This window comes from Camellia sinensis, chromosome 10 (genome assembly GCF_055761805.1).
Source record: "Camellia sinensis isolate YWXY chromosome 10, ASM5576180v1, whole genome shotgun sequence".
In the NCBI taxonomy this organism is placed as follows: domain Eukaryota; kingdom Viridiplantae; phylum Streptophyta; class Magnoliopsida; order Ericales; family Theaceae; genus Camellia; species Camellia sinensis.
Window position 1 is genome coordinate 46,610,120 of NC_138970.1, and position 144,179 is coordinate 46,754,298.

The 144,179-nt window shown below is 39.9% G+C and overlaps 3 protein-coding genes and 1 non-coding gene across 7 annotated transcripts; 2 read left to right on the top strand and 2 right to left on the bottom strand.

Annotated features, from left to right (window-relative positions):
* Positions 1-18,136: 18,136 nt before the first annotated feature.
* On the top strand, positions 18,137-55,048 carry LOC114297964 (uncharacterized). 2 transcript variants are annotated; one of them, XR_014341979.1, is made up of 9 exons: positions 18,137-18,576; positions 20,053-20,166; positions 21,063-21,209; positions 21,387-22,038; positions 22,426-22,514; positions 53,323-53,493; positions 54,080-54,221; positions 54,309-54,458; positions 54,726-55,048. It is a non-coding gene; the product is annotated as an uncharacterized LOC114297964 (transcript). The 2 variants fall into 2 exon arrangements; XR_014341980.1 differs by lacking the exon at positions 21,387-22,038 and having other exon boundaries at positions 54,080-54,458.
* LOC145801085 (uncharacterized) lies at positions 43,184-48,584 on the bottom strand. The gene is made up of 4 exons (XM_082891316.1): positions 47,386-48,584; positions 46,425-46,556; positions 46,153-46,269; positions 43,184-43,514 (listed from the first exon to the last, which is right to left on the bottom strand). The coding sequence occupies exons 1-4, from the start codon at positions 47,401-47,403 to the stop codon at positions 43,404-43,406; spliced, it is 378 nt and encodes a 125-aa protein (XP_082747442.1). The 5' UTR covers positions 47,404-48,584; the 3' UTR covers positions 43,184-43,403.
* Positions 49,183-51,462, bottom strand: LOC145801616 (uncharacterized). Of its 2 annotated transcripts, none has more exons than XM_082893367.1 (2): positions 51,051-51,462; positions 49,183-50,543 (listed from the first exon to the last, which is right to left on the bottom strand). In XM_082893367.1, the coding sequence occupies exons 1-2, from the start codon at positions 51,352-51,354 to the stop codon at positions 50,359-50,361; spliced, it is 489 nt and encodes a 162-aa protein (XP_082749493.1). In that variant the 5' UTR covers positions 51,355-51,462; the 3' UTR covers positions 49,183-50,358. The 2 variants fall into 2 exon arrangements, with proteins under 2 accessions (XP_082749493.1, XP_082749492.1); XM_082893366.1 differs by having other exon boundaries at positions 49,781-50,546; positions 51,051-51,454.
* A 3,189-nt stretch (positions 55,049-58,237) lies between the features above and the next one.
* LOC114320728 (protein NRT1/ PTR FAMILY 5.5-like) lies at positions 58,238-62,900 on the top strand. Of its 2 annotated transcripts, XM_082891318.1 has the most exons (5): positions 58,238-58,389; positions 58,491-58,705; positions 59,956-60,470; positions 61,629-62,190; positions 62,356-62,900. In XM_082891318.1, the coding sequence occupies exons 1-5, from the start codon at positions 58,365-58,367 to the stop codon at positions 62,683-62,685; spliced, it is 1,647 nt and encodes a 548-aa protein (XP_082747444.1). In that variant the 5' UTR covers positions 58,238-58,364; the 3' UTR covers positions 62,686-62,900. The 2 variants fall into 2 exon arrangements, with proteins under 2 accessions (XP_082747444.1, XP_082747443.1); XM_082891317.1 differs by lacking the exon at positions 58,238-58,389 and having other exon boundaries at positions 58,398-58,705.
* Positions 62,901-144,179: the final 81,279 nt, after the last annotated feature.

Below are 144,179 nucleotides of genomic sequence, written 5' to 3' on the forward strand. Positions count from 1 at the left end.
ATGCAACACATGCGATAGGCCAAGTGTGTGACAACATACAAGGCAAGCATGCCACAACATGCAAACAATGGATTTATACCAATTTGGGCAGCCTCCAACTAGGCCCAAAACAGTGGCCAATGCTAAGGAAATGGGGGCCAAAGGCACATACAAGCATGCATGCAAACATGGTCCATCACTTAGGCATCAAAAGGCAAGTTTTAAACACACTTAAAAGAGATGATCATGGACATATGGCAAGCATACCAAACTCTGAAATTACATAAAATAGAGGTGCCAAACCAACTAATTAAAGCAAGCAAAGCATGCTCATGACATCACACATTCAAGGGCCACAAGCTAGAATGCAAAGGGACTATACAAAGCATGTTGAGCATAACCAAAGAAACTAAAAACAGAGCTAAAGCACATTAAAACATACACAAAAGCTTCACAAAGCTTGGCCAAAATCATGCTAGAACAAGGGTCAAAGCCTAAAGCATGTTAAGGCAAATTTATGGCATTGCAAGACAAGTATGCTAAGCAGGCGAGGTGTGTTTAAAACAACATGAAATAGAGGTAATATATGGCAAAATATTACCAAATAACAGTTAAGGCATGGCCAACATGGACCTAAACTAGGTGCTCACACATGAGGCAAAAATGGCCCTTTTTAAGGACAATAAGGGGAAGGGGTGACCCTCTCCTTCTTAGGACCCTAAAACACCATCCTCACCACTGAAATCCCTCAAGATTTCAGTGGTGAGAAGGGCCAAACAAGGTGGTCCCGGAGCTCACCAAAATGGCACAAAAATAAAGCCTAACAAGGCTTAAGAGGGGTCAAACAACCCCAAAGCTTAAAACACCCTTAAACAACTATTTAGAGTAGGCAAAAACATGGCTTTTATATGTTATACACAAAGTCTAAAAACAATCGCAAGGTAGGCAAAAAGACTATGCAAATATGGGGTAAAAAGCGGTAAGTTCTTACCCTTGTTGACCTTCTTCAAGAATGATGCTCCAGCTGGTCCTCAAAGCTCAAAACCAGTCAAGAACACCAAGAACAACCTTCTGGCCCCTCAGCAACCAAGAGAAGGTGTAGAACTAGGTGTTTGTGCACAAAAGTAAGACAAAAACACAGACAAGGCAAAAGAGAGAGAGAAATATAGAGATAGGATAGAGACACTATGACCTAACCCTAATATCAGAACTCCTCTGGCTTTTTTTCGTAACCCTAATGGAGGGAGAAGAGGCCTCCTCTTATAGAGCTTCCCTCTTGCAAAGCTTCTCAAGTAAACTAGTCAAGAGGGAGATCCCTCCATACACGTGTATGGAGGGGAACAAAGTGTGCCAGCTAGCACAGCTGGCATAAAAATATCTGCAAAAGCAGATGAATAGTGGTCGGCCAGTCAAAAATGTAATTTGACCAAAATAGATGGCCAGTTGACCATCTAGAGTGCCGGTCGGCCAAACATTTGGCCGATGGCAACAAGACACAGCCGGTGGCCTCAAGCCATGGCCGGTGGAGTGTGAAGATGGCTAACAAGGCATTCCCTGCCCTCCAAAGCAAAAACACAAGTGTTTGGTGGAAGACCAAACACAAAACAGTCGAGTCGAGAGATCCTGAGGCAAGGCGCGTAGCCGAGACCTCCGGGAACTCAAGGTGAACACAAATAAGGATGATCATCGAGTGTTCAAACGGTGACGTCCAAGTCTTGAGGACGGTCAAAAATTGGGTGTCTACAAAGACATGCATCACACACACGCATGCTTATTACAATGATACGCCCTTTGGAGGGAGGGACCGAATAAGAAGCTAACTAGCTAATCTAAGCTAATTAAACTAATTATTACACAACAAATTAATTAACTAATCCTAGTTAACTAATTATTACAAAATGAATTGAATTGCTAACGCATTAACTAATTAAAGGGTACAAAGCAAAGCAAAAGCTAGCTATCTAAGCATGGCAGCTAAGGAAAGCAATAAAAGTAGGAGGTTCTTAGAGGGAGAAGACTGGATGCATGCTCGGTGGCCTCGTTCAGAAATCCAATGTGATGCCCCGATTTGCCTTTGTTTTCATTTGTTTTCAGAATTTGCACCAAGCTCTAGAAAGATGAAAATCCACCTTGGGAATCTAGTGGAAGGGTGGCCGACCACTTTTGGTCTCTCCAGACCCCTGCCGACCACTTTTTGTTGTTGAAAACCAAGAAAAGTGGTCGGCCAGCTAGTTTTTCTGACTGACCGGCCAGTTGTTGCTGCTGAATCCCAGTTTTCTGCAACAGAAAGCAAGAAAGGGCATGGAAATGTATTTGCAAGATATGTATGCACAACCACCATCCCTATCATGTTATGAACTCAAGGGGGTGTGGTTCTTGACCCTCAGGCCACCAATCATGCATTTTCATGCATGATGGCCGAGAGGCAAAGTTGCACAATTCAATATGAAAATGAATGCACAAGTAAACACATAAAGCCTAAAACTCTATCATGTATGATCAAGAGCGTTGGCGACTGGGAATTAAGGCACGTTTCATCACTTTAAGTATGAAACTCCCCTCGTTTCCCGTGTTTGGACTAACACCTATTCCAAACACAATGCAAGCAAGCGTGACATACACAATGTGAATAAACTACATAGCATACTCAATGCAATGTGACATGATCAACTTAACAAAGCTAATGACATGCGAACAATGCTAATGCATGCATACATAATGCAATGCTACAAAGACAAATTAGCAATGTTAGGGACATACACACTCAATGCGAAGAACAACTTGGCATACACAATGCAAATAACCGCATGGCATGCATAATGCAATATAAGATGACATACTCAATGCAATATGCATGGCATAATCAATGGACTTAAACCAAAAAGGGGGTAGACCTCAGTCATGCCCAAATTAGTGGCCATTGGTGATGAAATGAAGGCCCATAAAGCAAGGCATGCATGCACAATGCATTGGCCATCAAAGAGGCCAAAGAGCACAACTCTCAAGAGTGCTCGATGAGTGACAAAAGTGGAAGTGTAACAACACTAAGTGCACTGAAACGAAGCAAGAAATGATGCCAAATCATTCAAACAACATAAGTAAAGCATGCTAGGGTCCTAAGGCATGAAAGCTAGCAAAGAGCAACACAACGGAGGCATGCAACACATGGCACAAATGCATGAACTAAGCATGGACAGAGCTCAAGTAGGTCAAAACAAGGACCTAAACATGCTGAGAATAGGGCCCAAAGGCTTAAGCATGCAAGCTAAGGCCATAACAAGGCAACAATGCACAACACTTAAAGACATTCAAAGCATGAATGAAGTGGGAACAAAAGCATTCTATAAGCTCTGAAATGTCATGTTAGATGATGCCAAATCATGCACACGACACAAATGAAGCATGCATTGGTGCTCAAAGCTTGAGGCAAGCAAGGGCACTTGTACTACAAGTATACAAAACATGAAGCATGTGACCAAGGTGAACCAAAACAGTCCTAGTACATGTTAGAATGAGTCTAAAACATGCATGGAAGGAAGCCAAAACATGCTAGCATGAAGGGCATAAGGCATGATTCATACAAGGCAAATAAGGCGGATTACACTACACCTATTAAGACCAATCATAGAATGACTTAAGCAATAAAAAACAGAGTTATATCATGGAAAAATAACCTCAAATAAACACTGAAATGGTGGCTTGCAAGCAAAGGCCTAAAGGCATACGCAATGGTTCATGTTAAGGCATAAAGGGGCAAACCCTCAAACGCATTGAATAAGTGATAAATGCAAGTGCATGGCCATGAAACATGGACTAAAATCACATAACAAGTGATACCAAATCATTCAAATAAGCCAAGTAGAGCATGCTAGTGGACTCAATACACAAAGCTAACAAGCTAGATTGAACTCTAGCTATACAAAACAAGTCATGCATGACCAAGACAACCAAAATCAGAGCTAAAGCATGTTAAAACATGGGCAAAAGCTTCATGATGTTAAACCAAAAGCATGCTAGAATGACATGTCATAACATGATGCATGTTAGGCTATTTCATGGGATTGCACTACAAGTGCAAGGAGCATGCAAAGGCTAACCAAACCAAAACAGAGTCATGACATGGCAAAACATCACCAAAAACATGTTGAAATGGAAAGAAAACAAGCTAGAATGGCATGTTACTTCATAAAGCATACAAAGCTAGTTTGTGTGATTTACACTACAAGTGTATTAACCATGCAAGGGCCAACCAAACCAACCCAAAAAAGATCTAAGACATGTTAAAATAACACCAAAAACCTACTGAGATGGCTCCAAAACAAGCTAGAAACACGTGCTCAAACATGAGGCATACAAGACTAGATTGTATGATTTACACTATAAGTGCATTAACCATGCATGGAGTGACCAAGAGAAGTAAAAACAGTGGTATGCCTCAGCAAAATAACCACAAATACATGCTAAGACATGTTCAACATACACTTAGTAAAGATGCTCAAACATGAGGCATATTAAGGCATGTATTGAAGATATAAGGAGAGGGGATGGCCCTCCCCTTCTTAGGACCTTAAAATACCATCCCCACCACTGAAATCCCCCTAGATTTCAGTGATGAGAAGGCCAATACAAGGTGGTCTCGAAGCTCACAAAAAAGGCTCAAAAACAAGGCCAAATAGGGGGTAAACAACCCCAAACACAAAAGTGATCTTAAATAAACTTTTTAAGCATGCAAAAACAAAAATTTATCAGTTATGAGATAAGCTTAAAACAGTATGCAAGATAGGCTAAAAGCTTAAGCAAGAAAGGGGAATTTAAAGGTCAAAAGCTCACCCTTGAAGACCCTCTTTATAACTGTAACTCCAGCAAGTTTTTCAAGCTCAAGGCAACCCAAGAACACCAAAATCATCACGTAAGCACCTCAGTAGCAAAAGGATGGTGTTTGACTGTGTGTTTGTGCATTAAAGTAAGACAAATCTACACTTTTGAACACAAAAATGAAGAACAAGAGTGATATAGAGACAAAGCTATATGTAACTTCTTCCCTCAGATTTTCTGAACCTGGAGGAGGGAGGAGGAGCCTCCCTCTTATAGAAGAGGAAAGCCAAAGCTTCTTGGAGAAGCTAAGCTTGAATGCCATCCCTCCATACACGTGTATGGAGGATGGCTCAAATGCTCTCCAACTGTGCCAGTTATCCTAAAATATCTCCAAAAAGGTGCCAAAAAGCAGCCGATCGACCTGCTAGTAAAAGTGGTCGGCCGACCACTTTAGGTGGTCAACTAGAGCAAAAACTGGTCGGCCATAGGTGGGAGAGACCAACACACTAAATGTAAGGTGGTGATGTGGTGGTCGACCAGAAAAGATGGTCTAAAGACCAAGAAAGCCAGTTATATGACAAGAAAACTAGCTGGAAAAAGGAAAAGTGGTCAGCCAGGAGAAATACTGGTCTCCCACCCTTGTACCACCTTCCAAACAAGGAAAGCAAGGTTTGTACCAAAAACAAACCAAAGCGGATGCAAGACGAGAAATCGGGAGGCGAAACACGTGGCCAAAAGCCCTGAAAACTAGCTGACAAGCATCAAAAGTTGTATGCAACCACAAAAGTGGTCTCCCGGACCACATTGTTCCTCTAGGCAGAGGCAACAAGGTGTGGTTCAAAAACCATGCCAAACGGAGAATGTTAAGCGGTCCCGAGCGCGGCCAAAGGCTCTAAAAACCGAAAACTAGTCTCCAAATGGAAAAAGTGTCCTACGACCATGAAAAGTAGTCTATGACCATAGAGAGATAGTCTACAAGACCACTCCCTCCCTCCAGGAAGGGAAAACAAGACTTGGTCCGCAAAACGAGTCAAAGCACAAAGAGTTCAGAGGCCTAGAGGTAAGGCTCTCTTCCAAAACTCCGAAACCTCTAAGCGAGCACAACATGCTCCATCACCGGGCACTCAATCGATGACGTTTGAGTCTTAAGGTCGGTCAAAAATAGGGTGTCTACAGGGAGTCGTTTGTGCTTGTGGTATTAGTACATTTGTCATAAGTATGCCTTAATTCACATGAACACACTCTCATAGCGGTGACCTCTTTATTATAATCCCTGGTCTACATCATTGATAATAGCTAGGTTGCAGAAAAGAATAAATGAGGAGCCAAGATTCTCTTAAAAAAAAAAACACTTGACTTGTTTGGGTTCATAACCTTTTTAACTCGAGTTATTAAGCTCGTAGGGGTGTCTTTACACCTAGTGCCCTAAAATCGTCTGGCTTGGGAGTCATTGGCCCAATACTTGCTACATGGGCTAATTAGAAAGCTTAAGAAACTTAGACATTGCACAGTTAAGGAAAAAATAAGGAGAATGACTTGTTCGGATTCGTAGCCTTTTCAACTCGAGTTATTAAGCCCGTAAGGGTGTCTCTACACCTAGTGCCCTAAAACCATCTGGTTTGGGAGTCATTGGCCCAATACTTGCTACATGGGTTGATTAGAAAGCTTAATGGATCAAAATATTACACCGTCATTCAAAAAAAAAAAAAAACTTGAGAATCTTGGCTCCAACAGGTTAGTTTTTCTGTATATGTTGGGTGTTATTATGAGTTACACTGGCCTATTATAGTGGACAGTTAACTAATATGAAGATTGCACTTTACACCAAGGGTACTGATGATTTGTCTACTAGCATGCACAAGTACAGGGGACTTTACTTTTGTATTAACTGAATTGTGGTTTTGACTCAATAGGTTCCTTCATGCTTGTCCACTATGCCTTTAATGACTCATTATGTTTTAATATCACACTGTAGTGGCACATAAGTTGATTACTAGATGGAGTAGTGTGGTTAATTGTTGGGCGTATATGAATATGAAAATGTTTGTGGGTATCATTTCTGGAAACCCTCATGAGACTTTAATCGTCCACTTGGGGTAACTTTGTGGTTAAAGGCTTGTTGTATATGCTAAATGCAACCGTTTTCCCATGAAAGAGGAAATAGCTAGATTTTGTTTTATTTTATTTTATTTTATTTTTTTATCACTTGCTTGAGGACTAGCAAGTTGTAAGTTGGAGGATGTGATTAAGGCCGAATTGTGCATCATTGAGGCCGTTAATTAGGATTTCTTAACTTCACTTGCTTGTCAAAATGTATACATTATGTGTGTTGAATATCAATCAGGTTGTACATAGTCGAAGCATAAAATGGGCAAAAAGACAAAATTTGGAGAGAGTTGACTTTTCTGCATGTGCGTTGACTTTTTCTTGGAAAACGTGCCAGATATTTTAAACCTATTTGGAAAGACACCAGAAGTATAAATAGGCAAGAAAAAGGCTGGATTAGGGTTCTGAAGTTGTTTTGTCAAGAAAGGGGAGGCTAGGGTTTGAAAAGAAAAGGAACTTGAAGCTTCAAGCATGTCTCCCATGGTGGCTTCTTCTCCATCTACCCCCTTTCACTCCTCCATGAGTGGCTAGTCTCCTTTTCTAGGGTTTTGATGAAACCCTAGCCATGTAATAGGTTTTTCTTTTTGATTTTCAATTATGTAAAGGTTTGAACACTTGTATGGTGTTTTAGAAGTTTCATATATATATTTTCCATTATTTATTCAAATATTCGGCTTTCTGTCATTGTTGAATGTTTTCCATACAAGAATTTTCTATTCTTTCACATTCAAGGTATGAGACAAATCATACTATGAGAGACGAGTTGTATTACTACCTTAGTTTAGAGTAAACAATTCGTACTACTTGAGATGGTTCGTGCTCGTACATTGAACGTGATGATTTTCTTGTTAAATGCTTTGAACTTGTAGTTACAAAGCATTATTTCGTTCGAACCATAACATAATTGTTTTCAATTTGAAAACCCTATTTACATGACTAGTGGTGGACTCTTCGCCCTAAGTTTTTCCCCAATTTAGTAAATCCATTTTTAGTTATAATTGATAATTTAATTATTTAGTTTAATTTATTCGTTATTAAATTAGGTTATGATCAATCATTCTTTTCATCAAACTTAATTTAGGAATTTATCAATTAAATTATTTTAATTTCACAATTGTCCCTGTGGATCGATACTAGACTTGCCATTATTCTAAAAAAATTTGGTGTAGTTTAGTGTTTAATTTTGGTGTGTTCAACGACCCATCACTCTCCCTCTACAATCCTCTCTCTCTCTAGATTTCTCTCTCTCTTGAGCTTTTGTGCTTAGAAGCTTGCATACTTCAAACTTTAACCTATAAACCCTTAATCAAAGTTGTTGACCTTTGGGCTGAGGTTGCTTGAGGCTCTCTTGGAACTCCTTAAGGTGGTTTTAAGCTCAGATTTGTGCCTATTGTGTGCTTTGCTTCAAAAGTATAGAACTTACCCCATTTAAGCTTATTTTGCACATTTGTTTTGCCACCTTTGAAAATTGTTTTTGGCCTGGTTTTCAACTACAAAAACCTCTATTTTTGAGGCTTAAAAATAGTGGTTTGAGGCTATTTTGAGTTTGGGGGTGGTCCACCCCTCTTGTCTCTTTGCTTGTTAAGCTTTTGTGCCATCTTTTCATCACTTTCAAACCAACTCTTTTGGCCTTTTAACCATTGAAATTTAGAGGTCTTTCAGTGGTAAAACTTTGTTTTGAGGTCCAAAATTGAAGGGGTTGGTCTCCCTTCCTTATGTCTTGTTTGCATGCCTGGATAGCTTTGTGTGTTAGTATGTTTTTCTAGCCTAACTTAGCTTTTGTCCAGTATGTTTTTGCCTCTGATTTGGACTTCTTTAGCTCTCTTTTGAGCTGTTTATGTTATATGGGTAGTCTTCTGCATGGTTGTAGTATAACCCCAGGTTTTAGCTTATTGTCTTAGCTAGTTTTGTCTTCATTCTAACATGTCTTTCAACTAATTTTGGGCTATAAAAACTCTGAGTTTTTGGGCTGAAGCTTAGGTCTTAAGGCCATTAAAGGTTAAGGGGTTGATAGCCTCTATTTGTATCTTGTTTTGGAGGTCTTTGCCCTTGTGTTTCCCACCCTTGCATCATCTTTTTCAGAGCTTTTAAACACTACTTTTTAGAGCTATTTCAGTGGCTAAAAACATGTTTTGAAGTCCAAAATTGGAGGGGTTAGCCTCCCCTCCTTGTGTCTTGCTTACTAGTCTAGCATGCTTCATGTTTTAGCCTATTATTCTAGCTTGTGTCAGCTTAATTTCAGAATATTTTAAGCTATATTTTGGGCTATTTTTGCATCTATTTTGTGCTGGTTGTCGCTTTTGAGCTTTGTATTGCATAGTTGTAGTGTAAATTCCTTCAGTAGCTCATTGTTTTAGGCCTTTAAACATGAGTTGCTTGAGTTGGTTGCATGTTGTAGTGTCATTTTGCATGTAATTTCATCATATATAGTTCTGTCATGATCTCATTTGTTTCACTCTTTAAATTGCTTTTGAGAGTTGTTTCAAGTTTGGGATCTTTTAAGCTTCAGATAGAGTTTGTGCTTAATGGTTTTAATCTTCTTTTGAGGGTTTCTACTAACCAACGGCATGAACTCTCTCTTGCCTTATATTATCCCTTGGTTAAAACTTCTTTCTCTCTAGAGGACTCTCACTAATGGATAAATCAATTAAAGAATGAGTTGGTAACTTAAAATGAGTAAACAAAAGTGACAAGTAAAACTTGAGCAAGATAAGCATGTTGTGTTGCATTGCATGTGTTCACTCGAACGTTATATTGAACACAAGGAAGATTGGAGCATTTCATACTCAAAGTGACGAAATGAGCCAATCTCCTTGGTCTCCATTGCCTTTGATCACGCATGATAAGGTGGTGGTCTTGAGTCTTGTTTTTTGCATACAATGAAATTGTACTCCTTGGTTCTTTGACCATCATGCATCGAAGATGCTTGGTCGGTGGTTTTGGATCTAAGTGTGCCACTCATTTGAGAATTCGAGATGATAAGGAGGGGCACAGTACAAATAAACCCCTGGAAAACCCTTCATTTTCCTCTGTTTGTGCTCTGCTACAGTGTGGTGACTCAAAGCACCAATGGCCGGCAGTGGCTCATTGATGGCCGACAGTGCCTCACTCTTGGCCGACATTTTTGGCCGACAGGGGGCCGGCAGCAACCACCCATGGCCAGTAGGCCACTAGTGTAATCCTCAGCATTGATTTGGTAAGTTGGAGCAGAAAGATTCTGGAGTATGGCCAACCCTACAAACAGAACCTCTCAAGAGCGAAACCGGAGGATTTTTTGGGGCGAGAACCAAGTACATGCGTATTCCACTTCTCGAGGCAGAGCTGAGGCAATGAAGTTTAAATGTCTTGCATGTTTAGTTAATGTGCATGTTGTTTTAATTGATTAGTTGCTAATTAGTTAAGTGTTGTAATAATTAGTAGTTTGCTAGTTATTCATTTGATTTGTAATAATTAGTCTAATTAGTTTAATTATATTAGTTTGATTAGCTTAGCTTAGATTAGCTTAGCTTTTATTCATTCGGACCCTCCTTCGCGAGGGCGTAATGTTGTAATAAGTGTGCGTGTGTGTATGTCTTTCAACCCCATGTCTTTCTCCCTTTTATTTAATCGCTTTTGATAGTTAGATTAGGGACATTTTCAATTAGCATACCTTATGCTTGTATGTTTACATCCATTCATTTGTCTTACATGCACCGAGGCTCAGCGTATCATTCAAACTGCATTGTCAATTTCAATACTTATTTGAATACGTGATTCAAAGCATGCTATCAAAGTGTTGCAAATACCATGATTAGGTAGCCGAGCCTATCTTATTGCATCATTGCATGTGTTGCATTAGTCATTTAACATAGTTAGGATCATGTATTTTTCTAACTGAGCTTTTGTTTTGGCTTGGAGTACTCGGTAAGCTTTTTATGCTTCAGCATATTGTATGAGTGTAATTTCCATAAATGCCATGTTTCACATGCTTAACATGAGGCTATTTGCTTAAATGATTAACTACTTGAATGCCTGTAGATGAAGGCTTTATTGTTTGAATTAGAACAATTCAACGAGTGTGAATTTTAAGCCCACTTTATGAAGTGGCAAATCATGTTTTAAAGCCCATCATGTTTGATGGCAAATCCGCGTTTTAGCCCACTTGAGGGTGGCAAATTCAAACCATTTTCGAAAACAAACATGAAGTGAATTTGTTCCAATTCTTGCAATTTTAGTCTATACTTGCTTGTGTGTGTCACATAGTAAAGTTAGCCTAATAACCGGAATAAGAACACGTAAGGTTTATAAAAGAACATATCATAATTAGTAGAGGTAGATCCTTTGATCGGGTGAGCAGGGGTGCTCATTTCAGGACCTTCCCTTCTCGTACCCAAGTTTTCGAGCCAAGGCAACTTTGGTGATGACGGACACGTGGCCTTTGGCACGAATCAGGGTTTCCTAAATTTTCCAAAAATAAAATTTTTAGGTGACGACTCTGTAATCTGGAAAAGCAGTCCAGTTTTGGCATTATTTGATTCAAAATTGATTTTCCAAAATAATTTGTCGGATTGGACTCTTTGGTGTTTATCAGTTTCACATTGAACTTCTGAGACTAGATTTAGAACCGTAGGTAGAGTCCGAACTGTGAGGGCCTTCCTTGTCAAACCCTTTTCTGAAAGGCGGGGGCGCGGAAAAAGGCGAGAGAGTGTTTCCTTGATGATTTAAGAGTTATCAATGGATCCATAAACTTTATATCAATATCATCAAGAGATTTGTTTTTTTTTTTTTTTATTCACAAAAAGAGAGAGTTGTTCTTCGGTGAATTATAGAAAATTTGGACTTGAAGCTTTGGTGGATTTTAGAGTGGCTCATCGTCATGGATTCGATATCAGCGTTGTGGATTTACCGTTGAACAACACAATTCCGAGGTGAAGACAGTGGTGAAAGAGACACATTGGGGTTGGTTCAATTCGGGCATGGATTCACTAGGTAATTGAGATTACACTTGTATAATTCCTTTTTCTCTTCTTAGTGGATTGTTTTGTGACTTTGGCCCGTGATTTTTTTTTTTATCACAATTAGAGGCACTCCAATTGTGGTTTTTCAACGTTAAATCGTTGTGTCGTTTTTTCTTTGATTGTTTGATTGGGATTATTATTTATTGTTTAAAAATTAAAACATAATCACAAATCAATAACTCAGGGATTTTTAGTTTTTTCAATTGGTATCAGAGCAGGTCGCTCTATTTCTATTTTTTCAAAACTATTGGAGTGAGATCTTATTTCATTTGTGATAATGGATTCAGTTCGTAAGGGGAATTCTATGGTTCAATCACCCCTACTTGACGAATCTAATTATTCTTTTTGAAAAGCTCAGATGAGAGCATTTTTAAAATCTATTGATGAAAAAGTTTGGCAATCTGTCATGTGTTCGTGGACTGAACTGACGATTACCATTGATGGAATAACTTTTCCCAAACTAATTGATAAGTGAGACACAACTGATTACCAAAATACTAGCAGGAATAGTAAAGCTATCAATTCTCTCTTTTGCGCCGTCACACCAGAAGAATTTAGTCATATTTGCAATTGTGAAGTCACAAAAGAGGCTTGGGATATCTTATAAACTATTCATGAAAGCACTCATTCGGTTAAACGTTCAAAACTTCAAAGGCTCACGTCTAATTTTGAAAACCTTTTAATGAAAAATAGTGAGACCTTTGATGAATTTTATGCAAAGTTAAGTGACATTGTAAATTCCAACTTCAATTTAGGTGAAAAAATATCGGAATCCAAGATTGTGGAAAAAATTTTGAGGTCCTTGCCCAATCAGTTCCAACCAAAAGTTGCGGCTGTTGAGGAGGTTCAAGACGCCGACAACCTCAAGCTAGATCATTTGGTTGGAAATCTCTAAGCTTATTAGGCACATATGAATTTCAAAAAGAAACAAAAAGATGATATTGCTTTTATTAGTAGTTATAGAGTTGAAAATGATCCTAATGAGGATTGTGAGATTGATTCCAAGATTACAGATGCTTTTGTAAAATAATTTAAAGTCTTTTCTAAAAAAGAAGCCTAATCTTTTATAATCAACTCATAAATCTAAAGGCAAAGATAAACTTAAAATTGATTCTATAACCAAGAAGAAGAAAGGAAAGATACATGGGAACTCTGAAAGAGTCCAATGCTATGAATGCCAAGGATTTGGCTACTTTGCTCAAGAGTGCCATAATCATTTGAAGGAGAAGAAAGCCTATGCTATCACTTGGGATGATGAATCAGAGTCTGATAAAGATGAAAGTAACAACGAAGCTCAAAGCAAAGAGGAGCATGAACAATTTCTTGCTTTCATTGCGGTTTCTAGAGCTGAAGGACTAATGGAGTATCCCAAAAGGCCAGTTGAGAATATCACTAATGATGAATCCTCAGAGAATAAGGATGATGTAGATGGTGAAGACCTTCAACAAGCTCATGAAAAGTTGCACAAGGAATCTTTTAACTTATCCAGATTGAATGACAAACTCATTATCAAACTCAAAGCCTATGAAAGTGAGAATGTCAAACTAAAGGAAAAGATTTTGAGGTTAGGAATGATGCCATCAAGATCTCTAATAATCGAAAAACTCTTTGTGCAAAACTATTGGCTTGTGAGACAAAGAGGAATGAGTTACAACAAATCTATGCAATATATGAAGAAAAGATTGAAACTCTCGAGATGTGTCAAGTTTCCTTGGAAGAGCTAATCATTAAGAAAGAGGAAGAGCTCAAGTATGCTATGGCCACTATAGGTCTTTGGAACAACGGATCAAAGACTTTGGACAATATCATTGGATCTCAACAAATGTGTTATGACAAAAGTGGCATTGGCTTTTGTGTTGACAAAGAGTAAAAATGGAGTGCATTTATATCTCATGATACCATGATACCAAAACTCAAGGAAAGGAAGAGCAAATGATTCAACATGAGGATGGACTTCTCAATCTTTCTAGAGTTTGTAAAGTCAAAGAAGAGAAGGTACACCCTGTTTTCATTTGTCATCATTGTGGTATGTATGGCCATATTCGCCATTATTGTTATGAGTTGTTTGGGAGAGTGTCTCATAGAAGTAGGAGAAATTCTAATACCTCTTGAGGTAAGAGACATTTCATTGGTCGTAATGAAGTTAATTGTCAACTTAGACCTTATTTTGATTTGCTTAAGATCAAACATGAAACGAGTTTGCATTTGTCTAGACCTTGGAGTAGAAGGTTAGAAACCAAGTCAAGACGGGTTCCCATTGAAGGGGAAAGGAACCACAACGTCAAGACACCACTCGAGAATCGCAATTCCCAGAACATTGTTAATACTAAAGCGGTTTGGGTGAGAAAGTTTGACTTAATTTAACAAGTTTATTTAGTTTTTTTATTATTATTATTATTATTTTATTTTTCTCTCTGTTTTTAGGTTTCTATTTGCTTTTTTTTGGAGGGGGGGTTTGTTTTGTGTGTACTTGTTCATTTTCTGTCTTGCTTGGTTGTTTAAAAAGTATATATATATATTCAAAACGATTTTCTTAATATGGTTTTGTAAGCTTGAAATTTTTGAAAAGTTTTTAGTGCATATTGGAATTGATGAGAATATCCATTATATATTAATATGTATGTGCTTTCTGTCGTCATTACTTATTTCAGAGTATGTGTACTTTGATTAGTATGTCTCATTCTGTACACACTCTTGGATTAGCAAATATCAGAATCTTTCGCATAAGTGATCAAATTTCTCTATGGACTTCTAGCATTGTGTTTTTTGCTTTTATAGAAGAATTGACTTATACTAGCACATTATGGGTGATGTTGAGTCTTTTAACCACCTTCCATCTTTTTGCATCGTCATGAGTTTCCTATCAGTTCTTTATAGTCAAGGCATGTGGAAAAGGCTACATCAGAGTCACCAACCTGGCTATCCTTATTTTATCCATGCTTCTCTAGTTTGGTTTCCACACTCTTAAGCTCGCCAATGAGTGCGCAATATATATATATATATATATATGATTCATTGATCAAGGGGGAGCCTCCGCAATTACTTAACAAATACTCCTTGATTCCTAGTGGTTTGACTTTTCTAAGTTGTGTTTAGATTCTCTTGTCGAAGGTCCAACCATCCGATCACTATTAGGATTTGAATATAGTGTTTGTCGATCTCCAAGAGGCGCACACATACTTTTTCATGATATCTATGCTTTTCACATGTTGCATCATATTTTTTCATGGGGAATCTTTTAGAGGTTGTGCACATTACGTTTTCAAGTAATTATGTTTCTTAGATATTCTTGTGTATTTTAAGGTACAAATATGAAATTCCTTACTTGCTCTACCATAATATTTTTGTCTTTTTCAATTTGTTCATTGTTTTAGGTGTTTGTGGTTGCTTTTAGTGAAGGGGAGTTTGGTTAACCATTGCAAGGGTTTTTTAGCATGACCTTACATTGATTAGTTTTGTAAGGGAGATTGGCATTAGTTGGTTTGCATGTTGCTATACATTGCTTATTTATTATTTACATCTCATATGCTATTAATTTTTACATCATCATGTCCTTACTTATGTGGTTTATGCTCTTACTTTACTTGATTGAGTTTCTTTTGACAATTCATGACAAAAAGATGGAGAATTTTGATAGGAAATTTTGAGTGTTTTCGCATGTTTCTTAAAATTTTCATTTATTCATGCTAAATATTTTAAAATCTCCGATTTTCATCTATTCATACTACATGTTCTTAAAATCTCCAATTTTCATCTATTCATATTTTCATCCCCTGCTTTAAGATAATATTGTCATATGTCTATTGCTTTTTCTTATACTCTTGTGGCACTAATAGCTGTTTTGCAGATCATGACCTTCAGAAAAAGTTTGTTTTTGTTGGATGTTATAGGTTGGAGTGATTAGGATTTTATTTGTTAGGTGTGTTTTGTCACAAAATTGCTAAAGGAGGAGATTGTTAAGCTTTTATAATTGGCAATCACATTTGACAAAATTCCTTTTAGTTATAATTTTATTCGTTCTTTTGTTTTAGTGAGGCTATAAATGTTTTAAATACAAATCCAACCCGAATTGTTCCTTGTAGAGGAGTTTGTGATCTTAATCCTTTCATGTGTGCCACTTCGTTGACTATGTAAGAGGATCGAGCTGCCCAATTACCTCATGGGGGTTGAGGGAGCAGTGCCCCATGACGAGTTCGGTGCAGCACACAAGTAGCGTCTAGGGGCTGTATCCCCAAAGAAAAATGAAAAAATACGGTCAAAATTGTTTGACTGCTCGAGTGGTCATTTGTGCACTTGAGCAAAAAAGAAAGGATCATCCAGTATTGTTGCAGAGCGTTTGAACTTCTGGAAAGAATTTTTTCCCGCTCGAGCGGTGAAAGTTGCACTCGAGCAGTCAGCTTATATGTTTCGCACCGCCTTTAATTACACCACTCAAGCGGTGAAATATGCACTCTAGCGGTTTTTGTGATCCAGTTTACTATAATGTACGCTTTTTGCTCATTTTAGGGTCTGTGTTGTCTAGATTTTCAGGGCGGAAGAAAAAACAAAGTATTTTATATTGAAAGGTGCTTTATGAGTGTTTCCTTGATGATTTAAGAATGATCAATGGATCCATGAACTTTATATGAATATCATCAAGAGATTTGTTTTTTTCTTTTATTCATAAAAAGAGAGAGTTGTTCTTTGGTGAATTCTAAAGAATTTAAGCCTGAAGCTTTGGTGAATTCTGGAGTGGTTCATCGACGTGGGTTCGACATTAGTGTTGTGAATTTAATGTTGGATAAGACAATTCCGAGATGAAGATGATGGTGGAAAAGGCACATTGGGAGTGGTTCAATTCGGGCGTGGATTCACTAGGTAATTGAGAGTACACTTTTATAATTCATTTTTGTTTTCTTAATGGATTGTTTTGTGGTTTTGGCCCGTAGTTTTTTTTTTTTTTAATCACAATTGGAGGCGCTCCAATTGTAATTTTCTCACATCAAATCATTATGTCATTTTATCTTTGATTGTTTGAGTGAGATCGTTATTTATTAATTAAAAAATAATCACAAACTAATATCTCAAGAATTTTTAGTTTTTCCAGTAAATATAAGTAATTGACTAATGATCAAGTGAGATAGATGCATGTTCATGTGTTTACCAGGTAAACCTAAGCTCCTGTTGATATTGCTCAAATCTTGTTTACTTTTCCAGCCAAAATGTTTGTTAGATTTTAAATGAGGGCAATAAAAAATATTTAATATGCTTGTTGAAAGAAATAAAATGAAATGGCTTTCACATTAGTTCATAAAAGTCAATTTGCCTAATAAAAGTGTAATACTAGAGATTTTAAAAATTTTACTAAAGTTTCTATTAAATGTCTCACATAGGTATGGGACCTACACACTGTGAGTTCTGTGTAGGTCTCACACCCATGTGAGATATATAGTAGAACTTTTGCTGAAATTTTTAGTATTTCTAGCATTTTTGCTAATAAAAATCAATTTTAGTAGTTGAAGGAATGAGTCGTTCCATATCATCACTAACTTGAAAGTAATGAATCTTTAGTATTTTAATTAATAAAATCAAATTGAAACACTAATGTTCTATTGAGTTTAATGCAATGAGTTGGAATGGAATAGAATAATCATTCCTTTGAAATTATGAATGATCATTCCATCTGTAATGTATTTTGTCATTATTTTTTTAGTCAACTAAATATGAGAATGAATATTTTGATGGAATAAATCATTGCATTCAATTTCATTCCAATTAACTAAATATTATCTAAATGTATTTTCTCTAAGAGCACTAAATATAATTTTTGAAAAATCTACAGTACGCACCCTTTACTAGATGCACCATTAGTTATGTTATTTTTTTCTTTAGTTATGACATTATTTTGATATATTTAGTTATGTCTTATGTAGTGTTTGCTTATGACTTTTTTTTTTAAGTTTTTTTTTATTTATTTATTTTAGTTATGACTCAAAAATGTGAAATTACACCATTTTCTTTTTAAATTATAAGGTATACCATAGTCTTTTCCAATAATTTTTCCTAAAACCAAGTCAAGTTGGTCGTTATGAAAGATATTCAATATTAATTCCAATACCGTCACAGATGAATATTCATTGAGCCATCCAGTACAACCATTAAAAGAAGAGAGAATTTATTTTACTATTGATTTGATTTTAAAAATATATACATATCACTGCAGGAAATATACAATTTAACGGCGTTTATTTAGTGACGTTTTTATAAACACCACTGTTTCTAACCTTTAACGACGTTTTATAAACGTCGCATTTTATTTTGATTAAAACGGTGCCGTTTAAGGAATAGAAGTCGTTTTTAAAATGCCTTCACGTGTGTTACACTAATATTCCTCCCCTTCTCTCTGTAGCTCTATGAGAATTAGAACCTTTTTCTCTCTCTCTCTCTCTGCTACCTCATTTTGAATCTGGGAAACATTCAGAGTCAGAGAAACCAATCCCTCAAATCTCACTCACTCACTCGATCGCTCGCTCTCTCTCTAAACCCTTCAGTCTCAGAGATTACGATTCAACCTTCTGCGGCTCGGTTTCATCTCAGATCCAATCTCAGAGTGATTTCGACTTCGAAGTTCTTTCTCTCTCTCTCTCTCTCTCTCGATTTCGAAGCTCCACCGCCACCACCATCTGCATCGTTGACTAAGGTGAGCACTACCGTCTACAATCTCAATTTCATTTTCTCTCTCTCTCTCTCAAGCTCTTCGTTCCGTCGATTCTTCTCCTAGGGTTTACATATGTTTAAGATTTCAGATCTGAGTTTTCTCATTCAAAAATATATGTTTGAGATCTGAGATTTCTCATTCAAAAATATGTTTGAGATTTGAAATTTCTTATTCAAAGACATATGTTTCAGATCTGAGATTTTTCATTCAAAAAATATGTTTATGATTTGAAATTTTTTTTCCCATCTGTTTGTATTTTCACTATTTTTTTGATGTCATTGGAGTCAATTTGTTTTTTGTTTTTTTTTTCTTTTCCGGTTAAATGTGTTGTATTTTGTATTGCACGCTTTTCTTGCCTTGGATTTGTGGTGTTTTGGTTGACTTTGTATTGAGAATGTATTCGAGCGATGTGTGATAATCTATTTTAAATTAATTCTTATTTTTTTCTTCGAATGCAGAGACTACAAATAAAAAATAAAATAAAATAAGAATCTCATTGTTAAAGAAAAGTTTAGAACTTGAAATTTTTATGTTGAATGTACTTCTTTTTTAATTTGTATCAGAACTGAGTGCAGAGTTGTTTGTAACGATTAATTTGTTTGTTAGGAGCAATAATCTGCGGAGATTTAGTTTAGAATTTTAAACATGGTTTTAATATGAATCAGTTCAGAAAAATACTCTTTTAAGTGGGCTACCTTGTTAGAGACTCTGTATTTACGTGCACGGTAGTTGTGCAAATAATGGGAGCAAGATCATGGCTGGTCTTCACAGCATATTGTTTGCCATGATATGACCAAGTAGCTGTTTACTACAATGCATACTATTACTAGAGAAAGGGACTTTACAGTGACTATATAAAGGCTACCTTTGTCTTAGGGATCACTAATTGGTTATTGTCATGAGTTCTTGTGACTGCATTGTAGTGTAGTAGGTTCTCCATTGTCTTAGGGATCATACTAGTGTAGGAACTCCATTGTCCCAGCTTTGAATTACTACCTACGAGCAGTTCAAATGGCATGACAGTTGTTTCGTTACCTTCTTAAAAAAATAAAAAATAAAAAATGATTGACGTTAGTTTTTTCTCAAAGATGAGCATTTTAGAATTATATTTGAAATCTAATTTGAAACAATGATTGGTTATCTAATTAGAAATATGGAAATCTAACAAGATCGATGCCTGTTAACAATTTCACCGTATTTGCAGCCAATAAAATAAAGTTAATAGCACCATATTTGCTAATAATGGGCATTTGGTACAACTTTCATCCATATTTGGTCTCCATTTTAGGAATGTAACATTAGTTCTTTCATTCTTTTGTCTTGAAACTGAATTTCATTTATATTTCTTAATACTATACCATATCTCAAGGTCTTGTTACAACTTTTAAATGGACTTGTTATTGTGTCTACATCGTTTTGGGCCAAGTAAATACCAATGCTGTTTTGAAACTGTGTCAGTGAAAAGATCCAATGGGCTCAATGTGAAGACTGTTTTAAGTCGTGCAAAGTTCCTGCCGATGCTTTTCTTTCCTCAAGATGGACCTGTTTTGAAAACTGGTGGGATCTAGAAAGGTAAAATTGGTATCCATTTCTGCTTCTGAATCCTAGATTTTTTGTTCCTATATACAAATTTTTGTTTTTGTTTTTGTTTTGAGCTATGTTCTTGATTGCATTCAAAACGAGCAATGAAGCCAATATATGTTCCTTATCTCATTGAAGGATGTAAATGTGGATACAGGGCAGGTGCTCTTGCTCCCAAATGGTTTTATAGCATCATGTAATGATTGTGCTTTATGTTTCAAGGCTTTGTGATGTGATTCCAAGGGTTGCCACACTGATCTGAATGGTTCGTATGACAGGCTGTAATGCTTGTATCACTTTATGAACTTGTACTTTCTTGAGTGCTCGACTTTCAATATGATAAAGAATTTCTATTTATGTAGTAAAGTGGAGATACATTTCTCAATATGAACTTGTACTTTCAATATGAAATTTATATAGATAGATGCATTTATATGTTGCTACATTTATTACTCTCTGTTTGAATTGTTTGGATTGGGGAATGAGAAAATAAAAGAAATGATTGAACTTTCTGTTTTATGTGCTTTGGTGCTTTTGTTTTGATGAATACGAAAGGAGTATGTGATATATTTATTTTTTTCTTTATATTTTAGTGGGTAATCTTTTGTATTAATACATAATCAATCAGTTTATTTTTCAACCAATTTCGCTGTTTTTGGTGATAAATGAAATCCATAATTGATCATTTTCTTTCTATTTTTCATGACAGAAGAGTTTTTGTTTTTGTTTGTTTGTTTCTTATCGATTTCTCAACAAATCAATCAATTCAAACAAAGACTGTTAATGGGAATATCTATTTCTCTCTCCTCTCTGTCTTACTCTCTCCTCTGATTTGTAAAAGTAAGTCAAGTTTTAAATACTGTATGGTGTTTGATGTGGGTGTGTAGGGACAGGGCAAAACCCACAAAATACACAAAGGACAGTAGCTATTGTGGTGGGAGGAGTGGCTGGTTTTGGGCTTGGAATTGCCTGTTTGTTGTTTCTAAAATCAGCTTTTAAGAAGCGAGAAAACAAGTATGGAGGATGATGATGAGGTTAGTTTCCAACCTTCTACTGCTCTGTTTTCTGCTTTTTTTCTCTGTTTTTTTAATTTTCAAAATGAAAATATTCCTCTTGCTATGAAGAATTTATTAAATTTTTTGTTTACAGTTTGGTATTTTGTGTGTGTGTGTGTGTGTGTGTGTGTGTGTGTGTGTGTTGTATGTGTGCAGGGTGAGACTACTACTATTATGTGCTTAGCTGCTAAGTTGGAGGGGTGTAATGTAAAAGAGAGAAGTTTTGCTTTTTTGACTCTGTTTTGCATTCAGATATTTCTTCTCCACCTAGTTCCTTTTTTATTAGTTTTCTTTCTTTTAAACCAAACAGCCCTATCTGTCTAAAAAAATACACATTTTAGTCATAGTTGGCCTTTTTCTTTTGAATGTACATGCACAGATATATATATATATATATATATATCTATTTGTGAATAGTAGCTTTTAGTTGGCATTAAAGGTTTGTTCTCCACTTTACTACATAAAGAGCAATTATTAGGTAATTAAACACACATGTTCAAGTGAAATTGTGTTGCCAAGTGATAGTCAATAAAAAAACCTTCGTTTTTACCAGTTACTCTAGTGACTAATCTCCAAAAAAATAGGTTTACTCTGGCAAAGAAGCAGGAGCATATTAGGTAATTAAAAATCTATTGTACCTTTTACCTTTTACATTGGTTTGGTCATATCATGTATTTAGTTCTCAATCTCATCAAGAAATTAAAATTTGAACTCTGGTATATGGATTTATCGGATCCATTCTGTTTTTGATGATCTTGGGTCTAGAGCTCTTCCAACTTTCCTCAATTCCACCATGAATGCTATGGAGGTACTACTACTTTCCTCTTCTATTTCTCACACTCATTTTTGTTTGTTTGTTTGTTTGTTTTTTTTTTCCCCATATGAATTCAGTCAGACTCACACTATGTTCAACTTCAAGATGCAATTCAAATTACTCTTTGATGTCTTGTGAATTTTGAAATGGTTGTTTGGGTAAAAAAAAAAGCAGAGAGTTTTGTTCTTATTTTACCATTTCACAGAAATTATCACTAAAAGCACATGTAAAATTCAAATATCTGCTGTGTGGATTGAAAACTATGCAGAAAATTGCTTATTTTCTCTTAAAAAACTTTCTGTGAGTGTAGTGTATCATCTTAAATTTAATAATGTGATATCTGAAGATTGTTCTCTTTATGTTGAATTGTAATGTGAGTAGGGAATCATTGGAATGGTTGGGCTTTCTTGATCTAAGAAAAGGGTTATCAAGATACTTCACGATGTCAATGGAATCATAAAACCATCCAGGTTGGTTCATGAATTCCTCAATTTTAGATTAAAGCTACTTGATTGATTGATCTACTGGAAACTAGAAAGTTTTGGTCTCCAAAAATATGATCCAAATGCCTTCATTTTATTTTTTTTTCTTTGTGATTTGAGAAATGAATACAATATAGTGCCGTTTTGGGAAGCACGGCAAAACGCCAGGTTTTGCATCCAGGTTCAAAAAACGCTCCTGCCCCAAAACGCCACTTTATGCATTTGGCAACTTCCCAAAACGTAACACTGAAATTACAGTTTGGGCCTATGAAAAAAAAAGTGAAAAAGTTAAAAATAAATGTTAATAGGGATATTTTGGTCATTTTAGAGTGATGTGACACTTTTAAAAAATATTAAATCAAAAATCAAAAAAGTCAGTTTTTTACCAACTTCCCAAATCACTTCCAAAAAAGTCAAAAAAACTTGGTAAAAAGTCAAAAGTCAACTTTTAACCAACTTCCCAAAACACCCCATAAAGTTCAAAACACCTAGTTTTCGTTCTGTGCTAAAACAGTTTTTGAAATTTTTCTAGAAAGGGGGTTGTTTCTAAAAAAAATTTATGAAAAGATTTTGAAACATGGAGAGAATGATTGCTATCAACCTCTTCCTAATGGGCACAAGCTTTTCTTCCATGATATAAGATGGGTAGCTGTATGTGCAGCTGTTGCTATGGGTGAGGAAGGCGATATGGTTGTGTAGACACCTCATTTTTGACCGACCTTAAGACTCAGACGTCACCAGTTGAGCACTCGGTGATTTTGCATATCGTGCTCGTTCAGAAGTTACAGAGTCTTGGCTGCGAGCCCTGCCTCCGGACTTCCAAACCCTCTTCTGTGCCTTGCCTCGGTTTGCGAACCAGACTCGGTTTTCTCTGTTTCTTTTCCTGAGAGGAGGAAGAGGTCCTGTAGACCATCTCTTAGTGGCCGTGGGCTACATTTTGTGGTCGCGGGCCATTTTGCCCATTTCGGAGTCCGGTTCCCGGTTTTCGGAGCCGTCAGGCCGTGTGCCTCGGTTCGGGACCGCTTAACCATCTCCAATTGCTCCGGTTTTTGGCATACTTCTTATTTGCTCCCTTTTGAGGGACACTGAGGTCTGAGAGACCCACTTCGTGATCGAACACCACTCCCGGTGCCTAACAGCCAGTTTTCGGGGCCTCGGGCTGCAGGTTTTAGCCCCCGAACCTTCATTTTGCATCGGTTTGGGCTCATTTTTGGTGGAGACCTTATTTTCACTGTTAGAAAGCTTGTAGGAGGGTGGGAGGCCAGTAATTTTGCTGAAAAGCCAACTTCTTTTTGGTCAAAAGTGGTTCAGCATGAATCCGGGAAGGAGAAAAATCTGCGTGGCTTCACCGAAATGGGCGTAACTCTTTGCACAAGAGGAATTAAGATATGAGGCCACCACCATTGGAAAGCTTACTTCCAGGGCTTCATTTTTCACTCAAGAATATCCCAAGTCCAAGTCCGGGCGGGAGATATGTGGTTGGTTGAAGTCCGCTTGGACCGAATCTGCGCGGCTTCACGAAAAAGGGCATAACTTTTTCTACAGAAGGAATTTTAATGCAAGGTTTACGCCATTGGAAAGCTAACTTCTGGGGCTTCACCCTAGGGGGTGGCCGGCCACTTTTTTCCTTTGACCTAGCCGGCCGACTAGGCGAAGTGGCCGGCCGGCCACCTGCAGCCAAAATGTCAGGCCGGCCTGCTTCTTCAGGTTGAGTACATTCCAGCTGTGCCTTGGTTTTCCCCCAAAAATATCTACATCCGGGGGACCCTTTTGGAGGGAAAAAGGCCTCATTTTCCCTCCACTTTGGCTAGACTCTTCTCTCCATCTCTTATCCCTATAGAGAGCCTCCCAACTTTAGAGAAAGGGTTACAAGAGTTGCTTGGAGGAGATAGATACATATCACCCCATTTCCTTCAAGTTTTGGGCTCCATTTCTTCATCATCTTCAAGCTCTACCATCACCACTCCATTCCAGCAGCAAAGGAGGGGATTCCAGCAGCTTAGAGTCACCAAATCTAGTCCAAGAAGCAACAAAAGTGTTGGTCTTCAAAGGTAAGTCCAATTGCCCTCTTTTCTAGCTCATTTTGGCACCATCTTTAAGCCATACATGCTTGCTGAGTTGAGCTCCGACCAAAACTGGAAGTGGCCTTCTTTTAAGCTCATTTTCTTGTTTCATTAAGGGCTCAACCCTGTTTGAGGCTCCCATATTGCACTTGCTTCAATATCCCCTTGTGTGTCAATTTTCTTGCATGCTTTGGCAACCCATTATGCTTCCATTTTTGGGCGTTTTACAGTTATGTAAATAGGCTTATTTTGAGCCCCTCTTCAACATTGAAGAAGGGCTCATCACTGTTTGGGACCTCCATATGTCACTTCATGTTATATCTCTCTTTTGGTCCCCATTTTTGCATGCTTTGGCAGCCTATCATGCTTCTGTTTTTGGTCTTTTTACAGGCCTAGAAATAGTCTTATTTTGACCTTCTTAACATGTTTCATTAAGGGTCTTTGGCTGTTTGGTGAATGCTTTACATACTTTGTGTTATAGCCTCTTTTGAGCCTCATTTTGCATTGCATTTCTAGCATGTTTGTATACTGTTTTGGAGTTTTTACAGTTGTGTAAATATGCTTATTTTTGGTCCCTCTTCAATGTTGTAGAAGGGAATTTTTCAGTTTGGGCTGTGCATATACCACTTGCCTCTTTGGCCACCTTTTGGCCCTTTTTCTTGCACAAAAGCTTAGCCATGTCTATGTTTGTTTTTGGGTTTTTTACAGTTCTGTAAATATGCTTATTTTTTGTCCCTCTTCAATGTTGTAGAAGGGAATTTTTCAGTTTGGGTTTTACATATACCACTTGCTTCATAACCTCATGTTTAGGGCCATTTTTGCATGCCATTGTTGCCCTATCTTTGCTTGCTGTTTGGCCATGCTTTGTACTAGTAAAATGCTAATTTTGGGGCTGCCTTGCTTCTGTCTATTCATTGCATATCCATATTGTGCATGTTTGGTATAGCTATAGGCCATTTCGGGTCCCAAAATTCATGCTTCGGGACTATTCCATGCATCGGGTGTGTTTTCACCTCATTTCGGGGCTGTTTTCCCCCACTTTTCAGTGCTGCAATCCCATTAACATGTTTGCATAGCCATATTGCATTGCATATGCCATTGCCTCGGTTTGCGTGCCCGTGTGCACGCATTTCGAGGCACTACATTTTCATCCATCGGCCTCTTATGTGAGTGCGGCTGAGGCTCTCCCATGTTAGTATAAGTCCATGTTGCATTCTATATGCCATTTCCATGCCATTGCATTGCGTATGCCATTACCTCGGTTTGCGTACCCGTGTGCACGCATTTCGAGGCACTTCATTTTCATCCATCGGCCTCTTATGTGAGTGCGGCTGAGGCTCTCTCATGTTAGTATAAGTCCATGTTGCATTCTATATGCCATTTCCATGCCATTGCATTGCGTATGCCATTGCCTCGGTTTGCGTACCCGTGTGCACGCATTTCGAGGCACTTTATTTTCATCCATCGGCCTCTTATGTGAGTGCGGCTAAGGCTCTCTCATGTTAGTATAAGTCCATGTTGCATTCTATATGCCATTTCCATGCCATTGCATTGCGTATGCCATTGCCTCGGTTTGCGTGCCCGTGTGCACGCATTTTGAGGCACTTCATTTTCATCCATCGGCCTCTTATGTGAGTGCGGCTGAGGCTCTCTCATGTTAGTATAAGTCCATGTTGCATTCTATATGCCATTGCATTGCGTATGCCATTGCCTCGGTTTGCGTGCCCGTGTGCACGCATTTCGAGGCACTTCATTTTCATCCATCGGCCTCTTATGTGAGTGTGGCTGAGGCTCTCTCATGTTAGTATAAGTCCATGTTGCATTCTATATGCCATTTCCATGCCATTGCATTGCATATTCCATTGTCTCGGTTTGCGTGCCCGTGTGCACGCATTTTGAGGCACTTCATTTTCATCCATCGGCCTCTTATGTGAGTGTGGCTGAGTCTCTCTCATATTAGTGTAAGCCCATATCGCATTTTCATATCATTTGCATTGCGTATGTCATTTTCATGGTTTGTGTGCCCGTGTGAACGCATTTCGAGGCATCTCATTTCCATAGCATTGAGCATACTCCGTATCTTAGATCGCATTCATGCATTTTCTTGGTTTGCGTGCCCGTGCACACGCACTTCGAGGCATCTTATTTTCATAGCATTGTGCATGCTAGGTTGTATCTTAGTTGCATTCATGCATGTCATGCATATCGCATTGTGTTCGGAATAGGAGTTAGCCCGGGCACGGGAAACGAGGTGCATTTCGTACTCCGAGTGACGGAATGTATCTCAATTCCCTAGTCACCGACACTCTGGATTACCCATGATGGAGTTAGGTTTTGTTGTGTTTTCATGTGCATTCATTCCATATTGAGTTGCACATTTCGACCCCTCTGCCATCATGCATCGATATGCGTGATGGATGGCACGAGGATCGAGGCATGCATATATCTGTGAAAATACATTGCTATGCCCCTTTCCTGCTCTCTGTTGCAGCAAAATGAAGAATCAGCAACTTTTCAGAGTCTGGCACGCTTTCCAAGAATAACTGCTAAACAGAGGCTAATTGGGGCATCCCAGTGGATTTCCGCGCAAGGCAGCCCAGGCATACATCATTCATCAGAAGCAAGGCGGTCCCTGGCTTGCACGCCAGTTTTATTTACTTTCTTAGTTAATTTGTTAATTAATTAGGAATTTGTATATTATTCGGACTGTAATATTTGGACTGTAATATTCTTTTATTTGGAACTGTATTATTTATTTGGACCCTCTGTGCGAGGGCATAATTGTAATAAGTGTGCGTGAGTGTGATGTATGTCTTCCAACCCCACGTCTTTCTTCCCTTTTATTTATCTGCTTATGATGGTTAGATTAGGGCATGTTTAAATTAGCATACAGTATGACAGCATGTTTGCATCATTCATCTGTTTTACATGCATTGTGCTCGGCGCATCATACTAACTGCATTGTATTTCAATTTCAAAGTTGAATACATGTTAGCTGTAGCATTCCATATGCCATGTTTAGAATAGCCGGGCCTGCTATAGTTTGCATTCTTGCATGTGTTGCATTAGGCATTTCAGTATACTTAGGATTCATGCATGATTTCTAATGAGTTTCTTTTTTGGCTTTGAGTACCCGGTAAGCTTTATGCTTTAGCATCCTTGCATGCGTGTGAGTGAATGCCATGATAGCATGCTTACCATGAGGCAATATGCTTATGTGATATAACTGCTTGAATGTCTGTGGGTGAAGGTTGGGTTACTTAAATTGGAATAAATCATCAAATGTTTTAAGCCTACTTGCGAGTAGCAAACCACCTTTCAAATATAAACATGAAATGTTTTGTTCCAATTCAGGCGATCCAGTCTATACTTGTATGCTGTGCACATCACATAGTAACCTAGGCTAATAACCGGAATAAGAACTCACAATGTTTTCAAAAATAGATATCATGGTTAGTAGAGGCCGATCTTTGATCGGGCGAGCGGGGGTGCTCACGAAGTGACCTTCCCCAATCGTACCCAAGTTCCCGAGCCGAGGCAACTTTGGTGATGACGGACACGTGGCCTTTTGGCACCGAGTCAGGGTTTCCTAAATTTCCCAAAATAAAATATTTAGGTGGCGACTCTGTATCTGGCAAAGCAGTCCATGTTTGGCACTTCTTTCAAAAATCAGTTTTCTCAAAACGATTTGCCGGATTTGGACTCTTTGGTTCAGACTTAGAACCGTGACCACAAATCGAGTCTGAGCTGTAGCGAGGTCCCCCGCGGGCTTGTTACAATTTCTGGCGACTCTGCTGGGGATTCAGAGAACTTGACTCGAACTCATGATATCTGTTTTTGACTACACTTGAGTGTTTCTTTGCATTGCATTTGCATTGGTGCGCCTAGGACACCGTGTTTGCCATCTGCTATTCCTGAACGGTTTGCCGGAGGCTTCTCTTGTCAAGGCATGACCATAAGGCTGACCGGTTGTGGGCTCTGCCAGTATGGGAACATGAACCCCGGTTTTTCCGGGGCACCCTCTTTGACCATTCGACCTAGTGCATATTCGGATCCATAGTGACCATTCCAAACTAGGACAGGTTGCTTACCCGTTTATAGGTTCTTTGAAAACCGCTGTGTGCGTAGTGAAACCCTAGCTCCTGACAAAATAGGACAGGGAAACCCTACCCCTTCATAGGGGTGTTTTGGCTCTCACTTGTCTGCTATGTGCTTTAGAGTGCGTCTCTACAGGAATGCATGTATCAGTTTGCAAGTCTGGGCATCAGGCCTGCGGGCATTACTATCAGTATTTCGCAGTCAGCTTTACCTGTGGGTATCAGACTCAGACTTGGGGTAGAATTTTGGGGCAGAATTCAGTAGAGGGCACACTCATTCAACTATGCGCGTATCAGTTCAGATGGAATCAGGCTAAGATGCTGTCTGTTTTCTCTTTTGCTAGGTAGTCTGGGAACCATAGCTTCAGAAGGCTCCGATATCCCCGAGGTTCATCGAACTTGTGCTGATAGACTTTGTCAGGTCAGAGACTCAGTTCAAGGGCAATCAGTGTTCCTTTGCCAGAGGCAGGGTAAAAGGGCTAGTCGGGTACAAATCACCGGTTCAGCAGTTACCAGGTCAGTGGCCCTTATCCACCCCACCAGTGAACAGTCAGGTTGAGGTCTCAGTTTCTACTGCAGGGATAGATACCAACCAGTCAGATGGATCAGCCAAACACATCAGAGATGGAGGCAATGATGCGCCAGATGCAAGAGAGTATGAAACTCATGCAGCAGGATGCTGCCCGTCAGGAGGAATTTGCCAAACAGCAAGCTGCAATCATGGCCCAGCAAGCCGAGCTCATCACCAAGCTGCAACAGCAAAGCGGCGCGTCCGCTTCATAACAAGTTCCTCCCCCAGCAGGAGTTCCAGCACCTGGGGAGACGCCAAATGTCCAGGAAGGTACGGACATTCCGGTAGGGCCGGCTCTGCCCCCAATTTTACCTCAACTATCGAAAACACCTACCAATCTACCGGACTCTCCCTCCGAGTTCGAGGTTGACCCCACAGCGTTGAAGTTGAGCAAGCTTGAAAAGCTGTTCAAGAAATCCCAGGGGGTAAAGTCCATCCCGGGCATTGAAGACGGGTACACCGACGCAGCTGTAACTCTGCCGGACAGGTTTAAGATGCCTCACATCGACCGTTTTGACGGGTCAGGAGATCCCATGGTCCACTTGAGCTTGTTTTCAGATGTTTTGCGCCCGATGGGTTTGACAAGATTACAGAAGCTCTCCCTTTTTGGCAGGACCCTGTCAGGTATTGCAGTCACCTGGTATGCCAAATTGGAGGATTTAGTGAAACAAAGCTGGGAGGAGATGGCCGAGGCCTTCGTCGCACAATATTCATACAATACCCAAATCGAGATTACGACCCGTGATCTTGAGACGATGAGGCAGGAGCCGAAGGAGAGCTTCTCAGAATTCGTGACCCGCTGGAGAGCCAAAGCCTCAATGATGACCATTAGGCCAACGGACAAAGATCAAATTCGGATGATTGTGCGCAATCTCCAGCCCAAGCTAATGCAGAAAATGATCGTGATCCCCTTCCCTACTTTCTCAGATTTACACGAGATGGGAGTGCAGATCGAGGATGCTATGAAGCAGGGCCTCTTTGACCAGGAGAAGGAGCAGCCCAGGAGGGCGTTTTCCCGCAGTTCGAATGCGACCACCAGTGGTGATGCAGCTGCAAGATCTTCTGATGTGGGCATGGTGGCTACCACCGTATCAAAAACAGCTACCCCATTCACCGGTGCGTCCGGAAGTAGCTCACAAGGAACCAAGTACCCACCTCGAGTCAAAAGGGTTTTCACCCCGCTTTATATGCCTTTGTCAAAAGCTTTAGAGGCCTTAATCCGGAAAGGGCATCTGAAACGGTTGGAACAACGGCCCCTACCCAATCCTATCCCTGCAAAACATGATCAGACTAAGTACTGCGCCTACCATCAGCAAACAGGCCATACTACCGACGACTGCTTTCGTCTGCGCCATGATGTACAAGATCTGTTTGACAACGGGATCATCCCCGCGCCAGTCCAGCAAAGTCTATCGGCACTTGATAGGTGAACTTGTGGGGGGGATAATGTGATCTAATCCAGGAATGAACCACCTGCGGATGGCGTTCAGATTATTCCAACTGTGGTGGATGGCATGCACTGTTTTGAGCAATGTACAAGTGCTGTTAATTTTGCGTTCTGACTTGGGTATTGGGTCAGTCTTGTTGTTTTATTTTGAGTCTGTCTTTTTGTTTTGAGTCAGTCTCTTTTTGTTTTGGGTCTATCTTGTTGTATCAAGTCAGCCCTGTTGTATAGGAGTCGGGTGATTCCGGGGGATGTCACCTCGGGCGTCACCATTTTGTTTTGTGTTTGTCTTTTCATTTTGTTTTGAGTCTGTTTCTGCCAGGGAGCCAGTTGTGCCGACAGATTTGAATGAACAGTAGCAATTTTTGCACTTCTGTGTTCACTTCTGCCATGTGCCAATTGTGCCAGAAAGTTTGAATGAAATGGCAGTGCATTCCACCTGCTCTCTTGTGCCCTAGAATCATTGCATTGACCTAAGTTTTTCAAAACTTTTTAAACACTGTGGTGAAAACGAAGAGGAAGGAATTCCTCGGGATTTGCAAAACTTTGATCATTTGAGAGAAAGAGAGGCGTACTAAGCCCTTAATGAAATCATGCTTGTTAGCGTGAGTACTGACAAGGACCCTGGCTTGATTCAAACTGGTTTCACACTATCTTCAGCGCGAGCGATTTGTCATTTGCTTAAAAACTTTCAAAAACAAAATGTTTTGCGCGGTCCTGCGAAGACCTGTATGGAATCGCTCCTGAGATTATGCAGCCTAGGATCACTCTCAGCCTCGAGACTCAACCCCTTTCGCTTCCAAACCTTGAATTTGAGTTCAGAAGGTTCAATGGCCAACTACGATGTGAGGCCTGTGTGGCTAGATTTGAAGCAGCCCTCGAGCAAGAGGCACCAAAGTCAGATCAAGAAGATAAGACCTCGTCAGAAGAAGCTTGCGAAGCTAGAACAGAAACACCCCTCGAACTAGGGGCGAAAATGTCCGATGTGCAAAAAGGGCCGAAGACGGATCCTTCTGCAAATCGATACAGCAGCCACTCTCTTGGATTCAGATGACTTCAGGATCTCAAAACCATTTGGCATGGACAAAGCTACACTTTTACCCTTGAGAGGCTCGCTGGGCCGAAAACCCGGAAGGGCGGCCCAGGCAAAAGTTAGAGCAAGAAAAAGAACAAAAAAGAACAAAAAAAGCAAAATGCAAAGAATGAAAAAAAGAAGAACAAAAAAAAAGAGAAGAAAATCAAAAGAAAAGAAATGAAATGAATTGAAAAAGAAAGACGAACAAAGCTCGCAAGGGCGAAAACCCACGACGGGCGCCTTGGCAAAAGTTAGAGCATAAAAGGGAGAGGTTAAATACCCGAGTGTACCTTAACCCCGAACTACGTGAGGCTTGATTCCCATCTTTGGGATACGTAGGCAACTTCATTCTGAAGTCCAGCCGTAAAACAATTCGATTGTGTCCATGCGATGGTTCTGATCATCTTCGCTTTCTCTGTATCCGAGAGTTTGGTTGTGTTCGTCGCTCTGAGGACTGCCTACAATGCGCTGCGGTGCCATTCAAACAAGGGGCAACTTTCTGTTGCCATTCAATGCACCGCGGTGTCATTCAAACAAGGGGCAACTTTCCGTTGCCATTCAATGCGCTGCGGTGCTATCCAGACAAGGGGCAACTTTCCGTTGCCATTCAGAACGCCGCAGTGTCATTTCAAACAAGGGGCAACTTTCCGTTGCCATGCAGTGTCCTTCAGACAAGGGGCAATTTTCCATTGCTATGGATCTGAGATTGTGCATCTCAAGAGTAGGTTCCGTGATCGTTGAGCAGTGGTCGTTCGCAAAAATAGTTTTTGAAAATTTTTACTAGGGTTGACTAAATCTTCTTGAAAAGTATCCCATTTTCAAAACTGGACCATTTCTTGGACCCAAAAGAGGAAAATTTTCAGTGCTCACAGCCTAACTTGCATGATTTTAAATCAGGAAATTGAACAAGCATGTTTATCTAACTCTCATTTTGGTCAAAATTTTTAGGAGAAAACTAAAACAAAAAATGGTCAAAATGATGAACTAGGGGCACAGTTGAGTCAGGCTTCCTGTCTTTCTCATTGTCAACATACTTGCCAAGAAGGGCACTCTACCTGCCAGAATAGGGCACAACTGAAGTTAACAACAAAGGGCTGAAAGCTCTCTCATCCCCCAAGCAACGAGGTATCAAGCCAAGTGCGAAGCACGAACCGAAATGGGACAAGATATTCCATTCCCTTATCTGGACAGATCTGATCACGTCCGAATTCCCCAACAGAGCATCATCAACCGATGTTAGCTGCCGATTTGCTACACATCCTGTTGCAGCGCAACCCCTCTGAGAGAGGAACTCACTGCTATGAGCAGAAGAAAGAGAATCTAGCAGAACGCCAAGGGCGCGAGCCCACAATTTGTTGTTCGTCCATCAACCACCCAGGGGAGGGATGAAAAACGAGAGATTGAAGAATAGAGAGATGTACGATGAGAGAAAAAGTGAGAAGAGGGCTTTTTCAGAAAAACAGAGCTTGAGGGCCGAGTGATGAGAGAACCACAAATGAGAAAGGGTGGGGAACACTACCCGGTGAAACAGGCTCCCGGTGCACGTCTGTGTGTCGTGTCTTTTGTTTTGTGTCTCGATTCTTGTTTTTGAGTCATTTCGAGTGTTACTCGATGTGTCTAGGTTGCGTGCCTTTTATTTCCTTGTTGAGTCGTTTTCCTGTGCTCGATCGTAGGCTCGATACCCGGTCAAAAACTCATTTACCAATTCTAAAATAAAATCGTTTTGTGCTCCGAGTGCCATGCCATTCTCCACATCTGTGCAAAACAAGATTCGTTCTTTCATAAAACCACAAGGTTCAACCCAGGTCATGTCAGAACAATAAAAATCAGGACCTATCTGAAGCTATATGGGTTCCAGACTACAAAGCAAAAGCAAAAGAGGAAATGTCGAGCATCTGAGTTTGTTTCAACTTCAGTAAGTTCAGAGACTGCATTCCGTGTGTACCTCTTCAGGTTTTGCCAATGCTCCGAAGTACGATTGTGCCTCTACCTCAAGCTCAAGATCAAGTCTGCTTCAAGCCAGAATGGCGATCAAATGCTCTCCCTGAGTACCATTCCCTGCCAGAGGCATCTTGGCTATGTTTGCAATGAGTTCCTAGGAGACCAACTGCGACGGTGGAAACTAGAGTTCGAATGGCTGATGCCTAGAACATAAAGGTTCGGGATTTCCGGGACTAAAGTCTGGTTTAAATACCCAGAGGCATGTCCTCGGCTTGAAATCTGTATGGCAGCCCCATAGGTTGAGATAGCGTGTATGCACCTCAATTCTGGATACTGAACCAACCTAGTCTGTCACCCCGTTGGAGAATAGGGAAAGTTGTGAATATGATCAGGAAGAAAGGCAACATCCAAAGTGTTCTACGTGAAGAATCCTTGTCAATATTTCAGAGCCTTTATACTGTAAGATTGAAGGTAAGTGTTCGAAGAGCACAAGGGGCGATCCCCATCGGAGAAGAGCGGTTCACCGCCACTCACCTCGTGAGGTGCTTTCTAAAGCGCCGCTACGCTTGTTTATTGCGTTCATTAAACATCATGCATTGTATTGCATTGTACCTATCAAGTTTCTTTCTCATTCATGCACGATATCGTACGTACGGTTCGTTCAAAGAAGTTTGGTTGAAGATCATTTCTTTAGTGTATCTATCACACTTTTCTTCATTCACTTTTGTGCATCTATCACATACATTCTCATTTTGTGTATCAATCACACTTCTTTCATTTAGTGTATCAATCACACTTCTTTCATTTAGTGTATCAATCACACTTCATTCGTTTAGTATATCAATCATACTCTGTTCACTAAGTGCATCTATCACACTTTGTGTTCACTTCCAGTATATCAATCATACTTTGCTCACATTGTGCATCTATCACACTTTGTGTTCACTTTCGGTATATCAATCATACTTTGCTCACATTGTGCATCTATCACACTTTGTGTTCGCTTTTAGTATATCAATCACACTTTGCTCACATAGTGCATCTATCACACTTTGTGTTCGCTTTTAGTATATCCATCATACTCTGTTCACTAAATGCATCTATCACACTTTGTGTTCACTTCGTGTTCACATTTAGTATATCAATCATACTTTGTTCACTAAGTGCATCTATCACACTTTGTGTTCACCTTTAGTGTGTATCCATCACACTTTGCTCACTTCACCCTTTGTATATCAATTACACTTTGCTCAAATAGTGTATCTATCACACACTCGCTTTGCTCACTTAGTGCATCTATCACACTTTGTGCTCACCTTTTTGTGTATCAATCATACACTCTCGCTTTGTGTATCTATCATACTTGTTCACTTAGTGCATCTATCACACTTTGTGTTCACCTTTTTGTGTATCAATCACATGTTTGCTCTGTGTATCTATCACACATGCACACTGTATTTGCAGTGAGAATTCCATAATTTTCTTACATCCTTTCTGCACGAAGTGTAGTTTGGCTCGAGTTTACTTGCTTGCCTAGCATTCGCTTAAAATGTTGCATTTATTTCGCATAATTGCTTCATTACAGCTCTCTTTGCATGATCATGAGTGATAACCGGCTTCGCGTAGCGTATAAGTCCAACTTTCAAAACCGGCCTCGCGTAGCGTATAAGCCCAATCTTCAAAATCTTCTGGCATATCATTTGCATTTTGCCCCTGCCTGCGGGCACATCTTTGTCTATCTTATCTGCTTTGTCTAAGTCTTCGGCCTTGTCAAAAATGGGTCGTCTCTGGGCTTTGACATTCACTCCCGTCATTTGTGACTTCCGAGTTCTGTCAAAGAGGGGCAACTGTAGACACCCCATTTTTGACCGACCTTAAGACTCAGACGTCACCAGTTGAGCACTCGGTGATTTTGCATATCGTGCTCGTTCAGAAGTTGCAGAGTCTTGGCTGCGAGCCCTGCCTCCAGACTTCCGAACCCTCTTCTGTGCCTTGCCTCGGTTTGCGAACCAGACTCGGTTTTCTCTGTTTCTTTTCCTAAGAGGAGGAAGAGGTCCTGTAGACCATCTCTTAGTGGCCGTGGGCTACATTTTGTGGCCGCGGGCCATTTTGCCCATTTCGGAGTCCGGTTCCCGGTTTTCGGAGCCGTCAGGCCGTGTGCCTCGGTTCGGGACCGCTTAACCATCTCCTATTGCTCCGGTTTTTGGCATACTTATTATTTGCTCCCTTTTGAGGGACACTGAGGTCTGAGAGACCCACTTCGTGGTCGAACACCACTCCCGGTGCCTAACAGCCAGTTTTCGGGGCCTCGGGCTGCGCGTTTTGGCCCCCGAACCTTCATTTTGCATCGGTTTGGGCTCATTTTTGGTGGAGACCTTATTTTCACTGTTAGAAAGCTTGTAGGAGGGTGGGAGGCCAGCAATTTTGCTGAAAAGCCAACTTCTTTTTGGTCAAAAGTGGTTCAGCATGAATCCGGGAAGGAGAAAAATCTGCGCGGCTTCACCGAAACGGGCGTAACTCTTTGCACAAGAGGAATTGAGATATGAGGCCACCACCATTGGAACGATTACTTCCAGGGCTTCATTTTGAACTCAAGAATAACCCAAGTCCAAGTCCGGGGGGGAGAGATGTGGTTGGTTGAAGTCCGCTTGGACCGAATCTGCGCGGCTTCACGGAAAAGGGCATAACTTTTTCTACATGAGGAATTTTAATGCAAGGTTTACGCCATTGGAAAGCTAACTTCTGGGGCTTCACTCTAGAGGGTGGCCGGCCACTTTTTTCCTTTGACCTAACCGGCCGGCTAGGGGAAGTGGCCGGCCGGCCACATGCAGCCAAAATGTCAGGCCGGCCTGCTTCTTCAAGTTGAGTACATTCCAGCTGTGCCTTGGTTTTACCCCAAAAATATCTACATCCGGGGGACCCTTTTGGAGGGAAAAAAGGCCTCATTTTCCCTCCACTTTGGCTAGACTCTTCTCTCCATCTCTTATCCCTATAGAGAGCCTCCCAACTTTAGAGAAAGGGTTACAAGAGTTGCTTGGAGGAGATAGATACATATCACCCCATTTCCTTCAAGTTTTGGGCTCCATTTCTTCATCATCTTCAAGCTCTACCATCACCACTCCATTCCAGCAGCAAAGGAGGGGATTCCAGCAGCTTAGAGTCACCAAATCTGGTCCAAGAAGCAACAAAAGTGTTGGTCTTCAAAGGTAAGTCCAATTGCCCTCTTTTCTAGCTCATTTTGGCACCATCTTTAAGCCATACATGCTTGCTGAGTTGAGCTCCAACCAAAACTGAAAGTGGCCTTCTTTTAAGCTCATTTTCTTGTTTCATTAAGGGCTCAACCCTGTTTGAGGCCCCCATATTGCACTTGCTTCAATATCCCCTTGTATGTCAATTTTCTTGCATGCTTTGGCAACCCATTATGCTTCCATTTTTGGGCGTTTTACAGTTCTGTAAATAGGCTTATTTTGAGCCCCTCTTCAACATTGAAGAAGGGCTCATCACTGTTTGGGACCTCCATATGTCACTTCATGTTATATCTCTCTTTTGGTCCCCATTTTTGCATGCTTTGGCAGCCTATCATGCTTCTATTTTTGGTCTTTTTACAGGCTTAGAAATAGTCTTATTTTGACCTTCTTAACATGTTTTATTAAGGGTCTTTGGCTGTTTGGTGAATGCTTTGCATACTTTGTGTTATAGCCTCTTTTGAGCCTCATTTTGCATTGCATTTCTAGCATGTTTGTATACTGTTTTGGAGTTTTTACAGTTGTGTAAATATGCTTATTTTTGGTCCCTCTTCAATGTTGTAGAAGGGAATTTTTCAGTTTGGGCTGTGCATATACCACTTGCCTCTTTGGCCACCTTTTGGCCCTTTTTCTTGCATAAAAGCTTATCCATGTCTATGTTTGTTTTTGGGTTTTTTACAGTTCTGTAAATATGCTTATTTTTTGTCCCTCTTCAATGTTGTAGAAGGGAATTTTTCAGTTTGTGTTTTACATATACCACTTGCTTCATAACCTCATGTTTAGGGCCATTTTTGCATGCCATTGTTGCCCTATCTTTGCTTGCTGTTTGGCCATGCTTTGTACTAGTAAAATGCTAATTTTGGGGCTGCCTTGCTTCTGTCTATTCATTGCATATCCATATTGTGCATGTTTGGTATAGCTATAGGCCATTTCGGGTCCCAAAATTCATGCTTCGGGACTATTCCATGCATCGGGTGTGTTTTCACCTCATTTCGGGGCTGTTTTCCCCCACTTTTCAGTGCTGCAATCCCATTAACATGTTTTCATAGCCATATTGCATTGCATATGCCATTGCCTCGGTTTGCGTGCCCGTGTGCACGCATTTCGAGGCACTTCATTTTCATCCATCGGCCTCTTATGTGAGTGCGGCTGAGGCTCTCCCATGTTAGTATAAGTCCATGTTGCATTCTATATGCCATTTCCATGCCATTGCATTGCGTATGCCATTGCCTCGGTTTGCGTACCCGTGTGCACGCATTTCGAGGCACTTCATTTTCATCCATCGGCCTCTTATGTGAGTGCGGCTGAGGCTCTCTCATGTTAGTATAAGTCCATGTTGCATTCTATATGCCATTTCCATGCCATTGCATTGCGTATGCCATTGCCTCGGTTTGTGTGCCCGTGTGCACGCATTTCGAGGCACTTTATTTTCATCCATCGGCCTCTTATGTGAGTGCGGCTGAGGCTCTCTCATGTTAGTATAAGTCCATGTTGCATTCTATATGCCATTTCCATGCCATTGCATTGCGTATGCTATTGCCTCGGTTTGCGTGCCCGTGTGCACGTATTTCGAGGCACTTCATTTTCATCCATCGGCCTCTTATGTGAGTGCGGCTGAGGCTCTCTCATGTTAGTATAAGTCCATGTTGCATTCTATATGCCATTTCCATGCCATTGCATTGCGTATGCCATTGCCTCAGTTTGCGTGCCCGTGTGCACGCATTTCGAGGCACTTCATTTTCATCCATCGGCCTCTTATGTGAGTGTGGCTGAGGCTCTCTCATGTTGGTATAAGTCCATGTTGCATTCTATATGCCATTTCCATGCCATTGCATTGCATATGTCATTGCCTCGGTTTGCGTGCCCGTGTGCACGCATTTCGAGGCACTTCATTTTCATCCATCGGCCTCTTATGTGAGTGTGGCTGAGTCTCTCTCATATTAGTGTAAGCCCATATCGCATTTTCAAATCATTTGCATTGCGAATGTCATTTTCTTGGTTTGCGTGCCCGTGTGCACGCATTTCGAGGCATCTCATTTTCATAGCATTGTGCATACTCCGTATCTTAGATCGCATTCATGCATTTTCTTGGTTTGCGTGCCCGTGCGCACGCACTTCGAGGCATCTCATTTTCATAGCATTGTGCATGCTAGGCTGTATCTTGGTTGCATTCATGCATGTCATGCATATCGCATTGTGTTCGGAATAGGAGTTAGCCCGGGCACGGGAAACGAGGTGCATTTCGTACTCCGAGTGACAGAATGTATCTCAATTCCCTAGTCACCGACACTCCGGATTACCCATGATGGAGTTAAGTTTTGTTGTGTTTTCATGTGCATTCATTCCATATTGAGTTGCACATTTCGACCCCTCTGCCATCTTGCATCGATATGCGTGATTGATGGCACGAGGATCGAGGCATGCATATATCTGTGAAAATACATTGCTATGCCCCTTTCCTGCTCTCTGTTGCAGCAAAATGAAGAATCAGCAACTTTTTGGAGTCTGGCACGCTTTCCAAGAATAACTGCTAAACAGAGGCTAATTGGGGCATCCCAGTGGATTTCCGCGCAAGGCAGTCCAGGCATACATCATTCATCAGAAGCAAGGCGGTCCCTGGCTTGCACGCCAGTTTTATTTACTTTCTTAGTTAATTTGTTAATTAATTAGGAATTTGCATATTATTCGGACTGTAATATTTGGACTGTAATATTCTTTTATTTGGGACTGTATTATTTATTCGGACCCTCTGTGCGAGGGTATAATTGTAATAAGTGTGCGTGAGTGTGATGTATGTCTTCCAACCCCACGTCTTTCTTCCCTTTTATTTATCTGTTTATGATGGTTAGATTAGGGCATGTTTAAATTAGCATACAGTATGACAGCATGTTTGCATCATTCATCTGTTTTACATGCATCGGGCTCGGCGCATCATACTAACTGCATTGTATTTCAATTTCAATGTTGAATACGTGTTAGCTGTAGCATTCCATATGCCATGTTTAGAATAGCCGAGCCTGCTATAGTTTGCATTCTTGCATGTGTTGCATTAGGCATTTCAGTATACTTAGGATTCATGCATGATTTCTAACGAGTTTCTTTTTTGGCTTGGAGTACCCGGTAAGCTTTATGCTTTAGCATCCTTGCATGCGTGTGAGTGAATGCCATGATAGCATGCTTACCATGAGGCAATATGCTTATGTGATATAACTGCCTGAATGCCTGTGGGTAAAGGTTGGGTTACTTAAATTGGAATAAATCATCAAATGTTTTAAGCCTACTTGCGAGTAGCAAACCACCTTTCAAAAATAAACATGAAATGTTTTGTTCCAATTCAGGCGATCCAGTCTATACTTGTATGCTGTGCACATCACATAGTAACCTAGGCTAATAACCGGAATAAGAACTCACAATGTTTTCAAAAATAGATATCATGGTTAGTAGAGGCCGATCTTTGATCGGGCGAGCGGGGGTGCTCACGAAGTGACCTTCCCCAATCGTACCCAAGTTCCCGAGCCGAGGCAACTTTGGTGATGACGGACACGTGGCCTTTTGGCACCGAGTCAGGGTTTCCTAAATTTCCCAAAATAAAATATTTAGGTGGCGACTCTGTATCTGGCAAAGCAGTCCATGTTTGGCACTTCTTTCAAAAATCAGTTTTCTCAAAACGATTTGCCGGATTTGGACTCTTTGGTTCAGACTTAGAACCATGACCACAAATCGAGTCCGAGCTGTAGCGAGGTCCCCCGCGGGCTTGTTACAGGTTGTAAGTCTTTGAGACCCCATTATGCTTTTCTTACCAGTTAATTTATCAATTCATATTTAGTGCCATAAAATTTTGGGGTAAAAGTCACTCAAAACTAATGGGTATAGAAACACATTGATTTGTGAAAGAGAAAATTAGAATCTGTCAGCTTCAACAGTTCCATTGTAACGCCCTCAAAATATACCCATTATAAGTATATCATCGACATGCATTATTTAAAGAAAACAATTTATTAAATCATTCATCAGAGTATTACTAAATAAAAACATTACATATAACATCAAATTAAATGCCCTATGGGCTTACATCTTTCCAAGCCAACACTTGGACACAAAATATGAGTTCTAACTCAAATACAAATAAAGCCCGAGGCTTGATTATTTATCAAATAAAAACAAACAACTAAAGATAGTCTTCACCATCCAAATCCTTCCAAGCTAAGTCCTGGGAGGTAGCTTATCACCTGGACCTGAAAATGATGTTCCCATAAAGGGTGAGCCACAGCCCAGTAGAAATATACTAAACCAAATATAAGCATTGAATAAAGCATCAGTATTTAATAGATGGTTAACCAGGACAATCAATTACATCATCAAACAGTCTCATGACACTAATGTCTAAAACTCATTTTACTTTCCAACATTATCAATACGGCTCAGAACCTGGCCAAACTTACAATAGTGAACTATATAGATATCATATTCACATTCTTCCAATGTCAACAAACAATTGAGACTCAGGCTCAAATCAAAACACTTCATACTTCCAGTTTGATACACATTTTAGTGCTGTATCAATAAAACACTTCAATATAAATAAGCACACATAAAAGTGATGCTAATGGAGTCCATCCCCTATCTCCTCCCAAACAAAAATCCGGTTTAGAGGTCCATCCCCTATCTTCCCCTAAACCGTGGAGTACATCCCCTATCTCCTCCCACACAAAACAATGTATGCAAACACATATCATATACAACACACAATCAATACACATAATGTCTGTATCAATTCAGCAGTCAAAATTAATGACTTAACCAATGTGATTAGTTTCAGTTATTCCTAATCCACATGCAATGTCTACAACAATCACGACTATCCTCCACCGATAGCCCAAAACAGTTATTTCTAGACTGGAAATAAATATATCAACAATTCAATGGGCGAGTGATTTACATTATCCAACTACACCATTTAATCAATAAATTTCCCAATTTCATGAATTTAACCAAATTCCCCAATTCCCTTAAATTAATTATACAAATTAATTAATTTAAACAACTAGGGTTTTTCCCAAAATTATCAAAGTAACCCCAACTTATCAAAATACCAAAACTTAGAACAAAACTTATAAAATGGAGTAGGAAATCCCTACCTCGAAGAAGACAACCCAAATGGAGAAGACAGAGATGAATACCCAAATACCAATGTGCTCCAAATCGCCGAATGTTCAGATTAAATGAAAGCCCTCGACTCCCTCTATCTTTTTAATAAATCAACTAGGGTAGAAACACACTCTAAATAGATCAAACCTAAGAGAGAAGGTGAGTAGGGAGAGAGAGAGAGAGAGGTCGGACCTAGGGTTTGGAATCAAAAAGAAGTTGAAAAAGACTGATCAAAACCCGCTGCTGCGTAATTAAACTGGACAGGCTCGCTCGAGCGAAGACTTTGTAGCTCGAGCGACCAGACACAAGAAATACTCGCTCGAGCAAACACTACAAGAATTAACACTTTTGGCAACAAAAAAATTGGTCGCTAAAAGTCAATTTTTGGTCGGCAAAAGTTATCCGCGACCAATTTTTTTGGTCGCTACTTTGGTCGCCAATTGAGGGTCTGCAAAAGTAATTCGCGACCAAAATTGTGGTTGGTCGGCAAAAGTTGGATTTCGCGACTAAATTTTTAGTCGCTAAATGTTTAATTACCACGACTAATTTATTTTGTCGCCAAAACACTTTGGTCGCGAAAAGTGATATTTTCGTGACCAAAAAGTTTGGTCGCCAATTATCACATTCAACGACCAAAAAATTTGGTCGCCAATCGTGACATTCCGCGACCAAAAAATTTGGTCGCCAATTGTGACATTCTGCAACCAAAATTTGTTTGGTCGCCAATTGTGACATTTTGCGACCATAAAATTTGGTCGCCAATTGTGACATTCTGCGACCAAAATTTGTTTTGGTCGCCAATTGGGACATTTCGCGACCAAAAATTATGGTCGCCAATTGTGACATTCTGCGACCAAAAGTTTTTTGGTCGCCAATTGTGACATTTCGCGACTAATCAATTGGTCGCCAAAACTATAAAAACCAAACCAAATTTTGGTCGCCAATACCCAACAAAATAAACCTGTAATTTATAATAATTCATCCAATTTATTCAATATAATCTGTAAAAAGAAGAAATCATTCAAACCAACAAATAAATTGAATCATCAACATTCAATCAAAAACCATATATCAACCATTTCTGAACCTGTTTAATTAAAGTCAGCAACTATTATAAGTTTACATCCGCAAATAATTCGAAACTACATATTTCATTTAGCATAAAAATTAAACACATAACAAGTACTTGTTATTATGTTTTAAATTTTTATCCATGTACATCAACCCAAAAATATAACTAGTAGTCTACCAAATATTTTCTATACACACACATCCAAAAATATAACTACTAGTCTACCCTAATATTTTCCATATACATCTATACAAAAATATATAATCCTTCCAAAAATACAAAAAGTGCCAATTTGTCCTGTACAATTTAGCTTTGTGCACGAGTTCATCCATCTGTACCAAAGAAAAAGAGAAATAATGTCAGTTAAAATTGGACAAATAATGAAAAATGTCCATGAAAAGCAAAAGTCACATTAGCAAATTAAAATGACTACCATTATCAAATTGTAAATAAAACAATAGCATTCTTATGTCTATAGAATAAATTGGATGAGCCATAATTCCCCGTTTAACCAGTTTGTGACTATTGGATAGTTTTATTTCTAATCGTTTTTATTTAGAGATAAGTATTAGAAAATGCAAATACTAATATATTACTTTATATTTATCTTTATATTTATCATGCATGTATTGATCAGTGATATAAAAAAATGTTTAAAACAAAAAATAATATATAGCAGCTCTCTAATAAATTTGATACATCGATGATTAATAGTTTGTATTTATAATTGACTGTCACCTATAAATACAAACTATGAATTGGTGTTGATAGTCACCACCATATATAGCACACCACCGAAAGCATCCAGACAGATCTGATGCAGACCACCAAAATTGCTCCAGATCAGTCCACCTTCATGACTGATGCAATACTTCACCATGCAGACCACCAAAGGAAGAGAAAAGAAGGAAAAAAAAAAGAAATAGAGAGGAGCTAATTTAGAGCAGTTTTGGACCCCAAACGCCCCGGTTTTGCCTACTTTGTCACACTTTTATGTCCTACATAACTAATAATGCGTCCTATCGAAGCGTTGCTTGCTTTCACAAGTTTGTTTGATCTAGGCCGAGGTGACCGCTATGATCTCGGATTGTTTCCAGGCTGTTTCCAACTTTTTGCCCCAACCAACTCGTTTTTGCCTTATCTATCACATTTTGGTTTCCATGGAACAGTCACAAATTCTTGTTTAACTAGTCATCCTTGGATCAGTGGAACATTACAATGTTTAAAGTTTCTATACTGGTCAACATAAACTAAACTGTAAATTCCATCTTTACCCCCCTATCCTCAGAGAGTATGTCTTGGTTTGATGACTAAGAAAATGATACATTAATATTTACCCCCCTTTCTTTTTACCTCCTACGTACGAACCATATGTATAAATATAGGACCTATCATATCTATAAAATAATACTATCTATAATTCACTGAACTCAACATGATACTAAAATTCACTGAACTACATGAATATTTATTTTTATTTTTATTTTTTGCTTAAAGATCGATCCTCTTCTGATTGAATATGCTTTTTTTTTAGTCTAAAAGCTTCAAGTCGAGAGGAATCTCCATGTTGACCACTTTTGAAAGTGATTTCTTTTAAAACAATCTTGTGTTCAATCATGCAATTAAGTTAGTCTTTCAATTGTACACTTGTAAATATCATAATCACTTATATTTAGAATAACAAAGACTAATGTTAATTTGGCTATTGTAATATATATTAAAAAAAATTAATGCTTTGCAACATATTAAAACAAAAACAAAAACAAATTATGTAATGTGTGATATTATAGAAAATTTTAAATTTTTATGTAAACTATATGGGTGAAATGTTATGCTCCACTACAACATAAAAATATAATAACAAAGAAAGCACTTGAGTTTAGATATACATAAAATAGTGGATGATTCGCGAATAATGCAATGTAGATTCATTCATTCTCTAGATTTTTTATTTTTTATTTTTAGTTAGCCATGGAACAAAATGAGCATGCATTATTGTTGTAGAAATATTTGAAGGTGTGAAAATAAAATGGGTGATATAGTAATCTTCAATCATCTTATTCATAAAATTAAAAATTAAAAAAAAAAGGTGGGGGGGGGGGGGAAGGTAGGGGATAACCTAATTATTTTTCATTAACATTATGAATGAAAAATTAGAGATGATGAAAAGTTAGAGAAGTTAGAGAAAAGTTAGAGAAGATTTTCCAAAATAAGAGTATTGATTTAATGAAGTATTAAATAGTTGGACAATCTTTAATTATTCACTTTAATAAGTGAGACAAATTTAAACATATTAAGTTGTTAACAAGACCCTTTACAAAGGCGTATCCAAGGCTTTAAAATATTTAAACACATTTTTTATTTCTCGATATGTATCAACTCAACAAAATATAGCTCTTTACATATCAAAATAGCAAAAAAATAATTTATGTAACCGACCTTTTTAAATTGGGACACAAAGCTTAGTTGGCTTCGTTTGGACAATTGAATGTAAAAATGTTTCAAAATTGGATTATGCAACTGTTTTAGTCAAATCTCATACATGTAGCTATAACTCTTTGTTTGTTTTTTTTTTTTTGTTCTTGTTTTTTCCCTCCACTGTCCCAATCAAAAAGTATGGAACACTTTTTAATCAATCGTCTCACCTAATGAGTCACAAATGAATAATTGAGCAACTGATTTCATTGGCATATATATGATTCCCAATGGGGTGATTACTAAAGGCACTGAAAAAGGATGGTTGGATTAGGTTGCGTGCCACACTAATTAAACATCAGTTTGATTGATTAAACATCCCATATACAGTTTTAACTATCACCCAATAACAAAGGCAAATTCTTGAAAATGTTGTATTTGAATCATAAATTTGATTAGATTTTTAAAATAAGAAGGAAAAGGTAAAGAAAATGGAGGAAAAAAATTAATATATCTAATTTAGGTATGTTATGGACGCAGAAAAATTTCACAAACCTGTAGATCCTCCATGACAGTTGGGTATGCATCCTTGAGATCAATAACAGCAATGCCCTCTGGAAATTTACGTATTAGGATGAGTAGTTGATTCTTGTCCTTCAGAGCATGTTTGGACTGTAATCAAATAAAGACCAAGTAAATTCTCAGCACAAAGACAACTTTTTTTCGAAGCTTTTTGGGCAGGCACCTGTAACAATCTATGAACTCTTGGGGAAGACAGAGAAGTTCAATTGTCTGCCAGGGTTCCAGGTGAAAAGATTAGGATTTACCTTGTAAGCGAAGCACATCCCATCATAGTTCACTTTTGGGTTATTCCTCAAACTGTCAAAGACAGCCTTGTTGGAATTAATGTCAACATAACATGCTTCATTTATTTGCTCTGGTGTAAAGGCTTGCCTTGTCTGCAGAACAAGAAACATAAATAATTAAGGTGTAATTAATCCCTTTCAAGTGAGCCTACAAAAAATGAGAGGACAAATCAACCAATGACTTCCCACATGCCCCTGCCTCGCACACTGGCATCCTGCAGGGGTAGGTGGGTTGTGCAGCAAGTATCAGCAGCAGGAATAAGTTCAAGGCTGACAGCATAAGAAGTATTGGAGGAACTATAAAACTTCTACAACCTCTATATTTTTTTGCTAAGTCTATAACATAACCTCTATATTTGAACACTGTAGATCTACCCAAAGAAATCTCACATTATCCAACCCCCAGCTGGATGAAAAATCTCGAGAGATAAATAATGCTCAATATGTAAAGAGCCCCAGAGAAATCGGTGTAACAAGTAGTGTCAGACTTGTCAGTGTTGGGAACCATAACCAGTTTAAAAAAAAAAATAGAGACTATTTGAGTTTTTAAACCTGAAAACCCAAAAAGAACCAAACCCCCTGTTTTAGAAGTGCATTGTTTAAGCACATTATTTTAAGCTAAATAAGCCGCAATTTTTTTTTTTTTTTTAACAAACAGAGCGTATCTAAGTCTAACCCAAATGAATAACAAATTGTCCTGAAAAACCAAACTAAATCGAGCTATTGTGATTAATAGTAATCATTGACATAAAACACTATCTAACCCAGATGGGACAATGAAGGATCAATTCAAACATCAAAGGCGAAGAAAGTGCAGGACCAAAACCTCTTGCACTGTAAAACTAAGATAATGACTCTTAATATAAAGTTATCCTAGGAGAGCAATCTAAGAGGTAGTGGAAAGCTTTAGTTGAAGCCTTACCAGGAGACCAGACAACATGAATCAGACTTCATTGGCAACTTCAATTAAATTCCAAGTGCTAAAGACCTGTAGGGAAAAGCTGGTTAGAAGGATCACTGCCATTTGAGTACGAACAAGTCACCCAATTGCATGCGCTAAGAAAATGGTAAATCAGTGATGATCATCCTTGTGCCAACTGTCTCTGCATGTGGGTCAGCAAGTTGGGACAGAAACATACAATTGTGTAAAATCTATTTTTCAACATGTCATTTGGGAATATTCACACCCCTCAACAAAATCATAAAAGCTCTCGAGTATGACTTGGTATGATATTTCATCTAGCCCCACCATTTCCCAGATCAACCCTACTCAAATCAATGGAAATTCAAGGCCAAAAATATGAGAAACATAAGAAAGCAAAAATAAATTGGATAAGAATAGTTCCTTTGTTAACTATTGCTTCTAATTTACAAAGGCAAAAGAAAAAAAATAATAACAAAAAGAAAAGAACTAATCCATGCTGCTATAACCAGCGTCCACAAAATAAAGTTCAAGCTAATGCGGAAGCCTAGAGTCATGGACATTTGTAGAAGCTACATTATGAAACTGTGTTGATGCCACATTATGAAACATGGTTGGCACTACATTATGCAAATATGCTGGCACAAGATCATGTAACATACTATGAACGTATTCCTTACTATATGCATTGGATGAGTTTCAGTCTCGGCTCCAAGAACTGCAAAAGGAAAAGATAATTTATTTCATATTGTTCGATTAACATCAATTTGACTAACTTTCATACCCACTGAGTCAATGAATTTTGGTTGATTATTTGATCTGGTGGCAGAGTAAGAGGTTGCACAAGGTCCTTGAATTTGTATCAAATACCTGCTGTTTAAATATTGACTTGTTTTTTGTTGTCAAGGCTGAGGTGGCAGTTGAAAGGCTTGATCAACTAAAAGCTAGCAGGATGAAGGAAATTGCTTTAAAGAGGCAAACTGAGGTTGAGGAGATTTTTGGATAAGGTTGAGAAATGGATAAGGTTGAGGAGACTCTCAGCAGGAGGAGACTCTCAGCAGGAAAGAAATATTGGATAAGGTTGAGAAATGGATGTTTTGAGGACATAACATAGGCCATGGAAATCATATAAAAAAAGAAAGTAAAGCATAGTACTCGAATTGAAAACAATAACTACATGAATACATTGCAATTGAAACAAAAGCTTGTTGACTGGAAGGGCAAAAAAGAAGCTAGCACAACACATGTTGAATGGAAGAGAAAAGACTTCCTAGGAGAATCTTCGTTTTAATATACATTCACAATGGATAGTGGAAAAGTATTCAAATGGGCCATACATCTATATATACCAATTTGATAGTGTAAAGAAGTTCCATTTCTTTTATGAGATGCCATAGATATTGAGCCAACTTTGAATAGCATGTAAAATGTGTGACAGGATGACAACATGCACACTATCTAATACCTTTGATTCTCAATGGCATACATGCAAAATATGTGTGGTAGCAATGTAGGAGAGATGTGTTATCTAGTGTACATTTTGTTTTTTAAGTAATAAAAGCTTTCAAATAAATATAAATAAATGAAAGGTGCAGTCTAATACTTAAAGCAGATCCAGCTCTTCTTGGTACTAGATTGACTTTAATAACTAACCTTTTCCAAAAAGATTGCATCAGAACCATTGCAAAAGCTTTTAGAATTCCTTCACTAAATCTTCAACACATGAATAAACCTTTATTCCTTCACTAAATCCAATTTTATAATGTAACAAGGCTATAGACTTCAACTTTACGGCTTCTCAGTGAAACATATCATTAGGTAGTTTGTCTAATTTCTTTCTATAGACTTCAACTCATTTTATTCCAATCCTTTCTATGAAACAAACACAACCTAAGTGTTGTCTAATTTCTTAGGTTTGAATCGCATGATAAATCATGATGCATTAACTTATACAGACCTTGATAACCAAGATTGTGAGATACTCAAAAGTTTAGGTAGTTTTATAAGATTAAGCATTTAAAATTTTAAAAATAGGTTAGAGAGATGGGGTTTTGCATCCACACTAAGTCATTGATTATGCAAAGAAGGTAACCGTTATAAATTTAATCTCTCTCTCTCTCTCTCTCTTTTATTTTTCTTTATTTTTCTTTTGGTTTTGATCAGCAACAAATAGTAGTTAAAAGTAAACATGGTCACTTCTGTGTAAAAGTAGAAAGCATTTTCTGTTTAAAAACCAATGCTTCACTCTCTGAACCTCATCAGACATTGTTTTATCTTCAAGATTCTTCATTGAAACTTCAACATCATAAGCCAACCTCAAGCATGCCAAAAGATTAAGTCAAAATAAAATCATAAAATCACATGTACCACAACTTACAAATAATCTTAAAATTCTATATACTCCCAAGTCCTATATATAAAATTAATTATCTAAATCTAGGTTAACAAAATCCTTTCCATCTAATTCCATATGACTTTTCTAAGAGAATGATCCCATCAAATATTCTAATCCTAATGAGTACGCCTTGTACACAAATGATTCATGGCACATGCTTTGATTTTAGCAGAAAAGAATATAAACTATCATGAAAGAATAAAACATATTTAGCACAAAAATCTTTAAAAACCAAATTATGAGAAAGCACCCCAAAAATCTTTGGAATTAAGCAGGTTTGTAAGAGCATGGGAACTATAATGATATCCCTCTCCATGCAATTAATAAACTACACCCATTTGTCAGAATAGTAAGCCCATCTTCATGTAGGCCACATAACCAAATTGATCCATGGTCACCTGTTTCAATTAATTACATGTTACCATTGTCCCATTAAGAATCATTGTTAAGTTCATCAACATATATCATAGAATAGAACTGATAGCCAAAGGTGAAAAGATAGTACCATCAATCTTCTATAAGGGCAAATCAAATTTAGTTGTCACATCTAGTTGCTAGGTCTCTATACACACAAAACTCTAGCTTTGATGATAGACAGAACAGAAGCATGTTAAAATATAAGCTTTCTGTATTGGTGTTGGTTCTTTAAACCCAAGACTATATATTGCTTTCATAAGCAGGGGAAGTAGCCTCAGTTCATTCCAAGCGTAATATTCAGCTTCATCAACTGAATCTCCTTCAATATCCTCCTTGGGATCACTGACTTCTGTCACAATTTAATTTTGTAAAAAAAAAAATCACTCGTTCAAACAGAATCCAAAATACAAACTATCTAACAAATTTAATCACTTTATGACGCAGTCTGCCCTATCTCATAAACTTAACTTTAAGATTGACCCAGAAATTGATAAGTGGCAGACTCATAACAAGTACATTTGTAGTGAATCAGAACCAAAATATTACCAAATCATTTATATATGAAAAAAGAGATCAAAACTTGTCAACCTTAAATGCATTCCCAACCCAAAGATCAATAAATTACCATTAATATGTAGAGAGACAAAAATATACCAAATTATGATTTATCTAGCACAGAAATGGATAAATACTAAAGCATTGACATGTTCAGAACAAAATCTATAAGAAACCTTAACCTCAATCTAATCAAACAAAATTTTATACTAATCCACAAATTTACTAAAAAATAAATAAGCAGAATTACAATTCTGACTGAAATTATTAAAAATTGAAGAGAATTCAAAACACTAACCAGCAGTTGGTTCTTCATTTTCCTCAGAATTCTTTGCATCCTTGTTCTTCTTTTTCTTCTTCTTCTTTTTCTTCTTTCTCTTCACTTTATTATCCTTCTCTTCACTTACAGCTTCAACCTCACCACCAAGCTCATCCTCCACTTCACTATGCTTCCTTTTTTTCTCATTTTTATTTTCTTTAGTCCTTTGTTTCTTGTTTTCTCTCTCAGGTTTAGGAATTTCCAAACCATACTCAGATTCATCAATCTCATCAAGCGATAGAAAACCTACATTCACAACCAAAAAATATGTATATATCATCATCTCTTAAAATTTCCAACATCAACCCCTGTTTGGTTGCCAAGAAAATGCAGGAAACTAAAAGAACTCAACTGTTTAGAATTCTGAAGCATGTGCACAAAAACTAACAGAAACCCATAACGAAAAACACCATGAAAACCCAAAATTTTCATTTAATTGAAATTGAAAACTAATCGAACCTCCCTCGCGTTCGCTAGAGCCAACAGAGATAGAGAAAGGGTCGTCGTTTTTGGAGAGAGAAGAGTTCCATGGAAGCGAATCGAAGCGGTCGAGCTGTTCAAAGCCTTGTCTGGGTCGCTTTGCCTTGTTTGGTTTCTTCTTTGAAGCCATGACCAGAGCTCAGAGCTTACAAACAAGGTCGAACGGCGACCCTTTTTGGGCTGTACGAGTGTTTTGGTGCGTAGTGTTTTGGATACTCGTGAAAATTAACAACATTACCAAATTTTTTGTTAAACTAGAGTTACTTAAGGTTCACTAATTTTACAGAATTTTCGAATTGCTCAATCAAAACCTTGATTTTTAGTGAAAATCCCCAAATCAAAACCCTAGTTTGAATCTACAAACCTGGTTGAAGGGTGGAAGTGTTCTTTGCGTGCGTAAGTCTCTTCCGTCTCCTTTCGGCCATCTTCTCTCTCCATCGTTACTTCTCTTTCTTTGTTCTTTTCTTCTGGTTCAGAGCTCTGTCTGTGTGTATTTTCTTTGTTCATCTTCTCCTTCTCACTCATTGTTATGCCGGTTGGGGTTTGGGTTTGGGTTTGGGATTTGGGGTCTAAAGAAGAGAGAGAGTGAGGGTTTTGAAGAGTTTTTGCAAAAGAAAGAGAGGAGGGTTTGGGATTTGGTGTCCAATGCAAAGAGAGGGTAGGGGTTTGAAGAGCTTTAGCAGAGACCTGAGAGAGAGAGAGGAGATGGTACGATGGAGAGAAATTTTTTTTACTCGCAAAAAATTTTCACTTCCCCCTCCATGTTTTAAATTTCCCTCCCAAATTTTTGGCAACCAAAAGACAATATTAGTCGCAAAAAAGCTATCTTCGCCGACAAATTTTTTTAGTCGCAAAATCTCAATCAACGGCGACTAAAATATTAGTTGCTAAAAATATAATTTGGCGACTAATTTTTTTTGGTTGCTGAAAATAAGTTTTTGGCGACCAAATTTTTGGTCGCCAAAAAATATGTGACCTTTCGCAACCAAATGTGTAGTTGGTCGGCAAAAACATACCACTTTCTGCGACCAACTCATTTTTTGGTCGCTAAAATATAACCTTCTACGACTAATAATATTTGGTCGCCAAAATTAATGATCATTCGCGACTACTTAATATTTGGTAGCCAAATATCATTTTTTTGCGACCAAAATTTTTTTGGTCGGCAAAAATGGTCGCCAAATGTGTAAATTCTTGTAGTGAAAGAAAAGATCGCTCGAGCCAAGAATGCAATGCTACAGGTCCATACTGGACGCCATCTCTCGCTCGAGCGACTAAACCCCAGCTCGAGCGAAGAACCAAAAACAACATCTCGCTCAAGCGACCAACTCCTCGCTCGAGCGAAGAACCAAAAATCTGGACAGCAACACTTGGTTTCTAAACCCAACCAACCTGAAACAAACCTGCCCAACACATCCTATAACTCCAAATAAGAAAATAAGGGACAACAACAACAATTATACAATGACAGAATCTACGGAACCTAAGTCCGGATGCAATAATCAAATGGGAAAAGACCGGGGTCGCTATAACCATTACTTAAATGATAGAAATGAGTTTATTCCTGAACTTTTCAATAAAGATACATAAAGAGTTTTGTTGTTCTAATATGACAACAAACTAAATTCTATTTGTTTCCCTATGTAGCTTTTGGTGACTGTTAAAGAGTTTGGGATGTACGGGAAATGGGAAATGGGAGATGAGATAAATTCTAGAGGTTCTGATATTGAAATTTTGATATTGAGATTCTGATATTGAAATTTTGTTCCAGAGGTTTTGAAGCTTTGGAACTCCACTCGGATTAATGAGCATACTGAGAAGGGTGATGCTTTCCTTTCATCATTAATACCTTAATGATTCCATGGAGGAAGAGTTAAGCTACACTCTATACTGGCAACCCTTTCTGAATTTGAACATGCTGAGAAGGGTGATGCTTTGTACGGTAAGTAGCCTCTTTTACATGCTGTGCAGAGTATATTTGTGCATTGTTCATGTTAAGAATTGTAGAACACCTAAACACCTAATCAAGATAGGTGAGATATGAAAAAATAGGGAAGAATAATAAACAAGAGTATAAATCACACCCACTCACAAACACATAAGATTAATGTGATTCACCTCAAAATTAAGAATAATAAACAAGAGTATATATATATATATATATATTGTTTACTTTTATTTCTAGCCATATCGTTCTACCACATGCATTTCTAGCCATATAAAATTTATGTCTCGAGATTTTTATCAAATCATTTTGACATATATATGACTAAACATCTTTGTAGTTGTTGAGGAATAGTGGATGTAGTTGGCATTAATTACTCGACCGCATATCTAACTTAAATTAAATTTGAATAAAGATATTTTTGTTATATATATTTGTGACTTGTTGCTTTAATTTCTATGAATATGTAAGCGATGGGGCAGCTATCTCTGTTTGTCGTGTCGCTTTTTTATTTTTATTTTATCATAATCAAACCTCAGCTCCACATATATATATTTGCTGCTGTTCATGGCTCCACCCACAGGCACATCAGAGCTGCTTTGCTTTCTCTCATGTGCCCCTCCATCATCAGGTCCCAACTCTTGCCCAAACTTGATGACTTCATGAGGTGCCACCTCAGCAATTGGGACAACACACTCATTGACATTCAACAAAAAACCAAAGAGGTGTTTGATTTAGTCATTTTCTTTTTCTTTTTTCACAATGTTGAACTGTTTTTAAGGTACTTGTGTTGCACATTGTTTGTTGTTCAGGTGGCATTTTTGTCATCGCTTAACCAAATTGCAAGTATTGAATGGGAGTCAATGTCTGGGGAATTCATGCCTGAATTCTTTAAGCTGGTGTTGGGAACCCTTTCTCTGCCTATCAACTTTCCCGGAACAAATTACCACCGTGGTTTCCAAGTAAACAACTTATTTCTTAAGTACATGTTGCTTTTAAGTCAAGTAAACTAATGATATCTAAAGTATCCTATATGTTACAGTTTAATCATCAATTTTTAAAATTTGTGCTTTAGTCTAAATTAATAACAGGAGGAGGGATATTTGGCTCTCGGTTGGTTCATTTCAAAACAAACCAACAACTAACATGAATGCGTAAATTTTGAAGCGATGTTTTACAGTTTTAAATATTTCTGTATGTATGTTTTGTCTAACTGAGATGTCTCACAGGCAAGAAAACATTGTTAGCATGCTGAGACGACTCGTAGAGGAAAGAAGAGCTTGCCAAGAAACCAAACATGACATGCTTGGTCTCCTAATGAATGAGGGTGAAGAAAACAGATATAATCTAACAGATGAAGAGAAAATTGATCAAACGATAGCAATTTTGTATTCTGGATACGAGACTGTTATGTAACCAAGTATTCTTAAATATTAATGGTGTATTTCCACACCCTATTGTTATGTAATATTTGTGGATATGTTATTTTGTGGGTAATGGTGATTGGTGAATGGGAAAGTGAATTAATGATGCATTTGTTATTTGAATGTAAGTTATTATTTCATATTAGTGTTATTCAGTTTTATTATATGTATTTTTTTAGTTTAATCACATAAATTAGCACAATTTCAAAAAAAAAAAAGGGAGATATCACGGCGTTTTTTTAAAAACGCCACTTAAACCCTAAATATTAACGGTTAGATTTTTAAAAAAGATATGACGGCGTTTAAAAAATGTGGCTAAATATCATAATGACGTCATGATATTTTCAAGTAAGACATTTGGCGGCGTTTTTAAAAACGCCGCCTATACTAATATAACGACGTTTTTAAAACGTCATAAAGTTATAGCGACGGCCGCGTCCTCGGCGCTTGGTGCTAAGCGTCGCAAAAGGAATTAGCGGCATTTTTGACACTTATAGCGGCGTTTAAATTTCCTGCAGTGTATATTGAGATTTAATTTCCTCTTATGGATCGACAAGTGGTGGATAGATGTGAATTGATTTTTTTCAATTTATCAATCCCACGAACGAATAGCGGATTAGAGATTTCACGGCCGAAACCTAACCGCAAGTATCCCTACCTGAGATGAATACATACTTAAACATTAAAATGTCAACTTACATATAGTTGATTGATGACAAATAAAAAAAAATACATTTTGACATGTGCTAAGATGAGTACATATTAACATTAAAATGTCAACTTACATGTAGTTGATTAATGACAAATTAAATTATTTTCATCTAGCAATCATGATTTTGTCATTACATGAAAATTGATATTTTTATTTTTATATTCCTCGTACAAAAAAAAAAAAAGAAAAAACATTTTGCATGTGCTAAGATGAGTATATACTTAACATTAAAATATCAATTTATATGTAGTTGACTGAGGACAAAAAAAACAAAATACATTTTGACATGTGCTAAGATGAGTGCATACTTAACATTAAATGTCAACTTGCATGTAGTTGACTGATGACAAATTTAGTAAAGTTAGAATACTAGAATGATTGCATGATTCCGTGTGTAATAAAATTTATTTACATAGCAAGAGTTGTGTAGGACTTATAATGTGAATTTATATTCATAGAACTTGTTCGGGTGAGCTAAAATAACATATTTTTTGTTATTTTATTTTTTTAGATCACATTATTTTTTTATTTTTTTTTATATATTTTTATAAAAAAAATTTAAAAAATATATTTATTTAAATTATTCTAAACAAATCGATAATGTGAAAATGGCAATCTCTCCTTCAACAACCAAAACATTTTAAGTCATACAATTCGAAGACGTATTCATTTGTCTTTGCTCTGGCTTTAGTACTTGTAGCCTACGTAAACCTAAGATAGTGTTTGGTAACGTTTACGTTTTTTTGTTTATGTTTATAAAAATTTTATAAATTGATTTTTGTTTATTTTTAGAAAAACAAAAACTATGAATGAGTTTGGTTTGAACAAAATGTTTGAAAAATTTTAAAAACATAAACTTAAAAAAATATTTGTTCAGACCTAAAATATTTATATTTATTTTTTATTATTTATGACAATAGGATCATGCACATTATAATTGAAAAAAAAAATAATTAAAAAAAATAATTGGAAAAAAAAATTAATTGAAAAAAAAATTATTTGAAAAAAAATTAATTGAAAAAATATTATTTGAAGAAAAATTAACTGAAAAAAAAAATTAATTGAAAAAAATTGTTAGTCAAATTTTTAAATTTCTGTTTAAAAACCAATGTAAACTCATTTTTTGAGTTTACATTTTTTTCTTCAAATTTATAAACGGAGACAACCATTTATAAATCAAAAAATTTATCAAATAAATTTTTATAACAGTTTTTAAAATTTTTGTAAATATAAACTAAAAACTGAAAACGAAATGATTACCCAATAAGCCGGAGTGACGCAGTTTTGTTGATATTTATTATTTTAAAGTACACTCTCACCTTATTTTAATTATGTATAAAAATGTCACTCTCACCTTATTTTAATTATAGAAATGTCACTCTCACCTTATTTTAATTATAGAAATGTCACTCTCACCTTATTTTGGTGATAAATTATGTATAAAAATTATATATGAAGTATTTTTTTCATACCCAATTGTCATTTTACTTACAAATTCCAACTATTCAAAAATAATTTCACAATATTTTGATACAAAATTGATAAAATAAAAATTTTAAAAACCATAGTCACATAGAGCTTTTGAAATTAGACCAATTTCATTCAAATTATTAAAAAAAATAAAAATTCACAAAATTAAAATTTAAAAGACTAAAATAATGCAATACATAAATACTACATAGTCATTGGCTTTATCTATATGACAAGTTAACTGGCAACTATTTTGTATTCTCAAAACATAAACAATACATAGTCGATTAGGCCTAACGTAAAATTGGAACCACTAGGAAGCCCACACCAAGATTCTCGTCAACTACATATATATATATATATATATACATCATATTTTTATATATATTTATCGTCCATATAACGCATGCACTAGTTCGGCTTTCATTTTAATCTTGACTTTGTATGCCAAATCCACAGTATTTCTTTATTTAATTCTTGTACCTGATGTGAATCCTATGAAAATCTTCATTTCAAAAATGAATTATTTATATTTAAAAATATAATCATAATTTTTTTTTAATGATAAATGTAATAAATTGAATAAGTTATAATTATTAAATTGACTTAATTTTTTGTATGGATGAAATATACGAAATGTCTAACAAAACAAACAATATAAATTATTAAAATAAGATCTATTCAACAAGTCCAAATAGAGCCCTACAATCTAGATTGTGAACTAGAGGAAATCCTCCAATTTCAAAACCCAAAGATATATATATATATATATATATATATATAGAGAGAGAGAGAGAGAGAGAGAGAGAGAGAGAGAGAGAGAGAGAGAGAGAATTGTCCCATTTATCTTGAACTTGAAATTAAGTTTTTTTATTTTTATCAAACTTAAAATTAAGTTGGCAGTGAGTGTTAATGTCAACAAAGGAAACAGTTGGCAACGCGGCTCCCACTCTCCTTGGGAAATTCCATCTCCATTATCTCTTTCATTTATATATATGTATAGATGTAAAATGTTACTTCAAACTCTGCCGATTCAATTTGATTGTGAGTACCATATTTTGTTGGTTTGTTTGTTTGTTTGTGTTTAATCTATGTGACAGTGCTTGAGGTCACCTGATTTATGAAAACTTCTAACAATTTATAGCATTAAATTAAAGCTAATTTATCGTTCACGTTTGACACTAATTCTTTTGTGTGTTCGTCTAACTGTTATTGTTCATCTTTCACAGAAAGAGAGAGGAAAAACATAATTAAACGCGAAAATGCCGTCATTTGTGAGAATCTTCGGTAATTAGTATATATTTATCGAATTCCTTAGTAATTTAATCCATTTTGATGTAGTATATGGAGTGCTAACATGTTGGCTTGTCTTGTCGATCCTATGATAGATCTGACGTGGGCTGACTTACTAGCCAGGTACGCCATGTGGATGATGATGCTATACTTAACAAATGTTTGGAAGCTCAACTTCACTCATGCGGCTGCAATTATCAATGTGTTTTGGGGATTGATGGTAATTATGCTCTTGCCTATGCAATTCCTTGTTGATGCCTTCATGGGTAACTACTGGATGCTTCTCGTCTCCAGTTTTGCCTATAGTGCAGTGAGTATCTCCTATTCTTCCCAACTCCCAAAATGTCGTGCTTTTTTTTTTTATAAGTCTAATCAAAATAGGGTAGAGGCGATCAACGCATGACAATTCTTCTTAAGCAGGACCATATACAGGAGCTCCATCATTGATGAGCTAAACAAGAGGGGCCTAAACGGTCCTATAAATGAGGGGTTTGCAAACTTTGCAGGATGTCCACATACGGTCCTTGGTTACGAAGTATGAATACTACGAAAATATTGTTGTACTCATACCGGGTACTAGTACTCGTACCGATAGGACTGTATGTGTATTAGGTACTTGAAATACATACTGGGTACTTTTTATACATTTTTTAACAGTTGGGTACTCTATAAGTACTTCATGGGTATATCAGGTATACACCAAGTTATGGGACATTGGTGGAAATACGCTTAATTTATTAGAAAGTTCTTATTTACTTAAAATTGCAAATCCTTTACTTGATGGGTCAGAGATGAAAGATATATTATTCAATGTTGACGCTGATGGAAGTGAAAACTAAAATTTTAAATTTTTAAATTTTGCTTAGCTTACTTTTGGAATGAAACTTTGTTTTATAAATTTTCCTATTTAATAGCATTAAAATAGATTATTGACTTTGCTTTAGTATTGGTATTGTTGAATTATGATTTTTCTTTTGGTTTTGTAATTTCTCTTTTTAGTTTTGGTATTGAACTTTGATTTGTAAATGAATTTCAAACTATAAATTAAAAAAAATAAAAAAATTATTGACGTATCCCATACCGTACCCGTATCTTAATTTTTTTTAGGTCTTACCTTATTGGCATACTCGTATCATACCCATATCAATATCTGTATCCGCACCCGTGCTTCATAGGTCCCTAGAGACGAACTAAATCCTAGCCTGAGCCCAACCCTAATCTAGGATTAATGGGTATGAGTTTGTGCACCCTTAAAATTGTCAGTGAGATTTGAACTTGTAACTTCATATTCATTAAAATATATTTGTGAGTAAGCCTGTTCTCCAAATCACATGATAGTACATCTCTTCCAAATCATGGTTACTAAAATTTTAAATCACAAGACTCGGATATAAGACTTTTTTTTTTTTTAGATAGGGAATATAAGACTTCTTGAAACCAAATTTATTATCACCGTGTTGTATCAACCAAACACTTAAATTACTCCTTATTGATTGTCATGGGCTATGCTAGCAATTCTATAAGATTTGTCTTCTCAGACACAAACTTCTCTGTGTGCAGGGTTTGGGATTCCTAACAATGTCAACCCCTCCGGTCCTCGCCAAGGCCACAGGCACTTGCAGTCTATACGAGCCCGAATGCATTGGCGAGGGACAGAAAATACTCTTCTACACAGCACTAGCTCTAATAGCTCTGGGACTCTCGGGTCACTTAATTTCACTAGGGGCTTTCATAGCCGAGCAATTCTCAGAAGATGTACTCGGCAACGTCACTACGTGCTCGTTCATCGCCATTGTCCCTATAGGTGCTGTCATTGCGATTACATATATAAGGTTATGGTCGATTCGGTTTGGCATACCGGCCATTTTTACAATGGTGGCTACACTGGTATTCTTGAGTCGTTCGGGTTCGTACAATTGTGTTAAGCCGCAGGGTAGCTCGCTCACCATTGTGTTTAGAGTGCTTGTGGCTGCAACCTCCAAGATGTTTTGTAAGTGCCCAAAGGAGGCTGATCGGCTCTATGAAACAAGGGGTGTTGATGATGTTGATTTGTTGCCTCACTCACGTCACCTAAGGTATCTCTGAACTTGATCAAATTAGAAGATTCAACCATGATATTTCGAACATAAAGTTCACCACCGGTCTGACTTTGGTGATTCGAGTTATTCATTCTATTGGGTCTGTTGGCATAGATCATCTGTGAAAAAAATTAGAATGATTGGATAATTTTTTCATTGATATGTAAAACTGATGGTAAAAATGGAGGAAATATTATGTTGCTCTCCAAAATTATCACTTAAAAATCAATTCAACTCATTTTTTTCTAATAATATCAATTTTATACCTAAACTATTTGATTGTAGATTAATTTTACCTCAACTGTTAGCTGTCTTTTATAATCAAACGGAACTACTCACATAATACTAAAATTTCATTTGAAATTTCATTTTATCCCAAACTATCTCTAAAATATTAATTAAACCCATAAACTTTATTTTATTCAAGGGTCTAACTGATATTTTGAAAATAGTTTGGGGATAAAATGAAATTTCAAATAAAATGTCGGTGCCACATGAGCAATTTATGTTTCACTATAGGCGGCAATTGATGGTGGGGATAAAATTGATTCAAAATCAAATAGTTTATGTATAAAATTGATATTAATAAAAGAACAAGGGTCTAATTGATTTTTGAATGATAGTTTGAGGGGGGAAAGGATATTTTCTTATAATATCATATTGTTTGAGGATCAAATTAACAAATTAAAAATTTTGAAGGCAAAAGTCACATAAAATGCATATTTTAGAAATTATATGTTTATTTTAGGGTAAATTACATCGATAATCTTTGCAATTTGCCCTTGTATTATTTTGGTCCATGTCATTTAAGTTAGTTTAATTATTAATTTTAAATTTTGGATCAATTGGATCCAATTGATAACTTTTGTCTATAAAAACATGACACATGCTGCTTATATGCAGATTTTCTATTAAAAAAAAAAAAAAAAAACTAAAATTGTAGTCAATTGGATCAAACCAAAACACAATCATAAATTCAAAATCAAATCAAACTAATTTAAATTACAGATATCAAAATGATACAAGGACCAAAGTCCAAAGAAAATCGATATAATTTGGCCAAATTATTTTATTATTATGGTTCCGTCAACAATTTAGACAATATGTTTGAAAGTGAACTAATTTTACTTAAATTAATCCATTTTTGAAATGCAGGTGTCTAGACAAGGCTGCAATTATATTACCAGCAAAGCCTCTAGAAGAACAACAGAAAAACAGATGGAAACTCTGCAGAGTTACAGAGGTAGAAGAAACCAAACTCACCATTCGAATGATCCCTTTATGCATCACTTTCATTTTCTGCGGCGTTGTCTCTGCCATCGGCAACACATTCTTCATCGAGCAAGCAAACCACATGACCCACAAGCTCGGCAAACTCTCAATCCCCATCGCAATCCTTCTCTGGTTCTACGACCAATGCAAACAACAATTCGCCAAACTATACTACAAGCTTGCCGTCAAGCTAGGCGGGTCAGGGGCGCAACACTATGCTCCTCTCATTGCTGTTGCTGTGTCGATGGTTTTTGCAATTCTATGTTGCATTATTGCTGCTAAAGTGGAAACAAAAAGGCTAAATGTGGTGAGGACTCATGGGTTGGTTGACAAACCTGAGGAGAGGATTCCGATGAGCGTGTTTTGGTTGCTTCCACAGTTCGTACTCATCGGTGCCCTTGATGGGATTCTTGAAAAAAGTGTTGAAGCCATCTTGTTCGATCAGGTTGGTTAGAATTTCAAGTTTATTTCAAAATAAAAATGCATCAAACAGAGAGTGACTACATGCCTCTGTCAATATATGTTACTGTCAATAAGTTCTTTTTTTTTTTTTTCTTTTTTTAATTTATTATTTAAATAAATAATTTGTTATGCCCTCAATTTTTGACAGGTTGGGCCATCGATGAGGACTTATGCAGTCCATATTGGTGTCGGTGTGATGGGGTTGGGGTATATAGGGAGTGTTCTATCAGTGTATGTAGCAGGGAAGGTGAGTAAAAGAGGAGGAAAACAGAGTTGGTTTCAGGACACATTGAACCATAGTCGGTTTGATAAGTATTATTGGACGCTGGCTTGGTTGGCTGCTGTGAATCTTGGTTTGTACATTGTGGTGGCACTTTTTTACAGTTTTAGAGAATCAGAATCGGAAGATGAGGATGCTCCAAATTACGATCCAACTTCTGGACCTTTTGAGGACAATGCTCAATGTTGTTGCTGTTAGGTGCCACGGAATTCTCTATTCTCAAAATTTATTTGGTGATGTAATAATATAGAGAGAGAGAGAGAGAGAGAGAGAGACAATGACCATGAAATAATATAGAGAGAGAGAGTGACAATATTGTCTGTCTATTGATTTGTGAATCCAAAGAGAATGCTACACTCTCTTTATAGAGAGAATTATAGTGCATTGGGTGCTTGATGCACACCGAAAGCAAACATAAAGAATAATGCATAATTAAAGATGTATAATTAAAGCTAAAGCTAAAGCTAAGTAATAATTAAAGCTATACAACAATAATTAAAGCTATACAATTATACACTAACATCTCCCCACAAACTCAAGGAGGGAAAGCATCAACCAAGTTGAGTTTGGAAACAAGATCATTGAAGCGGCCAGGAGGATGAGCCTTAGTGAAGATATCAGCGGGTTGATCGACTGAAGCAATAGGGAGAAGATGAACAGTACCACGGGTAACATGCTGGCGAATGAAATGACAATCAATCTCAATATGTTTGGTGCGATCATGAAAAACATCATTGTGAGCAATCTGAATGGCACTCTGATTGTCACAATAGAGAGGGGTAGGATCAGAAGAAGAAACACCCATATCAGCAAGGAGCCAACGAAGCCAGAGAAGTTCCTGAGTAGTATCAGCAAGAGCTCGGTATTCAGCTTCGGTGCTAGAGCGGGCAGTGAGGGATTGTTTTTTTGCTACGCCAAGCAAGAAGAGAATCCCCTAAGAAGAAGCAGAATCCCGTGGTGGAGCGCCGATCCGTAGGATCCCCAACCCAATCAGCATCAGAAAAGGCACGCAGTTCAAGAGAGGAGGAAGCAGAGAAGTGAAGACCATGGAACAGAGTTCCTTTGAGGTAGCGAAGTATGCGGAGTAGAGCAGTATAGTGGGGAGTGCGAGGAGCCGACATGTACTAACTTACAATGTGAACAGCATAGGCAATGTCAGGACGAGTTACTGTGAGATAGACAAGACTGTCGACGAGCTGGCGATAAAGAGTAGCATCAGAGAGAAGAGTCCCATAGAGAGGAGCGAGACGAATCTGAGGATCAACTGGAGTAGAGGTAGTTTTGCAATCAGTAAGACCAGCACGAGCCAGAAGATCGGATGCATATTTGGCCTGGGACAAATAGGAACCAGTAGAATCATGAGAGACTTCAAGGCCTAAGAAGTAGTTAAGAGTACCAAGGTCCTTCATCTCAAATTGTCGGTGGAGAAACTGTTTGATGTGGAGAATACCAGCTTCATCATTACCAGTGAGAAGTAGTCCGTATAAAAAGAGCAGAGTCATAGGAGCTAGAGGTGAACCCTATGTCATGAATGATAGAACTGAACGCAGCAAACCATGCACGAGGCGCTTGCTTGAGGCCATAGAGAGCACGCTGTAGTTTGCAAACCTGATGAGGTTGAAAAGTGGACCCAGGCGGAGGTTGCATGTAGACCTCCTTAAGAAGATGACCATTGAGGAAAGCATTTTTGGCATCCATTTGAAAGAGGCCCCAGTGGCGAGCAGTAGCAACAGCAAGTAAACTGCGAACAGAGGTAAGCCGAGCAACGGGAGAAAATGTCTCCTCATAATCAATACCATATTCCTGGTTGAAACCTTTGGCAACAAGACGAGCTTTGTAGCGTTCAATAGAGCCATCAGAATGTGTTTTGATTTTGTAAACCCATTTGCAGCCAATCGCAGTCTTGCCAGGAGGAAGATCAACAAGATCCCAAGTATGAGCTTTGTCCAAGGCTTGGAGTTCATCAGTCATAGCTTGCTGCCAAAGAGGATTAGTACAAGCCTCACGATAGGAGGTCGGTTCATAATTAGAGAAGGCAGCAGATCCAACAATATAATCACGAAGATGGATAGGAGGTTGAGTTACCCGGCGTGGTCGACCCGTAGGATGATCAGTGAGAGGAAGAACCGATGGAGAAGGAGGTGTGGCAATAGGAGGTAGACCTTCAGGGAGAGCAGGCTGGACAGGATCAGGAGTGAGCAAGGGCGTCTCAATAAAGGAGGAACCTGTATCAAAATCATCAGAGAAAAGATCTATGGAAGGATTAGTAAATAGTACAGTAGTGGAAAGTGCGGGTAAGTGAAAGGAGGATAACGAGGAAAACATTTGGTGCTCCCAGAAAACGACATGGCGGGAGATACGAAGACGTTTAGAGAGAGGATCCCAACAGCGAAAGCCTTTATGTTCAATTCCATACCCAAGAAAGCAATAAAGACGAGAACGAGGTTCAAGTTTGGTGTGTTCATGGGATTGAAGTAGAACAAAGCAGGCAGAGCCAAAAACCCGGAGATTGGCGTAAGGAGGGGGAGTGCCATGCAAACGTTCAAAGGGAGTTTGATTATGGAGCACAGGGGTAGGAGCACAGTTGATAGTGTAAACAGCAGTGAGGGCAGCTTCCCCCCAAAAGTTTTCAGGGCAGGAAGAAGAGAGAAGGAGAGCACGAGTAGTGTCAAGAATATGCCTATGTTTCCGTTCAGTGCGGCCATTTTGCTGGGACGTGCCAGCACAAGAACGATGAGGCAGTGTACCATGATGCTGAAGAAAGGAAAGAAAATCTAAATCCCGATATTCCATAGCATTGTCAGAGCGAAAAATTTTGATGACTTTGGAGAATTGTGTGTGGACCATTTGGGCAAATCTATAATAAATGTGTTTAAGTTCAGACCTATTTTTCATGAGAAAAAGCCAAGTAAACCGGGAAAAATCATCAATAAAAACAACAAAATAGCGGGATCCCCCCATAGTAGTAGTAGGGGAGGGCCCCCAAATATCCGAATGTATAAGATCAAAAGGTGCAAGGGAAACAGAAGTACTTTTATTAAATGATAAAGCAGGTTGTCTGGCAAGTTGACAGGGTATACAATCGAAATTATCGGGAAGTACATGACCCAACTGTCCACTAGAAACCAAAGATTTTAAGCGATTAACAGAAATATGTCCTAAGCGACAATGACAAAGATGAAAGGGAGATAATGAGGAAGTAGATGTAGGAGCAGCGATCTGAGGAGAGGCAGGAACATGAAGGTAAATGAGTTCATAGAGACGTCCATGCTTACGGCCGATCCCAATAGTCTGCCCCGTCTGAAGGTCCTGTACCAAACAATTAGTAGCAGAAAATGTGACAGTGAGACCAAGTTCACATAATTGACCAATGGAAATAAGGTTTAAGGTAAGAGCAGGGATATGATAAACTTGAGGTATAGATAAAGAAGAGGTGGAAATAGTACCAACATGACGGACAGACATGAGGGAACCATCAGCAGTATGTATTGAGGGAATAAGAGGAGATGAAGATATGGAAGAAAAGATAGTAGAACTGGAGGTCATATGATTACAACAGGCAGAGTCAAAATACCAAGAAGAGTTACCTGGGGTTACAGACAAAGCAGTAGGAGGAGGTGTACCAGATGGGGAGAGAAGTTGTTTGAGCATGGCCTCGACATCCGTCAAAGAAAAGCGTGGGGTAGACGGAGCAGGTGACTCAGAGAACCCCGCAGAGGCGGCAGTATCAGTGTGATGAGACTGATTCCTGGAAGCAGCAGCACCAGTGTGATGAGACTGATTCCCGGAAGTAGCAGTAGTAGTGTGATGAGACTGATTTCCGGAACGATGAAAGCTTCCCCGGAAAGAGCCATGGCGAGAGGAGTGGCTATTGGAGGATGATTGGGATGGACTGCGAAAACAATCCTGTTGCAGATGACCAGGACCAAGTTTGTTGCAGTAGCGGCAGGATCTGACGGGGCAATTGACCAGGAGATGGGTTGAAGGAAGGCCCTGATTTTGACAATAGAGGCAAGCAGTGGTCCGCTGGGTAAATGATGACCGGGACGGAGGAGTGGCAAGAACAGAGTCCAGATGATGAGTTTGAAGAGTACCGAGACGAGTCTCCTCTGATAGCAACTCAGAAATTGCTTGTTCAAGAGTGGGCAATGGATGGCGATGAAGTAGAGAGGCACGTACGGGCTCAAAGGAGGAAGTAAGAGCCATGAGAAAGTGCACCAACCTTTGTTGGTTGCGATAGATAGTAAATAAAACAGCATCTTCGTTGTTATGCCAAGTTGGTTCTGAAAGAGCAAGCTGATCCCAAACAGAGTACATTTGAGAAAGGAAGTCATTAATGGACTGAGTGGATTCTTGGCGCATGCGGTGAAGTTGGTTCTGAAGTTGATATTGATGGGCAAGGCCAGTAGTCTGGTATCGTTCTTTCAAAAAATCCCAGATGTCTTTTGCAGGAGTTATTACAGAGTCAAGCTGAAAGCGACCAAACTGAAGACTGATAGACGTAACAGAAGTATTTCGAAACTAGGTAATGATTTGGTAATTCTTACTGTCCCATTCCTCAAGACGATCTTCATATGTAGGAGTAGCAGGAGAAACAATGGTTTCAGTAGTGTCTTTCATCGGTTGGGTTATGTCCCCGGTGATAATTCGCCAGAGCTTCTTTCCTTTGAGGAAGGAAGACATGGCTTGGGCCCATAGAACATAGTTGAAACCATTCAAAATAACGGAAATGGGATGGAAGGCATCAGGATGATCCATAGTAATAGTTGAGTAGGGATAAATTGATAGGAATAGACCTGTAGGAGCAAAATTAGGTAAAACAGAGTGTACCAGTGAGTGCAGAAGGCCGAAAATAGCTAGGAAAGGTGGGCTGTGTAGAGATGATGTCAGCAGGGTGGAAAATGATGTCAGCGGCGCACGTTAGCAGAGAGGGCGTGCAGCGCACGATAGCAGAGATGGCCCGCGGCGTAGATTAGCAGAATGGCGCACGCGGGTGTACAATAGCGGAACGGCGCACGCGGGTGCACAATAGCGGAACGGCGTACGCGCGGCTCACGGTAGGCGAATGGCGCACGCGGGTGCACGGTAGCAGGTGCGGCGCACGATAGGGCAGAGTGGAAGGCGCGCGAAGGCGTGTGTGAGCGTGGCAACGGAAGCAGAGACGCGCCGAGCAAAGAGGCGGCGCGTGAGGGCGTGTGGAAGAGTTTCTGGTGACGGGCTTGATGCCGTTGGAATCGTAAGGAGATTCCGAGCTGTTTGGTGTAGTTCCACTGTGTACGGGACTAGGCACCAAAATTGAAGAATGCCAGAATTGTATCACTGTGTTCTGATACCATGTAATAATATAGAGAGAGAGAGAGACAATGACCATGAAATAATATAGAGAGAGAGAGTGACAATGTTGTCTGTCTATTGATTTGTGAATCCAAAGAGAATGCTACACTCTCTTTATAGAGAGAATTATAGTGCATTGGGTGCTTGATGCACACCCAAAGCAAACATAAAGAATAATGTATAATTAAAGATGTATAATTAAAGCTAAAGCTAAAGCTAAGTAATAATTAAAGCTATACAATTACAATAATTAAAGCTATACAACAATAATTAAAGCTATACAATTATACACTAACAGGTGATATATATTATTGTTTTATGTTAATTATTATCATTTTTGGAGTGTGAAAATTAATTAATGGGAGTCTTACATAATTTATATGATGTTGTCAAAGAATTCTGTTCTGTCTAACACTAATAGTTGAATAAATCTCAATTGTATATGTAGAGCTTTTGACTATTTAGTTGGTTGGTAATCTGATTGTGATTGGACATTACAATAACGTGTGATCAAGCACATATGCAGAGTGGAATAATGGGCATTCATATTAAATTAATAATTTAAATTGTTGATTTTTAAATTTTATGCAAAGATCATTAAGGCTCCGTTTAATTAGAGAAAAAAAAAATTTGGTAGAAAGTGAAAGTAAAAGAAAATGAAGTGAAAGAAAATAAAATATATTTTCTTGCAGACATTTGATTAGGATAAAAATTTTGTAAGAAAAAGATAGAAAAATTTATCAGTTTAGTTATAAATAACTCACACAAAGTACCGGCCCTAGCCTAAGGCCACTAAAACTTGCGCATTAGGCCCCAAAAAATTGGCCCAAAATAGGGCTTCCAAATTTAGTAAAGCGTTATAGGCCCAAATTTTTTTTTTTTTTTTTGTTTTATAGCCAATTTAAAGAGCTCCAAAATATTCTGAAGGGTTCATTTTTTTTTATAAATGTGATTTGACCCAATTAAAATTAAAATATATACAAAAAATGTTGGTGGCCCAAGGAGAAAGAATCCACCAAAAAAAAAAAAAGGCCTAGGGAGAAGAACAATACATACATCACATACAATGAGGTGTTCTCTCTCTCTCTCATTGTAAGTCCTCTCTCTCTCACTATCAAATTTTACTAAATAAATTTGCCTTAATTTTTTTATACCTTCTTTCTTTATCAGATTATAGTGGAATAACAAATTTGGCCTATTTTTTTTTACCATCTTTTATCTATCAGATTTTAGTGGAATAAATAATTTTTCCCTAAGATTTGAACAATTTCAAATATATGAAGAAAATTTTGGATTTTCGTTTGATTTGAAGAAGTTAAATTCTACCAATGATGAGTGCTTGAAGACTTATTGTGCTAATCTTGAAATTTTTTTGAAACCTGATAGACTTATGGATGTTGATGGGAGAGAATTATTTTGTGAGTTGAAAGTCTTTAAAAAATTTTGCCAAAAGAAATCAATAGGCCAATTGAAGTGATGAATTATTTGAAATTGATTGATGGTTGTTTCCCAAATGATTGGATCGTGTATAAAATATTGTTGACTATTCCAGTTACCGTTGCCTCTCGAGAAAAAAGTTTTTCAAAGTTGAAATTGATCAAATCCTACCTTTGATCAACAATGTCACAAGAAAGATTGAATGGATTAGCTATATTGTCTATTGAAAAGGATTTGGTAGATAAATTAGATTATACAAACTTAATTAGTGATTTTGTAGCTAAAAATGCAAGAAGAGTAGTATTAAAGTGATAATTGGTTCAATTGTAAACTGGATATTGCTAAACTATAAAGCAACAAAACCAGTTTTTAAGTCATTGTACTGATTTCTTCCTATCTTAATATATGAAAGTAATTTTAGTTTATAATTTTAATGATCACATGTGCAAGTAAACTTAAATAAGAAATTTGTTTATAATTATCATTTTATGCATAATTTTTTTTATTGATATATATATATATATATATATAAGAGGGGCTCCATTTTCATAGTTCGCCTTAAGCCTCACAAATCTTAGGGCCGGCCTTGCTCACACATTCAATTTTTCTAGTGTTTTTTTGTGTTTTTTTTGCAAGAAATAAAAAAATTAGTTACAATGCTAATATGAGTGTTGTACAAGAAAATTAGTTTTCTTATACTTTCTATTACTTTCAAGCTAAACAAACTCACACAGAAGTTAAATTTTTCTCTTTCTTTCACTTTCTACGTATTTCATTCTAAACAAACTGAGCCTAAGAGAAAACAATTAAATTAATCCTTTAATAATAGCAATATTATTTAATTATATTTGTTTGCAAAGCAATGGAAGACAAATATAACTTCAAAAACATTCCATCCATATTTTTAAAGACTATTTGGGTAAAATTATGTGACTACTAATCAAATTGATCATCAAAATAAAACTTACGATAAACCACAAGAGATGACTGCACAAAAAAAATTCAAACCATGAAAAAGAGTTGATTCTTGTAGCCAAACGTGTGGGCCAAATGAATTCAATGGTCTTTCTTTATGCTATTTGCATATAAACAAGAGATGACTGCACAAAATAAATTCAAACCATGAAAAAGAGTTGATTCTTGTAGCCAAACGTGTGGGCCAAATGAATTCAATGGTCTTTATTTATGCTATTTGCATATAAACAAGAGTGTTGCTATTAGTACGTCATAAATTATTTTGGATCCTTCAATTTTTAGTTTTTTTTTATTACAATATTAAGCTCAAATAAAATTACTATAAAGAACATTATTAATTTTGGGACACCACACCCATAATTAAACCAACACACCCACTACATGATGAACTAGGGTTTATGAGAGTACCCACCTCTATCATCATCCATCCATCTTTCCCAAATCCCACGTTCAAAACCTACCCACCCTCAAAACCTTGAAAACCCTTTGGCGGCAATATTCTAACAGTAATGGTGACAACCATTTGATTACCTAAATTTCTCCGGTAAAGACAATAAGTGGAAGTTTTTCTGGCAACCAAGTTTCTTGAAAAAAAAAATGGAAGAAATATTAAAATTTGTTCGTCATTTTTTCGGGACTAAACTCCCAAACATATGATTAAAATTAAAAAACATAGGCTCGAACATTGTTTATTTGTTTGAGAACCAGTAACCAAACATTTATTATTCGGACCTCCAAAATTTTTCATTTTTCCAAATTCGGGAATACCGGTCCGAACATTACTGATTTTTTCGGTAACACATTCTTGAACATAACTTATTTGTTCGGGAATGCTAGTCCAAACTTGGAAATTTGTTAACAATTTGAATGGTTAAAATTCCTAAAACTTCCTAAGTACCAACCACAAAATAGCAACAGTAGACATAAAAGAGAGAGAGAAAGGAAGAGGCAGATAAACACACCAGAGATCTATCTTTCTGGCCATAATCGGATGTGTGTGTGTGTGCGCGCGTGTGTGTGTATATGTGTGTGTGTGTGTGTGTGTGAGAGAGAGAGAGAGAGAGAGAGAGAGAGAGCACATACCAGAGTCACCAAGTTACACTTCTTCTTGTTCGCGGATTTGAAAAGGATGAGGTTTTGTTAGGGTTTTTTTGGAATAGAATTTTTTTTTGGGTGTGAGGGTGTGCATTCAATTGGGTGGAATGTTTAAGAATAATTTTGGTATTATTTGAGGAGTCCAAAGAAATTTTTAGGGTTTCAAAAATTATAAATAGGGATCCAAAGAAATAGGGGGTCCAAATTAATTTTGGGAATGCTAATAGCACTACTCATAAAAAAACAAACAAAAGACTAAAAAGAATGAAAGTAAATGCAGCTAATGGGGAGGCTTCTTTGAAATCATTTAGAAGAAGAGAGAGTTTCTTTGAAGTTGGCTGGCTGCTCAGAAAACTATCATTCAATTATATACTACATGCAGTGATATTCACATATGTTATGTCTCTCTCCTTTAAGAATATTCACAAAATCTTTTATTTTATTTTATTATATTTTTTTTTTTTTGAGGGGGTAACAAGTGTATCCAAAGTTTTACTTTAGTCTCGGTAAATGCAGTCTCCTCACACATACAGGTGTTTCATCCTGCACATACCGAGGAGGAAAAACTTCTCTCTCTCAAATTACTGTGCTTGGTTATTTGTGAAGGTTAGGATATATTACTATTGATTGGCTACTGAATTTAAACAGATCACTATGAGAATTCTTTCTAGTTCGTGACTCTGCATATGCACTTGAAAAGCTTTGTTTATTTACTTTGTTGTTCAAATTGCACACTAGTTCTTTTGGAATTTTACTTATAGGCTTCCATTGAACTGTTCTTATTCTTCTTCAAAACCTCCTTTTGCAGAAAGTGAGAGTGAAAAAGACAACACATAAATGGCAACCTTCGTAAGGATTACAGGTAATTGACCTGGTCTTTGACTTCTAGTTCTAGATCTGTTAGCACCAAAACTTGGAATTCTCTGTCAACAGAGGCATGAGCACATACAGAGGAGGACCAAGAATGAAGGAAGTGGAATTAGTGGCTTAAGAACATACAGAGGAGGACCAAGAATGAAGGAAGTGGAATTAGTGGCTTAAGAAAGAGGAATGAGGGTGTGACATATGGCAATTGCAGGAAAAGAGAAAGTGTAAAGGTAATTGTAGCAGTTGCAGTTCACAGGCAGTTATAGGAGCCTGGCAAATGGACACATGACAGCACATCCTAGCAATTGGAGGCTAAATAAAAGTTGGGAATTCAAAGAATAGAAGACCTTCAACCAAATTCACAACTCATGTGAAATTAGGAATAACATAACTTAATTATGAGTACTTTTTGCACTTAGGAGTAGTCGGTTTGTAATTCAGTCCTTGTAACCAAGTTTAGATCTGTCGATTGTTGTGCTTTTTGAACTTGTAATTTAATTCTCGTAATTAAGTGGCAAGTTTATTTGTTCTTCAATCAAGTTTCAGTTTATTTGCACTTGTTTCCTCACATTGCAACCTCCAAAGAAGTCCGTGAAACTGTCAAGGCATAGGACATCAACCACATTGCCTGATTGAGTTACTGTTTGTGAAAACTAGTTTTTCTGTCAAGTCTCTTCTGTCAATTTGACCCAAACCAAATTTTTGCTAACAAGATCAAAGTATTATCAATTGTTGTCAGCTTTAACCAAGAGGTTATAGCCTAGTTGGCTAGCTCTTTGGCCACGAAGTCTATTCTAAGGAGAAGTTTTGGATTCCATTCTTATAAGTGTAATGAGAGGGTAAGATTTTCTTACAAGGTGTATGACTATGAGTTTCAATTCCCCAAACTACTAATCTAACAACTAACTACTCATTTTTGTCGATAAAAAAAAAAAAAAAGAAGTGTTGTTAGCTTTGTTTAAAGATTAAGCTCATATAAGAGTAATGCTAGACACTCTAAAAATTGTATCAAAATTTTTACCAAATGTCTCACATAGGTGTAAGACCTACACCATGTGGGTCTCACACGCATGTGAGACATTTGGGAGAAATTTTGATAGAACTTTTGGGATTTTTAGTATTTTGGTTATTTATTAGTGCATGTCCAAATCAAATAACCTATAAAAACGCAATCCCCATTGATTTCAGAATTTTGAATCCATATTTTAGAAAAAAAAAATTTATTTTGCGTGTTTTTTTTATTGAATTTTTTTAATATTTGAAGCAAATTTTTAAATTTTTAAATACACTTAAAAAGTATAATATTTTGGAAAAAAATCTTTAAAAAATCACTAAATACTAAAATTATAAAAATTTAGTACATTTTCATATTCTTGTATATTTATTAACTTTTTAAATATTTTTTAAAAATATTTTACCTTTTAGGTACATTTAGATTAGGTGTTTCTAAAAACTAAAAAAAAATTACTTAAAATATAAAATAAAAAAAAAATCACTAAAAATAAATAATTAAAAAAACACAAAAAAAAAAACCTTAATTTTCAGAAAATTTGAATTCAAAAATTGGAACCAAAGAATGTGATTACTATTTGATGATGATGCTGATCCAAGGGAGTGCGAGTCGGATCAACCCACGCATCCAACACCTTTCACCAGTCTCAAAGCTCGCTAGTGGTACCTGCAAAAAGGTCCAACGGGGAATAAGAGTCCCCCAACGGACCCTCCGACAACCAAGTTAAAAAAGAGAGGATTGACTGTGTAGAGAGAGAGTGAGAGAGAGAAGAAGAATGGAGAACATAACCTCTGACGTGTCTTGGAAGCCTCCTTATATCCTTTATCCATCATTTCCTTGTCCACTCGGACCTGTCGTGTTGGCCGAAAGTTTATACTCTAGCTTGCATTGTTCACAGTGAGGCTGTATGTTTCAACGTGAAGGGGTTATCGCATTTAATGCTATAGGAGCCTCATTAATGGCTAATGTGTGGTGCAATAACTCTGCAAGATCTTTGTCTGCTTATGTGGTTGGTTCCCTGCTTGAGAAGTGTTTAGATGCCATTGGTTCCTGGTTCAACATTAGGTCCTCAAGGGTGTTGGACTTTAGCATTTCAACCGTGAATTGGGCTCTAAATGGTGGGCCAAGACCTTTTATGGGCCCACCGATGTCAGTAGTCCCCAATTCCCAAGTGCAACTTTAGACCAACGAACGGAATAAGAAGGAATATGGGAAGTGTGTGGGGCCGAGCGAGAGGGCTGACCGCGAAGACCGACCGAAAGAAGGGACGACCGTGAACAGGGGCCAATCGCGAAGACTGACCGAAGGAAGGGCCGACCGCAAAAGGGGGCCAAGCGAGAAGACCGACAGAGATGAGGGCCGATCGCGAGGGGGGGTCGAACGCAAAGACCGACCGAGATGAGGGCCAACTGCGTAGGGAGGCCAAGCGCGAAGACCGACCGAGAGGAGGGTCGACCGCGAAAAGGGACCGAGCGCAAAGATCGATCGAGATGAGGGCCGATCGCGAAGGGGGGTCAAGTACGAAGATTGACAGAAAGAAGGGTCGACCGTGATGACAGATCGAGAGGAAGGCCAACCGCGGGGGGACCAAGCACGAAGACCGACCGAGAGGAGGGCCGACCGTGAAGGGGGGTTGAGCGCGAAGACCGACCGAAAGAAGGGTGGACCACGAGAGGAGGTGGTGGCGGCGCGCGGGGCTCGAGGAGCAAGGAGGCACATGATGATGTGAAGTGGAATAAATGGGAAAATGAAAGGTTAAGGAATCGTGGTTGTACATGTGGTATGATCTAAACCAATGGTGAGAGAGGTGATGCGTTAGTAGGAAGCGAAAGGTTAAGACTAGGATAGGACGTGGAAAAGGCGAGGGTTGTAACTTTTAAAAATTTCAAACTAGCAAAATTTAACCTTCATCCTTAGAAAATAGGCAAACCGTGGGCATGTAGAGTTATCAATTTTACATATCTCATTGCGAGAAACCAACACATCCCAGACTTAACCTCATTCATCCCAAGTGACACTCCCCTCCAATAGTTTACGAACTTCCTCACGCCTACGTCCGAAGCAATATACAGAAACGTAAAAGAGATGGCTCAAGACGAAGCGCCAGCCATGAGATTAGAGGCGTTAGGTGAAAACGATGCGGTGGAGTTGGCAGAGTAATATAGGACGAAGAGGCGAGAGGAAAGAGGGGATGAGCAAGTGGTGCGACCTCGTCCGTCCACAATGATTGTAGCCGCGAGGCCGATTAGCCAAGTGGGACCTGACCACTGGCCCACAAAGGCCAATAAATCGACGTTTACGGCAGAGGAGTTGGAGGAGGTACGTAAAAAGTACCAGATTCTAGCAGAGATAGAGTTGAAGTTGCCGACGTCTACGGAGAGGGCATCGGACGCACATCCGATGGAGTTTATGCTGTTCGAGGAGGCATTGTGGGGGGGGTTTGAGGTTGCCGCTCCCACAAATTGTGATAGACGTGCTGAACCGGTTGGAGGTGGTGCCAAGTCAGCTTATGCCAAACGCATGGAAAATATTACTGGCCTGCGCGATCGCGTGGCCACGGGCGACCGGCGGAGCAGCGATGACAGTGGATGAGTTCTTTTCTTGCTACAAGGCCTCTGGTCAACAAGAAACATGGGTGACCTTGCAAGCGGCGGTGGGTAGAGGATTAGTGGCAGGTTTCCCATCATCGGTGAAGGGGTGGAGACCCAGGTGGTTTTACGTATCAGCAAATAGCGGGACGGGGGTGCGCACAATGTGAAAAATTCCCATCAAAGTGGTGGAGCCAAGGCTGGAGGCAGAGGCAGAGAATAGGGTTAAACAGGTGAAGGAGTGGAGGGAGAAGAAAGGCGTGAAGTGGAATGAACTTATCTAGCCTTCAACCTTGTTTGCCTTAAGTCTGGGGCCACAATTGACTGAGGAGGACCCTGCATCAGAAGAGTTGGAGGCGAGGAGGAAGATGCAGGAGGCAGATGAAATAAGGACATTCGCTAAGGCAGATCAGTACAAAGAAGCAAAGTTAGGCCGTGCGCCTAAGTTGGTCATGAATGAGTGAGTCCGACCATGCCCTAAGCCTCAAGGAAATAAAGATCTGATCGATTTTGCACCGCTACCATCCCCCATGGATCTGCTGAAAGAGAGGAGTAAAAAGGAAGTGGATGCAGTGTTAATGAAAAAGAAGAAAAAGAGGGCAGCTGTGGAGGAGGGTGATGAGGGACCAGTGTTGAAGAAGGTGAAGAAGGGGATGGTGGAGGCAGCCCTAGAAGTAGAGGTAGGGGAGACAAAGATGAGGGCAGGAGAGACCCTAGGCCCAAATGCCTAAGTCATTAGTAGAATAGCTGAGCCAAAGCAGTTGACGGGAGGCGAGAGATTGGAAGAGCAATCGCCCAAGAGTGTGCATGTACAAGAAGTGTCTCTTAGTCCTGGAGTAGGGAGGGGGCGAGTGAGTAGAGTGGAGACGAGGGCGACGTTAAAGACCGCCACATATCATGTTCGTGCGGTGGCCAGTAGTTCGGTGGAAGAAAGGGCGAAGCCAAGGTCGCCGCAGATTGTCTCCTAGGAGTAATGGAGGATGCGGCCTTGCGGTTGATGACGCAATTTACAGAGGCCAACCTCCTGAGAGCGTTCTGCTCAGCGCAGATAGAAGCGATGGCCTTAGCGGCGGCCTTGCTGAATAAGGCGACGCAGGCGAAGGTGGAGGCAGAGCCGCTGAAGGCCCAGCTGGAAGAGGTGAAGGCTGAATTGCAAAACTTAAGGGTGGAGATGGCAGGCTGGAGGAAAGCTGCGCGCAGCCTGTACAATGGGCATGGACTATGTGCAACAAGTGAAGAAGATGAAAGTATTGGCAGTGGTGCAGAGCTACTTGGCAGAGCATGCTGCCTTCGAGCTCGCCGTCACCAAATCGGAGTTGGAAGTGGTGCGCCACAATGTGGTATCGTTGGAGTTTGAGCTGGCGGGCGAGCAGAGAAAGGTAGACGTGATCCAGGAAGCCTATAACACCGCCAAGGAAAGGTTGGAAAAGGCCCTCTCCAACAACGAAGATCTGCGCGACGAGGCCCTAAAAGACAAGGAAAAAGCAGATGGGTGCATCGCGGAGTTAGAGAGAACGCTGGGAAAGGAAAGAGCCAAAATAGCCTCTGAGAGGGTGGCATACCCAGACCTCTGCGTGGCGGCGGTAGAGCAGTATAAAGGGTCTACCGAATTCCAGATGGCCATCGACACAGCGAACGCGAGGAGTTTGGCCATCAGGAGTGGCCGCTGGAGGTTGGAGCGAAGAAGAAGTAATCCAAAGTTTTCAGCGGTCATACTTCTACAAGCATGAGATGAGCCAATACTGGGACAGCGGCTAGATGAGCTTCAAGTATAAGGTGCAAGAGCTGTTCCCAGATGTGGACCTCAGTCTGGTGAAAGTATGAGAGGACAGCGTCGCCTAAACTCCCCTGGATAAGGTGCTAGAAGAGGAAGATTTGGCGTCTAGTGAAGGGGAGTGAGGACTGGGCGTTTTCTTGTTTTTTTTTTTTTTTTTTTTTGTAATGAGGTGAATGTAATGAAGTGAATGTGATTTATGTAATAAAGTGTATAATGGTGCAATTTGGTAATAAATAAAGATGCCAGTTCTATTATGGTTTGTTGTTTTTTTTTTTTTTTTTAATGGTAAAATAGACAAGTAATGTAAAACTAGACAACTAATCTAGCTTGTATGAATGGTAAAAATGGACAAGTAATGTAACTTGTATGAATGGTAAAATGGACAAGTAATCTAACTTATATGAATGGTAAAATGGACAAGTAATGTAACTTGTATGAAAGGTAAAATGGCCTGGGATAAGAATGGACTGAGATTTAACTAAGTAGTGGCGCTATATACAACTCAGTCCGAGCGGGTGCTTCTCATGCAGTTTGGGTGAGACTTAGAGGGCTCACTCGGACTGGTTGAGCTCTGCATGCTCAGTCTAGCTGATACTAGTTTTTAACTCAGTCTAGTTGAGCTCTTCATGCTCAGTTTAGCTGAGGCTTGGCTTAACTCAGTCTGGCTAAGCTCTTTATGCTCAGTCTGGCTGAGACTTGGAGGGCTCAGTCGGACTTAGGCTTGGCTCAACTCAGTCTGGCTGAGCTCTTCATACTTAGTCTGGCTGAGGCTTGGAGGGCTAAGTCGACCTGAGGCTTGGCTTAGCTCAGTCTGGCTGAGCTCTTCATGTTCAGTCTGGCTGAACTTGGAGGGCTCAGTTTGGCTAAGACTTGGCTTAACTCAGTCTGGCTGAGCTCTTCATGCTCAGTCTGGCTCAGATTTAGGCGGCTCAGTCGAGCTGAGACTTAGTTTAAAACTTGTCATTGAAGCGCAACATAAATAATGGAGATGTGAAATTGTTGTCATTAAGGCACAGTCTGTCGATCACAAATTTACACTGTGTATGGAAAGGGCAAAAATGAACAAGTGTTCAGATCGGCAAAAGAGAACATACAACAATTGAATGATACAAAAACAAGAGATGCCATTTTACTAGAAATAACGCTTCAAGTGTTCGGCATTCCATAGATGGGGGAGGTCTCTGCCTTCCATATCTTAGAGACAGTAAGTACCCGAGCGAGGTCTGGCCTTAACAACATAAGGTCCTTCCCATTTGGCTGCTAGCTTGCCCTCGGTCGGATTTTTAGTGGCAAGGGTTGCTTTGCACAAAACGAGGTCTCCCATTGTGAACTCTCGAGGTCGGACTTTGCAGTTATAATGTGTTCTCATTTTCTGCTGATATGATGCCTGTCTGACAGCAGTTGCCTCTCAGAGCTCTTCAATTAGATGCAGGTTAGCCCGACGTAACTCTTCTTTTAGTTCTGGATTCAGATGTAAAACCTAAGGGGTCGGCAGGCCGATTTCCACTGGGATGACTGTCTCGACGTCGTATTTTAGGCACACTTGAAATACTCACCCTCTGGGGTGGTGAGGATTAGACCGGCTCCACTACCCTCTTTGCAAGATGAACCATCAACACTAAGGGTCCAGGAATAGGGGTCTTTTGCATAAATGGTGAAGTGTGTTGGTAGAGGAGGTACGTTCGGAGTGTGATTCGTGAACTCCAAGATAAAATCAGCGACCGCCTGGCCCTTGATCGCTGTTCGAGGTCGGTAAGAGATTTCAAATTGACTTAGCTCAACGGACCATTGCATAAGTCTTCCTGACGATTCTGGTTGTTGCATGACCTTGTTAAGAGGCTAGTCAGTGAGAACCACTATGGAGTGAGCTTGGAAATAAGGTCGGAGGCGTTTGGAAGCTATGGCTAAGGCGAGGGCCATTTTTTCTAACAGAGGGTAGTTCTGTTCTGTCCCGTGAGAGCGGGCTAATGTAGTAGACTGGTCGTTGTACTGAACTGTCTTTCCTGATGAGGGTAGCACTGACCGCAATGTTTGACACGGCTAAGTAGAGGAAGAGGGTTTCGCCTAGAAGCACTTGAGAGAGGAGGAGAGGGTTAGCCATGCACTGCTTCAGTTGTTGAAAGGCCTCCTCCAATTCGGTGCTCCATTCAAACGCCTGTCAGAGGACTTTAAAGAATAGAAGACACTTGTCGGTTGCTCAGAAAATAAAGCGGTTGAGGGTGGCAACTCTGCCCGTGAGCCGTTGAACCTCCTTGACCGTTTTGGGCAACCGCATTTCCATCAGGGCCTTAATCTTTTCAGGGTTAGCCTCAATGCCTCGTTGGCTAACCATGAAGCCCAAAAACTTTCCAGATCCCACGCCGAAGGCGCACTTCTCTAGATTTAGCTTCATCTGATATTTGTGTAAGGATTCGAATGTCTTTCGCAGGTTTGCGAGGTAATTGGATGAGAGTTTACTCTTAACTAGGATGTCATTAACTTATACTTCCATGTTCCGACCTATCTGGTGTTGAAAGACGGCATTAACCAGGCACTGGTAAGTTGCTCCGGCATTCTTCAAACCGAATGGCATAACACGATAGTGATAAGTTCCTCTGTCGATGATGAAGGAGGTATGCTCTTGGTCGGCCGGGTGCATCAGGATTTGGTTGTAGCCGGAGAAGGCATCCATGAAGCTAAGCATCTGATGTCCCGCAGTTGCATCGACCAACAGATCTATCTGGGGGAGGGAATAACTATCTTCGGGGCAAGCCCGATTGAGGTCAAAATAGTCAACATAGAGTCGCTATTTACTATTATTTTTGCAAACCAAGACCACGTTGGACAGCCACCTGGGGTAGTCCACATTTTTGATGAACTGTGCCTTCAGTAGTTTGTCCACCTCAGAGGCAATGAGGGTTCGTTCCGGGTGAAAAATGCACTGTCTCTGTTGAAAAGGTCAGAAGTGAGGCTCAATACTGAGACGATGAGTGATGAAAAAGGGATCGATACCTGGCATGTCTGAATGGGTCCAAGCGAAGACATCGTTGTGCTCAGCTAAGAGAGTCGTGAGATTAGCCTTGGCCTGAGGGGACAATTGGCTGCCAATCCTAGCTGTTTTGGCTGAATTGGTAGGATCGATAGGCACTTCGACAAGTTCCTCCACTGGTTTCCCTCTAACTAACTCTTCCTCGTCTCTGACGTTAAGACCTTCGATGATCATAGCCTCCTTCATTTTGACCTCCTTTAGTGAGGCGACGTAGCATTCTCTGGCCATCGCCGGCTCACCCTTCACGGTGTCGACCCCGAGATCGGTTGAGAATTTCATGGCAAGATGGTATGTAAAGGTGACAGCTTTGAAAGCGTTAGGAGCCGTGCGTCCGAGGATTATGTTATAAGCAGAAAGACAGTCGACAACGAGGAAGTGAGTAGCTTGGTGGTCTACCATGGATATTCTCCAATGGTGATGGGAAGATCGATGGAGCCTATGGAGGCCACCCGATCGCCAGTGAAATCGACTAACGGGGTTTGGAGAGGGGACAACTTTTCTTCTCCGACCTTGAGTTGGCGATAGGCGTTCAGGAAGATGATGTCTGGAGAGCTGCCATTGTTGACAAGCACCTGTCTAACTTGGTAGTTGAATAAGAGAGCGGAGATTATGAGAGGGTCGTCGTGGGGGTAACAAATACCTGAGCAGTCGGCCCCCGTAACGGTGATGGGTTCAGACTATTGCTTGGGGTGTTTGAAGGGGCAATCCAATGTCGTGACTTTTTTATCGAAGCCTTGTCTGATTTTTTTGAGTTCGGCTCGCTGGGCCGAACAAGATGGCCCCCTATATGAGAGCCCGCCAGCAATGACTCGGATCTTGCCGACTGGGGGGCGGGATTGCCTTGTGGCTGGGGTTGTGGTGGGAGCTGATCATTGTCTTACTTAGGTTGTGCGAGTCATCGGAGGGGTATGTCGGCGGTCTCCCCCGGCAGGTCGATCATCTGCTGTTGCTGGGGACGGGCTACCATGAACCGACTAAAGCACTCCTGGCGTATCCAATCCTCTACCTAGTCTTTAAGGTTAACACATTCCTTGGTGTTGTGGCTGTGGTCTTGATGGAAACGATAATACTTTGATTGATCTTGCTGGTTGGAGGGAGATTGTGATGGTTGAGGCTATTTCAGGTTGTAGTCTCGTTGAATTTGGTTCAAGACTTGTTCCATGGGAAAATTGAGAGGGGTGTATCATTCGAATCGACCGGGAGGTTAGGTAGGTGCCGGTCGATCAGCTCGAGCAAGTCGGTCAGTATATTGAGGGGGTTGATGTGTATATTGGGAGGATCTGGGTTCGGGTTCCTTTCTTTTGTCCTTAGGAGGTGGATTTTTAGGGGTGGAATCTTGGCAGACTGCCAAAGAGTCTTCGGCATTCATATATTTCTGGGCTTTAGAAAGGAGGGTAGCCATGGCAGTCGAAGGGTTTTTAGAAAGGGAGAAAAGGAAGTCGGATGGTCGTAAATCGGCCATGAAGGCTGTGAGGATAACCTTGTCATCATTTTCCGCCACCTGTAGGGCCTCGGTGTTGAAACGGGTGACAAAGCTGTGTAGTGACTCCTCTTCCGTCTGTCGGATATTAAGTAGTTGAGTTGTCAGATGCCGCTAGCGCTGAGCACCAATGAAGTGGCTCAGGAAGGAACCACTTAAATGTTTGAAAGTAGAGACAGAATCTGGCGGTAGCTGACTAAACGATAGTCGAGTCGATCCCTTAAGCATCACAGGGAAAGCCTGACACATGATTTCGTCAGGGAAAGCATGGAGGATCATGAGGGTCTTGTAGGTCTCTAAATGGTCGACTGGGTTGGTTATGCCGTTGAATGTGTCAATCGAGGGCATTTTGAACTTGGGGGGTAGGGGTTTGTCCCTGATAGAGGCGACAAATGGGGAGTTGGCTGTTGTGGAAGGTTTGTTCTGTATGTTCTACATGACTCCTTGGAGCTGGAGTTTCATGGCTCGGAGTTCCATATCGTAAATAGGAACATTGTGCCCTCTAGAGTGTAGCGGGAGCAAAACACTACTTGCCTCTCCTTCAGGGACAGGTGCTTGAACTAATAGATGTAAGTCCTGAGGTGGTGGGTTCATGTCTTATGGTGGGGCTTGTAGACCCTTTAGGTTGGAAAGGTGGGCTTGTTGGAAAGGATGGCTCGAGGTCTGTTCTCGATTGGGAGGGATATCTTGTGGTGGTGGAGGGGGTATAAGGAGATTTTGCTGGAGTAAAGCGTTGATCAAGGCCTGGTTTTGTTCGGCCAAGCAGTTGATGCTGTTGGTGAGCTCTGTGAAGTACTGAGGTGGGTTGTTTGGGTTGGGAGGGTCGGCTTGGGGATCGACGACATTGTGTTGAGAAGCCATGGATCTCATTGTAACCATCCACCTCGATGGAAGGTAAGGAGATATTATCAGGAATGGGTCTCCAGCAACAATGAGCAGAATTGTTATCCGGAATGGCGTTTCCCACAGACGGCGTCAACTAATGATGTTGCTGATGCAAGGGAGGGCGAGTCGAATCAACCCACGCTTCCAACACCTTTCATTGGTCTCGGAGCTCACTAGTGGTGCCAAAAAAAGGTCCAATGGGGAATGGGAGTCCCCCAACGGACCTTCTGACGACCAAGTTAGAAAAGAGAGGATTGACTGTCTAGAGAGAGAGAGTAAGAGAGAAGAAAAAGAATGGAGAACTTAACCTTTGACGTGTCTTGGAAGCCTCCTTATATCCTTTGTCCATCATTTCCTTGTCCACTCCGACTTGTCGTGTTGGTCGAAAGTTTATACTCTAGCTTTCATTGTTCACAGTGAGGCTGCCTGTTCCGACATGAAGGGATTATCATATTTAATGTTGTAGGAGCCTCATTAATAGCTGATGTGTGGTGCAATAACTCTGCAGGATCTTTATCTGCTTACGTGGCTGGCTCCCTAGTTGACAAGTGTTTAGATGCCATTGGTTCCTGGTTCAATGTTAGGTTCTCAAATGTGTTGGGCTTTAGTATTTGAACCGTGAATTGGGCTCTAAGTGGTGGGCTAAGACCTTTTCTGGGCCCACCGATGTCACTATTCTAGTACAAAAATTAGATATGTTTTTTAAATCCAATAATGTGGTAATGGATGTCTCTTATATCTTTTCTATTATTTGGCAATCATCTCTTTTACACTTCACTAACTCTAAAGAATGACTTTTATATCATTTTTTTCTATGAAAATACCAAGCAAGTGGATTTATTATTATTAGAACTAATTACTTTAGTTCCCAAATTATGCACATTGTTGCACTTTAATCTTTGAATTTTGTCAATCTAATTTCCAAACTGCAAAATGCAATTTTAAATAGTCTACAGCTCGAGAAATTATTCAATAATTTCGGAATATCACGTAACCATATTCCAAGCCAATCACCAATTACTTAGTCTCATGTTGGTCTCTCATCCCCAACATAAATCGTAGGTCATTATCCCTTTTTACCAATCAAAACCTTATGGAGCACCACGTGTCCATACTCTAAGAATGCTGAATAATCATCCATAAAGCTCACACAGTCCAAATTGATTGATGCAAGTTGGGTATTTTCAAAATTTCATAGGAAGTCTCAACAAAATCCAAATGAGCAAATACACACATAATCCCCAAATTATGGATTTGCACCCACTTTATTGCATTTTCTTCTCAAAGTACACACTTTATTGCATATTGCTCCCCAATCTTTAAAAAAAAAAAATAATCAAAAAAAAAATTATAAAATTTTAAGAATACCCCATATCTCTATTAATCAAATGAGACCATGTGTACCAGAAACCATTTAAACTCACATTTTATAGTTTCGAAACTAAATTGATAAAAAATAAAAAATAAAAAATCGATGACTAAAATGCAACAAATAGTGCATATATTTTGAGGCAATCAAGTAAAAAATCCTTATATGCAAATCATTTTTTTAGGGTAAATTACAAATACACCCCCTGTGTCACGCCCCCAAACCGCCCCTAGTAGTTTGGTGCCGTGATGGCCAGTAATCCGAGATTACCGAAGGCCGACTTACAAAATTCACACACAATCAGAGTACAATATACGGGGCTCACAAGTGCGGAAGCAATAATCTAAAATACAAGTGGTCCATAAGAGCAGTGCATAGTCAAATGGAATGGCATACATCTTTACATAACTTATAACTTGATTACAAAAGTACATGTTACATCTTGGCAAAGGGCTTCTCAAGCCGACATAAATATAACACATGAAATACAAAACATGGAACATGATCTTCAGGATTGCCGACATCCTTACAGCCGACCAAACAAGCATACAAAACACACATCTTGGCGAAGCCGACCTCTTGCTTATTACCTACATATATACATAGGGAGGGTGAGCTTGGATACTCAGTGAATGGTACAAGTAATAAAGGGGTTGCATGAATGATTTCCAAGGTCCTTGTCAAAACAATACATATATCATAGCTTGTTCAAAACATGGGATGAATCAAGTTCATCAATCAAATCTTGGTCTTTCAAATCTTGCTTGGGATGTTAATAACATCTACATAATACATGGGGTGATGACATTTCGGACAAGACAAGGGAATAATCGACCCGGAATCGATTAGACAAATCCACCCGTTCATAGACCGTCGGTGGGGCCATCCGTTCATAGACCGTCGATGACAGAGATCTCTCAAACATGGTGCTACATGGGCTTAGAGTCCCCTAGCATGGGAGGACTTTCCAAGAATGTCATCAAAACAAAGCTTATACTTGATACACAAAATAGAGATAATCATTCATGCTTGATCAAATACTTTTCTAAAACGAAGCAAGGCTTTGTCAAAACTTTATAACATAACTTTATTAAAAATACCACTCACATAGTTCTTGGGGCGTCGGGATCAAGGCAAAGGTCCAAGTCCTACAAACACGTGGCAAAGTCTATTGAACGCACTCTTAAAACAAGCTTCACATGAATGCAAATGATCTAGGGAAAACATGCTGAAAACATCTAGGGAAAACATGCTAGAAATCACCTAGGGAAAACATGCTGAAAACATCTAGGGAAAACATGCTGAAAACATCTAGGGAAAACATGCTGAAAATACCTAGGGAAAACATGCTGGAAACATCTAGGGAAAACATGCTGAAAACACCTAGGGAAAACATGCTGGAAACATCTAGGGAAAACATGCTGAAAACACCTAGGGAAAACATGCTGAAAATACCTAGGGAAAACATGCTGGGTACCAACCAGGTCCTAGAATGGATGCACAGAGATGATCTAGGCTAAAACGACCTAGCTGGGTGAACTCAGGAGGTCTTGGCCGAGGTCCCACACCTCTTGGCCGAGGTATGGTTACCTAGGCTTCAGTATGCAGCTGCCTGCCGAGGTGTTACAAGGTGCCGGCATGGGTGTACCATGGTCGGCCTAGGTGTGCAGTGGTTAGCCTAGGTGTGCATGCAAGATAAACTAACGTGCAAGTGATCATGCAAGGTAGGCCAAGGTGAGATACGATGCTTGGCCTAGGTGTGTGATCTAGGCAAGAGTGGTGTCGGTGATCACACCTAGGGAAATGAAGTCTGGAAATCTGGGTTTCCTCCTTGAAGAACATGAAGAACATGAGCATGAAGAACATGAAGAATATGAATGCTAAAATCATAACTTGTTATTACAAGATCTGGGATTTCATGACATGAGTTCGAAAACATGGACCTGGGTACCCATACTTTGAAAATCATGCAAGAACAAACACAAAAACATGGATCTAGGCATGAGCCTTCGGATCAAAACATGACTTTTCTTGAAGAACACATGAATGCCATTTTCTCTTTCTAAAACCGAACTTCAAAGCAATGCATGGCTTACAAATCATTTTCAATCATGCAATGCAATAACATAAACATAAAGAACATCATGAGCAGATCAAGGATCTAACCTTAGAACGCGGATCTAACGGTTGGATCTCTAGGAATCAAGCTTGGAAATCTACTCTCTCTCAAGAACTCTTCTCCCTCTTCTAGAGCTTCTCTCTCTACTCTTCAAAACAATATACAACAAATGAGGGGTTTCTCTCTCTGCCGGCTGACTTAACTCTCAGCTCAGACACGTGGCAACGGTTGGTTGGTTCTCTTCAAAAAGGTGATAGATTGACAAGACAACGCCCTGACAAGGCGTATCTAGCAAGCTACTCGGAATGGCACTCCGGCAAGGGGTGACATCGGCTAACCACAAGACTTCGGCAACTAGGGTGACAATGACCTCGGCTAGGAAGGACAACACTTGACTAAGCTGTGCCACACCTCGGCCTAGATGTGCCACACCTCGGTCTAGGTCATTCCAGTCCCAGAACAAGATCACTAGGTGCAAGGATTAAGGATCTCGGATGCCTAGTTGATAACATCTCGGCCAATATGCCTAGGTGATGGTGGAGGTCACAAAAGCGGTTCCAAGATGGTCCAAGGTGTAAGAGGTTCAAAGGTGTGACCTAGGCTTAAGATGACCTCGGCTTAACATGACCTAGGCTTGGCATGACCTAGGCTTAACATGACCTAGGCTTAACATGACCTGGGCTTGGCATGACTTAGGCTTGGCATGACCTAGGCTTGACATGACCTAGGCTTGGCATGACCTAGGTTTGGCATGACCTAGGCTTAACATAGCAAAGAAGGAACAAAGCATGCATACAACACTTAGGGAAAACATGATAGCATCAAGACAAGACAAGAACCTTTACCTAGGCAAAACAAGTCCAAGTCTACAAATGCAAGCTTAACAACACAAAATCATGCAAATGTACATGAACATGACTAAGACATGAATGTGGGTTATTACAGTCTACCCTCCTTAAAGAAGTTTGGTCCCCAAACTTAACTTACCTTGTCCCCAAAATAATTCCGAAAGTCGGATTCTTAGAATAAAATGAACAGATGAACGTGTGTGCAAGTGAACATGATCATGCCGATGTAACAAAATGCTCATGCCGAGATAATGCACACCTTGTCAAGTAGCAAGCAACATGATGCAATCTTAACATTCTTCTAAGGGACATCCTATGCTCTTTAGGACTCAAAGTGTGTGAATAACGTACTATAAGGAACGCGTGCTCTGATACCATTCTGTCACGCCCCAAACCGCCCCTAGTAGTTTGGTTCCGTGATGGCCAGTAATCCGAGATTACCGAAGGCCGACTTACAAAATTCACACACAATCAGAGTACAATATACGGGGCTCACAAGTGCGGAAGCAATAATCTAAAATACAAGTGGTCCATAAGAGCAGTGCATAGTCAAATGGAATGGCATACATCTTTACATAACTTATAACTTGATTACAAAAGTACATGTTACATCTTGGCAAAGGGCTTCTCAAGCCGACATAAATATAACACATGAAATACAAAACATGGAACATGATCTTCAGGATTGCCGACATCCTTACAGCCGACCAAACAAGCATACAAAACACACATCTTGGCGAAGCCGACCTCTTGCTTATTACCTACATATATACATAGGGAGGGTGAGCTTGGATACTCAGTGAATGGTACAAGTAATAAAGGGGTTGCATGAATGATTTCCAAGGTCCTTGTCAAAACAATACATATATCATAGCTTGTTCAAAACATGGGATGAATCAAGTTCATCAATCAAATCTTGGTCTTTCAAATCTTGCTTGGGATGTTAATAACATCTACATAATACATGGGGTGATGACATTTCGGACAAGACAAGGGAATAATCGACCCGGAATCGATTAGACAAATCCACCCGTTCATAGACCGTCGGTGGGGCCATCCGTTCATAGACCGTCGATGACAGAGATCTCTCAAACATGGTGCTACATGGGCTTAGAGTCCCCTAGCATGGGAGGACTTTCCAAGAATGTCATCAAAACAAAGCTTATACTTGATACACAAAATAGAGATAATCATTCATGCTTGATCAAATACTTTTCTAAAACGAAGCAAGGCTTTGTCAAAACTTTATAACATAACTTTATTAAAAATACCACTCACATAGTTCTTGGGGCGTCGGGATCAAGGCAAAGGTCCAAGTCCTACAAACACGTGGCAAAGTCTATTGAACGCACTCTTAAAACAAGCTTCACATGAATGCAAATGATCTAGGGAAAACATGCTGAAAACATCTAGGGAAAACATGCTAGAAATCACCTAGGGAAAACATGCTGAAAACATCTAGGGAAAACATGCTGAAAACATCTAGGGAAAACATGCTGAAAATACCTAGGGAAAACATGCTGGAAACATCTAGGGAAAACATGCTGAAAACACCTAGGGAAAACATGCTGGAAACATCTAGGGAAAACATGCTGAAAACACCTAGGGAAAACATGCTGAAAATACCTAGGGAAAACATGCTGGGTACCAACCAGGTCCTAGAATGGATGCACAGAGATGATCTAGGCTAAAACGACCTAGCTGGGTGAACTCAGGAGGTCTTGGCCGAGGTCCCACACCTCTTGGCCGAGGTATGGTTACCTAGGCTTCAGTATGCAGCTGCCTGCCGAGGTGTTACAAGGTGCCGGCATGGGTGTACCATGGTCGGCCTAGGTGTGCAGTGGTTAGCCTAGGTGTGCATGCAAGATAAACTAACGTGCAAGTGATCATGCAAGGTAGGCCAAGGTGAGATACGATGCTTGGCCTAGGTGTGTGATCTAGGCAAGAGTGGTGTCGGTGATCACACCTAGGGAAATGAAGTCTGGAAATCTGGGTTTCCTCCTTGAAGAACATGAAGAACATGAGCATGAAGAACATGAAGAATATGAATGCTAAAATCATAACTTGTTATTACAAGATCTGGGATTTCATGACATGAGTTCGAAAACATGGACCTGGGTACCCATACTTTGAAAATCATGCAAGAACAAACACAAAAACATGGATCTAGGCATGAGCCTTCGGATCAAAACATGACTTTTCTTGAAGAACACATGAATGCCATTTTCTCTTTCTAAAACCGAACTTCAAAGCAATGCATGGCTTACAAATCATTTTCAATCATGCAATGCAATAACATAAACATAAAGAACATCATGAGCAGATCAAGGATCTAACCTTAGAACGCGGATCTAACGGTTGGATCTCTAGGAATCAAGCTTGGAAATCTACTCTCTCTCAAGAACTCTTCTCCCTCTTCTAGAGCTTCTCTCTCTACTCTTCAAAACAATATACAACAAATGAGGGGTTTCTCTCTCTGCCGGCTGACTTAACTCTCAGCTCAGACACGTGGCAACGGTTGGTTGGTTCTCTTCAAAAAGGTGATAGATTGACAAGACAACGCCCTGACAAGGCGTATCTAGCAAGCTACTCGGAATGGCACTCCGGCAAGGGGTGACATCGGCTAACCACAAGACTTCGGCAACTAGGGTGACAATGACCTCGGCTAGGAAGGACAACACTTGACTAAGCTGTGCCACACCTCGGCCTAGATGTGCCACACCTCGGTCTAGGTCATTCCAGTCCCAGAACAAGATCACTAGGTGCAAGGATTAAGGATCTCGGATGCCTAGTTGATAACATCTCGGCCAATATGCCTAGGTGATGGTGGAGGTCACAAAAGCGGTTCCAAGATGGTCCAAGGTGTAAGAGGTTCAAAGGTGTGACCTAGGCTTAAGATGACCTCGGCTTAACATGACCTAGGCTTGGCATGACCTAGGCTTAACATGACCTAGGCTTAACATGACCTCGGCTAGGAAGGACAACACTTGACTAAGCTGTGCCACACCTCGGCCTAGATGTGCCACACCTCGGTCTAGGTCATTCCAGTCCCAGAACAAGACTTAGGGAAAACATGATAGCATCAAGACAAGACAAGAACCTTTACCTAGGCAAAACAAGTCCAAGTCTACAAATGCAAGCTTAACAACACAAAATCATGCAAATGTACATGAACATGACTAAGACATGAATGTGGGTTATTACACCCTGAGATTTATTTAAATTACAAATTATCTCATGTGGTTCTAGAAATTACATTATGCCCCTTAAGGTTTCTAATTTCATAACAAATAAGTCCTTTTATTAATAAATCATTAAGTTAATTAACAGTTTTTAATAATGTTAAAATTTTATTTCAATTAATAATTCAGATAATTTTATTATTGTATAGGTGAACAGTTAGAAATTTCACTTTTTCAATTAATTCTGTTAAATAAAAAATTCTGACAATGAGGTATTTGTAATTTTCTAAAGCACAGGAGGCAATTCATATTTTAAGCAAATTTCAAATGGTGTATTTGTAATTTACCCCTTTTCTTATACTCTATATAATTATGCGATTATCCTCTTATTTAAAACAATGACAGTGCTGATATGGGCGGACATATTGGTTGGGTACGCGATGTGGGTGATGATGACTTACTTAACGAATGTTTGGAATGTCAATTTGACGCATTCTGCTGGAATTATAAACATTTGGGGAGGCATAGCTGCCATAATAAAGATAGGCTTTGCCTTCCTTGTCGATACATTCATGGGACACTATGCAATGCTCTTGTTCTCCAGCATTGCCTACACTGTTGTGAGTTATATAGCTCTCTAAAATTTCTCTATTGTTTTTTAGCTTATTGCTGAGTTTGATGTTGCTTTTGAGTTGAATATATTTGTGACCTGGTAGGTATAATAGATCTCTTCTAATTTTGTATTTCTATATGACTCAAATTTTGAGTCTCAAAGGCCAACCACGAAGTTTGTGCAGTGAGGGCCAAGAGGAGCAGATGCCCCCTCTATTTTATAAAATTTACATTTTTAGTTCAAGTTATAATAAAAAAAATCAATTTCCTCCCTCCAGAATTGCATATATACAACTTTAATATTTTATAGTCCATTTTTTATTTCCTTTTATTTTTTCCCAAAAAAATCCCTCTAACTCACCTATTTAAATCTTTATTTTGTTGAAAAATCCCCTTTAAAATGTTCTCTATATGCATACTATTTTTTTTTTTAATGGTGCGGTTGAAGTGTTTTAGAATTAATTGAATTTGGCGGAATTTAAAAGTTTGATGAAATATTAATTTATTATACTTGTTATGGAGTATATTGAGCATATCTTTTTGAAAAATAAAATAAAATATGATAGTCTAAAATATAGTAAAATTTACGTACTTAGTTTCAATTCCCAATCAAACAGTGGGGTTCTATAATCTATTTTGAATTTTATTTTAGAGTGCTGCTATTAGCACCTGTCAAAATTCTTTGGACCTCCCATTTTATAATTTTTTTTTATTACAATTATACCCTAAAGTAAAATTACATTAAAAGACATTATTAAATGGAACACCAATCTATCAAATAAGAACTAATGCTCTATAATATTGGACACCCACCCCCACTCCCACCCCCACCTCCAACTCCAACTATACGTATCTATGTTTGTAAACCCTAAACCTATTACTTTTCATAACCAACCAACATAAACCTTAAATCTATTATTTTTCATAATCATCTTAAATCCTGAATGTGTCATCTTCATCACCATCATCAACCCTATTGAAATTGAAAGTTTTGCTTCAAGTATAACGTATACTTCATCACTTATTTCACTGTGTAGAGCAATAGAGGACGAGGACAACAATTCTAGTGAGAATGGCATTCCATTGGTAAGTTTATCTGTTTTGTATTAACATTTTCAGTTGTTTTCGGTCGTTCTTGTTTTGTTCAAGCTGTTCGGTACTCGTTTGCCAACTGTTAGGATTATGTTCAGTAATACAGTACTGAACATAATCCTTTCATTCAATACATAGATTCCGAACATTAATGCAGATAGTTAGTACCGTTAAATCGAATATCATCTTTATTTTCGGCACTGTTGAACTGAACAAAACCATTACTTTCGGGACTGTTGAAATGGGCATCATTTTTTCAATTTTGAAATTACATTCACATGTGTTTTCAGGGTGATGCTTCAACTAAAGGCAGTAAGGTTGATTCAGAACTTGTAATGGATTATAGTAGTGAATTGGTTACTCATGAGGTGAGTCTTTGATTGTTTTACAAATATTGTACCTTTTTTATGTGCAATAATTGGTTAGTTTAATTTAGTTATTTTAGATATTCAAGAGTCGAGATGAGTTAATTCGATGGGCACGTCAAGTTGGAAGAAGAAATGGATTTGTTATTGTCGTGCAAAAATCAGATGGGGGTGGTATTCGAGGTAGGAAGCCAAGACTTAGCTTAGCTTGTGAGGGGAATGGATCTTATAGGGACACTCGAAAAAACAGCAGGCCAAGACAAAAAAAGCAAGACTGGCTAGTACAAAGAAATATGAATGTCCTTTTTTATTGAAGGGCAAAAAATTAGCCACAAATGATGACTAGACCTTGATAGTTGTTTGTGGTATACATAATCATCCTGCTGCAGAATATCTTGAGAGTCATTCTTATGCTGGAAGTTTGTCACATGAGGTAACCTCTTTGTCAGTAGACATGTTGAAGAGTATGGTACGACCAAGTGAGATATTGGTTACATTGAAACAACGTGATGATGCAAATGCTTCCACAATGAAGACAATTTACAATGCACGTCATAGTTATAAAGTTGCTGAGAAAGGTGGGAGATCTCACATGCAACAACTATTAGGTCAGTTAACGGTGAACAAGTACATTGAGTGGCATAGGAGCTGTGCAGCTATTGAGACAGTAACTGATTTGTTCTTTGCACATCCTGCTAGTTTGAATTTGTTACGTGCATTTCCAAAAGTATTGTTGATGGATTGTACTTGTAAGACCAATTGATATCGGTTGCCCCTTCTGGAGATTGTAGGTGTGACATCGACAGACATGACCTTTTCAGTTGCATTTGCATACTTCCAGTATGAGAAGTAGGAGAACTACACATGGGCACTTGGTATTTTGCGTAGTGTCATGGATGAAAATACTCTTTATTCTGTTATTGTCACAGATAGATAATTGGCCTTTATGAATGCCATATGTACAATGTTTTCTTCAACTACAAATTTGTTGTGTAGATGGCATATTGGAAAAAATGTGCTTGCTAATTGCAAAAAGACGTTTGAAACAAAGGATAAATGGGAAATGTTTATAATGAGTTAGACTTTTACACCTGAGTTAGAATTGTTTGCCAAACGATTCGAGGAGGTGGATCCAGATGTGAAGAGGTTTTTGTTATAGAAATTGAGGGAGTTAGCCAAACCTGATTATACATTTTTCATTGAGCCAAAAGTGAAGTCTAATCCACGGGGTCAGCCAAAATTGAAGATTGAGACCACCACTCGTCGTGAGCTATCTACGTTTGAAATAGTTGCTTCAGCACAAGATGGTTATTCACCTGGAGTCATTGCCAAGGTGAGTGTAACAACAAAAAAAAGTGAAAACAAAGAAGGCATAAAAGGTACATGATTTACTAGTGAGGTATGTAATTGTGTCATGTTGTTTACTTTATTGTCTAACATTGGCATTGGCCTGTGATAGGTTCACCGGCTTGGATCATTGAATCCAAATTGCTTTTTAGAGGCATTCCCTTTTGAATTGAGACGATATATTAAATACGTTAAGGATGCTGCAGTAGAAGGCAACTATGGGTTCCGAGCTATTGCTGGTTTGATGGGTTTTGGAGAAGAAGGATGGTTACAAGTGAGAAAAGATTTACTTAAAGAGTTGCATGTGCATAGTGACCACTACAGGAAATTATTTGGATCACAAGAGATAATCGATGACCTTACCAACATCTTGGCATATTTTGAACCAAACTCTGGGTTGGATTGGTGGATGACAGTGCTGACATGGGTCATCTTATATCGTCTTTCTACCAAGTCGTTTTGGTCCACTTGTCTATGCAACAATGTTTGACATTCCTCCCTCCTAGGTTAATACTGACATCTGTTGCCTCTAGCAAGGAGATGTGTATTGGCTTTGTCAATAACAACCATGTTGTTCAAGTATTGGTTTCTAATATTTTTGTACATTCTAATATTTTTGCACATTCTTGTACATTATAACGACAAATTTGTTAATAACAGAAACATTTTTGTACATTCTAATATTTTTTTATTTTTTTATAGCTCATTTTGGAGCCTAGTCATCTTATTCCACCCATAGCAACTAACTGGCGAAGGTACTATGACTCTTGTGCAGTAGGCTGGATGGTTGCATACAGTTTCAGAGTACAACATTTCAAATCACTCATCAATTTAGACGTAGCCACAATCGAAATAGTAGTCCTGGATGAGAACTAATGTCATACGAGTGAGCTAGGAAATAGAATTAGAATGGATTTTAGTTATGTAATTTTATTTGTTAAACTAACTTAGAATGGAAAAGAGTGAATTGGAATGGATTTAAGTTATGTATTTTGAATGGATTTAATTCACGTTATTTTCTTTGTTCTAATGAATTAGAATGGTAAACAGTGAATTGAATTGAATTTTATTTTCTGTGTTATACTGAATTGAAGTTGATGAAAAAAGTGAATTAGAATGGATTCAAGTTATACAGTGATGAACAAATTTTGTTCGGACATACAGTGCTGAAAGGATCACTATTGTTTGACAAAACAGTTGTGAACAAAACACATTTGTTCGGCTATATAGTGGTGAACGAATTGTTTTTATTTGGTTCTACAGTGCTGAAATGAGTAGGCCAGCAACTGTGAAAGGGCCAACAAGCATTTATGTTCAGCACTACAGTACTAAAAAAATCATATTTGTTCGGCATTACAGTGCTAAACGAAGACTACCTGTTCGGCATTACAGTGCTGAGTAAGTCATTTTGATTCGGTTTTACAGTGCTGAACAATGAGGATTTGTTTGGTTAGTCAGTGATGAACATAAAATTCATGTTTATTCATTAGTTTAGATTTGTTTATTCTGTGATAACCATAAAGCAATAAACAAACCAATATTTCAAACAAACAAACTATCAAACCAATTCAAACCATCAAACTAATTCCAAACCATCAAACCAATTCTAAACCATCAAAATAATTCATTGAGTGTCCAAAAAGGTATGGTAAAGTCATATACAAGCCTAGCTCATACTTGTGTCATATACAAACCACCATCAAAATGTATGCCAAAAAATTTTCTCAGACAAACTAACATATACTAAAGTGTTATCTGACCTTTGTTATACTTGTATCTAACACCATCAAAAAGTCTAACATATTTTTGAGACTAAGATTTCAAAATACACATTTAAAACATTTGAACCCAACAAATACTAAAGTCTAAGACGTTGCTCCATGATTCCTGCGACGAGTGTACACTAAGTTCTCTGATGGTGTAGTTCTTCAGTGGACTGTTGGCCCTCCAAGACTTGTGTTATCTTGTTCATAGCATTGCGTAACATATCTCGGGTGGAAGCTGCTTCATTGTATCTGATTTCGAGAATTGAACGTGAAATGCTCAAGGCACTGTCAATGCGTTGCAAACAATAAAATAAAACTTAACAATTGCCTTAAGAAAAATATATATGAAAATGAAAATGGTAAAAATTGACATACGAATTGAAGCTGACGATAATCAGCTGATGTCTCAATGCGTGGGTTATACTTAGAATGATGTGTCGGGCTTTGAACTTGCACGTGAGAAATGGAAGTAAACCAGTCCAAGTAACCTGGCACACAATCCCATGGATGCAAGACTAGAACACTACGCGCTATCTTAAACAACAAGTGATTTTCCCAACTCTCCCAAATCGTATCCAAGTATTTATAGGCAATGTTGTACTGTTTTGCGGTGGATCCTCTAGAGGCTCGAACTGGAGCAAGCGGAGGTGAGGGAATAATTTGCACCCTACCAAACTGTCTTAACACCTTATCTGGATGGTATGGTTCAACAATGTGCATACATTTTAAGCATCCACTATAGTAAGCAACATCAGAAAAAGGATGCTTAATACGCTTATCATGGTATGGATCCCAAATAACCTACATTAGTAAAAATTTTAAATTTAAGTTATGAATTAGGTTGAATAATAACAAGTAATATGTACATACATTGACGTAAGATTGACACTTACGTTATGGGCCTCTACTCTATCAAGGTCCTCTCGCAACCTTTGTAAAATAGACGTTGACAAACCAGATTGGGTGCGAGAAATCCAACAAAAGACACAAGGCTGATCTTCTTTATAGTCCAAATTGGGGTGGGGTCTAGCACCAACAAATGCTCGTAAGTCCAAGCTTCCAACAATGTCATGTATCCCGCCATCTGTTTCACGGCATACCTTGTGGCAGTACCCAATTACCGGTATAAAAAAAGCCAATGCGACTGCACCCCAAGCATAAGAAGCAACCGATCACAAATCCATAAGAAAAGACAAATACACTACTGGAGCACGTGTGCCAGTCTTGTCTGCAAATAATGTACAACATAACAAATATAAAAAATATGCCCTAGCCGCACACTCGCCTCATCTATTGTTACTCCCAAAGCCTCAACTAGTAGATTTGCAGCGTCAACATTTGATAACTTCTTGCTAGAGACTGATTTACCAATCACTGGAATCCCTAGAATTACACTAACATCATCTAAGGTTGGTGACATTTTACCAAATGGTAGATGAAACGTGTTTGTCTCCAGCTGCCATCTTTCCATAAAGCTGAAACTACAACTTTATTTATAAATTTATATGAGCAACTCACTAAAGAAATCAACCCTGAATCCATAATTAAACCATGAAATTTGGACTGTTCATTCTCTTCCAAGTTGAATGACTATTCACCAACTTTAAAATGATGATTTAAGCATTTAACTATTCCACATTCCTGCAACATTGAATAAAAAAAAAAAAGAATTAATAAAGTTGAAACAAAATTTAAAACATTAAATTAATGTAAGACAATGACTTACATCATTAGGCCAAATTTTTGCTGCTATGTGACAATGAAAACTCTTCAAAATTGAAGGATCATATGGCCCTCTAGGAAAAGGTCCAGTAAGATCTTCATTAACTTTTTCAGTTGTATCTGCTGGTTGGTCTTCATAGTCACCCATGTCTGTTGGTTCATTACCTGGATCATCACTTATGTCTGTTAGTTCATCACCCATGTCTATTGGTTCATCACCCATGTCACTCACATTCAATTGATTGCCCCCATCATTTTCAACCTCAACCGTTTTTGCTAGAGCAACACCTATGTCATTCATGTCATGTTCATTAACTCCATTACCTTGATCCTTAGTCTTACGAGTGCGTCGAGGTCTCTTAGCCACTTTTTGAGAAAGTACAACATTACGTCTCCTAGACGCTATTAGGCGATCTCAAGCAATTTCCACCATAGCTATCTACCAAGTACAATTAGGTGTTAGTCAATGACAATGTAAGCAAATATATCCAATGTCAATTACCCTTATTATATATAGTCAATCCTTCCTATGTATCGAAAATGCATGTCATCTAGGGACATTATATATATAACTTATAAGCCATTGAAGCCTATCTTAAATAGGTGTGTCATGACCAATGACACAAAAAAACATGCATGGTCAGAAGTATATATACATGTATTTTTATGTATGTAGATATCAATTAGAGATAGCTTTAGAAAAGATACAAATTCAAATAGGAAACAACAAACTAAGATAGTTTCTTACCAAACACAAAATGAATAAACAATAAAAAGAAATTACTAAAAATAAGATATTTGAGTTCTACCAAAATTTGACAATTGTAATGCATTAGAAGCATGTCAAGAGCAAGGCCATTAAAAACAAAAAACAAAAAATCATAAATAAAATTATAGACAAAAACAAAGCCTTCCAAAAAAAGTGCAAAAATTTGAGAGCCTAAACAATGGAATTTGGAATTAAAAATAAAAAAGGCTTAGTACACAACAAAAGTGTAGACATCCCCGAACGTCTCGGGAGGGAATCCCGTTTTGTTCATTTGGGGCTTACTACAGTTTGGACTCAATGTCACGGTCCTGTATCTAATCCTGCAGAGTGCAATGCAAGACTGATAAATCACCAAAGAGTCCAAATCCGGCAAATCGTTTTGGAAAACAGATTTTTAAGAAAGAAGTGTCAAACATGGACTGCTTTGCCAGATACAGAGTCGCCACCTAAATATTTTGTTTTGGGGGAATTTAGGAAACCCTGACTCGTGCCTAAGGCCACGTGTCCGTCATCACCAAAGTTGTCTCGGCTCGGGAACTTCGGTACGATTGGGGAAGGTCATTTCGTGAGCACCCCCGCTCGCCCGATCAAAGATCGACCTCTACTAACCATGATATCGAGTTTTGAAAACATTATGCATTCTTATTCCGGTTATTAACCTAGAATTACTATGTGATGCGCACAACATACAAGTATAGACTAGATTGCCTAATTTGGAACAAAGCATCGCATATCCGTTTGTTTTGAAAATGGATTGAAGTTTGCTACTCGTAAGTAGGCTAAAACACGGGTTTCGAAAAATTATTCCAATTCAAGCAACCCAACCTTCACCCACAGGCATTCAGGCAGGTATATCACATAAGCACATAGTCTCATGGGAAGCATGTTGTCATGTTAACACTCACATACATGCAAGATGCTAAAGCATAAACACTCACAGTGTACTCCGAGCCAAAACAAGGAACATGTTAGTAATCAATGCATGATCCTAGCTATGTTAAGATGGCTAGTGCAACGCATGCAAAATGCAACTAGAATAGGCTCGGTCAAGCTAAGAATGGCATGTGAAATGCGGCAACTCGATACACATATTCAAGTTAGAATTGAAACACAATGCAGTTAGCATGATGTGCCGAGCCCGGTGCATGCAAAACAGATGAATGATGCAAACATGCGAGCATAAGTATGCTAATTGAAATATGTCCTAAACTAACCATCGAAAGCTAGTAAATAAAAGGGTGAAAGACGTAAGGATGCCACTGTTGCCTCTGTTTGCACTGTTCTGCACCTCTGATAATTGTGAAAATCCTAAGGTTGCTTCTGAACCACTCCCTGAACACTTTGGGATGCCACCGGCCAAGAGAGAACACCACCGGCCATGGAAATATGGTCATCGACCAAAAATGGGACCACCGGCTGGGTATTAATAGTCGGCCGGCTCTGAAAGTTGCCGACCGGCCATTTCTTCCTGCAGAATACTGGTTTTGCTGCAATAGAGGACAGACAGTGCATGGCGTGGAATTTGCAAGCCAAATGTATGCACGACCACCCTCCGTATCATGCTATGAACTCAAGGGAGTATGGCTCTCGACCCTCGGGCCACCAATCACGCATTTCAACGCATGATGGCCAAAGGAGCCAAGTGTGCATATCAATGTAAAATGGATGCACAAAACAAATGGATGCCACACACTCTATCATGTTGGATCAAGAGTGACGGCGACCGAAGATTGAGGCACATTTCGTCACTTTAAGTACGAACGTCCCTTATTCCTCACGTTTGGTTTGACACCCCAAACCAAACACCATGTAATGCATGTATGCTAAATACAATGCGATATGTAAATGCAATACAAGGTAATGCAATGTAAGCATGCCAAATGCAATGTGATGGAACCTAAGCATGCCAAATGCAATGAGTCTCGAGTATGCACACAAGACTAAGGTAGCAAGCATGCCGGATTCAGTGCAACCTGAGCATGCAAATTAAACTAATGTAGCATGGGCACACCAAGTATACAACAATGTTGTGTATTGCAATTAGCTAAATATCATGTGATATACTAAACATGCAAACATGATATAATGCAAGTATGCAAATAATGTAACGCAACATGAGTGTGCCTACTCAATTCAACTTGCACAAGCATGTAACAAAGTGTAAACTAGCAAGCATGTAACAAGATGCAACATGTCAAACATGCAACTATATACAAAGATGGGCTTAAACCGGAATGGGAGACCTCAGCCATGCCCCAAAACAGTGGCCAAAAACACCCAAATCAAGGTACCAAAAAAAGATATGCATGCACATTCATGAATCCATAAGCTAGGCAATGATGCACAATCCTCAACCACGAGCAAAATGGGATAAACATGAGAACATGACAATGCAATGAGCTCTGAAATTAAGTGAAGAATGATGCCAAATCACATGCACAAGTGAAGTATAGCATGCTAATGGACCCGATGCTCAAAGCTAGTCAAGGGACTTGAACCATGACTATGTCAACCAAGCCCCAAAGGGCCAAGGTGACCCAAAACAGTCCCGAGGCAAACCAAAATGAAGCCAAAACAAATATGGAATGAAGCCAAAACATGCTAGAAAGGTGAGCACAAAACAAGACGTATACAAGGCCAAAAGGGCAAATGCACTACACCTCTAATTAGACCAATAAAGTCAGAGTTAAAACACGTCAAAATAAGCCCCAAAACCCAATGAGAAGGTCTCCCAAAGACCTAATCATGGAGGGACATGCAATGGTCCAAACATGGAGCATGAAACAACACCTCCCCAAAGCATTGAATGGATGGCAAATGCAAGTATGTAAGCATGAAACATGGACTGAAATAGCATGATAAGTGATTCCAAATCACTGAAACAGCCCAAATGAAGCATGCTCATGACTCACACACGCAAACCTAGCAAGCTAAAATGCAAAGTGGCTACACAAAGCATGGCAAGCATGACCCAAAAGACCAAAAACAGAATTTAAGCATGTCACAACATAACTAAAATCTTCATGAAGTCAAGCTAAAACATGCATGCATGATGGTCTAAATGCATGATACATATTATGACAATAGAGGGGATTACAAAGCAAAAGCATGATGCATGCAATAGGCCATCGAACCAACATAAGACAAAGGTATAACATGCTAAACTAACACCAAATACCCACTGAAATGAAGCCAAATAAAGCTAAGCAAGCATGTTACCTTTATAAACCTTAAACACAAGCAAATGAGACACAAAGGGAGAGGGGTGTCCCTCCCCTATACATGACTTCAAAACCACTTTTCCACCACTGAAAATCCTTTGGATTTCAATGGTAAGAAGGTCAAAATAAGGGGGTTCCAAAGCCCAAAGAGAAAGGCACAAAAAGAGGCCAAACAAAGCCTAAGAGGGTGTAAACAACCCCCAACCCAAAAGTGACCTTAATGAAACATCTTAAGCATGAAAATGTAGAACTTTTATCAGTTATACACTAAGCTCGAAACAATATGCAAATAGGTCTAAAACCTTAAGCAAAAATGGGGAAGAAAAAGGTAAGTTCTCACCCTTGAAGAACACTTCAAGAACACCAACCTCAGCACTTCCTTTTGATCAAAAACCAACTCAAAACTCTGAAATCCACCTCTTAAAACCTCAGCAATCAAGTTATAGTGTAACACTAGGTGTCTTAGTGCAAAACTAAGAACAAAAAATCCCTTTAGAATACTAATACACACACAACTATATAGAGAGAGAGAGAGATAGAGAGATATAGATATATAAGCTATATATCAGAGTTCTTCAACCCCTGGAAAGGGAGGAGAGGGCCTCCTTTTATAGGAATCCAATTCCTAATCTTCTTGGAGAAGCTAACATAAGGGAGCAAATCCCTCCATACACGTGTATGGAGGGGGTGTATTGTGGATGCCAACTGTGACAGTTGGCATAAAATATCTGCCAAAAGCAGATGGAAAGGGGTCGGCTGGAAAATGTGGCCGATTGACCAACAAAAATGGCCAGCCGACCAAAAACATTGCCGACTGACCAAAATATTTGGCCGGTAGCAAGAAAACAAGGCCGGTGGCCTCAAACCAAGGTTGGTGAGGTGTGGGGATGGCCAACAAGCCATTCCCTGCCCTCAGAAGAAAAAACACAAGTGTTTAGTATACAACCAAGCACAAAACAAACAAGTCGAGAGGTCTTGAAGCAAGGCGCGCGACTGAAACCTTCGAGAACTCAAGACGAACACGAACATGGATGATCATTGAGTGTTCAAACGATGACGTCCAAGTCTTGCGGGCAGTCAAAAATAGGGTGTCTACAGTTGTCCCTCTTTGACAGAACTCGAAAGTCATAACAATGATGGGAGTGAATGTCAAAGCCCAGAGACGACCCATTTTTGACAAGGCCGAAGACTTAGACAAAGCATGCAAGATAGCAAGATATGTGCCCGAAGGCAGAGGCGAAATGCAAGAACAATGCACAAAGCCGAACATAACTTATGATCATGCAAAGAGAGCTGTAATGAAGCAAATACATACAATAAATGCAACAGTTTAAGCAGGCGGATACAAATCTAACTACATTACATGTAGAAGAGAATTATTCAATTCTCATTACGTCTCACGCGGAGAATACAATACCTGTGTGGTTCGTCTGGTCGTGCCAGCTTCAAATGAACCGTACATACAATATCATGCCTGAAAAAGAAAGAAAGCTTAACAGGTACAGTATTGTTAGAAACATGCATAGCAATGCAAGTGAGAAGTGCTTAATCAACGCAAGTGAAGTGTGCATAACAATGCGGGTGGAAGAGGTGCATAACAACGCAACCCGAGTGTGTGCATAACAATACAATTTGAAACAAGCATAACAATGCTATGAAACCACAAACACATATGAGTAAAGTACACGTGACAACGTGTACAATGTGTGAAGGTGAGGAAAAGTATACACATGTAAGTAAAGCACACGCGGAAGCGCATGCAATGTGTAAAGCAAAGAATAAAATGTACACATGTAAGTAAAGCACATGCGACAACATGTACAATGTGTAAGGCAATTGTGAAGATAAGCATGAACACATATAAGTAAAGCAAGCGCGGAAACGCATGCAATGTGTGTAACAATGCGAGAAGGGTACATAAACACATGTAAGTAAGGCATATGCGAAAACGCATGCAATGTGTATAACAATGCGAAAAGGGTGCATAAACACATGTAAGTAAAGCATACGCGAAAATGCATACAATCTGTGTAACAATGCGAAAAGGGTGCACAAACACATGTAAGTAAAGCATACGCGAAAACGCATGCAATGTGTGTAACAATGCAAGAAGGGTGCATAAACACATGTAAGTAAAGCATACGCGAAAACGCATGCAATGTGTGTAACAATGCGAAAAGGGTGTATAAACACATGTAAGTAAAACATACGCGAAAACGCATGCAATGTGTGTAACAATGCAAGAAGGGTGCATAAACACATGTAAGTAAAGCATACGCGAAAACGCATGCAATGTGTGTAACAATGCGAAAAGGATGCATAAACACATGTAAGTAAAGCATACGCGAAAACGCATGCAATGTGTGTAACAATGCGAGAACAGAGAAAGACTCATATTCAACTGAAGCATGGTAAAGGCATGTTATTCATGATGTTGAGATGCAACTTCAAAATAAGGCGAGGCACCGTTCAACGCAAGACGCGTAACGAGCGTGCTTTATTAAAGTCAAAACGAAGCAACGTAATGCAATAGAATTGAAGCGACTTATAGAATTTGCAAGATACAAAAAGAATACGAGAAAGGATACTCGCCGCATGCACCATGCATCGCTCATAGAAGACACAACTCGAGGTCAACACGAAGGTTTATTAAGGTTCAAAAAGTGCGCTTTTCTTGCACTGTCCTAAGTAATGAAGGTGCCAAACTACATGATTGACCCGAACAAGGGCATGGGAGGTGTATCGACCACAAGGGGAGGCCACCGGTATTAATCCAGACACTCTGCTGACCTTCTTCCCTTTTCGCTTTACTTTTCCTTTTTTATAGGTAGTTTAAACACATTGCACTACCTCAGGCAGGTTTTACTTTCTCAAAACTATGTACTTTTGGCAAAAAACATGAAGGAAATGAAGCAGCTATTTTGTTCAAAAAATGTTGCATCCCATGTATGGCATCGCACCACATTACATTACAATGTAAATGAAATTTGAACCTTTGTTTGAAAAGTAAGCACTTGCCTTGTAATAATCAGGTAGTGAACCGAGTAAGGACAAAAACAACTCAATAATCAAAACAAAGAGCTCGATAAGTTAACCAACTGTAAATACCACTCGATAAGCAAAGCAAAGACTTAAAGGATGTAAAATACAACTAGATAAGCAGATGTACAACAACTCGATAAACAAGATGAAGTAACATGTGTTAGTTCGCAAAAACATCATCAGGAGGCATTGGAAGTGGTGTCAATCACCAGTTTTTCATCATGCTTAACATTTATTCGGCTTAGAGCACAATTAGAGGCCATCGGCCAAAGGAAAACATCACCGGCTGAAATTAATGGGAATCAGCCAATATTTTAGCCAATCAGCCAAAATAGATGGTCGATCGGCACTACTTTTGGTCAACTGGCCAAAAATGGTAAGGACCTCCAGAATGTTGACACCTGTCTTCCACTAAAAACCTTATCCTCTACAAAAGCCTCAGCCTCGTAGTTTTCCTCATTTCAACATTGATTTACACCAAATGGAGGAGTTTCTTACCCAAAATCTCACAACTTGGATTGCCAACTTGGATGGCTCAGAAAAGCTGAATTTCTGGGGCTTTGGCGTAAATGCACTATTCACACTGAGTCGCACTCTGCTGCACTTTCCGTTTCTCCATGCCGCGGCAAGGTTTTGGAATCTGGTTACTCATGTCTTTAGCCTTGGTGGGCAAGAGGTGTGTCCTACCTTTGAAGACTTCCAAGTTTTGATGGAATCCGAGCGCAATGAAGAAATCTTGCCCCAGCTCCGCTTCGGCCACGCCCAAACCTTGAGTCGAATGTGTGGGCTCACTATGCACGACGCTCGATCTTTGATTTGTGACGGAATGCTAGATATTCTAAGTTTGATTTGTCGGTTTTCCGATGCTGATGACTGCGGTGACCATCATTGGCAAGGCTTTCGGCGACATGCCCTTTGTTTGTGCATGCTATCTTATTTCTTACTTGCCTCAGGCTCTGGAGGATCTAGTGTCCAGTTGATCGAGGTTGTCCAACGCTTAAGGGAAGGCAAAAGCTGCATTGTCATGTCATTGGCCGAGACATTGATGGGCTTGGATACTTTTCATCGCTGGGAGACGACCAGATTTGCGGGGAGTCCACTACTGCTGCAGGTAATGTTCCCACCCTTCCTCGCATATATATTGCTCACATCACTCGACCCTCAGGCTCGGTTTTTCTCTCAAAACCCTTTCTCACTCTTTTTTTTTTTTCTCAACATACACCTCTCTATTATTTAATCTCATTTTTATCCCTCCCCAGGTGTGGTTGATGGACAAATTGCAAGTTGTGGACTCTTGCCCAGCATACTCAGCTCGCAGCTACTTCTTCCAATGTCGCCTAATCGATGCCCTTGATGAGGGATGGTGGTTCGACTGGATGTGCAATTTGTCTGCAGACCGCATTGCTTGGCGGTGCCCTTGGCTCAATTTACCAGCAATGAGCTACAGTATGTCCCGACAGACTGGGATTCAGTTGATTGGCTTGACACACTGCGTGTTCTACTTTTCTTTCCGGTTCCAGCGCCAGTTCGGCCATGATCAAATTTGCCTGGCGAAAGGGATAGAATACCCTACTGCATTTCCGGTCTAAGGCGCACAGCTTGCTCGGTATGCCACAGTATGGAGGACTAGAGAGCTCCTGGCCCCCGCTCCCACTTTCAGTTGCACTTTATCTGATGAGTACATAGATTGGTTTAATGAAGAGGCGCAGATTGGGCCCAGCTTGGCATCAGAAGCTTCGACCAGCTTTAGGAGGGGACACAGGAACACCTGACTATGTCCCTGATTTATTTGCTTTAATCAGAACTATCAAGTTTTCTTTATGAATGTAATGAAAAGCAACTTCAATTTGTATGCAAGAGCAGGAGAACTCTGTATTGAAATCAATAAAATTGAAGGTTGTGGGTACCAAAAATTTTCCGTTTGGTCCAAAAATGGTCTAAGTTGTAAAAGATTAATTTGAGCAAAATCAACTTTTATTAAAACTTTTCAAAACCATTTTCGATATAGATCAGACCTGGACACGCCTGAGATCTGTCACTGAGATGCACAACCCCGGATCCCAGCAACTTGAAAGTTGCCCTTAGTCTGAATAGCACTGCACCAGAGATCACAACCAAGCTTTTGAATACTGAATAGACAAAGATAACCGAGATAATCAAATGGACAAAGTTGATCGGGGGAAAGTTTATAGCTGGACTTCCGGATGAAGTTGCCTATGTATCCCAAAGATGGGAACCAAGCCTTACGTAGTTCAGCTCAGGTTCACTCGTGTATTGACCCTCACCTTTTACGCTCTAACTTTTTCCAAGGCCACCCTTTGCGGGCTTTCAACCTTGCGAGCTCAGTTTTTATAATTTCAATTTTTTTTTTATGCTCTAACTTTTTCCTAAGCCGCCCTTTCGGATTTTCGGCCTAGCGAGCCTCTTAAGGGTAATATTTCTTCAACTTGTCCATATTGATCGGTTGTGAGAACTCTAGGCCATCTAGGTCCATCAGAACGACAGCTCCTCCCGACCAAATAGACTTAATGATGTATAGACCAGTCCAATTGGGTCTGAACTTGCCCCTAGGGTCATGGATGGGGGCTCGGTTGTCTTTGAGCACCAAATCTCCTTCTTTCAAATTCCGAGACTTAACCTTCTTGTTGAAAGCCCTGGCAATTCTGTGCTGATAACCTTGAACATAGTACAGTACTTCCAGTCTTCTTTCATCAAAGAGCATGAGTTCTTCAAATCTGCTCTACTGCCAATCTGCTTCGGCTATCTGACACTCAGCCAGTACTCGTAATGACGGAACCTCAATTTCAATAGGTAGAACAGCCTCCATCCCATAAACCAACGAATACGGAGTCGCTCCAGTAGATGTTCTAATTGAAGTCTGGTAGCCCCACAGAGCAAATGGCAACTTATCTAGCCAGTCCTGGTAGGTTTCCACCATCTTCTGTAAAATACGCTTGATGTTCTTGTTGGCGGCCTCGACTGCTCCATTGGTCTGCGGCCGATATATAGACGACTTGTGAAAAGTCACGTTGTATTTCTCCAACAAGTCAATCACTTCTTTCTTGAAGTAGGAACCGTTATCTAAAACAATCTGGTTTGGACCCCATAGCGACAGATAATGTTGTTCCGGATGAACTTTGCAATGTGCGAAGCCTTCAACACCGCATAAGATTGGGCCTCGACCCACTTTGTGAAATAGTCTATCGCGACCAGAATGAACTCATGCCCATTAGACCCCTTCGGAGTGATAGCCCCGATCACATCGATTTCCTAAATCGAAAATGGCCATGGCAAAGTCATATTGTACAGCTTCGACGGCTGGATGTTTATGCGATTTGCATGGATCTGACATTTGTGGCATCGCCGAACAAAGCTGATACAATCCTCCTCTATGGTAGACCAGTAGTAACCCTGTCTGAGGATCTTCCAAGCTAACATTACTCTGTTCATATGCGCTCCACACTCTCCTCCATGGATGGCCTCCATTAGACGCTTCGATTCTTCGGCATCAACACACAGCTTATATATTCCCAGATGACCTCTCTTGTACAGTTTTCCTCCACAGATGATGAATTAAGCAGCCATTCTTCGGATCGCCCTCTTGCCTTTGGCATTTGCCCCTGGTGGATATGCTTCTTTCTCCAAGAAGTTCCAGACATCGTAATACCAGGGGTTCTCATCTTGAACCTCTTCTATGGTAGCAATTGACTCGTAGGCCGGCATAAATTTTTAGTCAATGATGATCGGACGCATCCGGACTCCAAAAGGGATGTCTATCATGGAAAATAGAGTTGCTAGTGAATCTGCGAACCTGTTGTTCTTTCTTAACAGATGAGCAAAGTTTAGTTTCTCGAACCGAGGAATTAACAAGTTCAAGGTCTGGTGATACATTATCATCTTTTCTTCTTTGACTTTCCAATCTCCTTTGCTTGAGATACAACAAGGTTCGAGTCCCCGATGACGTCCAACCGTTTTGTCCCTAGTTCCAAGGCTGCTTCTAAACCAGCAATGCATGCTTCATATTCTGCTTCATTGTTCGAGACTTTGAACCAGAGTTTGAGGGCTAGAGGATTATGGGAATTGTCGGGTGCTATCAGCAATACCCCTATCCCATACCCATATTGGTTTGACGCTCCGTCAAAGTACATCGTCCAAGTTTTGTCTTCAATATGCAAAATGGCCTCATCTGGGAATAAGTACTCAACTGCTTCACCTCCTTCCACTGGATGATCGGCTAAGAACTCCGCTACCGCTCTTCCCTTGACTGACTTGCGCGTCACATATTTCAGATCGAATTCAGAAAGCAAAAGTAACCAACGAGCTAGCCTACCCGTAAGCGCCGGTTTCTCGAAGAGATATTTGATGGGATCTAATCTTGAAACCAACATTACAGAGTGAGCTAACAAGTAGTGCCGCAACTTCCTGGTAGCCCATACCAAGGCTAAGCAAGCCTTTTCCAACGGTGTGTAGCGGGGTTCATACTCCAACATCTTCTTGCTCAGATAGTAGATAGCCCTCTCTACCTTGTCCTCAGACTTTTGTGCGAGCATGCAGCCTATTGTAGTCTCAGTTACTGAAAGATACAAAATCAATGGTTTCCCCGACTCGGGCGCTGACAACATGGGTGGGTTCTGTAAGTATTCCTTGATCTGTTCAAAAGCAGCTTAGCATCGGTCGTCCCACTGGAACTTCTTTCCTTTCTTCAGGAGACCAAAAAATGGTTCACAAGTCAAGGTTAATTTTGAGATAAATCGTCTCATGAATTGCACTTTACCCAGAAAGCCTCGCACCTCCTTTTCAGTCCTTGGTGGTGGTATTTCTAAGATGGCCTTAATTTTGGAAGGGTCGACTTCGATACCTCTCTGTGTAATCAGAAACCCCAGCATTTTCCCTACTGTAACACCGAATGTACACTTCTGAGGATTCAGCCGCAACCGAAATTCTCTGATCCTTTGGAAGAACTTTTGCAAGGCGGTGTAGTGGCCCTCTCTTTCTTTGGATTTGACAATCATGTTGTCCACATACACCTCAACCTCTTTATGGATCATGTCGTGCAATATTGTGGTTGCGGCCCGTTGATATGTAGCTCCAGCGTTCTTCAACCCAAATGGCATCACCCTGTAGTAGTAAGTCCCCCACGGGGTGGTGAAAGCAGTCTTCTCCCGGTCTTCAGGTGCCATCACTATCTGATTATAGCCCGAGAATCCATCCATGAACGAAAGCAAAGCATGCCCTGCCGTGAAGTCCACTAACTCATCAATATTCGGCAAGGGAAAGTCGTCATTCGAACTGGCTCTGTTCAAATCCCTGAAATCCACGCATACCCGGATCCTGTCATCCTTCTTCTGCACTGGAACGATGTTGGCCAACCAAGTTGGGTATTCAGATACCAGCAGGAACCCTGCGTCAATTTGCTTGGTGACCTCTTCTTTAATCTTGAGAGCCCAGTCGGGACAGATCCTTTTGAGTTTCTGTTTAACGGGTCGGGCCTCTAGGTCAAGAGGGATTCGGTGCTATACAATTTCAGGATCGATTCTAGGCATGTCTTCGTAGGACCACGCGAAAACATCTTTGAAATCTTTTAATAAAGCGACTAAGCGCTCGCGTTCCTCTGAAGACAACGTGGACCTGATCTGGACCAGCCGTGGGTCCTTCTCAGTACTAACATTAACTGCAGTGATTTCATCAACCAAGGGTTTAACAAATCTCTCCTACTCTTGATCAATTAGACATTGTAAAATCGGAGCAATTTCTTCCTCGTCGTTTTCATCAAAATTTTGAAAGTCCTGATTAATACAATAAATCAAAGGCATAGAAAAGTACGCAGAAGCCACAGCTATTTCATTCTCATTAAGCACATCCAATTCATCTGATTCCTCTGTTATAACAGACTGAAAAGAGAAAGAAAAAAATGACCTGGACAGGATTGTGGTATCCAGGTTATCACCCCCAAGATTACCAGACTCAGACTCAGACTCAGACGAGCTGGAACCTAATTTCGACCCCAAAGATTCGGTGGAATCAGATTCTGGCTCACTACCTGACCCAATGATGCTTGACAAAAATCCCTCCTCGTATTGCCAAGTGAGAGAGGGTGCGGAGGATGCGTTCAAAATACTTGCAGGTAGGTTCGCAACCATTTTATTCCCAATTATGGACACCGAGAAGTTATCCCCCAAGCACTTCTATACGATCGGAGGATCTGAAAGTAGACAAACCAGTGCTACCCCCATTTCAATTTCAGCGCTCTCAGAATCCATATTTTTACACTGCTCAACCTCAGCAGACGGGTCTGTCTGTTCCTCGGCAACATCATCCCCGGATAACTGTAGGTTGAAGAAGATCTCAAAACCTGGCACGCATTTTCTCTCCGCATTCAACCATGGCTCTGGAAAGCCACAAAATGAAAAGTCCTCCCCCTCCCGGACGAAGTGTCTATTTAGGGTACCCTGGATGGGTTGGTGCATTAACTCAAAAGGCTTCCTTGCCTGCTTTGCTCTGGCTCTCCTAGCCATCTCCTTGCCTTTTCTTAGCTAGTCCTCCTTAGTGGGCAGATAACCCAAACCAAAGGTATGTGGGTTGTGCGGCACTTCGGCCGATGCTGCGATGCCTTTCCAGCCACTTTTTTCTAGTCCCATCCGAGGGATGTGCTGGAGTTTGTTCATGAGATACATTGATTGAGCGCTGACATACACCCCTTCCTCGGCAGCTAAGATGTTTTGTACAACTCGAGCCTCGGCTATGGTAAAACTCGATAGGAACACATCCTCCGTGCCATGCTCGATTTCCAAAACTAGTGTAGACACTTCTGGCGGCGGATAGATTGATGAATTTCCAAAAACTATAGCTACCCCTTTCCCATGAGGGTATTTTAACATCTGGTGCAAGGTGGAAGAAACTGCCTTTACCTAGTGTAACCACGGTCGCCCCAAAAGTAGGTTAAAGGTTACGGGAACGTCCAAGACATGAAAGTTAATCTCGTGCTGTCCTGGACCAACCTGGGTCTGAATTTTGACAGTCCCCATCACCTCTCTGCTTGTGTTATTATATGCTCGAATCACCTGGGCAGTTGGCACGAAGTTCACGGGCTTCAACCCGATTGCATATGCCGTCCTCGATGGGCACACATTAATGGCGGATCTTGTGTCGACAAGAACCACCGGTACCCATTTGCCTCTACATTCCACAGAGATGTAGAGAGGTTTGTTGTGATTTGCGCCCTCAGACGGTAGTTCTTTGTCAGAAAAGGTCAACGTCGGGGAACCTGCCCCCGGAAAAACCAATCCAACTAGCTGCTCCGGCTTGGTGTCTATCGAGAGTTTGGCCTTGTCCATGGCTGGAAGGATGGCCTGTCTATGTACTCGAGAAGCCATAAGCAGTCCCCAGATGGAGATGTCTACTTGTATCTTTTTCAACTGTTTCAGTACAGCCTCTTCTTCGAGTTGCTTCTCTTTCTTCTTCTCCGCCTCCTTGTCCTTTCCGGATGCCTCTGGTTGATCTAGGTGTGCAGGCTTGAAATACTGACCACTCCTAGTCATATGGTCAACTTCACCAATATACCAAGTATCATCCGGCTGGTTACTCCCCCAATCCTCATCTATGTGGGAAAGACATAGATCATCATCCTCCCACCACATTCCATCGGCAGCTGACAGACACCTGTCCGACTCTATTGTAACTATCCCTGTACTCGCAATAATTTCTGTCCAGGTGCTCGCAACACGCTCTATTTTTGTGTACACAGCAGGTTCAGTCCCCACAGGGGCCTTGGCTTTTCTAGCTCTCTCAGAGTCCTCAACTCCTTTTGGTTCTAACTGCGTCAATGCAGCCTGCTGTTCAAAATCTCCTGTATTCAAAATGCCCAAATCCTGAGCGAAATTCTTGGCATCGGCGCTCTCCGGCGAAGTATTCTGATCCCCGACCTTTCTGGCCACAATTGATCTCCTTGTCCCTGGCGGGCCCTTTTCCAGCTGAGTTTCTTCAACAATATCTGGTTGGTCGTCAAGCCGTCCTGTGACCTCTGCTAACTCCTCAAAATCAAACCAGTTGACTGTCATGTCCCCCGGATCTTGTTTGTTAAAAATCTGGAGGTCAGCAATGTCCCCTTCCAGAACTGCTAAGTTCTTTATCCTCTAATCAAGTCCGTTCCCCTGTAGTACACAAATTTCTGCCCCTACCGTGTGACAACCATCACTACTGTTTACTGATTTAACCACTGATTACTGCTAAACTGAGACTAAACATGTTAATTGACTAACTGACTGAAATCTAGAACTGATTGATTGTCTATATCTGTTTAAGTGCATCTCTATCTGTTCGACTATTAAACTATCTGTTCGTGTTTTATGTTTTAAACTGCAAAATTGAAGGCCTTATCGGCGGCCAAATCTGAAATTGATTAGTGATATGTGTTAATCATAATTTATGTGATTTTATGGCATATTTATTTGAAATGTGATTTGGTATGATTAAATAAATTAAAATAAGTTAAATTACACAAGTTGCATTATTTACAACTTTGCCACTTAGTGGCCCACTTCATACCATATGTTGAGACTTGAATTACACATTGTTTAGCATCATTTCCTCAGCCATTCCTTGAGTCCTTAGCCGACTAGAGATAGAGAGATTGAGGAAACTTGAGTTCAACGATTTTAGCTTGGTGATTTGAGGAAATTGAAGGTTGATTTCATGTTTAGACTCCTACACCTAGAATTAGAGACTTAAGGTAGAGATTATACCTTCTTGTTCATGTATTCAAGTTATATGTTGCATGGTTTATGGAAGTCTAGAGATTAAGGTCATGAATTAGCTTAATTTGTTGAATCAAAGGTTAATCTTTACATGTATGGGCATATTCTTGCATTTTGAAGTTGTTCTTCACAAATTTGCCATATGCATGTTCATATTTTGAGTATAGTTCATGATTTTACCATGTTTTTGGAAGAATTAGCTCATTAGATCATGTAATTGAAGCTTTGAATTGGTTTAAACTCATGCATGTCATGTTTGAGTTATGTTCTTGAAAATTGGTTTGAAATTGGGTTTAATTGAACTACCTTTGGGCTTTGATTTCTCAAATTGATCTTTGAAACATGTAATATTATGGGTTTTGAAATGTTTTCTAGAAAATTAGCACAAGAGGATCGAATTTGATGATTTAAAGTTGAGTTTTGAGCTTGAGGTTCAAATCTGGAAATTCCAGATTTTGGACTCACACTCGAGCGGAGTGACTGGCGCTCGAGCGTGAAATTCGTGCATCCAGCACTTTGCACTATTTTATAGTCCACTTGAGCAGGGTATTGGACACTCAAGTGAGGACTTGTGTCACACGCTCGAGCGGGTATCGAGTGCCCAATCGAGCGTGATTTTCACACATCCAGTACTTTTGCAGTCCGCTCGAGTGGGAAGGTTTACGCTCCAGCGGAGGCTTTTGTTTGCATGTCCGCTCGAGCGGGGTAAGTGACGCTCGAGCGGGACCTCTGTTTTTTGAAAATTCTGAAAATGTTTTTTTTTTAAGTGCATCTTTACATCCTTATTTCATCCTAAGCAGTCTTAGGCCTAGTTTAGGGCATCTTAATGAGGATATTGTTGTAGAACCACACCGAGTCAAGATAGGGATTAAGTCTTTGATTCCCGAATATGTAAGGATTGGCTTTCGGAGATGCGCTCTAGTTGCTTATAGCCCAGAACTCTGTGAGTAACAATGTTGTAAAAATATGTTCGAAAATGAATATTTTCTGACTGATCAACTGAACTATTTTTCTGAACTATTTACTGTTAACTGAATGGATGTTTGTCCTCTATTCTGAACTGTGTTGTGGCATCCTTAGCAACTACTGTTACTGTTACTGCTACAGTTACGGAGATCTCTGTTAGTTCCTATCTTGGAACTTCTGTTTACTGTTACGATGGCCATCATTGACTGTTTGGTCTTTTAAGACCTACTGTTTACTGTACTGTTCTGCTAATGGATGTACCACATATGACTTTTATGACTGAATGACTAATATACTGATTCAATGAACTGTTTTCGTTACTGTAAGGACATTCATTCTTAACCTCTTTACACATTATGTTATTCACTGGGCTTTAGCTCACTGTTTATATATATATGTAGGTGTTCAGGCACCAGACCGGAGCTAGGAGCGTAGGTTGGACTCCCTTTTATCAAAGCCAACCACTGTGCCTCACTGCGAGGTTCCGAGCCTGTCAAGCTAGGGCTTTTGGGGTGTTTTAGTTTTCCCTTTTTTTGTTTATGTTCTGTATAGACTGAATAATGTTGTGCTGTACTGTTCTAATAGGGATTAAGTCCTTGTCCTGAATGATTGTATATATTGTACATACTGTTTTGGTACCGATTATATGTATATATACGAAAAGTCTTTTTGCATACAGACTGTCACAGCTCATTGGACATATTTTAATTACTGTTTTGGCTTTTGCCAGCCCCTGTACTCTGTACTACTATATTACTGTTAAGCAGGCCTTCGGTAATCACGAATTACTAGCCGGTTACGATACTAAACCCATAGGGGTGGGTTTGGGTCGTGACAAAGTGGTATCAGAGCGATACTTAAACCACGAGTTATACCGCACACACATGTCCAAATGAGCTATAGGATGTCCCAGAAAAGTGATTAGGGCATTACACGAGCATGAGAAGTGTGTGTGGCTAAGACATGAATATAACTGTTAATGTGATAATTTGTCTAAGTATGCAACTGCCTATGTTTATAATTATTATAACTGCCTATAGTGAGATGGACAACGCAAGAAATGTTGTTGAAACTGAATCCTCTGAGGCAAGAATGGCAAGGTTGGAGAGAATGGTGGAACTATTAACTGAAAGACTAGGGCAACAACAGAACCAACGGCCCCTACCTCCTCCAGTACAACCAGAGCCATCTGTGAATGATGATATCATAGCTCTGACACAGAAATTTAGTAAGATGAAACCGCCATCCTTTCAGGGAGGCCTCGAACCTCTAAAATGTGAAGCTTGGATTCTTGAGACTGAAAGATTATTTGAAGTTTTTCCATGTTCTGATGCACACAAAGTGCTATTGGCCACCTTTACTTTGCAAGAAGAAGTTAGAAGGTGGTGGATGCTTATCCGTGAAGTCAACACTGTTATGACTTAGGCTCAATTCAAAGAAGCCTTCTTCGAAAAGTATTTCCCTCAGTGTGTCAGGGACAGATAGGTGACCGAGTTCGAACAACTGAAACAAGGCGCCATGTTCGTAGCAGAGTATGAAACAAATTTAACCGAACTTGCTAGATATGCACCACACATGGTGGACACCGACTACAAGAAGGCCAGGAAGTTTGAAGGTGGCCTCAATGTAGAAATACTAGAATCAATGTACTGAAATTACTGAAATATGTAGATGTTCTTTACCGAGCCATTATAGCTGAATCAAATATTAAAGCACTGAAGCAGACTGATACATCCACAACTGAGTGGCGCGGGAAGAAACGGGGTTTTAAATTCAAGAAAGGCAGAAACAACCCACTGAACAAAAAGCAAAACTCAGGGTCAACCACCAGCTCTAGTCAGGGAAGTGGTTCCATACCGCCCTGTTCTGAATGTGGTAAGAAACACAAAGGGGTTTGTTATAAACTTTTAGGTGCTTGTTACAGGTGTGGTAAGGTGGGCCACATGGTCAAAGATTGCCCTTCCACTCCTCAGGCCAATAGTAAAGCTGCACCAAGCACCGCAGCATCAACTACTCCACCAAAACCCAACCCTAAAACGACTGGAAAAATGAGGCAAGGCCGAGTTTTCGCACTCATATCGGGAGATGTGCAGAATACCGAGACCGTTGTGTCAGGTATCCTCTCAATTTGTACTCAAAATGCATATGTTCTGATTGATTCGGGGTCTACACATTCATATATATCGCATGTTTTTTCACGAAAATTGAATAGACCATTGGAACCCATGAATTACTTGTTAGTTGTATCTTCACCTGTTGGGGGATCTGTGACTTATGCTTATATGTACCCTGCATATGAAATTATTGTTGGGGATATGCATCTGTATATTGATTTACTGCCTCTGAACATTGATCATTTTGACGTGATATTGGGAATGGACTGGTTAACAAAATATCATGCTACTATAAACTGTGTGACAAAACAAGTTGTTTTCTGTCCACCCAGACTGCCTGAATTTGTGTTTAACGGAGTAGGAGTAGTACCTCCCCCATATCTGATTTTATCCATGAGAGCATACAAACTGATTAGAAAGGGGTGTAAAGGGTATTTCTGTTCTGTATTGACTGTATCTACTGATGTTAACACTAATGTGAACAATATTCATATAGTCAGAGAATTTCCAGATGATCTGCCAGGGGACTTGATTGATAGGGAGATTGAGTTCACCGTTGATGTGATTCTGGGTACACAGCCAGTATCTAAAGCTCCTTACCGAATGGCTCCGACTGAACTGAAAGAATTGAAAGTGCAACTACAAGAACTGTTAGATAAGAAGTTCATCAGGCCCTGTACTTCACCATGGGGCACACCTGTCTTGTTTGTGAAAAAGAAAGACGTCTCACTAAGACTTTGTATTGACTACCGTGAACTGAACAAGGTAACTGTGAAAAATAAATATCCATTGCCACGTATTTATGACTTATTTGATCAGTTACAAGGTGCTTAAGTGTTCTCTAAGATTGATCTCAAATCCGGATATCATCAGCTGAAAGTTAAACCAGAGGACATTGACAAAACTACTTTTCGAACGAGGTATGGACATTACGAATTCCTAGTTATGCCTTTCGGAGTTACCAATGCACCTACTGCATTTATGGACCTTATGAACAGAATTTTTAAACCATTCCTCGATGACTTTATTGTTGTATTCATAGATGACATTTTAATTTATTCTAAAAGTAGAGAAGAACATGAACATCATCGGAGACTTGCCTTACAGACCCTAAGAGAACAGAAACTGTATGCGAAATTGAGTAAATGTGAATTTTGGCTCGATCATGTTATGTTTTTGGGACATGTTATTAGTAGAGATGGCATTTTAGTTGACCCACAGAAAGTTGAAGCCGTGGTAAATTGGCCTAGACTAACAAATGTTACAGAAGTCCGAAGCTTTTTGGGGTTGGCCGGGTATTACAGAAGATTTGTCAAAGACTTCTCCAAAATTGCCTTACCACTGACACAGTTGACTCAAAAGGGGATATCATTTGACTGGACTGACCAAAGAGAATCAGCATTCCAAGAGTTGAAAACTCGACTTGTGACTGCACCGGTTCTTACCCTGCCTTTAGGTACAGATGGTTTTACCATTTTTAGTGATGCTTCTCATAAGGGTTTGGGATGTGTTTTAATGCAGAATGGGAGAGTTATTGCTTATGCTTCCCGACAATTGAGACCGCATGAAAGGAACTACCCGACCCATGATATAGAACTTGCTGCAATAGTGTTTGCACTGAAAATCTAGCGTCACTACCTTTATGGGGCGACATGTAAGGTGTATACAGACCACAAGAGTTTGAAATAGTTCTTCACACAGAAAGAACTGAATATGAGGCAGTGGAGATGGTTAAAACTGATAAAAGATTACGATCAACAGATTTTGTATCATCCGGGGAAAGCTAACACCGTTGCCGATGCACTAAGTCAGAAATCGATTGGAAACTTAGCCTGTTTACTCACCGGACAGAAAGAGTTGCTTTGCAACCTTGAGAAATCTAAAATTGAGATTGTTTTGCGAGAACAAGGTGGAATAATAGCTGCTATTTCTGCTCAATCGGCATTGATTGAAGAAATTAAAGAGAAACAGCAACAGGATGACTCGTTAAGGAAGATCATCGATGAACGAGAATTCAAACTGAGGCCGGATTTCCAATTTGAGAACAATGTGTTGAAATTCAAGGGAAGATTATGTGTACCGAATTATTCTGAACTGAAAAGGAGAGTTTTGCAAGAGGGCCACGATTCAAAACTGTCTATCCATCCAGGGAATACAAAAATGTACCAAGACTTGAAATTGAATTTCTGGTGGCCGGGAATGAAGAAAGAAATTGCTGATTTTGTATCAAAATGTTTTCATTGCCAACAAGTCAAAGCGGAACATCAACGACCCGCAGGCTTACTGCAACCCTTACCCATACTGGAGTGAAAATGGGAACATATCACCATGGATTTTATTGTTGGATTGCCTCGCTCCAGTAAAGGTATGGATTCAATTTGGGTTATTGTTGATAGACTGACTAAATCTGCTCACTTCTTACCTGTCAAAACAATTTATAATGTGGACAAATTGGCCATAATCTACATTGATGAAATTATTAGATTGCATGGAGTGCCTGTGTCCATTGTTTCTAATAGGGACTCAAAGTTTACATCGAGATTCTGGCAAAGCTTACAGGCAGCATTGGGTACTGAACTGAGACTGAGTAGTGCATACCATCCTCAGACAGATGGCTGGTCAGAAAGGACCATCCAGACTCTGGAGGATTTACTGAGAATGTGTGTCCTTGACTTTCAGGGAAATTGGGAAAGCCATTTACCGTTGGCTGAATTCGCCTACAATAACAGTTTTCACTCAAGTATTGGTATGGCGCCTTTCGAGGCTTTATATGGCAGGAAATGTCGATCTCCGATTTGCTGGGTAGAAGTTGGAGATGGGCCATTGCTTGGGCCTGAGATTGTGTATGAAACTACAGAAAACGTAAAACTGATCCAACAGAGACTGAAAACCGCACAGAGCCGACAAAAAAGTTATGCGGATGTTCAGATACGAGACAGAGAATATGAAGTAGGTGATCATGTGTTTGTAAAAGTGACACCGATGAAGGGCCAGACTTGTTTTGGAGTTAAAGGCAAGTTAGCGCCGAGATATGTCAGACCGTACGAGATTATTGAGAAAATTAATCCGGTGGCGTATCAAGTAGCACTTCCTCCTGAAATTGAGCATATGCATAACGTCTTCCACATCTCTATGTTGAGGGATTACCTCCGGGATCCTTTTCATCTGATTGAGCCTACTTGTGTAGTGCTGAGTGATGACTACACTTACAAGGAACGGCCTAATCAGATTGTAAAGAGACGAATCAAGAAGTTGAGAAACAAAGAGATTCCGTTAGTGAAAGTTAACTGGCAAAACCATGGTGGCGTCTATGCCACTTGGGAAAGGGAAGATGATATGATGAAAAGATATCCTGACTTGTTCCCACTGAATCCTGTTTTCTTCCAGAATGAAGGTAATTCGAGTTTGGAGGACCAAACACTTTATAAGGAGGGGAGACTGTGGCAACCCTCACTACTGTTTACTGATTTAACCACTGATTACTGCTAAACTGAGACTAAACATGTTAATTAACTGACTGATTGAAAGCTGGAACTGATTGATTGTCTGTATCTGTTTAAGTGCATCTCTATCTGTTTGACTGTTAAACTATCTGTTCCTGTTTTATGTTTTAAACTGCAAATTGAAGGCCTTATCGGCGGCCGAATCTGAAATTGATTAGTAATATGTGTTAATCATAATTTATGTGATTTTATGGCATATTTATTTGAAATGTGATTTGGTATGATTAAATAAATTAAAATAAGTTAAATTACACAAGTTGCATTATTTACAACTTAGCCACTTAGTGGCCCACTTCATACCATATGTTGAGACTTGAATTACACATTGTTTAGCATCATTTCCCTAGCCATTCCTTGAGTCCTTAGCCGACTAAAAATAGAGAGAGTGAGGAAACTTGAGTTCCATAATTTTAGCTTGGTGATTTGAGGAAATTGAAGGTTGATTGCATGTTTGGACTCCTACACCTAGAATGGGAGACTTAAGATAGAGATTATACCTTCTTGTTCATGTATTCAAGTTATATGTTGCATGGTTTATGGAAGTCTAGAGATTAAGGTCATGAATTAGCTTAATTTGTTGAATCAAAGGATAATCTTTACATGCATGGGCATATTCTTGCATTTTGAAGTTATCCTTCACAAATTTGCCACATGCATGTTCATATTTTGAGTATAGTTCATGATTTTACCATGTTTTTGGAAGAATTAGCTCATTAGAGCATGTAATTGAAGCTTTGAATTGGTTTAAACTCATGCATGTCATGTTTGAGTTATGTTCTTGAAAATTGGTTTGAAATTGGGTTTAATTGAACTACCTTTGGGCTTTGATTTCTCAAATTGATATTTGAAACATGTAATAGTATGGGTTTTGAAGCGTTTTCCAGAAAATTAGCACAAGAGGATCGAATTTGATGATTTAAAGTTGAGTTTTGAGCTTGAGGTTCAAATCTGGAAATTCCAGATTTTGGACTCACGCTAGAGCGGAGTGACTGACGCTCGAGCGTGAAATTCGTGCATCCAGCACTTTGCACTGTTTTACAGTCCGCTCGAGCAGGGTATTGGACGCTCGAGCGAGGACTTGTGTCACACGCTCGAGCGCGTATCGAGCGCCCAATCGAGAGTGATTTTCACACATCCAGTACTTTTGCAGTCCGTTCGAGCGGGAAGGTTTATGCTCTAGAGGAGGCTTTTGTTTGCATGTCTGCTCGAGCGGGGTAAGTGACGCTCGAGTGGGACCTCTATTTTCTGAAAATTCTGAAAATGTTTTTTTTTTTTAAGTGTATCTTTACATCCTCATTTCATCCTAGGCATTCTTAGGCCTAGTTTAGGGCATCTTAATGAGGATATTTATGTAGAACCACACCGAGTCAAAAGAGGGATTAAGTCTTTGATTCCTGAATATGTAACTTAGTATGCGTTTGCTCTGTCACTGTATAGGATTGACTTTCAGAGACGCGCTCTAGCTGCTTATAGCCCAGAACTCTGTGAGTAACAATGTTGTAAAGATATGTTCGAAAATGAATATTTTCTGAATGATCAACTGAACTGTTTTTCTGAACTGTTTACTGTTAACTGAATGGTTGTTTGTCCTCTATTCTGAACTGTATTGTGGCATCCTTAGCAACTACTGTTACTGTTACTGCTACTGTTATAGAGATTTCTGTCAGTTCCTATCTTGGAACTTCTGTTTACTGTTATGATGGCCATCATTGACTGTTCGGTCTCTTAAGACCTACTATTTACTGTACTATTCTGCTAATGGATATACCACATATGACTGTTATAACTAAATGACTGATATACTGATTCAATGAACTGTTTTCGTTACTGTAAGGACATTCATTCTTAACCTCTTTACACATTATGTTATTCACTGGGCTTTAGCACACTGTTTATATATATATGTAGGTGTTCAGGCACCAGACCGGAGCTAGGAGCGTGGTTAGACTCCCTTTTGTCAAAGCCAACCACCGTGTCTCACTGCGAGGTTCCGAGCCTGTCAAGCTAGGGCTTTTGGGGTGTTTTAGTTTTCCCCCTTTTTGTTTATGTTCTGTATAGACTGAATAATGTTGTGTTGTACTGTTCTAATAGGGATTAAGTCCCTGTCCTAAATAATTGTATATATTGTACATACTATTTTGGTACTGATTGTATATATATATATATATACGAAAAGTCTTTTTGCATACAAACTGTCACAGCTCATTGAACATATTTTAATTACTGTTTTGGCTTCTGCCAGCCCCTGTACTCTGTACTACTGCATTACTGTTAAGTAGGCCTTCGGTAATCACGGATTACTGGCCGGTTACGGTGCTAAACCCATAGGGGCGGGTTTGGGTCGTGACATACCGGCAATTCCACATTTGGACTAATTTGCCCCGCTGACGCAATGTTGCCACTCGGGTTGTACATCTCCTTAGCAAAGCTCCCCAATTTCTCAGTCCCTAAATCCACTGTACCACTTTCCTCCGAAATCAACCCTATTCTGTCTTCGACAGCCACCACCATTGGTTCAGGTTGGGTTCGGGAGATGTCCAACATGCACAAGTCAGTGCTGTCAGGAAGGAACACCTCTGGCTTGGGTAGGTGAGTTAGGGTGATATATATGCTAGGGTCCTATGGCATGACCCTGGTCTGGATAAAGTTGATGCGTTTGGGAGGTGGAGCTTGGTTGTGTGGTGGGAGAGGGTTGGTTGTGACATTCGGTTTCTCTGGAGGCACGATCACCCTATTGTCAAAGAGATCCTGAATCTCATGATGTAATCTATAGCATTGATCGGTGTCATGACCGTGAAGTTGGTGAAACGCGCAGTACTTCGCCGGGTTTTGGGAGGGGAGAAGTTTTTCTGGCAATGGCCGCGGCTCCAGGGGCTTCAAGTGCCCATTTCTGATTAAAACCCCCAAAGCTTTGGACAGGGGCATATATAGTGGGGTGAAGGCTCTTTGGCTCTTGGGTGCGTATCTGGCTGCTTGCGAGCTACTACCAGACGCACCGGAGAATGGTGTAGCCGCAAGGGTTCTTGAGGGAGTGGTGGTGACCATGCTTACTTCTGAAGCTCTAGTAGTTGCAGCACTGCTTGTGCCTGCATTATTGTTTCGGTTGAAGGTTCTTCTGGGTTGCTCTTTGGTGGTGTTTGGTGTAGCTGTTAAAACGGATTATAGATTATAGCTTAACAGATTATAGATTATGACTTTAATCAGAAGCGGTTAATCTGTTTGGTATAGCTGTTGGATTATAGATTTAAGTTGCTGAGTAGTGTTTGTTAAATAAGCTGTGAAGTAGCTTTTTCAATTAATTTTTATTTTTTATTATTCACTATTTGTCTACATTTTTCATAAAAAATAATAATAATATTTAATAGTCCATTTGAGTCTTTTTCTATTTTTAAAAAAATAAAAAATAAAAAAATCTAAGAGTATAACCATGAATTAACATGTCCACAGCAGAAGCTGATAATCAGAAGCAAGGGGTGAGCAGCTTCTCAGAATCAGCTTTTTTGACTTAAAATAAGTTGTTAGAATCAGAAGCTGTTTGAAATAAGTTTAACCAAACAGTCCAAAATAACTTTTTAAAAGCCAGAAGCCATAAGTTGGCTTAAAAAAGCTGCACCAAACACCCCTTTTGTCATTGTCAATCATGCCCTGCTTCAAGGCATCCTCGATCTATACTCCCATCTCATGCAAATCTAAAAAGGTAGGGAAGGGGCGCATGATCATTTTCTGCATTAGTTTGGGTTGGAGGTTGCGCACAACCATCCGTATTTGATCCTTATCCGTCGGCCTTATGGTCATCATTGAGGCCTTGGCCCTCTAGCGGGTTACAAATTCAGAGAAACTCTCCTTAGGCTCCTGCCTTGTTGTCTCAAGATCACGGATTGTAATCTCGATTTGCGTGTTATAGGAGTACTATGTAATGAAAGCCTCGGCCATCTCATCCCAGTTCCGCTTGACATCGTCTTCCAATTTTGCATACCAGATGGCCGCCACACCCGACAGGGTCCAGCCAAACAATGAAAGCTTCTGTAGTCTGGTGAGGCCCATCGCCCTTAGTATGTCCGAAAACAAACGTAGATGCACCATAGGATCCCTGGACCCGTCAAAGCGGTCGATTTGTGATATCTTGAACCGATCTGGCAGCGTCACAGTCGCGTCGGTATACCCGTCCTCAATGTCTGGGATGGATTTTACCCCTTGGGATTTCTTGAACAACTTTTCAAGCTTGCTCAACTTCAACGCTGTAGGGTCCATCTCGAACTCAAAGGGAGAGTTCGGTTGATTGATAGGCGTAGGTGCCTTGGATAGTTGAGGTAGAATCTGGGGCGGAGCCAGCCTTGTTGGGATGTCTGTATCCTCCTGGACATTCGCCGTCTCCTCAGGTATTGGGACTCTTGGTAGGGGGGTTTGGTGTGAAGCAGATGTTCTGGTTTGCTGTTGTAGTCGGGTAATTAGCTCGGCCTGTTGGGCCATGATCTCGGCCTGTTGTTTGGCAAATTCATCTCGACGAACAGCGTCCTGTTGCATAACTCTCATACTTTCTTGAAGTTGATGCATCATTTCCTCCACTCCTGCCATACTGCCCTGATCTATCCGAACTACCGATATGTCTATCTCTGTAGTAGACTCGGAAATCTCAGCCTGACTGTTCAAAGACCACTGATCTGGCAATCTCGGTACCGATACACTGCGTCTTCTCGACCTCCGCCTGACAACCGGGGGTAAGGAATAAAACACTGGTTGTCCGTCTACCAGATCCTCAGATCGATAGAGTCGACGACTTCTTGTCCAGAGTGCTTGGGGAATATCTGCTTGGTCGGAAGCAATTGTGCTAAACTACTTAAAAAAAAGATAAATAAAGCAACAATAAGGAAATAAACAATCAGAAAATGGACACCATAACGGCTTAAATAAACATAACACACAGTCGGGTATAAAAACACGCAATTGATAAGCTGAATACACTGTTCTCAAACACCGATCATTGTTCCCAAATCACTGCCTCCAAAACTGAATCTGATACCCGCAGATAACTGATTCCCAAAATACTGAACTGGTGCCCGCAAGCCTGATACCCAAACTTGTAAACTGACACACACAACCTGTAGAGACACACTCTGACAGCAAATATCATGCAAGTGAGAGCAAAAACACCCCTATGTTGGGATAGGGTTTCCCTGTCCTATTGTCAGGAGCTAGGGTTTCACTATGCACACAGCGGTTTCAAACAACCCATAATTGGGTAAGCAACCTGTTCTAGTTTGGAATAGTCACTGTGGATTCCGAATATGCACTAGGTCGAAGGGTCAAAGAGGGTGCCCCGGTTAAAACCGGGGTTTGTGTTCCCATCATGGCAGAGCCCGTAACCAGTCAGCCTTATGGCATGCTTCTCAAAGCGAGCCTCCGGCAAACCATTCAGGAATAGCAGATGGCAAACACGGTGTCCTAAGCGGACCAATGCAAATGCAATGCAAAGAAACACATAAGTGTAATCAAAACAAGATATCATGAGTTCGAGCCAAGTTCTCTAACTCCCCAGCAGAGTCGCCAAAAACTATAGACGTCCCCGAACGTCCTGGGAGAGAATCCCGTTTTGCTCATTTGGGGTTTACTACTGGACACAATGCCACGATCTTGTATCTAATCTCGCAGAGTGCAATGCAAGACCGATAAATCACGAAAGAGTCCAAATTTGGCAAATTGTTTTGGAAAACAGATTTTTAAGAAAGAAGTGCCACACATGGACTGCTTTGCCAGATACAGAGTCGCCACCTAAATATTTTGTTTTGGGAGAATTCAGGAAACCCTGACTCGTGCCTAAGGCCACGTGTCCGTCATCACCAAAGTTGCCTCGGCTCAGGAACTTAGGTACAATTGGGGAAGGTCATTTCGTGAGCATCCCCGCTCGCCCGATCAAAGATCGGCCTCTACTAACCATGATATCGAGTTTTGAAAACATTATGCGTTCTTATTCCGGTTATTAACCTAGAATTACTATGTGATGCGCACAGCATACAAGTATAGACTAGATTGCTTAATTTGGAACAAAGCATCACATATCCGTTTATTTTGAAAATGGATTGAAGTTTGCTACTCGTAAGTAGGCTAAAACACGGGTTTCGACAAATTATTCCAATTCAAGCAACCCAACCTTCACCCACAGGCATTCAGGCAGTTATATCACATAAGCACATAGTCTCATGGCAAGCATGTTGTCATGTTAACACTCACATACATGCAAGATGCTAAAGCATAAACACTCACAGTGTACTCCGAGCCAAAACAAGGAACATGTTAGTAATCAATGCATGATCCCAGCTATGTTAAGATGGCTAATGCAACACATGCAAAATGCAACTAGAATAGGCTCGGTCAAGCTAAGAATGGCATGTGAAATGCGGCAACTCGATACACGTATTCAAGTTGGAATTGAAACACAATGCAGTTAGCATGATGCGCCGCGCCCGGTGCATGCAAAACAGATGAATGATGCAAACATGCGAGCATAAGTATGCTAATTGAAACATGTCCTAAACTAACCATCAAAAGCTAGTAAATAAAAGGGAGAAAGACGTCGGGTTAGAAAACATTCACACACGCATGCACACTTATTACAAATTCGCCCTCTCGACGGAGGGTCCGAAAGAATAATACAAACCCAATAGATAATTAACTACTCTATCTAATTAATTATTACAGACCCTTAATTAATTAACAAATTAATTAAAAAATAAACTAAGTATGAAACTCAAAAGGCCGTCGCAACTCCGCCTCGAAATGATTGGATGATGCATGCTCGATTTGCCTTTGCTCGGAAATCAATTGCCATGCCTCTGTTGCCTCTGTTTGCACTGTTCTGCACCTCTAATAATTGTGAAAATCCTAAGGTTGCTTCTGAACCACTCCCTGAACACTTTGGGATGCCACCGGCCGAGAGAGAACACCACCGGCCATGGAAATATGGTCATTGACCAAAAATGGGACCACCGGCTGGGTATTGATAGTCGGCCGGCACTGAAAGTTGCCGACCAGCCGTTTCTTCCTGCAGAATACTGGTTTTGCTGCAACAGAGGACAGACAGTGCATGGCGTGGAATTTGCAAGCCAAATGTATGTACAACCACCCTCCCTATCATGCTATGAACTCAAGGAAGTATGGCTCTCGACCCTCGGGCCACCAATCACACATTTCAACGCATGATGGCCAAAGGAGCCAAGTGTGCATATCAATGTAAAATGGATGCACAAAACAAATGGATGCCACACACTCTATCATGTTGGATCAAGAGTGACGGCAGCCGAAGATTAAGGCACGTTTTGTCACTTTAAGTACGAATGTCCATCATTCCTCACGTTTGGTTTAACACCCCAAACCAAACACCATGTAATGCATGTATGCTAAATACAATGCGATATGTAAATGCAATACAAAGTAATGCAATGTAAGCATGCCAAATGCAATGTGATGCAACCTAAGCATGCCAAATGCAATGAGACTCGAGTATGCACACAAGACTAAGGTAGCAAGCATGTCGGATGCAATGCAACCTAATAATGCAAATTAAACTAATGCAGCATGGGCACACCATGTATACGACAATGTTGTGTATTGCAATTAGCTAAATATCATGTGATATACTAAACATGCAAACATGATGTAATGCAAGTATGCAAATAATGTAACGCAACATAAGTGTCTTACTCAATACAACTTGCACAAGCATGTAACAGAGTGTAAACTAGAAAGCATGTAACAAGATGCAACATGTCAAACATGCAACTATATACAAAGATGGGCTTAAATCGGAATGGGAGACCTCAGCCATGCCCCAAAACAGTGGCCAAAAACACCCAAATCAAGGTACCAAAAAAAGATATGCATGCACATTCATGAATCCATAAGCTAGGCAATGATGTACAGTCCTCAACCACGAGAAAAATGGGATAAACATGAGAACATGACAATGCAATGAGCTCTGAAATTAAGTGAAGAATGATGCCAAATCACATGCACAAGTGAAGTATAGCATGCTAATGGACCCGATGCTCAAAGCTAGTCAAAGGACTTGAACTAGGACCATGTCAACCAAGCCCCAAAGGGCCAAGGTGATCCAAAATAGTCCTGAGACAAACCAAAATGAAGCCAAAACAAATATGGAATGAAGCCAAAATATGCTAGAAAGATGAGCACAAAACAAGACGTATACAAGGCCAAAAGGGCAAATGCACTACACCTCTAACAACCGAACATGGCATGACTTAGACAAATAAAGTCAGAGATAAAACACGTCAAAATAAGCCCTGAAACCCAATGAGAAGGTCTCCCAAAGACCTAATCATAGAGGGACATGCAATGGTCCAAACATGGAGCATGAAACAACACCTCCCCAAAGCATTGAATGGATGGCAAATGCAAGTATATAAGCATGAAACATGGACTAAAATAGCATGATAAGTGATTCCAAATCACTAAAATAGCCCAAATGAAGCATGCTCATGACTCACACACCCAAACCTAGCAAGCTAAAATGCAAAGTGGCTACACAAAGCATGGCAAGCATGACCCAAAAGACCAAAAATAGAACTTAAGCATGTCACAACATAGCTAAAAGCTTCATGAAGTCAAGCTAAAACATGCATGCATGATGGTCTAAATGCATGATACATATTATGGCAATTGAGGGGATTACAAAGCAAGTGCATGATACATGCAATAGGCCATCGAACCAACATAAAACAGAGGTATAACATGCTGAACTAACACCAAATACCCACTGAAATGAAGCCAAATAAAAAGCAAGCATGTTACCTTTATAAGCCTTAAACACAAGCAAATGAGACACAAAGGGAGAGGGGTGTCCCTCCCCTATACATGACTTCAAAACCACTTCTCCACCACTGAAAATCCTCTGGATTTCAATGGTAAGAAGGTCGAAATAAGGGGGTTCCAAAGCCCAAAGAGAAAGGCACAAAAAGAGGCCAAACAAAGCCTAAGAGGGTGTAAACAACCCCCAACCCAAAAGTGACCTTAATGAAACATCTTAAGCATGAAAATACAGAACTTTTATCAGTTATAAACTAAGCTCAAAACAATATGAAAATAGGTCTAAAACCTTAAGCAAAAATGGAGAATAAAAAAGTAAGTTCTCACCCTTGAAGAACACTTCAAGAACACCAACCTCAGCACTTCCTTCTGATCAAAAACCAACTCAAAACTCTGAAATCCACCTCTTAAAACCTCAGCAATCAAGTTATAGTGTAACACTAGGTGTCTTAGTGCAAAACTAAGAACAAAAAATCCCTTTAGAGCACTAATACACACACAACTATATAGAAAGAGAGAGAGAGATAGAGAGATATAGATATATAAGCTATATATCAGAGTTCTTCAACCCCTGGAAAGGGAGGGGAGGGCCTCCTCTTATAGGAATCCAATTCCTAAGCTTCTTGGAGAAGCTAATATAAGGGAGCAAATTCCTCCATACACGTGTATGGAGGGGGGGTATTGTGGATGCCAACTGTGACAGCTGGCATAAAATATCTGCCAAAAGCAGATGGAAAGGGGTTGGCTGGAAAATGTGGCCGATTGACCAACAAAAATGGCTGGCCGACCAAAAACATTGTCGACTGACCAAAATATTTGGCCGGTAGCAAGAAAACAGGGCCAGTGGCCTCAAGCCAAGGCCGGTGTGGTGTAGGGATGGCCAACAAGCCATTCTCTACCCTCAGAAGCAAAAACACAAGTGTTTGGTATACAACCAAGCACAAAACAAACAAGTCGAGAGGTCTTGAGGCAAGGCGCGCGACCGAAACCTCCGAGAACTCAAGACGAACACGAACATGAATGATCATCGAGTGTTCAAACGATGACGTCCAAGTCTTGAGGGCTGTCAAAAATGGGATGTCTACAAAAAGCTGTGTGTTTTGCTTCTTAGGACATTTCGGATTGATTATGAGTACTTAAAGAAAATTCAACATTGGCCCAAAGCCTATAGTTGCAATATAATCACATGCATCTCCAAGTTGATATAATGTGCTAAAATTAGCACTGTTTTCATACAGCCCACCTACCTCTTGTTAGTTTTATGATGTGCATTGTGCTAATTAGAGTTAGTTTATGTAGAAGACAGCTAGTACAAGTGTTGTGTGATTATGTTGCTATAAATTGATGTATGAAAATACGTGGAAAAGAAGCTGAAAATGTGAATTAAATAATATGGCTGGTTGCTGCCTATTTGCCTTCTCTTTCCCTGTTTTTTTTTTTCTGCAAAAAATTCAGATATAAGTTTTTTATGTGGAAGAAAATTCAGATGTAATAGAAGTCTAAATTTTCATTTTCTTACTTCTTACCCACCAAACAAATATAAACTTGGAATTTATAGGGTACAATATTACATAAGAAAGAACATAACTTTTTTGGCTCAAATAGGGTACAATATTACAAAGTCAAGTGCCCTTTTCTTTGTTGACAATTTCTGGTTTGTCATTTACAACAAACAATGTATAATAAAAACTAACCTAACCTCACTACTAGTTAATGTTGAAGTAATAAAAGTAACACAAAAGGAAAAAAACAAAACAAAACAAAACAAATCAAAATTTAAAAGAAAAAATGAAAATAAAGTACTTCTAAAGCTTATTCAAAACAGAGGCAAAACCAATGGCAATGGCAATGCCTTACAACAATAGAAAAGGGACAATTTTATACTATATGTATAGTACAGACATAAAAACCTCACACTTAAAAAAGCAACTGGTCCCAACTATAGCGATCCCGGATTTACCCTTGTTGTACAGTGATCCGGACATGTGTCCGTGGATGTTGGTAGCTGTTTATTATCTTGTTTACATCCTTTCTTATTTGGTATTTGAGTTATGGGAGGTGTTGGGCAGGTTTGTTACAGGTTGGTTGAGTTTAGAAACCAAAACTAGTTGCCCAGATTTTAATCTGTCCGCTCGAGCGGGGGTTTTGGCGCTCGAGCGGAAATTGCACCCATCCAGTTTTTTCTGTGCAGTGTTGGATGCTCGAGCATGGTATTGGCCGCTCGAGCGGGGTTGTGTGAGTTCCGCTCGAGCGAGGAGTTGGAAGCTCGAGCGGAGACCTGGTTCTGTAAAAGTTCTGGGAGTGTGTATTCGCCGCTCGAGCGGGATTGTTGGCGCTCGAGCGGGAGTCTGTGAGTGACGCTCGAGCGGGGTGTTTTACGCTCGAGCAGGTTGACTGGGTTTAAGTTCCGTGTTTTGACTTTTCAAATCACTTTTTTCACTTTCTCTTCTCTCTCCTACTTTTCCAAAAACACCATTGGTGAGCCTCTCTCTCTAGATACTACCTTCTCTCTAGGTTTTGTTCTAGTAGGAGTGATTTGCTCATCTTTGGCCTTTACAAAAAGGTTGTTGATCGTCGAGGGCTACATTTTAATCTGAAAATTTCGAGATTTGGAGCACGTTGGGTTTTGTCTTCTTCTCCTTTGAGGCTCCGAATTTGAGGTAGGGATATCCTACTCCTCTCTATGGATTTTGTCTTTGAATTTTAGTATTTTGAGATGTTGGGGTTGGTTTGGTAATTTTGTGAAAGTTTGGGGCTTTTGTGTTATTTTACAAAAGTTGGGGTTTTATTCATAATAAACCTAGATGCAAGTTTGGCATAGAGAAATGGAATAAATGTTAAATCATTGATGAAAATGGGACCTATGGGTTGAAATGTTAATTATGGGAATTGACCTAATTACATTGTTTAATTAATTGGGATAATTAATTGTGAGGAATGAGGAAATGAAATGTTGATTGAATATCTATTGTGCATTTATTTTCTGTATAGAAATAACTGCTTTGGGCTATCGGTGGAGGATAGTCGTGATTGTTGTAGACAATGCATGATGATTAGGCAAACGAAAACTAATCAATGGAATGTGTCATGAAATTTGACGATTGATAGAATACATTAACTACATGTATTGAGTGAATGTATATAGAACCAATGTGTTTGTATACGTTGTGTGTAGAGGAGGAGATGGGGGATGTACTCCGCGGTTTAGGGGAAGATAGGGGATGTACCTCTAAACCGGATAGTGTTGGGAGAAGATAGGGGATGAACTCCGTAGATACAACTCATATGCTTGTCTAGAGAAGTGAAGATAGAGCTCATATGCTTATCTTTGTGAAGTGTGGATATAGCTTATATGCTTATCTGTGGATATTGTTGTTATACATATCTATTGTAGAATGTGGATATAGCTTATTTGCTTATCTGAGAATGTGGATATTGTTGTTATACATATCTGTTGTGAATGTGGGTAGTGCTTATATGCCTATCTGTTGAAAAGGGGAAAATGAAAAGTAATTTGGACTCATAAGTCGTATGACATAAATTTGTGATTTATGTGATTGTATCAGTGTTGGCCATCTATCAATTGCTAATCTTTTAGTCATTGTTCATGGTTGGTTTAGTATATTTCTACTGGGCTGTGGCTCACCCTATATGGGAATATCATTTTTAGGTACAGGAAGCATGCCACCTCCAAGGACATAGCTTGGGAGGCTAGAGACGGACATACTTTTGTCGTTTTACTTTTTGATGTATTACATGTAAATTCAAGCCAAGGGCTTAATGTGTATGAGTTAGTACTCTTTTGTTGTAACCAAGTGTTAACTTGGAAAGCTGTAAGCCCGTAGGGCATTTGCTTTTGTTGTTAACATGTAATACTTATGTAATGAAACTCTGATAAATGGAAGAATGTGGAACTTTTACATATCAATGAATGTCTTATTTGTTGGGTTTAATGTTATTATTTTGAGGGCGTTACAACTTGGTATCAGAGCGTACCGGGTTCGAATACTTTGGGTACGTGGGAAGTGATTAGTATCACAATGGGTTTGTCTCGCTTGACAGAGACTTAGATGTAGTGTTATATGCTACGTGCTAAATTGATAACATGCTTATGTGACTATGTGGGTATGGGATTTAATTTCTTGGATGTTGATTGGATCCTTGGGTTTCTGGGAGTCTTGTTGGAAAAGCACTTGATCAATGCTATTTCTAACCGGAACTCTAGTAATGCCTCAGGACTATCATTATCCGGAAATGAAATTCGTAAGTGCTTATGTGTTTATGTGCTTACGTGGAGTGAATTACTGTTGTCCATGCATTAGGACGTGAGTGTTTAGTTTCAGCACATTTGTGAATGTGCTAACGTTCTGTGTTACCTTTATTAGGATGTCTGGACGAGGAAGAGGTGCTAGGCGTGGTAGACCTACGAGGCAGGAAGTACCGTTACCGGGTGAGATTCCGGCAGTGCAGGAGGGAGTTGGTCAGGCCAATGTGGCCGAGCCAGCGGGTCAGCAGGCCATGGGTGCTTTGGCCAGAGAGATAGCAGGAGCTTTGGATATTCTTAGAGCTAGGAATCAGGCAGCTGAGGCAGGGCCTTCTTTCTTGAAGAGGGAGTTTTTCCGGTCTAATCCGGATGAGTTTATTGGGGATTCGAAGGAGCCACTAAAGGCTGATGAGTGGCTAGAGCAAATGAGTAAGACGTTCGAGATGCATGGCATCGAGGACGGAGCACTGAAAGTGACCTTGGCATCCTTCCAACTGAAGGGAGATGCGGGTCAATGGTGGAAGTACGAGAAGGCTCGTGTTGGTGGTACTTGGGAGGCGTTTATAAATGCTTTTCAAGAGAGGTTTTTGTCCGCAGCAGCTAGGGAGAAGCTGAGGGATCAGTTTTGCCGGCTTAATCAGCAGGGCTTGTCAGTGGCTGAGTTTGAGGCTACCTTTACTAGTCTGTCCAGGTTCGCACCTGAACTGGTGGCGTCTGAGGAACGTCGTTGCTATGAGTTTGAGCAGAAGTTGAGGCGGGGCCTCAAGTTGAGGGTTGGTGGGTCTTATATCCGGGAGTACAGACACCTAGTGGACGCTGCAGCTCATATGGAGCTCATGATGCAGGAGGAGGATGAGGGGCAGAGAGGCTCCAAGAGGAGCCAAGATGGTCAGGGTGATGGCAGGAGGCAGAGGGGTTCTAACCCTCAGCAGTCGCAGGGTGGTGTTGCTAGATCGACCTTTCCAGTGCCAAGTGCAGGCTCGGGGAGAGGCAATCAAGGGGAGTTTGCCTATTACAAGTGTGGCCAGTTGGGTCACAAGGTTTCTGTTTGCCCGCAGAAGGGTGGGGGTCAGAGAGCTGCTTCTTCTTCAGCTAGACCGCAGAGTCAGAGTTTGGGCAGGGGGCAGCCCTTGTCTTGTTATCAATGTGGACATCCTGGGCACCTGAAGAGGTTGTGCCCGCAGTTGACTGCCACTTCGGGAGCGTCTGGTTCTAGGCAGACGCAGGGTTTTCAGCCAGCTCAGTCTGTGCAGGCCTCGAGGGCCAATCCGGGAGCTTCGTCATCCCAGTCTGTGCAGCAGTCTTTTGCTCCGAGAGGTGAGCAGGTAGACCAGGGGCCTACGGGGCGCGTGTATACTGTTACCGCGCAGGATTTAGTACCAGCTCCATCAGTAGTGAGAGGTACTTTTCTGTTTTGCAACTCGGTTACTAATGTGTTGATAGACACGGGTGCATCTCATTCTTTTGTATCTGCTGCATTTGCATCTGTTTTGGAATTGGAGTTAGCACAGTTAGCATCTCCTATTTGTGTGGTATCGCCTTTGGGTGGTGAGTTGATCCTGAAACAGGGTGTTAGAGGTTGTGATATAGAGGTCGCCGACTATAGGCTTCCTTTTCCGTTTGTTGTCATGCCCATGAAGGGTTTTGATGTTATTTTGGGTATGGACTGGCTATCGTCATACCGGGCTGTTATCGATTGCTACCGCCAGAGGGTCACGTTATGTACCTTGAGCGGGGAGTGGTTCCATTTCTTGGGAGACTGGGTTGGTTGTGTTTTGCCACCGGGGTATGATTCGCGAGGGCGAAGTGAGCTTAGTGGTCTACTTGCCAGCTTTGAGAGTGGTGAGAGTGGTGAGACCCAGATTGTATTGCCGAGGGTGGTTTGTGAGTATTCGGATGTCTTTCCCGAAGATCTTGTTAGTTTGCCACCTCACCAAGAGATAGAGTTCTCTATTGATTTAGTGCCTGGTACAGCGCCGATTTCTATGGCACCTTACCGTTTTGCTCCAGCAGAGTTGGTTGAGTTGAAAGTTCAGCTCCAGGAATTGCTAGATAAGGGCTTTGTTCGCCCTAATGTTTCGCCGTGGGGAGCACCTGCCCTCTTTGTTAAAAAGAAAGATGGTGCTTTGAGATTGTGTATTGACTACCGGAAGTTGAATCGGGCTACGGTTAAGAATAAGTACCCTATGCCCCATATAGATGATTTGTTTGACCAGTTGAAGGGTTCCCGTTGTTTCTCTAAGATAGACTTGAGATCGGGTTACCACCAGTTGAGGGTCAGGGATGAGGATATTCCGAAAACGGCATTCCGTACGCGGTATGGCCATTATGAGTTTCTGGTGATGCCATTTGGGCTTACCAATGCACCGGCAGTCTTTATGGACTTGATGAACCGGGTTTTCCGGGAGTTCTTAGACCGATTTGTGGTCGTCTTCGTGGACGACATCCTTATCTATTCGCCTTCAGAGGAGGAGCACGAGGAACACTTGAGAGTGGTGCTTGAGTTGCTTAGAGCCCATAGGCTGTATGCGAAGTTTGGGAAGTGTGAGTTCTGGCTGAGGGAAGTCAAATTCTTAGGCCACGTGGTATCCGGGGAAGGGGTGTCTGTTGATACATCCAAGGTTGAGGCAGTGCAGGATTGCGCACAGCCTAAGAGTGTGTTTGAGATCCGCAGTTTTCTGGGATTAGCTGGATATTACCGTCGGTTTGTGAAAGATTTCTCCAGGCTAGCGTCACCGTTGACTAGACTGACTCGGAAGGGAGTCAAGTTTGTGTGGAGTGAGACTTGTGAAAAGTCGTTCCAAGAGCTGAAAGTTAGATTGACCACCGCTCCGGTGTTGATTATTCCAGAGAGAGGGTTGGGTTATGCGGTTTATTGTGATGCCTCACGAGAGGGTTTGGGTTGTGTGTTGATGCAAGAGGGGAAAGTGGTAGCTTATGGCTCACATCAGTTGAAAATACACGAGAAGAATTACCCCACACACGACCTAGAGTTAGCAGCAGTGATCTTTGCCTTGAAAATCTGGAGGCACTACCTTTATGGTGAGAAGTTCGAGGTGTTCTCGGACCACAAGAGTTTGAAGTATCTGTTTACACAGAGAGACTTGAATTTGAGGCAGAGGAGGTGGATGGAGTTCATCGAGGATTATGATTTTGAGTTGCATTATCATCCGGGAAAGGCCAATGTTGTGGCCGATGCCCTTAGTAGGAAATCCATTAGTGATGTAGCTAGTATAGCCATCCGAGAATGGGAGATGTTGGGAGCACTTGGCGAGTTTGATTTGCTACTGGGCGAATCTATTGAGGCTGCGGCCTTGTTTTCTGTTGTTGCGCAGCCTACACTTGTGACTAGAGTGTTAGAGGCACAGAGAGGTGACCTTGAGGTAGAGTCCCTCCGAGAGAAGATCTCCAGTGGGAAAGTTGAGAAGGGTTTGACGGTGTATCCCGACCTGAGTGTGAGATACCGAGACCGTTTGTTTGTACCGGAGTCTTGCCGTGAGGAAGTACTCCGAGAGTTTCACCATTCGCGCCTTGCGGTGCATCCGGGAGGTACTAAGATGTATCAGGATTTGGGTCACCAGTTTTGGTGGCGGGGTATGAAGAGAGATGTGGCTGTTTTCGTATCAAAGTGCCTTACTTGCCAGCAAGTGAAGGCTGAACATCAGAGGCCAGCGGGTTTGTTGCAACCCTTGCCTATTGCCGAGTGGAAGTGGGAGCATGTCACTATGGACTTCGTTGTAGGTCTTCCGAGGACTCAGCGGGGTAGTGATGCTATTTGGGTGGTTGTAAACCGGTTGACTAAGTCGGCGCACTTTATTCCTATGCGCGTGAGAGATTCGGTGGATCATCTTGCTGATTTGTATATTCGGGACGTAGTGAGGTTGCACGGGGTCCCAGTGACAATCGTCTCAGATAGAGATCCTCGTTTTACTACTAGGTTGTGGCAGAGTTTGCAGAGTGCCTTGGGCACTAAGTTGACCTTTAGTACGGCTTATCATCCTCAGACTGACGGGCAGTCCGAGCGTACTATTCAGATCCTTGAGGATATGCTTCGGGGTTGTGTCCTTGACTTTAGCGGGACGTGGGAGAGGCACTTGCCCTTGGTAGAGTTTGCCTACAACAACAGTTTTCAGTCTAGCATCGGTATGGCACCGTTTGAGGCCTTGTATGGCCGACCGTGTAGGTCTCCAGTTTGTTGGGCCGAGGTGGGTGATGCACCTTTGTTGGGTCCGGAGTTGGTTAGGGAGACAACGGAGAAAGTTGAGCTTATCCGTAGGAGGCTTGTTACAGCGCCGACCGTAGGAGGAGGCCTTTGGCGTTTGAGGTAGGAGATCATGTCTTTCTGAAGATATCACCTAGGCGAGGTTTGATGAGGTTTGGGAAGAGTGGGAAATTATCCCCTCGGTTTATTGGTCCTTTTGAAATCCTCGAGAGGATTGGCGAGGTTGCTTATCGGTTAGCTTTACCGCCGCAGTTGTCCGGAGTGCATGACGTGTTTCATGTGAGTATGCTTCGGAAGTATGAGCCAGATCCATCACATGTGTTGGATTGGACCGATTTAGAGGTAGATGAGGATGCCTCGTATGAGGAGAGACCGGTTCGAGTCTTGGATAGGCGGGATCAGGTCCTGCGTGGCAAGACCATTCCTTTGGTGAAAGTCTTGTGGAAACATCACGGAGTGGAGGAAGCCACTTGGGAACGTGGGTTGGAAGTCCGTGAGAAATATGCGGACTTGTTTGTTGATTTGTAATCTTGTGTTTAAATTTTGAACTGTTGTTGAACTTAAGAGCTTTTATATATGTCTTAAGTTGTGAAACATTGAAAATGTTTTGGTTTATTGGAAATATGTTTTGGGAACTTGCCTCATATGGAAGTTGAATGTAACATTGTATATGTTGAATATGTTGTTTACATATTGTGAAATGCCTCTTGTTAAAGGGATGGGATGACCGGTAATGGGTCGTATTGTGAATGTTAAAATGTAACATTGTTTAAAATGGAGGAAAACTTGTTTTTTTTTTTTGAAAACTTGTGCTTAATTTCGGGGACGAAATTCTTTAAGGGGGGGAGGTTATAGCGATCCCGGATTTACCCTTGTTGTACAGTGATCCGGACATGTGTCCGTGGATGTTGGTAGCTGTTTATTATCTTGTTTACATCCTTTCTTATTTGGTATTTGAGTTATGGGAGGTGTTGGGCAGGTTTGTTATAGGTTGGTTGAGTTTAGAAACCAAAACTAGTTGCCCAGATTTTAACCTGTCCGCTCGAGCGGGGGTTTTGGCGCTCGAGCGGAAATTGCACCCATCCAGTTTTTTCTGTGCAGTGTTGGACGCTCGAGCGTGGTATTGGCCGCTCGAGCGGGGTTGTGTGAGTTCCGCTCGAGCGAGGAGTTGGAAGCTCGAGCAAAGACCTGGTTCTGTAAAAGTTCTAGGAGTGTGTATTCGCCGCTCGAGCGGGATTGTTGGCGCTCGAGCGGGAGTCTGTGAGTGACGCTCGAGCGGGGTGTTTTACGCTCGAGCGGGTCAACTGGGTTTAAGTTCCGTGTTTTGACTTTTCAAATCACTTTTTTCACTGTCTCTTCTCTCTCCTACTTTTCCAAAAACACCATTGGTGAGCCTCTCTCTCTAGATACTACCTTCTCTCTAGGTTTTGATCTAGTAGGAGTGATTTGCTCATCTTTGGCCTTTACAAAAAGGTTGTTGATCGTCGAGGGCTACATTTTAATCTGAAAATTTCGAGATTTGGAGCACGTTGGGTTTTGTCTTCTTCTCCTTTGAGGCTCCGAATTTGAGGTAGGGATATCCTACTCCTCTCTATGGATTTTGTCTTTGAATTTTAGTATTTTGAGATGTTGGGGTTGGTTTGGTAATTTTGTGAAAGTTTGGGGCTTTTGTGTTATTTTACAAAAGTTGGGGTTTTATTCATAATAAACCTAGATGCAAGTTTGGCATAGAGAAATGGAATAAATGTTAAATCATTGATGAAAATGGGACCTAAGGGTTGAAATGTTAATTATGGGAATTGACCTAATTACATTGTTTAATTAATTGGGATAATTAATTGTGACGAATGAGGAAATGAAATGTTGATTGAATATCTATTGTGCATTTATTTTCTGTATAGAAATAACTGCTTTGGGCTATCGGTGGAGGATAGTCGTGATTGTTGTAGACAATGCATGATGATTAGGCAAACGAAAACTAATCAATGGAATGTGTCATGAAATTTGACGATTGATAGAATACATTAACTACATGTATTGAGTGAATGTATATAGAACCAATGTGTTTGTATACGTTGTGTGTAGAGGAGGAGATGGGGGATGTACTCCGCGGTTTAGGGGAAGATAGGGGGATGTACCTCTAAACCGGATAGTGTTGGGAGAAGATAGGGGATGAACTCCGTAGATACAACTCATATGCTTGTCTAGAGAAGTGAAGATAGAGCTCATATGCTTATCTTTGTGAAGTGTGGATATAGCTTATATGCTTATCTGTGGATATTGTTGTTATACATATCTGTTGTAGAATGTGGATATAGCTTATTTGCTTATCTGAGAATGTGGATATTGTTGTTATACATATCTGTTGTGAATGTGGGTAGTGCTTATATGCCTATCTGTTGAAAAGGGGAAAATGAAAAGTAATTTGGACTCATAAGTCGTATGACATAAATTTGTGATTTATGTGATTGTATCAGTGTTGGCCATCTATCAATTGCTAATCTTTTAGTCATTGTTCATGGTTGGTTTAGTATATTTCTACTAGGCTGTGGCTCACCCTATATGGGAATATCATTTTTAGGTACAGGAAGCATGCCACCTCCAAGGACATAGCTTGGGAGGCTAGAGGCGGACATACTTTTGTCGTTTTACTTTTTGATGTATTACATGTAAATTCAAGCCAAGGGCTTAATGTGTATGAGTTAGTACTCTTTTGTTGTAACCAAGTGTTAACTTGGAAAGCTGTAAGCCCGTAGGGCATTTGCTTTTGTTGTTAACATGTAATACTTATGTAATGAAACTCTGATAAATGGAAGAATGTGGAACTTTTACATATCAATGAATGTCTTATTTGTTGGGTTTAATGTTATTATTTTGAGGGCGTTACACCAACACTCCAAGACAAAGGATCATCCAAACTAATTTTGTTTTCTTCATGCACAAAGAAAACACAACCAAAATACCCAACACTCCAAGACAAAGGATCAGCCAAACAAATTTTCTAAAAGACAAAGGGTTCGGATATTTTATTTTATTTTATTTTATTTCTAGTTGGTATGTAGACTTCTATTACATTATAATATTCAAGCCATCCATTAGATTATAATATTCAGACCTCTATTCCCAAAAAAAATTGAATTTTATGTGGAATCAGGCCATCCATTACATTATAATATTCTCCCACAATTAGGCTTTTGTGTGGTTGTGGTTTTGGTTGGTAAAAGGTTTTTGTTTGTGTGGTTATGATTAATTGAAGAGAAAAGATAAGTAAATTATACCTTTGATGGTAGATCAAAAAGTCTACAGCACTCGTAAGAAAGAGGAAGTAAATTGTACCTTTGTATGGTTATGATTCGAAAGTGTTGAATTTCCAACGAATTGCAGCAGCACATATAAGAAAAAAGAAAAAAAAAAAAAAAGGCAATGACCCAAGCACTTCAACAGCACTTTAAATGGATTCAATCGGTGTGGAGAAGATGAATACAATAGACGGACAGTTAGGAAAGAAGAGGTATGAAAAATTGGGTAGGTGTGCATTTGATTGTGAAAATATTATAAATATGGGTAGATTTGGTAATAAGTGGGGTGTCCAAAAAATATTATTAAAATTTAGGGTTTCTGATTGGGATCCAAAGAAATAGGGGGTCCAAAGAATTTTGGCAGTTGCTAATAGCAGAACTCTTATTTTAATCTCTCCAGTTTTATATATTGTCTTTTTTCATTTCAAATTTTAACGATAAGTAACATAGGGATTACATTATAACAAAATTAAAAGTATAAGAATCAAATTATTCAAATTAAAAAAAAAATTAATGATATAATTTTATCGTTCTTTGTTGTCAAACAAAAGTGATGTATCTTTGAGCTATATTTTTTGCTTCTAAATTAACTTTCTAGCTCAGCTTCGAATCTTTGGGTAGCTTCAAGATTTGGTTGTATAAATGTTTGGATAAATTATGTATATGGTCCCTATAATTTATACGATGTGTCAATTTTGTCTCTGTTATTTTAATTTGTTCGATTTTGTCCCTTAATTTAACAAATTATGTCATATTAGTCCGATAAATAATGGTTGTTAGATTTGGTGGACAAAAAGTCGTCACGTGCTCAAACGATGTGTTAATTTGGTCCCTGTTATTTTAATTCGCTCAATTTTGACAGGGACCAAATTGACATTTCATGTAAACTATAGGGCCAAATTGACACATCGTTTGACTTTCTGTCTACCAAACCTAATAGTCATTATTTATTAGATTAATATGACACAATCCATTAAATTGAGGGACAAAATCGAGCAAATTAAAATAACAATGACCAAATTGACACATCAAGTAAACTATAAAGACCATTTGCATAAATTATCGTAAAATTTCTCACACTTTTTTTCCTTAAAAACCCAAACAATAGGATAAATTACACTACTAGTCCTTTTAAATTGAGACTCTATAACAAAATTAAAAATGTAAAGTTTAAATTGTTCAACTTAAAATTATAGAGACTAAAGTAATATTTCATTTAAATTATAATGACTAATGGTATAATTCACTCAAAACAATAATAACAACGACTTAATTGTATGTAGGGCTTGGGCATTCTATCCATGTCAACACCACCAGTCCTCTCTAAATCCATACACACTAACATTATCAACCAGAATGCATAGGCCACACAGATAAGGCCCTCTTCTACACTACCTTATCTCTCATCGCCGTTGGAATCTCTAGCCACACGGTCTCTCTATCACCATTTTTTACAGTACAAACAACAGTTACCAATGACAGAAACACAAGACGAAAAACTCCATGGCAAATTGTGGACCTCTTTGGCGTCATCCTCGTATCCATAATTGGAGGCATTGCACTTCCATATATGGTCTGTTGGGTTTGGAATTCCAGCAATATGTAGTTTGGTTGCAACATTTCTATTCTTGATTGTGCCTTGTTCATATGAGTGTGATAAGCCAAAGGAAAGCCCACCGACAACTATGTTTAGAGTTTTTGTAGCCTCTGTTTACAGGAAGTATCAATTGGTAGATCCAAACCACATGCATACAGAGTAGAAAGTCAAGATGGATGGTGTACAACGACTTCCATCGCAAGTGAAGGAAGTCTGAGCTGGGCACCCGTAAGGCTAGCTCTCCCTTCTCTTCACATTCTTGCCATTGTTGACTCTCACCAACAGAAAGTAGAAATTTTGATGGGTTTGTCTCCCTCTCTCTCTCTCTCTCTCTCTCTGTCTCTCTCTCTCTCTCTCTCTCTCTCATCTTTGTGTATAAATAGAGACAAGAGGGAGATGGTAAATTGTATCAGAAATTTGAGAGATAGAGTTGTGAGTTGAGTGAGAGCATTTCTCCTCCTATGTTTTTGTATTTGCTCTGTATTAGTAAAATTCTCGTTTTTGCTCTGTGGACGTAGGCATTGGGCCGAACCACGTAAATATTTGTGTCTAATTTGTGTGTGTGATTGTTTGTTGATTCTTTTCTGGGTGTTCATAATCCTAGCAAGTGGTATTAGAGCCTGGTTGTCTGTTTTTTGAAAAAATAAAGTGTGTTCTCAAAAATTGCCCTAAATTCAAAGTGGTCGAAATCTACTTTTAATCACACCAGGTTGAAGTTCTCAATGAGATGAGTACAGGGGTGAAAATCGCATCGAAAAAGGAGCTCGGATGAAGTCGCACACATCGTCACGCGCCATCTGACGCCGTGGCCACACGCCAAGACGCGCTACACGTTTAGCACGCGTCTTCTTCGTTCTACCAGTCACTGACGTCATCCCTTCCGTTGGTTGCTAACGTCTTGCCACCGGCACCGACATCATCCGACCCGCGTCGACCTGTGTTCAAACGCGCCGACCCACCGCGCTAACCCGCGTTGACCGAAGCCAACCCGGAACCGTTGACCAAAGCCGCGCCACTGACCAAGCCGTTGTTGACCAAGCCTCGCCTCCAGCTGCCAAGCCACTAACATCAGCTTGACGCCAGCCGAACCTGAGAAATTATCTGGTGCTTCTCAGTCGCTCCAAATTTTGACGATCTGAACCGGTTCAACCTGTTTTGGCTTGATCTGAACCATTCTGAGTACGTTTTTGACAATCCAATAGTGCTTTCCAACTATTTGGAATATTCTAAACACATCCGTAGGGTCAGATTTTACAAATAAGATTTTAAAAATTTACAGTCTTTATTTTGGCAATTCGAAGTGCTTTCTGGCTAAGTTGACTAGTCCGAACTCAATAGCGACGTCTGATTTTTTAGACAGAGTTCATTTTTTGTAGAGACAATTGTAGATAGAGGAATCAACGTCGACTTCAAGATCCATGATAAAGCTGAATGCTTCTAATTATGCAATTTGGAAGCCCAAAATGGAGGATGTCCTGTATTGCTAAGATTTGTTTGACCCTATTGAACTTAATGGAGTCAAACCAGTGACGAAAAACGATGAAGACTGGAAGTGAAAGAATCAAAAAACCATTGGCCAGATCAGACAATGGATTGTTCACAGTGTCTTGCACCATGTCGCCCAGAAAAATGATGCCTATGCTCTCTGGATAAAGTTAGAAGCATGTACCGGTCAAAGACTACTCGGAACCAAGCCCTCATAATGAGAAGACTTGTAAATTTGAAGCTGAAAGGCGGTATCTCTGTTGTTGAGCACACTAGTGAGTTTCAAAATCAGGTGAACCAACTGGCAATTGACAAAATGGAGTTAGATAATGAAATGCAGGCCCTATTGTTGCTCAGTTCTCTGCTAGGCAATTGGGAAACGTTAGTGGCGTCCCTCAGCAACTCTGCACCAGAAGGAAAACTGACCATGAGCATGTTTATAGATGCTCTATTCAGTGAAGAGGCAAGAAAGAAAGACATGTGTGGAGATCAATTCCATGTCCTCGTCACAGAATAGAGGCAGAGGCAGAGGCAGGAGAAGAAGCAAAAGCAGAGGACGCAGTAGAGAAAGATCTTAAGACAGAGGAAAGTCCAGAGATTGTAGAAGCCGACCGAAGTTCAAGTGTTACCACTGTGGCCAGGAGGGTCACATAAAAAAATATTGCTATGCCTTGAAGGAAGAACAAAAACAAGGCAATAGACAACTAAAGACCGAAGATAAGAATACTTCAGTTACT

Excerpts from the sequence above, each read along its gene's own strand:
- LOC145801085 (XM_082891316.1), bottom strand. Across the intron at positions 46,270-46,424 it reads GGATGTGCTTCGCTTACAAG|TCCAAACATGCTCTGAAGGA; the intron begins GTAAATCCTAAT and ends ATTTGATTACAG. Across the intron at positions 43,515-46,152 it reads CTGTCATGGAGGATCTACAG|ATGGATGAACTCGTGCACAA; the intron begins GTTTGTGAAATT and ends TCTTTGGTACAG.
- LOC145801616 (XM_082893366.1), bottom strand. The coding sequence starts at position 51,354 with ATGATGATATATACATATTTTTTGGTTGTGAATGTAGGTTTTCTATCG. Across the intron at positions 50,547-51,050 it reads AAATGAAGAACCAACTGCTG|AAGTCAGTGATCCCAAGGAG; the intron begins GTTAGTGTTTTG and ends AAATTGTGACAG.
- LOC114320728 (XM_082891317.1), top strand. The coding sequence starts at position 58,460 with ATGTTGGCTTGTCTTGTCGATCCTATGATAGATCTGACGTGGGCTGAC. Across the intron at positions 58,706-59,955 it reads CCAGTTTTGCCTATAGTGCA|GGTTTGGGATTCCTAACAAT; the intron begins GTGAGTATCTCC and ends CTCTGTGTGCAG. Across the intron at positions 60,471-61,628 it reads CCTCACTCACGTCACCTAAG|GTGTCTAGACAAGGCTGCAA; the intron begins GTATCTCTGAAC and ends TTTGAAATGCAG.